Raw genomic sequence first — 144179 nt, forward strand, 5'->3', positions numbered from 1 at the left:
TCTGCGTTAGATCTATTGTTTTTGTTAATGATGAAACAGATTACAACAGCTTAAATTTTTTTTTATTTTTTTTGTTATTCTTGTGCTTAGCAGATGAGGGGTATCCAGGTTCTAATCTGTGGAGATCAAAGCCGTGGCCATCTACCACTCAGCTTTCACGACTGCACTAGAGGTTGTAGCCACCACTACCACAACCACCGGTGAGAGAGAGAGGAAGAGAAGAGACGAGAGATAAGTGTTTAGAGATGGAGGTGTGAGAAGAGACAGAAGAAGAGTCGTATAGCTTTGCAAAGTTGTTTTGTTTTGGAATTGGAGAGGCGAAATAGAGAGGAGTGATGGTCATCACCATTGTTGCAATTGCAGAACTATGTGTGTGTATGGTTTGTCTTGTGAACTTGAGTTACTGTTCAAGTATATTTATTTATACAAAAGAATTACCTATCTAGAATTCCTATTAAAAGTATTCTAAAAAGCACAAATCTTCGAGAACAAATCGTAGTAGATCATGTTCTTATTGCTTGACTCGATTTACAGATCTTTGAGTACAATGGATGTACTGTAGTGGAAGATTTGTAAATCGCCATTGTTTTTTAGAAAATTTACAAGATTCACAATAAGCTCTTCATCAGCCTCTTCAGACTCACCACCGATGCTCAAACTATGCAAGTAATTTCTGCATTTTTAAAAAAATCTATTTTTGTTGCAAATTTCATGTTTTTTGGGAGGGTCATTGTGATTTTGTTTATTTATTTTGTAGGTACCAGAAGCTTGAAATGAAGCAAACCGATCTGTTGGAATGAAACTTTGAATTATTTTTTCTCTTCTCTTTATTATTAGTTGTTGTTGTTGTTGTTGTTTGTTGATGATGAGGAGGAGGAAATTAACTGCAACAGATAGGAAGAGAGAGATAGAGAGAAGAAAAGGTTTGAACTGATAGGAAAAATATTGAACAAATAGAATTTTATGTGGATAAATATTGAAACAGTTAAAGAAAATTTGAATTGAAAATATTAAAAAATTAAACAGATAGGGTAAAAAAAATTGAATAGATAGGGAAAAACTTTGAATAGATAAGTAAAAATTTTGTACAGATAGGAAAAATTTTGAACAGATGGGAAAAAAATTTGAACAGATAGTCAATGAAAGTCAATAGATAAATTACCAGGTAAAATTGAAATAAAATGTCCTTCAAAACAAAAAAAAAAAACTTTTTACCAAATTACTTTAGAAATGGTGGACCTTTCACCAACTAAAAATATTCACTAGACATAATGTCTTATATACTCCTTAGATTGGATTTATCACCAATTTACTCCAAATATAAAAATAAAAATAAAAATCAATAATTAGAATAACTTTTAATTTTATGTTACTAATTCTTTTTCTAATTTAACTATTATTTTTAATATCAAAATGAGTATTTATTTTACTATCTTATAATTTAATATATATATATATATATATATCATATAAAATTATTAGATGATAATTACACTTTTATAGCACAAGAACTAAAGTTATCAAAATCAAAAAATAATTTAACTAAATTTATTATATATAAGTATTCAAGTAACACTTTTATAGAAGGATGAGACTAAGATTATTAAAATAAATAATTTAAATTTAAATTTTATTTTAGATTAAAATTAATATTGTTCTTTTGTAACACATATCATAATATACAATATCATTACGTTAATTAAAGTTAACTCTATTTTAATTTTATGTCAAACATCATATTTCTAGATGTGATTTACATAAAAGTGTAACGTCTAATTTGATCTTGATTAATTAAAATAATGGAACTCAATATTTTTTTTGTTAAGTTTTTAAAAAATAAATTAACAAATGCCAAATGACAAATAGTGTGGAGTATTATTTTAATGAATAATGATTAATCGAAAATGATTGTGTATATTTGAGATACCTATTGATATTTCTTGAGTACTTTCTAAATAAAAATTTTAAATTTATAGTATTACTGATAATGCACCTTCATAAGCTTTGCTAGAAAATATATACAAAAATAATTTGGCCAGAATAAAAAATTTGCGGTTATTATAATGCATCACATAATTAATTTGAACCCCTTTGAAAACTGAAATTGCTACAAATATTGAACTAGAGATACTCTCTCTAAAAGCAAATATTATGTATTGTCCTAAGGCTTACATATTTATTTATACTAAAATAATTGCTCCTAATCAAGAAAATCTAAACGAGAAAATATATATTTTGACTGGTCAAGAATATTTAAAAAATAAATACAATATTAAGAAATAAAAGTAATTTTTGTAAAGCAAACAATTATGTTCTTGTAAAATAAGAAAATAACTGAAATTGGAAACTTAAATAAATATAAAATTAAAAATCCTAGTCTTAAGTAATATTTAAAAAAAAACAGGGGGTCCCACTAAAAGACTCATAATATATTTTGAACATGTTGTAATAGATTATTTCTTGACTCTTTACATTTTGAAAATTTTCCACGAAGACCCAACTTTGAAGAATCACTCCAAGGGTCGACATCAATAATTGGCGCTCCAGCAAAAGAAGACAAAATCCATAGAAGATAAGGATTCTTCGCAGATATCAGAAAAATGAACGCCAAGAAAAGACAAAAAGGATTTTGCAAATATTTTGTGTCTGTAATTATTTGAGTCTGTTAGTGATAAAAATTTTCCTTCACTCACTACTTTAATAAAGTAGATATTTCTTATCCTGCTTTATTAAAGAAAAGCTGTGAAAATCTTTATACGTGTCCTGTAATAAATTATAGTGTCAAAATTTTGTCAAAAAATGAGGATTGAATGATATGCGATAGGGCCTAAAGCAGTACCCGATATCATTATCCTAATATTTTATTGATAAGATTTTATCCTTACGTCCAAATCTATGCATTTATGGCATAGATATTATTGTATGAATCTAGGTAGTCTATGTAGGAGTCTATGGTCTAGGTAAAATAACCTTTAGACTTTTTGTTTTCTTTGCCAAAACTTTTGACGAAATGATTTTTGGATTGTTTCGACTTTTATGTATCAATTTTGTGTATAAATTGGCATGCTTGCCAACGAAGAAGGCAGAATGAAAAAACACCCCTTCACTCTGCATTGTAAAAATTTCCAACCGCTCTAAAAAAACCTCTACTTGTATTAAGTTTTTCGGAGTTCCAGAGTCTGTAATATAATCCTTGTAAGTATATTTCTTATTAATATGAAGTGTGAGTAATTTCTTTTTTTCCTTAAATATTTCGAAAGGGTAACTCTTCTATTTTAAAATTTTATTTTCTTTTGGAAAAACTAAGTTTATAGAATGCTTGTTTACTCATTAATATTACATGCTTTGAACCTTCGTAGTATCTACTATTTTCTAATTTATTACTAAGTGGCCTTAGCTGAAGAGCCCGTGTGAGCCGTGGTTAGGCGTTGGAGGGCAAATTGTAGGCAGAAAGGGAAAGGTAAAAATTAGAAAATAAAAATATACTATGTTGAACGAGGCTTAGCTTCAAGGTGGGAGTACATGTAATGAAAACAAACATTGCCTAAAAATAGTTTTGCCAAAGAAAAGAATTTTAGAATAAAAGGAGAGCAACCCGAGTAGAAATATTAAGGAAATATTGTCTATAAAAGAAATTTAAAAATTCAAAAAATTGTATGCCCTTAGAAGAAGAACTTAGAATTAAAATTAAAATTAATACTGAACTAATACAAGAATTAGAAGATCAAAAATCAAGATATCAGTTTCTTTTATCATTAGTTTCTGGCAGATCCCTAGAAAATTACAGTTTAAAAATTTCTCAAATAAATAGACAGCTAACTGTAAAACAAGAAACCTTAAAATTAGCCATACAACAGCTTGAAGACCTTCTAGCATAACTGTAGAATTAATTAGATAATTCTCAGCCCAATTTCAAATAGTGGTAAACCACTAACTCGTCCCTCCTAAAAAATTTGGTATCAGAGCAGTGTTCGGTTTTAGGACAGTTTAAGTTAGTTTATGCATTTTGCTTATGGTAATAGAGTAGTTTTTATTTTTGGAAATTTTAGTTATAAATCTCATATTATAGTAGCTTGTAATAATTTTAAAGTAGGAGTTAATTTTGTGTATGAAAAGAGTAGAGTATCTAGATTTAGAACTCAGCAACCATAACCGTTGCCTTAGCATAAATAAAAATAATTTCCGTTGTAATTGTGAAAAGACTTTTACACATCAGCTTCATAGTGAACATAATCCTCAGCTAAATAGTATCATAGATTATCAGATTAATTTTGCAGAAAATATTAAAAAGGACATAAATAAAATTAGTAATCTTTTTATTTCATCAATAGATCATCTCCGTAATAATCGTAGTATAATTAAAGATCAAGATAAAAAAATTAGATTATATCCAAGATCAGTGTAGTTCTATCCTACAGAAAAGAATAGATACAAATTTAGAAAAATTTCCCACTAAGCTAGAAATAGAAACATTAATTTTAGCTACAAATCAAATAGCTAAACAAATAGAACAAATTAATCAAATTCAAGATAATTTAAAACAAAAATTAGAAATTTTAGAACAACTTGTACGATCTTAGTTTATGAGTAGTGATAAGAAAACTAATAGAGATTACCAGACTATTTTAAAACAAGCAGAAGATTTTCATAATAATCCAGAAGGAATCAGTAGCTATCAAGGAATAAATCAGTCAGATAAAATAACAGTAAGACAAAATAATATAGAAATTCTATTTTTAATTAGAGTGTGTGAAAAATTTGAATATCTATCAGAACAACTACACAGCTTAGAAAATCGTCTAGCTTCTTTAGAAAAAATAATACTTCAAAAAGGAAAAGGAATAGAAGGACAAACTAATAGATCCCAATCTCAGGTAATTGAAGAGGATATAGCCAGATATTTTGAAAAGCTTAAATTACCAAGAAAATCCACCTGTAGAATTTACAGAAAATAAAAATGTTTAAACAGCTAATAAAAGGTAGTAGTAGTAAAAAGCGTAATGAAGAAGAAGATCTTCAAGTAGAAGAATTTATAGATGTAGAACAGCAAATAAAAAAATTTTAAAAAGAAAAGTTAGAGTTAATTCCAGCTAAATATGTGTATAAGCTAGGTAAGATTCATAAAAAACAATATTTATTTAAACACTATGGTGAACAGATGATTAGTTTAACTCAAGAAGATGAGAAAATAGAGCTAAATTTAATAGAAAGAGAAAGCTATAAATATGCAGTAAATGAACACCTTAAAATAACTCATTTAAGATTAGTAGTAGTAGGAGTTAAGGTTTTAACCAGCGAAAATTTAGGAACTAAAGTGTTTGTATGCCTCTATGATGATAGGTTTAATGATGTCGGACAGAGTATTTTAGGTAGCTATGAACTAGATATGAATTCAAAAGGAGGAATAGTTTATTTTACACCAGATTTTTTACTACTAACCTCGACCTTTCATAAAAAGATAAAAATAGGAATAAAGAGTAGAGGATATAAAATGAAAAAGGGAGAAAAGAATTTATTAGTTTGCATAGGATTCTTAGGTTTAGCAGTCTCAGAAAGCAATACTCACTATAGACTTACAAATGATCAGATAGTTAAACTATTAGGCGCAAAAGGAATAAAAGCATTACCAGCTAAAAAATTTAATTCTGAAGATAATGCGGCACTAGATTGGAAACTATGAGATTTTCTAGGACAAAAGAAATTAGCCCCTCAAGATAATTTATTATACCAAACAGCAGATGGAAATTATGCAGTAAGATTTACTCAGTATACTTATGTAGCACCAGAAAAATCTGAAGATGATGAATTTAGTAGTATAGATAGAGAAGAGAATCAAGATAATCGTAGTGAAATAAATCAGCTTTACGTAATGACAGAAGAAAAAACTATATCACAAAACAAGATATATAATATTGATGAGATAGATTTAGAAAAATTTACCCTAGAAGACATGAATAAAATACTAGATACTAGATATTATGAATACTTAGTCAGAGGAGATACCCATGACGAAGCAGTGTCATTTTTGGATCAGAAATTTCATACAAAACATGTAGATGATATCATAGAATACATCCTAGCAAAATATTTAGAATACCAGAACAATCTAACCCAGAAGATACTTTTTATATGAATACAGAAAGCTCAGGAACCAATAACCCACAGCCAACTGTAGAAGATCCAATAGAACCAATGCATTATGCAGTAGGAGGAAGATGACCATTAGCCAGTTCAGGACGTAGTCACGCAGACCCAAATAAAAGCTATAAGTTTCATGGAAAGCGTAGACAACTAGATATGAGTATACAATTACAGCCAGTCAATAATCAAGGAACCCTTTTAGATTTAGCTAGATTCGACCCTCAGATATGGTAGGAAGTAATAGAAAGATGGGAAAAAGATGCAGTAAAAGCATGGATGACTAGTCCCTATGAATCAACGGATATGTGGGAATATATGGAGACACTTCTAGGAGATTCAGCTTATAATATTTATTTAACTTTCAAAGGGAAATATGAAGAAACAATTAAACAGCTCAAAGAATTAGGAAATAACCCATGGAATTTTACAAATTTTATTAAAGAAATACTTATAGGATATGATCCCTCTAGAGGAAATGATTCTGCTCAAAGCGTAGCATTAACTGAGTTAGACCAAATAACATTAGGAAGTTGGAAATATATTGTACCTTTTAGTAGAGAATACTTAGCCATAGCAGCAAGAATTGGAAAAAGTTTTGATGAAGAAATAGGAAATAAATATTTTAGAAAATTACCAAGAGAATTAGAAAGAGAGATAGAAAACAAATGATCAATTTATTATGCAAGTTTACCAGCAAAAATAGCCACAGGAGAATTAAGAATAAGAGGAACTTTAGGAATAGGACCTAGAATAGTTTTTACATTTTATAAGCTCAGAGAAAAATGTATAGAAGTTAAAATACAGAAAGACTTGAAAAAACAAAGTTACGGCTTTTGTAGCAGTGTAATATATACTCCTCAGCAATATGAAGATGAATATAATAGGAAAAAATACAAAAAATATGGACAATATAGAAAAGAAAAATATTGGAAGAAAAAATATAGAAAACCATGGAAAAAATAAAAATTCATTAGAAAAAGTAGAACTTTTAATAGGACAAATTATAAGAAATTACCCAGAGAAGAAAAAGATAAAAGAAAACAAAGATATGTTAGAAAACCCAACAGTAAAAAATGCAATTGTTTTATATGTGGAGAACCCAATCATTTTGCAAAAAACTGCCCAAAAAGACAAAGACCAAATACTAATAAACAGATAGAAAGACTACATATTATAGAAGACTTAGAAGAAGATATAGTTAGCATAACTAGTGATGATTCAGAAGTATATAGCATAGTCAGCGATTATGAATATCAAATAGAAGCCATAAGTTCAGATAGTGATTCAGATACGAATATAGATAATCTTTTAGGACAACTCAACCAAGAAATAGGACTAACTCCTTCCCAAGATACTTTCTTTATGATGGAATGTAATGCAGATACTGAATGTCAGCATAACTTTCAAATATGATTAGGATTTGATACCACTAGATGCAGCTATTGTAATTGGTTTCCAGCTAAAGATAAACGAGCTCAATGTTTATTATGCAGTATAACCTATTGTATAGTCTGTCTAGAAAAACTAAATATGACACATAAGATAGCATTAGGAAATACTAAACAAGATCATAGTCTAGAAAGCAGAGAATTACATTTAACAATTAGAGAATTAGAACTACAAGTAAGAGAACTTAAGGTACAAATACACGAGATAGAAACTAAGACTAGTTTTGACATAGAATGTTTAGAACTAGAGAATAGACAGCTTAAACAGCAGTTGGAACAATTTCACAATAAGTACCCTTTAAAAGACAAACTAATTGAAGAACATATGAATTCATTAGAATTAGTCAACTTAGTTGATTCTCAACCCTTTAGTCAATACTCTAAAGCTCAACCAGATACTACATCTTTACCATTCAATTATCCGGTTATACCTAAACCAAATTTAGTTGAAATCTCATGTGTAATCAAGTTTGCAGCAAAAACCCTTAGTATAGATGCCATGATAGATACGGGAGCTAGTAAATCATATATTGAACAACAAGTAGTTCCACCAGGATGGAGCACAACTTTAACAACCCCAGCTTTAGTTAGTATAGCCGACGGCACTAAACAGATATACACACATTGCATCAATGGCGCACAGATTAGTTTTCATCATCTAGGTTCTCAAGATCAGCATATAGAATGGTTTCCTTTACCTCAGGTTTGGATTGGAAATACCCGACAGAATCATCCTTTCATCTTAGGACTTAATTTCATACTTAGTTTACAAGGTGGCATGTTTCTCAGTCAACACAATATTAGTTTCTTCAAGCGAACTGTACATACACCAACAGCCTATGCCCTTAGCACCATAGCCCATTCATGGTGGTACCATAGGAGTAGATTCAGTTCCCGCTAGTTTTTTATTTCCAAGTAGAAATATTTTTCCCGACCTAGCCCAAAAGTATATACCTAATGAGATAGAAAATACGTCTTTCGAAAATTTAGATATAGAAAACTATGATTTAGAAGAGTTTGATTTTGAAAATAAGGGAGATTATTGGAACCTAGAAGATTTTAAACAACCAGCTAACTTAAAATTAATTTTTGCAAAAATAGGAAAAATAAAGAAAAAACCAATATACAGAAGAACAGAAAATGATTTAGATGAGATAATAAGATTAGCAGAAACAACAGAAATTTTAGGAGAACAGCCCATGAAATATTGGGAAAGAAATAAAATTTTAGCCAGTCTAGATATAAAAAATAACGATTATAGGATTACCTCAGCACAAATAGATCATACACCAGCAGACATAGAAGAATTTAGAACACAGATTAAGGAATTACTAGATTTAGGAGTAATTAGACCCAGCAATAGCCCGCATAGGAGTGCAGTATTTATGGTCAGAAATCATGCAGAGATAAAAAGAGGAAAAGCTAGAATGGTTATAAATTATAAAAGATTAAATGATAATATAGAAGATGATAAATATAATATACCAGATAAAGACCAACTCATAAATAGAATACAAACAGCAAAGATATTTAGCAAATTTGATTGTAAGTCAGGATTCTGGCAGATAAAAATGGAAAAGGAAAGCATACCATGGACAACCTTCTGTTCCCCTCAAGGACATTATGAGTGGCTAGTTATGCCTTTTGGATTAAAAAAATGCACCTTCCATATTTCAACGTAAAATGGATAGTATATTTAATAAATATAGTTTTATACTGGTATATATAGATGACATATTAGTGTTCAGTCCAGATAAAAATAGTCACATAGATCATTTGTATATAACATTAGAGGAATTCATAAATAATGGAATAATAATTAGCAAGAAAAAGATGGTATTAAATAAACCCTACATAGAATTTTTAGGAATAGAGCTAGGAGATGGGAAAATTATGTTACAACCTCATATAGTCAAGAAAATTTTAGACTATCCAGATAAATTAGAAGATACAAAACAACTTCAATCTTTTTTAAGAATTTTAAATTATGCACGAATGTATATTCCTAACCTTAGTAAAATAATAGGACCCCTTTATAGTAAGACCATACCCACAGGACAGAAATATTTCAATCAGCAAGATATAGCTCTAGTTAGAAAAATAAAAGACATTTGTAAAAATCTACCAGACCTACAACTTCCCTTAGAATCAGAATACATAGTTGTAGAAACAGACGCAAGTCAATTAGGATGGGGAACAATATTATTAGCTAAACCCAGTAAATATGACAGTAAAAATAAAGAACGCATGTGTAGATACAGTTCTGGAAAAATTAAAGAAAAAGATACAACTATGACCAGCCTAGATTTTGAAATATTAGGAGTAGTATACGCAATAAATAATTTTAGATTATTTTTGCACAAACCTTTTACAATAAGGACAGATTGTGAAGCCATAGTTAGATTTCATAACAAACTAAACGAGCGTAAATTAAGTACTAGAAGATGGGCAAAGTTTTTAGATTGTATAGTAGGACAAGGATATAAAGTAGAATTTGAGCATATTAAAGGAAGTGATAATAGATTAACAGATTGGTTAAGTAGAAAAATTTATTTAGAAAAAGAAGATAACCAGTTTAATTTTTGTGCAGATAATGGAAACAGCAAGACCATGAACTTTGGGGGATTTTCTCTTCCCATCCATGAAGGCAGAACCAAGTTTAGGCCTTTAACAGGGATTGAGTTAGACCCAATTCAACAGTGTCTTTTAGATAACCTTTGGAATAGTCAGAACCACTAAGCTAAACGCCTTTCAGCCCTAAACTCTCTCAGTATATATTTTTCAAAAATCCAAAACAAGCCCTTGTCTAAAAGTTTTTCTTTCTATGTAGTAGCTAAAGGAACCAAGCCTGGTATTTACCATGATTGGACAGAAGTAGAACCTTTAGTCAAATATTTTCCCACACCTCAATTTAAAGGATTTTATGATTTTGAGTCAGCCAGTACCTATGCCTGAAGACAAATAGGAACCAGTTACTTTATTAGCCAGATAGCTAAAGATTACCTAGACACATTGAGCAAGATGAGATCAACCATCCTTGCTACCAGTGGAGTTCCAGTTAGCCAGACAATTGAAAGCAGTAGTACAGGCAGTAATAGTTCTAACCCTCAGATAGATTTTCAGAATCCTCTCCAAATGTGCAGACATTGTAAAGGCTTTTCCAGAAATTTCAAGAAAATTATGGATAAAGGCAAGAAGGTCAGTGAAGAGCTAGACCAGCTCCGAGACGAAGAAAAACAATTGAGAGCAACCGTTCAAACCCTAACCAACCAGCTTAAAAAATTAGCTCCAGAAAGAACACCTACCTCCTTACCTAGCCCAGAAATCAAACAACTCACCAGTGAGGAATTTGACTAATTGAGTGCTAGAATGTATTTCTTCAGGCATTCTATCATTCGATCCTTTTGTGAGAAAAGCCAAGTAATGGAAGACCTAAAACCCTATATTTATACCTTAGCCGAAGATAGCAGAAATAACGAGTTAGTCATTATTCAGCAATTTCTTCAAGATCTCTCCATAGCAAGAGTTGACTGCCCCGGCCTAGCTTATCAATGGACCTATACCTATGAAGATGAAAAGCAGCCCTGCTTAGACGAAGAAAAATGTAATAAGAGGTCAGAACATTTTGGTAGATGTCAGTGTAACCTAGACTTCAGCATTTGCCTTTGCCAGATAAATTTAGCTACATTCAAGCCATTGGAGATAGAAATTAGGGGCGAAACTCGTTATCTAACAGCCCCAAAATTGTTAGATTACGGCTTTGTCTCTAGACTAATTTTCACAGATCCAGATCAGACAGATAACTTTGGACATAAGCTTGCTCATGCAGTATTGTGCGTAATGGAAGAACATCATCCGTATGTGGAAGCTTTGATAGATAGCAAACTACCAGAGTGGAAGGGAATATGGTGCAATTCAGCTAAACACAAAATGTACCTCAGAGGAACCTCTACATTCCCAGGATACCCAGGACTTCTCAATAGGAGACCCTGGCCATGTAGAAGATTTCCACTCAAATACCTGCTCAATAAATGGAGAAAATTTGCTAGCAACTCTCTCTTAGCCTATAATGGAAATTATGGACATCTAGTCTGTGAAGATAGACATCAGAAGATACATTGTAATTTAGCTATCACAGGATATCCATTCAGCAAAGAGACATTTGTCGATGAAAGTCAGTACCCTAACTATCAGCATAGCGTCTCTCATGAATCACCGGTGATGGGAGAAAATGATCAAGAATGGAACGATGAACCACTCATGGGAGATAAGGATGACTTTTACAACCAACTCTCAGCAGCAGACTTGGACGACCTAACAGATAGAATGTATGGATAAAAAATAAAAAAAAAAAGACAGGGTCCCACTAAAAAAAAACATATAATATTAATTCTGATTTGCATCAATATTTTGCTTTGAAATTGAGTTGTAAATTTTCAAATCTCCAATGAGTATTTTGTAAAAAACTGATTTCATTACCGCGGATCTCATCATGACGATGGTGTCACCATTAGCCATCGAGAAAAGGGTTTGAGTGGAAGATAGAGAGACATGGGTTTTAGCGAGAGGTAGAGAAGAAAGGAGGGAGAGACGAATGAGAAGACTTGTGTTTTTCTAATTTCATTGTGTGGTTAAAGTTTCACATGACATGGTGTAAGCCACGTCATTCGGTGGAGAATTTGGAGTCTCTTATTTGGGAGATGAAGTATTTTTAAATTCTAATCGATTGTTTTTAGAATTTTTGTTAACATCTTCTAATAACTTAATTAATATATTATATTATTTTATTCTATTATTATTTGTGAAATGTTGTTATTTAAATTATTAGAATTTATCTCTTCACTATATCTAATACCTATATATTTTTGTTGATAAGATTAATAAATTAGACTCTATTACCAAATTTAGAAACTGGGCAAATTTTATAAAATAAGTCAAGTTTGATTATTTTTCTTGAGGGTTGGAAAATATAATTTATGAGAATTAGCAGGTTCTTAAGTTAATTAACAATACAAAAATGAGTGAGACTACTAAAAAGAGGAGCACTAATAATTTTAAAGTGGTATGGATCCTACATGATGGGATGTTTTGCTCTTGTGTTTTTTTTTTTTTTTGAATTTTTACCTCATTAATGGTTCCATTAGTACTTCCAAATTAGTGAAATGAATCATTGTTGTTAACAATAACCTATTTACTATTGCTTTCTAAAATTATTCCTTTTGAATTTGGGATATATCAATTTTTATTATCGTGGTCCTTCACCTAAGTGCAATTTTTGCCTATAGAATTATTATTGTCATGCCTAACATCAAACAAACCACAAGTTATGAAATGGGCTGTGCTGTATGGATTTTGGTCCGAGAGGGATTTAGACTGATGAGTAACTGAATGACTTATAGAGAGAAATGTTGAGGCAACTCAGAAATTGAGAGAGAGAGAGAGAGAGAGAGAGAGAGATGCTGAGAAGAAAGGCCAGCAAAATCGAAGTCAAAGTTGAAGACAAAGAAGACGTGGAAGAAGCCCGCAGAGGCTCCGCCGCCGCATCCGCCACTGGCGCCGCCACTCTCCTCCAACACTTTGAGCGGTCCTCGAAAGACCACCCCCCTTCTTCTTCTTCTTCTTCTTCGAAATACCACCGCATCGGCCTCTCCTAGTCCTAGTCCTCCCACCGAAACCCTAACTTTAGAAATCAAATGGAGGTGGAAGTGAAGCTTCGTCTGCCTTACTCAGAGCCTTCAAACTTCGCAATTTTCCGGTCCGGGAAGTTGCCACAGTAAGTGTGAATTTTACTAGTATGTTTGGTTTGGGGATTTGGAAAAAGTGTGTGAAATTAAATGAAATGTAATTATATTTTATGTATATCTCACTGTCTTTTTCCTTTCAAATAGAAGTAAATTTTATTTATATTTCACTTATTTTGTCCTGTTTTGCATTAGCATTTTTTTTTCTTTTCAAATGTTTGTTATTGTTTGTTTGAATTCTAATGGTATGTTTGTTATTGTTTGTTTGAAATAGAAGCACAATTTATCATCATTGGATGTATTTATGGCTACTTTGGTTCTCTCTCTCTCGTATGTTAGTTGGAATTTGTGGGATTGGTTCTGTCTACATAAAAGATATGGAAACTTAAGCTATTTAGGCCCTTCTTAGCATTAGATAAGATAGCAACATCCTGAATTACACATTGCAATTTACAAGCAATATATAATGGATCTTTTGGATTATGTTTGTGTGTTCACTTGTCTGAATAACAGCTTTAGATCTGCCAGATTGGCGATATTATGGGTATTTTCTTTTGGGTTATTTAATTGTTGGTTATGTCCATATTTTGTATACAAAGTTACAATTTTTGGGCTCCCTCATGTGTTAGAAAACAATGTAGGCATCTAGATCACGACTGAAACTAAACTTGAGAATGGCATTGTCATCATATCGTGACTGCAAGATGGTGTAGGAATACTGAGTGTTCTATTTGAATTTAGAAGATTTTTGACAAATAAATAACTAATCAACTTCTCCTTTTAGAGCAGGCTTGGTCATTCGGATGGTTCCAAGCAATGCATTTAAGGATTATTTTGAGCTGCAGATGCACTCTCCTGATTTAACATTTGTTGTAGATAACAGAGTTGATGCACATGAAGCATTTAGCACCTCTAGAGGCTGATAATTAGAATTGTTATTTTGTCTCTTAACTCTAAATTTCTTAATGGTTTGTAGAGGTGGCTTAACTATTAGAACTTTTAGATTGTTGCCTCAAGAATATTTTTTTTAAAAAAAATTATTGTCCAAGGCCCAACTTTCCAAAGACTTAATTAGATAAGGTTTCATTTTGATATTAGTTTAAGACTTCCAAAAACCTTGGGCTGCTACTGTTGTTCAACTATTAAGCCTCTTAGACTATTGTCTGAGGCTCGCAAGAAACTTAAAAAAAAAAAATTATTGTTGAAGGCCCGAACTTTTCAAAGCGTCCGGATCCTCTAGGGTGAAAAGCCTATGGTCATCTCCTAGAGTGAACAATCCAATGGCTGGCATTAAACCTCACCAAAACGACGTCGTAAACGACGTCGTTTTGGTGAGTACTTTGAAGAAAAAAAAAATCAATTCATGGCTCTCCTCTCCTTTTCTCTCTCTACCTTTTTGAAAATCAACCCATTCTGAAAATCAATCCATGGCCCAAGTAATAGAAGAAATCTCACAAACTCATATCTGAAAATCAATCCATGGCTCAAACTCAAGAAATCTCACAAATCAAACGATGGATTGAAACAAAACCCAGAAAGGTTGAGTCAATCCATGGTTACTAAAATCAACAAACCCAGAAAGGTTGAGCCATGAAATCTTTCTGGGGTACTAAAATCGAATTTTAGTATCAACAAAACCAGGTTGAGTCGTGTCGGTACTAAACCTTTCTGGGTTGAGCCATGGATTGATTCTCAGAGCTCATTGTTCATTCATGGTGGATCATCGTCTTTGGGTAGTCATTGCTGCGATTTTCAAAGAAACTTTGAATGCTCTGTCTTATCTTTTCCCCAGATGATTTTCAATCAAGATTGCATCGACGAGTCTCTGAATCTGATTCTCTATGCCGATGAGTGCAATTTGTTTCTCAACCCTGATCTAGAGACTCCTAGGGGTTTCATTGATGCTTGGTCAAATGAAGATCCCAACAGTACTAACAACAACAACAACGGGTCCTCTGTTTCTTCACGTGGGAACCTCTCGCCTTCTTCTCTCACTCTGTCGATGGCCACGGCGGCGGCGGGCAGCAGCGACGCCCTCACCGGCGAAATGGGTGGCCAGATCCAAATGGGTTTAGGCATTAGAGATTCAGATCACCACGAAGCCCATGTTTCAAGCTGGCTGAGCTCTGTTTCTTGGGAGGGTTCCACACCTGGTGGACCACTAGGCGAGGTCTTGATACTAAAATCCGAGAAACTTTGAGCCATGGATTGATTTTCAGAGATGGATTTGTGAGATTTCTTGATTTTGAATGGTTTTCTTGAGCAAGAAAATGGAAAAGAAAAGGTAGAGAGAGAAAAGGAGAGGAGAGCCATGGATTGATTTTTTTTTCTTCAAAGTACTCACCAAAACGACGTCGTTTTGCTGAGGTTTAATGCCAGCCGTTGGATTGTTCACTCTAGGAGATGACTGTAGGCTTTTCACCCTAGAGGATCCGGACGCCTTTTCAAAGGCTTAACTAGATAAGGCTTCATTTTGATGTTAAGTTTGAAGCCTCCAAAAACCTTGAGCCACTAGTTTGACTGTAGCATTTATGTGTCCTGTGTTACATTGACTCTTCAATTTCCCCAAAGTACTCATTTCCACTGGATATGGCAAGCGTATGGGTGTGGGATATGTGTTCAACACCTTATTCAATTTAGACATTTAGATTCCTTAATTTCTTACAATGTTTGAAGAAGAAAAAATTGGCATTTGCTAGTAAACCAACATATTTAGGCTCTCACATGGATGAGAGATGGAAATTTCATATATAGTTTTTTAAATATTATTTTATTTTAAATAAATTTCTATATAATTTAGAACATCTTATCCAAAAATATTATATAATATGCAGTATATAAGTGTCTATAATGCATCTCTATACCTAACCAAACCAAACCAAACAAAGCCTTAAGTCCCATCAAATGAGGTCGGCTACATGAATCTTTCTTTTCCACGTGGCCCTATCAAATGTCATTTCATTAGTCAAATTAAGTAGATTCATATCTCTATGTATAACGCTAGCCAATGTTAATCTAGGCCTACCCCGTCCCCTAACACTTCCATCTACCGTTACAGTATCGCATCTCTTCACTACTGCCTCAGTTGGTCTCCGTTGAATATGACTAAACCATCTCAATCGATTTTCTCTCGACTTATCTTCTATCGGTGTTACTCCCACCCATTCCCAAATACACTCATTTCTAATTCTGTCTTGTCTAGTCTTACCACACATCCACCTTAGCATCCTCATCTCAGCCACACTCATCCTATCTACATGTTGTTTCTTAGTTGCCCAACACTATGTTCCATACAACATAGCTGGTCTAATAATCGTTCTATCGAACTTACCTTTTAGTCTAGTGGGTATTCGTTTATCGCACAATACCCCAGACGCACTTCTCCACTTATACCATCCCGCCTTAATCCTATGGGCCACATCTGCATCAATCTCTCCCGTTGTTGTGATAATTGACCCTAAATAACAAAAATGTTCACTCTTAGGCAGTTCTTGGTTCTCAATCTTCACTTCTCCTCTACTTTCATTGTTGCTGTTACTAAATTTACACTTCATGTACTCTGTCTTAGTTCTGTTTATCCGAAATCCTTTAGATTCAAGAGCTGTTCTCTAAATCTCCAACTTTGTGTTAACTCCTTCTCTAGTCTCATCCACTAGCACAATATCGTCTGCAAAAAGCATATACCATGGCACGTCATCCTGAATATTTCTCGTCAACTCATCCATAACTAAAGCAAAAAGATAAGGACTTAAGGTAGATCCTTGGTGTAACCCTACAATAATAGGAAATTCATTTGTCTCTCTATCTGGCGATCTAATAGTGGCCACCACCCCTTCATACATGTCCCTAATCACGTCAATGTAACCTTTTGTTACCCCTTTCTTCTCTAACACCCACCATATTATATTACGGAGCACTTTATCATATGCTTTCTCAAGGTCGATAAACACCATATGAATGTCTCGTTTCTTTTCTTTATACTTTTCTATTACTCTCCTCAAAAGATAGATCGCTTCCATTGTTGACCTACCAGGCATAAACCCAAATTGATTCTCTGACACCTCTGTTATTTCTCGCAATCAGCGTTCTATCACCTTCTTCCACACTTTCATTATATGACACATTAGCTTGATTCCTCTATAGTTGTTGCAATTCTGGACATCACCTTTATTCTTATAGATTGGCACTAAAATACTCTTCCTCCACGCATCTGGCATGTTTCTAGTCAATAAAATTTTGCTAAACAACCTAGTCAACCAAGCAACTCCCTTTTTACCCAAACACTTCCAAACTTCAATAGGGATATCATCGGGTCCTAAAACCTTATTGGATTTCATCTTCTTAATTGCAATCTCCACTTCAAAATTCCTAATCCTACAATAGAACTTATAGTCTTGGTTTATCGTATTACTGACTATTTCTTCCCCTATTGCCATACATCCTTGTTCCTCATTTAATAGTTTCTCAAAATAATTCTTCCATCTTTCCTTAATCTCTTCATCCTTTACCAATACCTTAGAATCCTCACTCTTGATGCGCTTTACTTGATTAAAATCTCTTATTTTCCTCTCCCGTATCTTAGCAAGTTTGTATACCCTCTTCTCTCCGTTCTTACTATCTAATCTAGTGTATATGTCATCATAAGCTTTCAACTTAGTCTCTCTCACTACTTTCTTGACCTCCTTATTAACCAATCTATAGCTCTTAAGGTTTTCCTCAGTTCTATCCTTCTGCCACTTTTTAAAGCACTCTTTTTTTGCCTTAACTACGGCTTGAACCTCTTCCCTCCACCACCAAGTTTCCCTAGAGTTGGGTCCCGTTCCTTTCGACTCTCCAAGTACTTCCCTTGAGATTCTCCTCATACAATTGGCCATCGAGTTCCACATAGTGTTAGCATCACCTTCTAAGTCCCAAGTACCTTCATTATCCATTCGATTCTTAAATATTTCTAGTTTATCCCCTTTTAAGTCCCACCATCTCGTCTTACGACGTCCACCATCCTTCCTACCTTGGTATTGCCCTCTAAAACATAAATCTAGTACCAAAATCCTATGTTGAGAGACCAGGCTCTCTCCAGGAATCACCTTACAATCATTGCATTTTAGGCGGTCCACTTTTCTCACTAAGAAGTAATCTATTTAGCTCTTAACTAATCCACTCTTAAAGGTTATCAAATGTTCCTCCCTCTTTTTATACATAGTATTGGCCACCACCAGGTCAGAAGCCAACGCAAAATCTAAGATACTCTCTCTGGCCTCATTTCTGTCACCAAAACCATATCCACCATACACCCTTTCATAACCTAGTTTATCTATACCCACATGGCCATTAAAATCTCCACCTATAATCAGGTTCTCTCCTACTGGTATCTCCCGAAAGATCTCATCCATTTGCTCCCAAAAATCCCTCTTAGTCTGATCATCTAATCCTACTTGAGGGGCGTATGCGCTAATAACATTCACTATATTCCCTGCAATAACTAGTTTAACTAGCATAATCCTATCCTCTTTCCTAGTGACCGCCACTACACTCTCCGCAAGAACCTTGGCAATTATGATTCCTATCTCATTCCTGAGTCTATCCTTACCACTATAATATAGTTTAAAACCGGTATCCTCAATTTCCCTAGCTTTCTCTCCCGTCCACTTAGTTTCTTGTATGCAAGCTATACTAACTCTCCTCATAATCATAACATCTACCAATGCCATCGTCTTACTAGTTAAGGTTCCTATGTTCCAAGTGGCTACCTTAAACCTATAGTCATGGACTATCTTCTTTTCCCACGCTCGCCCAGAAAAACGCGAAAACCTTTGCCCATTTTTCACCGCACCCAGGCATCGATACGGCGCCCCTTGCTCACTTTTCGAAACACCCGGAGGTAGGCGCAACGCGTCACTTGAGGGGAACGACCTAGCATTTAAACGTGTTAGGACCCTTTGTTGTCAAATTCCATTAAAAAACCTAAGTTTGTACTCGAGCTGTTTTTTCCAGTTTTCCAGTTTTGGTCTTCCCACTCGAGCGGGGTTTGCACTCTCACAGCATCTCTGCTACGCCTGCAAAAATATTGGATGTTGTGATTCTATGCTCAAGCGTGGAAACTTCCGCTCGAGCGGACCGCGCAATCTCAGATACTATATATTTGCATATTGGTTCAATTCTAGGGTGACTTTTCCTAGATCTCGTTTAAGGGTTTTAGGGCTTTGTTTGAGGGTTTCTTCTGAAAATTTTGGTGAGTTTTTCTTGATATATTTGAGAGGGTTTGTAACCTATGATCTAAGATACATACATCAAGGAGTTTGGTTAAGAAAGTTCTTCTTCGGTGGATTCCGAAGATTCAAACGTGGAGTTTCAAAGGAGTTTGATTCTGTATGTAGTCGTTGATTCGACAAGTGAAGTTGTGGATTCAACTTCAGATTGATCAATTCCGAGACGAAGGCTGTTGCGAAAGATTTACAGAAGCTTGAGGACAAATTTGATGCGTTTGGTAATTTGTTGGTTCTCTTTGTAATCTTTCTTTCTTCAGTAGTGGATTGATTAGTGGCGTTTCGCTCGTGGTTTTTTTATCACAGTTGAAGGTGCTTCAATTGTGGTTTTTTCACGTAAAAATTGTGTGTGTCGATTTATTACTTTTTGAAAACAACAATCTAAATCACTTTCGTAAGTGCTTGTTGATTTAGATTGTGTGTTTTGAATAATTGGGAATTGGTGGAATTAAATCTTTATCTTATCACGAATCACCTAGAATTATCAAAACGATTCAAAGTAGGATTCATTTTTATAAGGGATCCGAGCGGTTTTTTTACGTGTTGGTTGTCGGCTACTTAACACACAACCCTTCTCCTTAATCCAGGCTTGGGACCGGTGGAGTTGTTAACAACTGCGGTGGAGTTAATGCATCTCTATACCTATATCCAAGTTTTGGTCCCAATATCTTAAGATTTAGATTTATGAAGGTTTAACGCTTTGATACTCATTAGCAGTCAATACTCATATCCAAGTCCATGTAACATAGCATGCGTAACGCATTCTAGTAGCTTAAACCTAAGTGTATGGACATAGACATGTGACATGATGATAACATGACACTAATATACAGCCACGACAAGCTCTCAAAAGTTAGTTACCAAGATGGCGAGGACTCAGCAATATGTGATGGCATATTGTGCATGTATGCACATGTTTTAGGTGTTCAAGATGTCTGTATCTAACATAAACACATCAATTCTATAAAGGATGCCCGGATTATTTTGGCCCAAAGTGCTTTCCATTTAATCTTACATATTTTACAAGTATTGGCTCATATTAAGCTCTTTTATAATATCTTGAGATGTATTGGATTATTAAATGGTAGCTAAATGACTGCAATTTCTCTATGGCCACGTTTGTTTGGCGAATTAGGTTGGATGAGATTGTTAGTGAAAGAATTGTTAGTGAAGAGATTGTTAATGTGGGGATTGTTAGTGAGGAGATTAAATAAAAGTGTGTTTGTTTTGATGATAGTGTGAGAGATGAATAAATTTTTTCTATATTAAAAAAAATTAGAACAAATATTAAAACAAACAAGTGCACTTAGTAAAAATAAATAAATTTTTTCTATAAAATAGACTCAATCCCCTCACTATTTTTCTACTTCCACCCAAAATCCAGTCAAGTTAATCCCTGAGGGTATTCATAGTCCCATGGGACTACTAGTTCCTCTCTATTTTTGTCAACCAAGCATGGGCTATGTAGGACCCACAGGATTGATAGTCCAATCCCCCCCACTTATGGAGCCAAACAAACATGACCTATAGATATTGTTACATGGCAAATTGTAATTAGCAGCCTAATAGAGAAAGATGAGTTCATCTTTCTTGTTCTTTGTTTTTTGGTTGAGGGGGCTGGGTAGTGATTATTGAGCTTAGAAGGATCTTTAACCCTGAGAAACTAATGAAGCAAACTATGTGTTTGTTGGTTTGAGACAATTGTAATTACTTCTTCAATCTCTTTCTCCTTTTTTAAGATATTACATAAGTTAATTTAATTATTGAATAATAGATGAAGAAAACCAAGGGGTGAAAGTATGATCATTTTTTGTTATATCAAATATATTTTTTTAGACATTTTGGGATGGTATCAAATATTGACATTTGTTTTATACAGTATTGCAACCTACACCTTATCAAATTTATTAAACCATTTTTCTAATATATGTTGAAATCTGCATGTCCTTCAATCTCATCCAATTTTGAGTCATATTGATCCTTGCCTCCTATGTTACACAGGCTCTTTTATATTTGTAAATTACCAGTGTTGGACACTTGAATTATGATATGGAATGTGTCTGACATGTCTAGTTGGATGCATACACTCCACAAATATGTTTGAAGTAATAGAATTTATTATCATACCTTACATAAGACTCCCATTGTATGCATACAAAACTATATTAATTTGTCATACTATTTTACCCTAAATAAATGAAAGAATTACTTGAAGGAATATAAAATGTAGTCTAGACACTTAATGGTGGGAATAAAAATTCAAGCAAACATGTTGGTTGGATTAATACTTGATTGCTATTGGTAGGAAACAATCAGTATCTCGTATATTCTTGCCTTGTTGAATAGGTGTTCATGAGTAGAAATGTGATAAATAGGCTATAAAGGAGACGATGTCTTCCGTGATTTACTTAAAGTTCATGCAAATGAGATCTTAAGCTTGATCATTATCTCCTGCCTGATATAACTTTTTTTTTGGAAAGTAACCTGCCTGATATAACAAGCCTTCAGTTATTGAATATATATATATATATCAAATGACCAATGCTGCCAAACTAAGGTGTTTCTTTGTTGTTACTTGTAGGTTAACTGCTAAATGATTAAAGACAGCCTTCAGGACTTGCAGTCGAGGAGATTCTTCTATTAATAAAGCAAAGTTTGTTTCCTCACTGGAGATTGCTCCACCTCATGCATCTATCTACATCAGGCAGCAACAATTTATCGTGTGGACTTGAAGGACCAAATTCGACATATTTCTCCCTTGCTTAGAATTGCGAATCTATACTTTCAATAATAAAGTGCTGAATTTGATATCTCAATTGTGTCACTTTCTGCTTGTATCTCATTATTATATTGCCATGGTAGAAATGTTTCTGCATCAGGAGAAAGTGTTGGGTCAATCAAGACTCCTCGGCTAATTAAAATGATGTTTTGTTTGCCTGCAATTTTGAGATTCTTTACTTATGTAATGCCAAATTATTACCCATCTTGGAATGTGAATTGGGTGATTTTTATTCGAAGTCTTTGACATTGCTAGCTCAAGTAGCGAAGGACCTAAGATCATTTCTCTATATATACTAGTATTTTTCTAAGAGATTTTGATATAGATATGCTGGTACACAATCTTAATCTCTACGGATATGATTGCCAATTATTTACTATAGACAATTCCTTCATGGAATGTGTGGGTGCTGATTTTTGACCTTACAATCAAACAGATCTCCTTATCGAGATCTAAGGAACTCAGCTGGAGAGCACACAGAAGAATAGATTAAGCAAACTTATGCGTACAGGAAGACACGATATACCACGGTAGCTCTTTCACTTGAGGGCACTTCGATGATTAAGTCAGTCAACTTATCTCTCAAAGAAATCAACATAAGTATACAATTCACAATCAAAAGTAGACCTTTGACCTACGGGGTGCTTTACTTTTATAGCTAGTAGTGCTTGCGTCCTTTAGAAATTTTATTTCACAGGACTCTTTTACGAGGATATCATTTATCCAAGACTCCTTTTATTTAGATTAGAATCAACTCTTTTAAGAGTCCAAGATTACCCAAACAAGTAGTCTAACATCATTTAAGATTCTTGTCATCTATCTGAATATCTCGGATTCCGATAGGTTCCCCACATGGCACCTCGGCACCCTTAGGTTCTCCACGTGGCACCTTGGCCAACAACCTAAGCCACGTGGACAACTCTAAAAATATATCTCCACAACCATTCCTAGGTTTTATTATCTCGGCAACCTGAGGTGATAGAACCTACTTCATCTGTCATCTCAATATGTCAATTAAACAACATGCTAGAGATGCTTCTCCATCTGAGATCATGACTCATCGGCTTCCAGAAACAACAACTCAATTGTCTACTCATTAAGGATCAAGAACTAACAGGTTATTTCTTATCCAAGTCCAATATCTCAACCGAGATTGCACTACTAGTCGAGATCGTAACTCGCTAGTTCAAGAACATCAAGATTCGAAATCTGTCATCTCAAAACAAACTCAACCATCATACCAACATCATAACGTGTCACCTCTTCATTGGTTTCCAACACGTCCCATAATTGACACACGTCACCCCATCTGACATCACCTAACATCAACTATCATATGTTTTCCAAGAAATTTGAATCATTACAATCTGTCACCTTTTCGAATTCCAACAAAATCTTTTCACTTTCCATTTCGTCTCTCTCTGTGCCCCCAAACTCTCTTTCTTTGCCTCTGCAAACCATCATCGCTGTTCTTGAAGCTTTCATTGCTGTGAATACTCCATTCATGCCCAAGGTTCAAACTCTACCAGTTAAACCAGACTAGCAGCCAAGCACTTCATCAGTTATTCTATGCATTAACCCACCATTTCAATGCTCTCCAGCCTACGACCTTGACAATCCTCCAATCGCCCTATTTGCTGTATACTAACAAGTAATCATTGCCATAACCAATAACATCTCGCCGACCACTTGTCGTGGAAGGCCTTCTTGCTAACATCCCTAATATCATAACTGTGCAATCCACTGCATCTCCTTATAGTCAATCCAACATGTTCATGCATGTTCATACAAGACTGAAAAAATGAAAAGGGTCCTAACCAAGCAAATCGTGAAGTATAATGAATACCTCTAGCAACTCAACATCTCGGAAGAGAAGCACATGAAGCAAAAGGACCAAGTTACTGCTGCCAAAGCCGAGGCATGGAAAGTTGAGGCCATTGCTGAGGCTGCCAAAAAGAAAACTGTCAAAGTTGAGAAAAAATTAGCAGAGGCACTAACAAGCAAAGAGCAAGAGATCAAGGAAGCAGACGCCAAGGCCTATCAAAAAGGCCAAGACTCCATTTGAGATCAATATAAGAAAATAGGTCAACATTTCGGATAAAACCATCATCACGGATCATGTCATCTCTGGTATAAGTGTTATCTCGGATACTTTCATCTCACCAAATTTGTTTGAAAATTTCACTAAGTATCACTTTTAAATCACTGACTCAGTCTTCATTAACTCATCTCTACTCTCTACTCCCTAATGTGAATGTAAGCACAACTTACATTCACTTTAATGAGCCACCATCTTGTTCTTGCCTAAGTTCTGCAGATCTAGACATCTATGACCGATGTCATCGTGCTTAGCTCGTCTAAACAAAACACTTAAGGCTTAACCTTAGTGTACCGATTTCCCAATACTAACTATCTCAGCTTTCCGTCACAAACTAACCAAGTCGGCAAACCGACATTATTGCCCCCTGGGCAAAGTCTTGGTTAATTTCATCTTGTTTCTTATTTATACATCACTTTAACTTAGTTCAGCTTTGCCTTCCCCGACATGCTTATGTTAAACGCACAGTTTCTCATTGGAACATCACTTTAACTTAGTTTTAGCTTTACCTTCTTGGCAAGCCTAAGTTAATTGCATAGTTTCCCATTAAAACAATTGTTTAACTTAGTTCAGCTTTGCCTTCTCAGCAAGCTTTTAGCTAACTCGCTTAAGGGTCATTCCCTACTCAAGGGTCATTCTATTCGATCAAGGGTTGTTTCCTTCGATTTCATTTCAATGGTCATTCCCTTTGATTTATTGTTAACTTCGGCGTCAAGATCTTCTAATTAGGGGTAGGCTTTGTTTTATCTCAACTCTGTTTGCCTCCGATAAGTTTTGATCTTTTCAAAATTGTTCATTTAGGTCGAACTCCTTTCATATCGAATCTACTAACCTAGGCTGAGGCCTTTTCCTTTTGAATCTACACACTTAGGTTGAGGCCTTTTATTTTGGGATCTGTTTGCCTAGATCGCGCTTTTCACTTCTTGGACATGCTTACCTAGGGCAAGGTCTTTTCTTCTAGGACCTACTCATCTAGGTTGAGGTCATGCCATCTTGGATCCACTCATCTAGGGTGAGGTTGTTCATCTGGGATCTGATTCTTCTAGGTCGAGCTCTTCTGTTTTAGATCTACTTCACCTAGGTCATGCTCTTCTATTGGGGATTTGCTTTACCTAGGTCAATGCCTTTTCTTCTCGAATCTATTCATCTAGGCTGAGGTCATGCCTTCTTGGATCTACTCACCTAGGGTGAGGTCGTTCATCTGTGATCTGCTCACCTAGCCTGAGCTTTTCTATCTAGGATTTGCTTCACCTAAGCCAATGTCTTCTCTTCTCGGACCTACTCATCTAGGCTGAGGTCTTGCTATGGCTCGCCTTTTTCCGCGCCCCGCTTTTCGGAAAGGGTTTGAAAAGAAGGCCTCACAGTTCGGACTCCCGCGGTTCTGAATCTAGTCTCACAAGTGCAATTTGAAACTGATAAACACTAAAGAGTCCAAATCCGACAAACCTTTTTACAAAATCGATTTTACATCAAATAATGTCAAAATTGGACTGCTTTGCCAGACAGAGAGTCGCCACCTAAATATTTTATTTTTGGGAAAATTTAGGAAACCCTGACTCATGCCAAAGGCCACGTGTCCATCATCACCAAAGTTATCTCGGCTCGGGAACTTAGGTACGAGAGGGAAAGGTTCTGAAATGAGCACCCTCACTCGCCCGATCAAAGATCGGCCTCTACTAATCATGATATGACGTTTTATAAATATTATGTGTTCTTATTCCGGCTATTAAACTGGTATTACTATGTGATGCTACGTACATATGCAAGTATAGACTAGTTTGCAAGAATTGGAACAATTCAACTTCATGTTTGTTTTGCAAAAATGGTTTGAATTTGCCACCCTCAAGTGGGTTTAAAGTTTGCGAATTTACCACCAAACATAGTGGGCTTAAAATATGATTTGCCACTCAACAAAGTGGGCTTAAAACACACATTTGTTAAATCGTTCTAATTCAAACAATAAGCCTTCATCCACAGGCATTCAAGCAATTTAGCATTTAAGCACATAGCCTCATGGCAAGCATGCTAAATATGGCAATATGACAATCACACTCATGCAAGTATGCTAAAGCATAAAACTCACCGAGTACTCCAAGTCAAAACAGAAACTAGTTAGAAAGATGCATGATCCTAACTATGTTAGATGCCTAATGCAACGCATGCAATATGCAATTAATAGGCTCGACTACTAATATGGCATATGGATCGATTTGAACATGTGATTAAACACGTATTCAAAGAAGTATTTGAAATTGTAATGCAGTTTGAATGATGCGCGAGCCTCAATGCATGCAAGACAAATAAATGGATGCAAGCATGCGATATGCTAATTGAAACATGTCCCTAATCTAACCATCAAAAGCGATTAAATAAAAGGGAGAAAGACGTGAGGTTGAAAGACATGCACACACGCACGCACACTTATTACAACATTTTGCCCTCACGAAGGAGGATCCGAATGAATAAAAGCTAAGCTAATCTAAGCTAAGCTAAAATTATTACAACATGATATTTAACTAACTATTCTAAGCTAATTAAATATTACAAATTAAATTAACTAGTTAAACATTTAACTAATTAATTATAAAATGACTAAGCTAATTACTTACAACATGAATTAATCAACTAAAATTACAACATTTGCAAAAATTATCTACAAATAATTAACTAAGCAAGTTAATTAAACTGCCTCAGGAAACGAGGGATGCATGCATGCTCGGTTTCTCCACCCGAAAAGCCACTGCCTTGCTGCCGAGTGCCTCTGTTTGCGCATTCGAACACTGAAAATTGTGCCAACTTCCAGAACACATCTGCTCCACCTCAGGAACACACTGCTGAATTTTCATTGGTGGCCGACAGGGGGCCTGTCGGCTACTGGCGGTGGCCGGTGGGCCACTGATGACATAAACTCCCCTTTTTTCTACAACAGAGAGCAGACAGAGCAAAACAGTGTATTCACAGGTTTGTTTGTACTGTTTACACTCCTTATCATCAAATAAGCTCAAATGAGTAAAACTCTTGGCTCTCAAACCACCAATCAAGCAATTTCCATGCATGATGGCTAAAGAACCAAGTTTGTACAAGTTTAATAAGTGTAAAACAAGACTCAAGAAGACCACCACTCTATCATGCATGATCGAGGGTGATGGCGACCAAGGAAAGTGGCACATTTCATCACTTTTGAGTATGAAATGTCTCATTTTTCTCATGTTCGAATTAACGTCCGATTCGAACACATGCAATGCAACACGAAAGATGCTTATCTTGTTTCTTTTACTTGCCATTTTTGTTTACTCATTTTACATCACTGATTCATTCTTTAATCGATTAAGTCTAAAAGTGAGTATCCTCTAATGGAAAGAGGGCTCAAACCAAAGGTTCTTTGGGCATGAAAGAGACCTCATGCCGTTGGTAATGAACCCCCAAAGGGATTAAACCATTAAGCACAAATGTCTCAATTTCACATTTAAGCAAACAAGGGGTTTAAAACCACTTTCAAAGCAAACAAAAGAGTGAAGACTTGAGGGAGATTGCAGAGATTAAAGTGCTGAAATTAAGTCCAAAACAACACTAAAACATGCTCTCAACTCAAAACAATGATGATCAAAACATTAAAACACTAAGCTAATGAAGGAATTAACCCTACAACTATGCAATACAAGCCTCAACTGAATTAACCAGCCCAAAACAGAGCCAAAACAGGTCAAAACAGAGGCAAAAACATGCTGGTCTTAGGCTAAAGTAAGCTAGAAAAGCAAGCTAACACATGAAACTAACTAAGCATGCAAACAAAACACAAAGAGGGGAAGCTAACCCCTCCAATTTTGGATTTCAAAACAAGGTTTTTACCATTGAAAAACCTCTGAGATTCAGTGGTTAAAAGACCCAAAAAATTTGTTTTGAAAGTGGTGAAAAGATGGCGCAAAAGCTTAACAAGCTAAAAAGTAAAAAGGGTGGACAACCCCTTAACTCAAAAGGACTCAAACCACCACTTTTATGTCTCAAAAATAGAAATTTTGACATGTCAAAACCAGCCCCAAAATAGTAGAAAAAGATGGCAAAGCAAGTATTGAAAGCAAGCTTAAATAACAAGTGTTATACCTCTTGAAGCTAAGACACAAAATAGGCAACAATCCAGGCCCAAACCTCCTTCTAGAGCTCAAACAAGGCTCTAAGGGACCTCAGCTCAAAGGTGGTCAAGTTTGATTAAGGTAGTGTATGTAAGAGTGTAGAGAAAATAAGTTACAAGGCACAAAATATCAAGAGAGAGAGAGAAAATTCTAGAGAGAGAGATATTTTTGGTCTAAATCTTCTAACCCTCAAAAATGGGGGAGGCACCCCCCTATTTATAGAAAAACACCCCTTGAGCTTAGATACATCTCACCATACACGTGTATGAAGATGCAGCTCAGTGTGCAACAGCCGGCACAATTGTCAATAAATATCTAGAAAAAGAGACTGGTGGCCGTCGGCCACCACTGATAGCCGACCGGCCACCACTGGTGGCCGACCGGCCACATCCATGGCCGACAGGCACAACCCATGGCCGACAGCCTTGGGTGTGGCCAACAGGTCACCAAGAGGTCCAGACACCAAGTTTTGGTCCAAAACAAGGCACAGAAAAAACAAGGTTCAAAGGCTCAAAGACAGGGCATTCCTTCGAGGACTTCGGGCGCTCAAAACGAACACAAACAAGAACAATCATCGAGTGCACAAACGATGACGTCCAAGTCTTAAGAACGGTCAAAAATTGGGTGTCTACACATGCCTTCTTAGATCCACTCACCTAGGGTGAGGTTGTTCATCTAGGATCTGCTCACCTAGGCTGTGCTCTTCCATCTAGGATCTGTTTCACCAAGGCCGTGCTATTCCATCTAGGATCTGCTTCACCTAGGTCGATGTCTTCTTTTCTCAAACCTACTCATATAGGCCGATATCTTGTTTTTTAGGATCTGGGATCTGCTTACCTAGGTTGAGCTCTTATCTTCTCGGACCTACTCATCTAGGCCAGGATCATACTTTCTTAGATCCACTCACCTAGAGTGAGGTCATTCATCTAGGATCTATTCACCTAGGTTATGTTCTCCATCTAGGATCTAATCATCTAGGCCGGTGTCTTTTTTTTCTCCAATTTACTCATTTAGGCCTAGATCTTGTCTTCTAGGATTTGGGAACTACTCACTTAGGTTGAGCTCTTCCATCTAGGATCTGTTTCACCTAGGCCAATGTCTTCTCTTCTCGAACCTACTCATCTAGGCTAAGGTCATGCCTTCTTGGATTTACTTACCTAGGGTGAGGTTGTTCATCTGGGATCTGCTCACTTAGGCCGTGTTCTTCCATGTGGAATCTACTTCACCTAGGTCGTGCTTTTATATCTCGGATCTACTTCACCTAGCTCGATGTCTTCTCTTCTCAGACCTATTCATATAGGCCGATATTTTGTCTTCTAGGATCTAGGATCTGCTCACCTAGGTTTGAGCTCTTGTTTTCTCGGACCTACTCATCTAGGTTGAGATCATACCTTCTTGGATCCACTCACCTAGGGTGAGGTTATTCATTTAGGATCTGCTCAGCTAGGTCATGCTCTTCCATTTGTGATCTACTCACCTAGGCCAATGTCTTCTCTTCTCAGACTTACTCATTTAAGCCAAGATTTTGTTTTCTAGGATCTGAGATCTGCTCACCTAAGTCGAGCTCTTCCATCTGGGATCTACTTCACCTAGGCCATGCTCTTCCATCTGGGATTTGTTTCACCTACGTCGATGTCTTTTTTTCTCTGACCTACGAGGTCATGCCTTCTTGGATCTACTCACCTAGGGTAAGGTCGTTCATTTGGGATCTACTCACCTAGGTCATGCTCTTCTATCTGTGGTCTACTTACCTAACTCGATCCTTCTATACTTGAAGGTCATCTTCATATCCTCGGGAGCGCTCATGCCCCCTATCTTTGCATTCATCCCTTATGGAAAGGCCTATATTCCGTCAATGTCAATGCGTTCTCTATCTTCACTAAACTCTTCGTTGCTGATACGTTGATATTGCACGATGATGGCCATATATTCCAACTAAGTTCCCACAAATGGCGCCAAATTGTGGGTGTTGATTTTTGACCTCAAAACCAAACAGATCTCATTGTCAAGATTTAGGGAACTCAACTGGAGAGCACACAAAAGAATAAATTAAGCCAGCACCTATACACATGAACACAAGAAATACCACGGTGGCTCTTCCACCCGGGGGCACTTCGACGATTAAGTCAGTCAACTTATTTCTCAAAGATATCAACACAAGTACACAATTCACAATCAAAAGCATACCTTAGACCTACGAGGGAGCCTTACTTTTATAGCCAGTAGTGCCCGCGTCCCCTAGAAGACTTACTTCATATGACTCTATCTTTTACAAGGATATCACTTATCAAAGACTTCTCTTATTTAGATTAGGATCAACTTTCTTAAGAGTCCAACCTTACCCAAACAAGTAGTCTAACATCATTTAGGACTCTTGTCCTCTATTCAAATATCTCAGATTTCGATATAATTGCATCATACCTCGGCATCCCCAGGTTCTTCACATGGCACCTTGGCACCCTGAGGTTCCCCATGTGGCACCTCGACCAACAATCTAGGCCACGTGGACAACGCAAAAAATATGTCCCCACAGAATGAATAATTGATACCTCATCACCTACCTACTTACAATTAGTGCCTTTCTTTAATGGTGTACCATATATGAAAATATTTTCTATTTGTTTATTTATTTATAGATAGCATAAACTAAGGGGTACAAACAAATCTTGGGAATGTAATTCCTATTTGGATTGATAACGAGGTTGTTAGAAGAGGTATTTAGTAGATAATGATTGCTTGGGCAATTATGGTTGATTTCCAAACGCTCTCTCGATTTGCTCTTAAAAGAGGGTCTGCTTGCCAATCTGAAGTTAGAGGCATGTAATAGATACATGCATGTTGGTATTGAAAACCTCGTCCTAAATGCAACCAATTTCTTGGTTAATTAGAATAGGGGTTTGGTCTGGTGGATAATTGTATGGTGCTTAGGTTCATATCTTATCTTTTTGTGAGATATTCTTCTCCTACTGGATTCAAGTCTCAGTGTGACGCGACGTCATTTCCTTGACTTGGACAGGGAATTCTGGGCCTTGACCAGTAAATGGGCTAGTTTAGGTTGAGCTTGTTCTAAAATCTAAAACCACATCCCAGCCATAGACTTTCACCAAGTTGGGATTTGGGATTATTACGTTAATATTTCAGGTTAGCAATCTTCTTCCATATATAGCTTATTTTGAGTGTTTTTATTTTTTTTCATTTATCATGTATTGAACAATAATCCTTCCATAACATAATATATTAATAATACTTACAAGTAGAGAAAAAAGTGGAAGGGTTAATCTCACTTGAGGCTAGAAAAGATCCAACTAGGTTGGCCTCTCCTAGCAAACCAAAATTATCCACGTGGCACCTCAGCTAACCACTTAGGCCACGTGAATAACTCAAAATTATGTCCCCACAGTAATATTTTGGTTTATACTCAATCAATAGAGACAAATTGATAGACAACACTCAATTTTTACAAAACACGAAGGATCAAGTAATATGGTTGACTTCTATGCCTTGAAAAGGTCGAGGATTTTTTAGAGAAAATAAACAAAGAAAGTAAAAGGAGATGAGGTGAATTGATATAAATTAAGTAATATTGTCACTTGTCACAAATTACACGAACTTAAATAAGAATAAAGAAACTGAAATTACACCAATCGACAGAGAAATTATAACTAGGCTACTCCTAACTGTTTGCTAAGTAACTACTCCTAACTGATAAGAGCCACTCCTATAATATCACGATTTGTGAATGCAGTTGAAGGTCCTTATTCTTCTGAAGTCTTCAACTTCTATATTTGCTTGGGCATCGCTTGCTGCAACCACACGCGTCTCTATGATCTCCCTTGATCTCAGCCTCTACTTATCCATATCCCTTCTTCATAGCAATGGCTTGCAAATTTTGTGCTTTGACCTGGTCTTGACCCCTTGATTCTAGCATATAACATTCAACTGGCTGCAATGGCTAATTCCTCTGACCTTTTCCCTAATTCTTTAAAGCCACGTCATCATTCCACATCATCAATACACCTGTCATTCCACATCAACACCTATTATGCTACATCAGCACTCCTGTCCACAGGTAATTTTATAAAATTTAATGTCAACACATACATACATGAATTCATGATGACAGAGGACAGTGACTACCTCTAGAGGAAGCGACTCCACGCCGAGGTAACATCCCCCGTCAAGCCAAGAACGCCGTTCTCAGTGGAGTTGGATAGATTTGAGGCCCCAAAGAGATTCCATATGTCGAGGTTCCAGATTTATGACAGTAAGTCTGATCCGAACTTTCATGTCGACTTATATTTAAATTCAATGGCTTTGTATAGCGGGAATGAGCAGTTGTTGTGCAAGATCTTCCTCTCATCCTTTGGGGAAATCACATCAGATTGGTTACGCAAGTTGCTGAAAGGAACTGTAAAGAGTTGGAAAGGCTTGGCCGAGATGTTTGTAGCCAGGTTTGTAACAAATAAGTTGCAGCCACTAAGAATAGACTCCCTGCTGGCATTGAACATTAGCGAGGGTAAAAGCCTGAGGGCTTATGCCAAATGGTATTATGAGGTGTTCAACCGAATACCGACATGCAACCATTCATGATGACAGAGGACAGTGACTACCTCCAGAGGAAGCGACTCCATGCCGAGGTAACATCCTCCGTCAAGCCAAGAACGCCGTTTTCAGTGGAGTTGGATAGATTTGAAGCCCCAAAGAGATTTCATATGCTGAGGTTCCAGATTTATAACGATAAGTCTGATTCGAACTTTCATGTCGGCTTATATTTAAATTCAATGGCTTTGTATAGCAGGAATGAGCAGTTGATGTGCAAGATATTCCCCTTATGCTTTGGGAAAATCACACCGGATTGGTTCCACAAGTTGCCGAAAGGAATTGTGAAGAGTTGGGAAGGCCTGACCGAGATGTTTGTAGCCAGGTTTGTAACAAATAAGTTGCAGCCACTAAGGATAGACTCCCTACTGGCTTTGAACATTAGCGAGGGTGAAAGCCTTAGGGCTTACACCAAACGGCATTATGAGGTATTCAACTGAATACTGACATGCAACCAGGAGTTGGCAGTCGTATCTTTCAAAAACAGCCTGGAGGATGAATGTCCGCTTCGAAAATCGTTGGCAAAAACTCTACCAAAGAATATGGAGGAGCTCATGGCACGAATTGAGAAATATGCTAGAGTAGAGGAAGACACACATGGAACAAAGGCACCAAAACAAGAGAAGAAAAATGGCTCGCCGAAGCGAGGTCGAGGCAACACTGGTTTTAATAGGCAAGAAACAGGATTGAGGGCTGCATAGACAGTCACCACTATATTCAGAATCCCAGTCTACAAAGTTCTGGAAAGGATCAAGAACCAACCGTATTACAGAGTGCCAGAGAATATCCCCGGTAAGTTTATGGAAAGGAGCCTTGGGAAGCATTGTGCTTACCATAATGAGGATGGGCACTTGACTCAAGGATGTAGGGCTCTGAAGACACACTTGGAGGATTTGGTTAGACTGGGTCACCTGAGAGACCTAGTAAATGAGGCCAGGACGAGGGAAGAACAAGCAAGGCTACCCTAAGCACCAGCAGCACCACCTCCATCGCCGCCACAACAATAAGCAGAGGGACCATGGGTGATCAATGTGATTCACTCAAAGATGAATGAGAATGATGTATGAGGGGAGACTCAGAGAGTGAGGCACCTACAACATGTGTATCAAGTCCAGAAAAAGAGGCTTAGGACAAATGAATACTAGGGACCAATGGTTTCATTTACTGAGATAGACCTGGATATGGTGTAGCATCCACACAACGATGCCCTGGTGATAACTCTGAAGGTTGGAGAGTGCCAAGTGAGCCACAGACTGGTTGAGCAAGGCAGTTCTTGTGACATCATGTATATTAGATGTTACAAGGAACTTGGCCTTCACCCAGATGATTTGGAGCAATCCAACAGCCCGATGGTCAGATTCAATGAAACGTCAACGTAGCCTCTAGGAGCCATGAATCTGGAGGTGCAGGCAGGCACAAAGAAGGTAAGCACGGAGTTTATAGTAATCAATACCCCCTTCCCTTACAATGTTATTCTGGAAAGACCATGGTTGCACGCAATGAGGGTTGTTCCCTCAACGATGCACCAACTATTACGGTTCCCAACTGAGCAATGAATTGAAGAGGTTGGAGGGGATCAAGTACAGGCAAAAAATTGCTCCATGGCAGCAATGAAGTCCACCTGTAATGTACGAGAAGCAGAAATAGTTAAAATTGAAGATGAGGACACGGAGGTCCTAGATGATGTCGGCAAAGAACCAGCCGACAAGAGGGAGAATACTCTGAAGAGGATTGTGGTCCAGGAAGGTGATGGAGAGCGCTTCTTTCTTCTCGGCTCAGGCTAAGCCGAGGAGGAGGAAAGGGAGTTGGAAGCTTTTTTACGAACAAACATAGAAGTGTTTGCCTAGACGCCCTATGAGATACCAGGCATCGACGTCGAGGTCACTTGCCATAGGCTCAAAGTAGACTGGTCGATAAAACCTGTCATCCAGCGGGCAAGGAGGCCGACATTACTACATGTGGAAGCAGTTAAAGAGGGATTGGACAAGTTGCTGGAAGCCTAGGCCATTTGAGAAGTACACTATCCGACCTGGTTGTCCAATACAATGGTAGTGAAAAAAAAGAACGACAAGTGGAGGGTCTGTGTGGACTTCACCAGCCTGAATAAGGCTTGCCCCAAAGATAGTTTCCCACTGCCTAAGATTGATCAGTTAGTAGATACCACTTCAGGGCATGAACGGATGAGTTTCCTGGATACATACAGAGGCTACCACCAGATAGCAATGTATGCCCTAGATGAAGAAAAGACGACATTCATCACTCCAAAAGAACTCTATTGTTACAGAGTGATGCCTTTCAGGTTGAAAAATGCAGGAGCAACCTACCAGTGGTTAGTGACCAAGATGTTAAGCATCTGATTAGGAAAACAATAGAAGTCTACAATGATGACATAGTCATGAAGACCAAGGAGCTTGGGAACCATCTGACCGATTTAACGGCAGTTTTTGATATCCTAAGAGCATATCGGTTCCAACTCAATGCTTCAAAATGTGCATTTGGAGTCGGGTCTGGTAAGTTCCTGGGATACTTGGTCACCAGAAGGGGCATTGAGGCAAACCTAGATCCAATCAAGGCCATCCTTGACTTAAAGAGCCCGACGTCAGCCAAGCAGATCCAGATTTTGACCAGCAAGGCAGCAGCCCTAAATAGGTTCATTAGTTGAAGTTCAGATAAGTGTAAACCATTTTTTAGTTTGTTAAAGAAGGCCACAGGTTTTTTGTGGACAGATGAGTGCAAAGTCGCCTTGGCCAACTTGAAAAAGTACTTGACAACAGCTCCAGTTCTGTCAAATCCAATACCTGGAGAAGAATTGTTTCTATACTTAGCAGTTTCAGAACACGTAGTAAGCGCGGTAGTAATCCGAGAAGAGAAGGGAGAACAAAAGGCGATATACTATATGAGTAAAACCCTAGCAAGTGTAGAAACCAGGTACTTGCTCCTGGAGAAATTGATATTAGCCCTGGTAATGGCTTCTTAAAAGTTGAATCACTACTTTCAAGCCCACAAAATTGTGGTACTGACTGAGCATCCCCTGAAGACTCTATTGCAGCCCCTAAAGTCCCTGTTGCAGCATGGAGGTCTGATAGGCAAAATAGCCAAATGGGTAGTGGTGCTGGGCCAATATGACTTGGAATTCAAGCCTAGAACAAGTTAGTAATCAATATCTCTCAAAGATAGCGACTTGTGCTTAAACTCACAAGAAAGAACTTCCCTTCGACCCACGAGAGTGCCTTGCTTTTATAACCAGCGTTGACCTGATCCCTTTAGAAGCCTCACTTCAGTGGACTCAGGCTCAATGCACATCCTGGACCCTCATATAGATAGAGATAAACTCTTCTTAAGCCTTATCTTTATCCAGAATGAGATCCTCCCCCGTTTTAGAACTCTTGTCCCTTATCTGCTTATCTTGGATTCCGATATCTCCGCAGACAATCTCAGCCTAGCCAAGATCATCTCGGAGCATGACCAAGCCATGTGGCACCTCGGCTAACACTTCGGTGTCACCTTAGCCACGTGATGTTATTCATAAGATATGTCCCCACAATTTTTATATTATTATTACTATTATTATTAGCTTTTAGAATTATGGACTTCCATAACAAATTTATTCATAGTTTAAAATTAATTAAAATATTCTCTAATAATATTTAATTTGCACTTTGATATTTACCACCCAAATGTTTAAGACTTGTAAAATTATTATTATTATTATTATTATTTATCGGGTTCTCACACAACGTCAAAAAGTCCCAATCAAATTTTGAGAATATCGATTAATTTTGAAAATACCGATTCCCCTTTCTTTTAGTTCAAGTTTAACCCATACTACACATCCATTTAAGCATTTTCATCTTAGCTACTCTCATTTTATGAACTTGATGTTTCTTAGTTGCCCAACGTTCTATCTCGTAAAGTATCGTTAGCCTTATAGTTGCTCTAAAAAAATTTCTTTCAATTTTGTTAGCATTAATCAATCACATAATATTTCAGGACACACTCCTTCACTTGAGTCAACCTTCTTTGATTTCATAGATTACATGATCTTCAACTTCACTCATATTAATAATCAAACCTAAGTAATAAAAATGTTCACTATTTATTATCTCCTAGTTTTCGATGTTCGCTTCTGGTTTTCGATGTACACTTCATTATTTCTACTTCTACTATCACCAAAATTATATCACATATTTCAGTTTTATTTCTATTAATTTAAAACCCTTTGGAATCTGGTGTTTCTCTCAATAACATAAAATATGGCAATGTTCTGAAACCTAAACCATTGACCAAATCGAAAGAGGGACCAAATTAAGGGTCACTGTAGTGTTCCTTGACTTGGACAAGGAATTTTGGGCTTTGACCAGTAATGGGCAAGTTTAGGTTGAGCTTGTTCTAAAATCTAAAACCACATCCCGGCCATAGACTCTCACCAAGTTGGGATTTGGGACCATTACGTTAATATTTCAAGTTATTGATCTTCTTCTGTATATAGCATATTTTGAGTGTTTTTATTTTTTTTCATTTATCATTTATTGAACAATAATCCTTTCATAACATAATTTTATTAATAATACCTACAAGTAGAGAAAAAAGTGGAAGGATTAACCTCACTTGAGTCTAGAAAAGATCCAACTAGGTTGGCCTCTCCTAGCACACCAGAATTATCCATGTGGCACCTCGGCTAACCACTTAAGCCACGTAAATAACTCAAAATTATGTCCCACAATAAAAATTTGGTTTAGAGTCAATCGATAGAGAAAAATTGACAGACAATACTCAATTTTTACAAAACACAAAGGATCAAGTAATGTGGTTGACTTCTATGCCTTGAAAAGATCGAGGACTTTTTGGAGAAAATAAACAAAGAAAGTAAAAGGAGATGAGCTGAATTAATATAAATTAAGTAAAATTGTCACTTGTCACAAATTACATGTACTTAAACAAGAATAAAGGAACTGAAATTACACCAATTGACAGAGAAATCATAACTAGGCTACTCCTAACTGATTGCTAAGTGACTACTCCTAACTGATAAGAGTCACTCCTATAATATCACGATTTGTGAATGCGATTGAAGGTCCTTATTGTTTTGAAGTCTTCAGCTTCTATATTTTCTTGGCCATCGCCTGCTGCAGCCACACGTATCTCCATGATCTCCCTTGATCTCAGCTTCCATTCATCCAGATTCCTTCTTCATAGCAACTGCTTGCAAATTTTGTACTTTGACCTGGTCTTGACCCCTCGATTCTAGCATATAACTTGCAATTGGCTACAATGGCTAATTCCTTTGACCTTTTCTCTAATTCTTTAAAGCCACGTCATCATGCCACATCATCAATACACATGTCATCCCACATCAACACCTATCATGCCACATCAACACTCCTGTCCATAGGTAATTTTGTAAAATTTAATGTCAACACATACATACATGAATTCATGATGACAAAGGGCAGTGACGGAGACAATGAAGGACTGGGGGGGCGCGTGACCCCCTCTTTTTTTTGAAAATTATGCTAGTGCCCATAAATGTTAAGAGTATTTTAAATATATCCATTATAAAATTATATTAGTACCCCTCCTAAATTATTTTAAAGTACTTAATATTTTTAATTTTTCAAAAAAAATCTTTATATGATGTTTCAAGAAAAGAATAATGATATACAAATAGAATATTTGTACAAAAATTTTATATAGAATGAGTTGTCATCTTATAGTTTCTTCATTTTTAATCAAAACATCTCTTATTGTCTTTGTAATTTTACAAATGATATCGACACATCATTCTGATGAATTTTTTTATATGAATTTTATATTTGCAAATCACTTTCCTCAAGAAAAATGTGAAAATATTCTTTACTCTTACTAGTGGACTTTATCTCAAACACATTTGCACTCTCTGTTTTTTTCAGCCATCCTCCCTACATTCAATTTTCTATTCTTTTTTTTTTTTGGTTTGTTTTTTTGGTTCAAGTATTGAAATTTGGAAAATTTTGTTTGTAGGTTTCTTTTAATCTATCTTGTAGTAAAAAAAAATTTCCAAACATACATTCTAATCAAAAGTAATTCTATTTAACTCATTTGTAAGTATTTATTGAGTTCTGTTCTTCATAATGTTTAAGTTTAGTAACGTCCAGTTGTTGCTGATTATGAGGGGAAAAATGTAATAAAAATTACAAGATTGTGGGAAGTGAGAAAATTATTATCTAAAAGGTGGAGGTAAACTCTTGCTATATATATATATATATATATATTTTTTTTTTTTTGCACAGAAAAAATTGTGTCTCATATGTTTATAATTATTTTTGTCTTATACATTGATTTATAATTTTTTCAAAAATTTAAAACTTCAATTAGAAAGTGTCCCTATGTCAAATTCCTAACCCCGCCACTGATGGAGGGACACACCTACGAGAAGTTATTGATTGGTCTAGAGCACCACGTGACGGTGTTATGATTGGTGGAGAAGGTAAGATTTACGAATATATGTTGGGTGATTGGGAAACGTAATAAATACGATAAATTGTGATTGATAAAAAACATGATCACAGAACGTTACTGGACCAACTAATAATTTTTCCACACACGCTTCCACTTCAGATTGACTGACAATGTGTTCCCTAGCATTTTTCCAATACCACTTGCAAGCGAATCAGCATCCTTTCCTTGAGGTTCTTACTTGACTTCCTACTTGATGGGTTATTGGGCTCACTTTTAAGCCTAATTTTAAAAATCTGAACCGTTCACATTTTAAGATTTGTTGAGTATATCATACCTGTAAAAAATCAAGTTGATCGGATATTAGAAAACATGTGTTTGGAAAACTAACTAAAAACTATTTTTTAAAAAAATTTAATAAACAGTTTTCCGAACACATGCTTTCTGATATCCGATCAACTTAATTTTTTACAAGTATGATATATTTAATAAATCTTAAAATGTAAACGGTTCAGATTATCGAAATTGGACCTAAAAATAGACCTAATAACCCAACAAGTAGAAAGTCAAGTAAGAACCTTAATGAGGGGATCCTGATTCCTTGCAAGCAAGGTAAGCTTCCATTTTTCCATTTCTTACTGTCAATACTCTTTTTTGTCAGTTGGAAAACTTTCATTCTCTTGTATTGTTAGTCTTACACTGAAATGATACTCCTATATAGTTTTTTATTTTTATTTTTATGAATTTCAATAAATGGATTATGCGAAGTAAGACTTACACGCATATGTGAATATTGGAATCCCTAATGTTTTAGTGATATGTAAGAGTTTTGATGAAGAGTTTTGATCAATTATCATACAATTTTATTATTAAATAATAATATCACATATTGATTCAAATTATTTAAATTTTATAACATAAATGTTACTAAAAACTACCTTAACGTTTTTGGTTTTTTTTTTTTTGAATATTTGATGAACATTTTATTGTTCGAGACTGTGGGTCAAATCTTGGAGTCGAGACAACTCATGCAGTCTCTCCCAAAATGACAAAAGGAAATGTGGCTTTTTCCCACCCACCCCCACCCATCAATTTTCAAACACCTACGACTGTCCCCCCATTGACCACGTAGCATTTGCTATTGACTTTTTTATTTGTTACTTTTGTTTTTTAAAACTTTTTTAAATATAAAAAAAAAATAATTGATTTTGTTAAAAGAAATTAGTTATCGTTTGGGAAGATAGATTGGGATGGGTTGAGGCTAAAATAGTCATAAAAAAATAAAATAAATTTTTTAGTCTCATGCAAAAAAAAACACATTTAAATTATAATCATTTTATTTTTTTCTTTCATGAAAGTAAAAAAAATCAAAAAGTGAGACTTTTTAGCTAGGTAGTTAAAAAATCAAAAAACTAACTTACATCTCAAATGAACTCTTAGTATTTTTTTTTATTCGTTAAAAAAAAAAAAAAATCTAACTTTTTTAATTGTTCTTTAGCTCTTTTCAATTAGACTTTTACTCTTTTTTTAAAAAAATAATTTTTTAATTAGAAATAACTTCATGATTAGCTCCAAAGACTTGGTTAAAAATCTTTTCTTTTTTTTTCTTTTTTTTGACTTTTTAATTATTTTATCTTTTTATAAATAAAAAATATAAAAAATAATATGATCTAAAATAAATTAAAAATTAACTTTTAATTGGGTTACCAAAACAGCCCTGACCCAAACATATCTCATCAGTTGGGTTTTAGGTTTGGGTCATGCTCCGGAGCTCTAATTAGAGCTGCAACAGTGCAGCTCTAATGAGCTGTCACCTAAAAAAAAAAAAAAAAATAGTGAAGTAAAAGACAAAAAAGAGAGAAGAAAAAGATAAATTAGAGATGCATTAGAGGTCCTTTTTTAGTGGTCCAAATCATTTTTGTTTAGGTTTTGAGAGGTCCTTTGAAAAGCCCACCCATTGACAGTTCCTAGTTAGGTCAGGATGTATATGTCATGTTAATTTTGATTAGTTTGGGTTACTGTCAAATTCAAAATCAGATTGACATAGCTCAGTTTTAAAGTTTTGGACATACAAGGGAAATGTTATTGCCTGCACTGTACCTATTCCAAATTATGTAATTTTATTATAAAAATTTATAACATCAATCACAAATTACATATAATTTTTTTAATTCAACTCCTCTTGTTAATAAAATTCTTGAAGTCACAAACCGTAAGGAATAAACTTATTTATGAAGGTATGTTTGAACTGTAGAGATTTAGTATGGTTCACACAAGTTAACCCACGATAGCTTATATATCCCAAAAAGACCATGTTTTTATCTTTTTTATTTAATGATTTCTTCAAGTCATGATTCATGTAAATAAATTTAATATATAATTTTAGTAGTTACACTTACTCTAATTGTTTGTGTGGGGTTTTAACAAATAAGGTAAATTATAAATATACCGCTTGAGATTTGTTTAAAATATGAATTTTTCTTATGATTTTTAGAAATTATATCTTACCCTTTGGATGCATGGAAGTGAATTACGAACAAATCCGAACTAGAAATACTCTCTATTGACGAATAATATTGAGCAGACTCTCAATTTTTATTAATCAAATATAAACTACAACCTAAATAGTTCTAAGGCTTACAACCTTATTTATAATGAAAAATAATTCGTAAAACAACAAGATTAAAAAGGCAAATAAAACATTAGGAAATAAAATAATACTTGTAAAGCAAATAATCCTAATTCTTGTAGGACAACGAAATAAACCAATAGGCAACCTAAATAAACATAAACTAAAGATTTTAATCTTAAATAATAATTCTAATTAAATATTAAAATAATAAAAATAAAATATAAAATTTATAAATTGTGCTTTGCATCTTCAAGTTTCTAATTACATAATGAATGATTCATTTTATTAATAAATCATCAAGTCAATTAATAATTTTTAATAATATTATAAATATATTTCAATTAATAATTCAGGTAATTTTATTATTGTATAGGAGAATAGTTAGGAATTTTATTTTTCTACTAATTTTGTTAAATAAAAAATTCTGATAATGAGGTATTTGTAATTTTTCAAACTATGGAGAACAATCCATATTTTAAGTAAATATTAGGGAGTGTAATTGTAATTGACCTTAAAAAATAAATAAATAAATTATAGAATAAATTACAAATACACTCGTAAAGTTTGCTTAAAATACGATTTATCTTCTATGGTTATGGAAATCACATCTTGCCCCGTTGAAGTTTTTTATTTCATAACAAAATGACATCTTTTATTAATAAATTATCAAGTTAATTAATAACTTTTAATGATGTCAGAAATTTATTTTAATTAATAATTCAAGTAATTTTTTAATGAGAGTAATTAGAAATTTTATTTTTTTAGTTAATTTTACTAAATAAATAATTCTGACAAAGAAATATCAGTATAATTTTTTAAACTATAACAAACAATTCATATTTTAAACAAATTTCACGAGATATATTTGTTATGGAAAATTTTATTTGCACGCCATATAAACTTTCAGTGCACACTACAAATGTATTCATAAATAAATTTTTAAACAAATATCAAAATTTCAAATTTAAAATTATGAACAAAAATAAATTATTCAAATATATAGTATGTTTAATTATATATATGTGAATAACTATTTTATATTAATAAATCTAAATCCAAACATTTATGTTTGGTTTGAGTTTGGGAGATGAGTTTTAGAGATAAAAAGTACGAAAAGTTGTTTGGTTTGGTTTTTTTCAAAAGATGTTTTGGAAAATTATTTTGAGAGAGTTTTGGAAAAAGTGATTGATTTGATGTGTATGAGAGAGAGATTTGTTTGGAAAACTTGTAAACCAAACAAGTTTTGAGAAATTTTTTTGGGAGAATTTGTTTGGTTTAATTACTTTTGAAAACTTATTTGTAGAGAATTTTTCTCAAAAATTTTTAGAAAACACAAACCAAACAAGGCCTTTATATTTGTTTGAAAATTTATATTTGAAAACATTTATAATCCAAATGAAAAACTTGTATGGTGTGCAAATAGATTTGTTATTTAGGTTATGTCTAGCATAAATGGTTTGAATTAAAATAGTTATAAAAAAACAAAATGAATTAAAAAATAAATAATATAAAATGTCAGATCTAAAAAATATAATTTTTTTTTCTCATAAAAATTAAAAAAAGACAAAAAAAAAAAATCAATCCCAAATAAAGCCATTTAACTCTAATTACGAAAAAATCAAAAAAATCAACTCACAACGCACAGGCTTACCCAAAATGTAACTGGTTCAAAAAACGGAGCAGTATGCAGAGTCTCTGAAAATGACAAGGAAACGCGGCTTCACTTTTCCAATTGTCAAACACCTACCCACTGCTACTCGTGCTACTGCCATTGCATTGCATTGCATTGACTTGAGAATTGATTTGATCATTGACTTCAGACTTGTTTCATACTACTATCCTTGTACTTGTACTCCCTCGGTTCTCCATCTCTCCTCCTCCCGTTTTACTCAATCTGCTTATTATTATTATTATTATATTTTTAAATTAATAATGTTAAAATCACCCCATTTATATATCATATTTGATTTATTACTTGATATATCACCAATGACAATAATATTAACTTAATAAAACAAAATATCACATTTAAAACATAATTATTTTATTTTTTCTCTTAAAAAAATCAAAAGTTCTATCCCAAATGAGTCTTTTTAGCCACAGGTTAAAAAAATCAAAAAGTCAACCCACATCCCAAACGAACGATAATTATGAAAAATGAAACTGTGAATTATGACATTGTTTGATATTAATATGTGCCAAAATATTCACTCTATTTTGTTTTAGTTTTCAAAATTTACTTTTCAGAAAATGCTAATTTTTTATTTTCAGTATTTTTTTTTTGTTTTCACTGTATTTTTTTAATATTTTAAGCAAATTTTTTTTTAATTTTTAAACACACCTAATATAAAAACACTTAAAAAGTATAATATTTACGAAAAAAATCTTTAAAAAATTCACTAAATACTAAAAATACAAAGATTCAGTACATTTTTCATATTTTTGTATATTTATTAATTTTTTTAAAAAAAATTTCACAAATATTTTATTATTTAGATATATCTAATTAAGATGCATCTAAAAAAGTAAAAAAAAAATTACTTAAAATTATAAAAATATTCACTAAAAATAAATAATAAAAAACTATGAAAAAAAAAAAACTAATTTCTAAAAAATTGAAACCAAACACACTAATTATAACTCCTTGTAACTTTGAATTAGACTTTTGTTTTGTTGTTTTATTATTTTTATTAACAAAATCAAACTTGGTTTGAAAACTCTTATAATAATTAAAAAGTCAAAAATAATTAAAATTTAAAAAAAATCAAATAATTACAATAAAAAATGGTAAAAAATTTCTTTTTTCTCTATTTTTTATACGTTTATTTTTTATAAAAAACAAAAAAAAAATACTAACTCATATTTTAGCCAACATTTTTTTTCTAAAATAACTTATTTCCAAATATCTAGCACGCCCACGGTAGTCCCAGATATCTTATTTGTTTCCAATAAACATAATCAAAATACCTAATTTATATTTTATTTTATATTTAAACCACCAGCCAATGCCATAGTTGCTAGCTCCTGCTGAGTCTCTCTGCCTCACTTTGTAACTCAACTCAAATGGCCAAACCAAGCATACATGTTGTGTTGTTGTTCATCACCACCATCCACTTGTTCTTCATCATCCCTTGTTTAATATGTTGTCCTGATCATCAAAGGCATGCCCTTCTCCAATTCAAATCCTACTTCTTCAATACCTCCTCAGGCTCCTCTTCCTCAGATAATTCCTCCATCATCTATGGCTTAGAATCTTGGAACTCCACTTCTTCTGACTGCTGCAGTTGGGACGGAATCGTTTGTGATTCAAAGGCGGCACGTTCCATCATTGCTCTTAACTTGGATTCCATTGCCAGTCCCAGCACCGCTACTCTCCAATTGGACATGGACATGCCAATGCCAATAATGCCACTTATCAATGCGGAGGTGGTCTTGACACCGCTCTTTCGCATTACCACGTTGATGCTGCTTGACATCTCCTCCAATAACTTACAAGGTCAAATTCCAGGTGATGGTTTTGCCAATCTCACCAAACTGGTTCACCTTGACCTCATGGAGAATAGCTTCCATGGCTCTATCCCACCACAACTTTTCCTTGGCTTGAGGTTTCTGCAATATCTGGACTTGAGTGGCAATTCACTCAATGGTGTTCTAAGTCCCCAAGTCGGCTATCTTACAAACTTGAAGGCTTTGAAGTTGGATGAAAACTTCCTTCATGGAAGCATCCCGGAAGAGATTGGGAACCTCTCCAAGTTGCAGCAATTGTCTCTCCGACAGAACGAGTTCCATGGCGGGATCCCTTCCTCGCTCGTGCTGTATCTGAAAGAGCTTCAACTACTGGACCTGAGGAACAACTCATTTTCAATGGATATTCCAGTTGAGATTGGAACAAGGTTATCAAACATTTCCACTTTGGCCTTGAGCGACAACTACTTCACCGGTGGAATCCCAGCATCCATACAGAATATGACCAACTTGGAAACACTTAGGCTAGACAACAACATGCTCACTGGACAAATTCCATCCTGGCTGCTCAATTTCAAGGCACTAAAAAACCTGTTTCTGGGAGGAAACAAGCTGAAGCTGAATAACAATATTAATGTAGTGCCCGAGTGTAGGCTATCTCAACTCTCTCTCAAGTCTTGTGGGCTTGATGGTGACATCCCAGATTGGATTTCTACCCAAAAGAGTCTTGCTTTTCTTGATTTAAGTGAAAACAACCTCCAAGGAACATTCCCAGATTGGCTTGCTGAGATGGAAGTTGGAAGCATCATTCTCTCACATAACAAGCTTAGTGGTTGTATTCCTCCTCGTCTTTTTCAATCTTTGAGTTTATCAGTCCTTTCCCTCTCCAGAAACAATTTCTCTGGTGAGTTGCCTCACAACATTGGTGATGCTACTGAGATCATGATTCTTATGTTGGCTTCAAACAACTTCTCTGGCCCCATTCCAGTTTCCATTTCCAAGATTTATCGCCTGTTGTTGTTGGACTTGTCACGCAACAGATTTTCTGGCAACATAGCAACCGCTTTCAACCCTGATGCCCTGCTTGCTTTTGTCGATTTATCCTCCAATGAGTTATCAGGTGAGATTCCAGTGACTCTCTCTAATGAAACTAGGATTCTTTCATTGGGAAAAAACTACTTCTCAGGTCCCTTGCCTCGGGATCTGATTTGTTTGAGCAAGCTTCAACATCTTGATCTCCATGACAACAAAATCACTGGTGAAGTGCCAACATTTCTTTCTGAAATCTCCACTCTTCAAATTCTGATTTTACGAAACAATTCCCTTCAAGGTTCGATCCCCAACGGACTTTCCAACCTTACTAGCCTCCAAATTCTCGATTTCTCATCCAACAAACTCACAGGGAAAATCCCCCCAGAAATGGGATATCTTGCTGGAATGATTGAAACTCCCGTCACATATTCATCACTCTCTGGTATGTTCACCTTCTCAATCGAGTTCAATGACTTACTAGTGAACTGGAAAAGGTCGATACAAGGTCTTTCAAGTCACAACCTTGGCCTGTACTCCTTGTTAGACTTGTCAAAGAACCAACTTTCGGGTGAAATTCCAGCATCATTAGATGAACTCAAGGGCCTAAAGGTACTCAACATCTCATTCAACAGACTTGCCGGTGAAATACCAGCAAGTTTCGGTGATTTACGGAGTGTGGAGAGCTTGGACTTGTCGCACAACAAGCTATCTGGCTCAATCCCACAAACACTAGTAAAGCTGCAAGAACTGACTACGTTGGATGTGAGCAACAACGAGCTCGTTGGAAAAATTCCAGTGGGTGGACAGATGGACACGATGGACGATCCAAACTACTATGCTAATAACATTGGGTTATGCGGATTTCAAATTAGGGTGAAATGTCCAGAGAAGCTGCCACCGCCAGAAGTGCAGGAGGAGGATGACATCAAGGAGTCATGGTTTTCATGGGAAGGAGTTGCAGTTGGGTTTCCACTCGGCTTCTTCTTATCGATTGCAATCATATGTATTACTAGCTATTTGATCCCAGCAAGACAGCCAAATCGCCGCAGCTTCCGAAGAGGGCAAAGAGCTTAAGCCAAAGCCAAATAGCTCTACTGTAAGGTCTCCCTGCAAGTCATTGAAATTCTGGAATACCAATAAGGGTAAATAATTCAGGTCATTGCAGTTCTTTCTTAACATAAAGAAACCAACAAGCAATCTTTATTTGATCTTCGATAAGTACTGGAGATTCTCTCTCCATATTACTAAAGTAATGAAACAGTGTTCCTCAATCACTCAACCTTCCACATTTTGTTGGTTCTCTTCCACTGGCTAAAACTGAGGAAGAGCCCTCATTAGCACAGTTGCCATGTATGATTAATTACATAGACTCCGCATGATGTTTCTGATATATTTCCTATTCATTCCTTTTTTAACTAAACAATGCATATTAAACAGCAAGAGCAAGGCATAAAAGAACCTGCAAGACTAGAGCATTTCCAAAATGCCAGACAAATTTTGAAGTAATTGTTGTCAGTAATGGCCATTACCTTTCTTATGTTAGAAATCATTCCTCGGAAACGGATTTTATGACAGAACAGAAACAACAGTGATTGATGAAACAAGGAAGAAGATTAAAGAATAAAAATATATAGCAGTATAAAGAAACAATACCCTATTGCCCTCAGCTAAATTGAACTCAGCTCTCTCAATAGAAAATTCTTAAATTGGGAGCAAGACAGCAATGATATATCTGAAGACTATTTTCATGCCATTGATAGGAATTTGCAAAGCATATCTGAGCTGGGTTGAGCAGAATATAATCAAAGAACCATACAAATGCATCCTCTATGCTCCTGTTTGTTGTCAATATCTCCTCATCACTGTGACAAAATGAAGCCAAATGATACAATTACAATCAAGTTATAACTGAAAACAACTTCATGCTATCCGAGCTTTTAGGTTCTTAGAAAACAGGAAATTCAATTAGAATATCACTCTTAAGGGCTAAGTTGTAAGAGATATTTCGTAGATAACTTCGTGACAATAAAGATTTGCCTCAGGAGTCTATTCTTCTCCAATCACCAAATTAACCATGCATGAATGAACCCCCACATATGCTTTTCCTGAATCAAAAAGAGAGATAATATAATCCTATTTTTCTAAGTTTAATGTGAAAGATAGATGTTTCGCAGATTGTACAAATACATAATACATCCTTTCTTCTTTTCTTTGGTTACCATTAGACCTTTCAGAAATTTTCTATTTCCACAAATCCAAAAACATTATCAGAAGTATGTCAATTGAAGCTATATTTTCATTCCCCCAGAATTGCATTTAGCCTTTGATCCTTTCACAATCACACAACTTACTTTCATGAGGTCATGCCAACAGAATGAAATATACATACATATATATATATATATATATGTGTGTGTGTGTGTGTGTAAAACATAAAACATAAGCCAGTCCACCATTTATTTTTACTTTTATTTTTTTATTTCCCGACAGAAAAAAATAAGGAGATGGCAGTTTGCGTATACTTGCCAGTTGCTAGAAATTAACTTATAACTTGTGAAAAGCTGTTGCGCGAAACAGCCCCTATAAGTTTAATGTTCAAGCCGAAGTATATGGGGAAATTCTATTTCCACACACCTACTTACCTCGGTGCACACACTTATTAATTTGATTATTAATTATTCTTCTCAATCTACATACTAAACGCTTCAATTATATCTTTACTCATACTATCATACACATACCACCCCAATCCTCATTTCACACACCTATTAAAAATTGTAGACCCACTGCTATGGTTCCAGACAAACATTGAAGACCACAGTTAAAGTACACAGTCAAAGTGAAGACCATAGTCCTCCATTGAAGACCCTCCATTGACAACTCTATTGAAGGCCCTCCATTGCATTGTTGAAGATGAGGCATCTCCTATTTTCCATTTCATTATTGCATTTATTATTTTGTTATTGCATTTACCATTTCGAGATTTCGAGATTTTTGTGTACTCCATTCTTATTAAACTCTCGTTTTTTCTTTCAAGTTTTGCGCTTTTGGGCATTTGGCACTGGTTTTCCAAAATTATTTATTTAATTCGAAAATTTACTCCCAAATAAAATTGCTTAATTCAACAACTGAGTTCCAAAAAAAAAAAAAAAACCGATGGTTAACTTCCGAATTGAGTACAGTATTTCGATTCTGTAGTACTAAAATTAGTCAATTGGTTCGACATTTGATTTCCGATTCATATATTGTTTTTCGGCTCAGAAGTTCTGACTGTTCCCCCTATGAATCAGATAAATGCAAATCATTGTAATGTTTTTTTTTACTTCTTGTCAAAAACTTGTAAATAATGTCACACAATTTTCATGAAAACAAACTAACTAATAAAAATTATTGAGTTACGAAATTCTTATTAAAAGTTACCTGGTTAGTTATAAAATGACTAGGACAATCCACCATAATATCAGATCAAATCTCAATTTCTTCAATGCATACAATCTGAAAAGAAAAAAATAATTTTTAATTTAGCATGTCAGAGCTGAATATAACACTATTACTCAGCATTTAATAATCGAAATAAATCAAAATTTTCTATCTTTAAAAATCAAATTAGTTTAATAATTTCAAAATTTGTTCATCGAATAAAACAAATAAAATCGGTGGTTAAGTTTCGAATGTCAAATACAACTATTATTTTCGGCAGTTGATATTCTAAGAAAATAAAATATTTCGACACTGGTTTTTTGACTTAAAATCACGGAAAAAAAAACTTCTGCGCAAAAAAACTAACATTTTCATCACTATTTTTGCTATCACCAGCCATATTTTTATTTGAATTTAAATTTTCATTGGTTTACAACTCTTCCATCACAAAATCAAGAATAATTGAGGATTATAATGACAAAACTATATAAATAATAGAGTATAAACACAAAATAAAGCAATATGAAAATATTGGTTGAAAAGTATTGATTTGCAAGCAATAGAGGGCTGAGAGTACTACTTTACAAGCCAGTGAGAAACAATGAAAGAAGTGAAGAACAACAGATAAATTTAGATTTTTTTTACTAAAAAGATGTGGATAGAGAAAATTGAAATATAATATTAAGGGTATATTTTGATGTCCATTATGATTATTTTACTTTAAAATATAATTGTCATAAAAATAAAATTTTATTTAGTGTGTACACTCAAATAAATAAGTGTATGGAAATAAAATTTTCCAAGTGCCTGCTCTAAAAGCCTGCGCTAGTCTTACTGAAAATGGGTCAACAGTGCCATAAGCGTAGCCTAGAGGAGGGAGAAGTTATTTACTGGTCTTGGAACATTGCTCCATGCCACACATATTATGACACTAATCCTCTTATCCCTTCATAGGAGATAAAATGTAGTGAAACCTATTGCTTTAGCCAATAAAATAATGCATGTTCGAGCATCATTTTCATTTGCCTGGAGCAAACTATAATTTGTAAGTGTTCTCTCTCCAAATGATATGCAGAATTGCACATACTCACAAGCCGAAGTCCCAACAGTTGTACTAATAATTTAATAAAAAGGCTCCAGCAATGATCACACACTATATGTACAATGTGCTGCAAGCCACAGAACAGAACTCCCAAATAAAAAATTTAAATAAATAATTAAAAAGAGAAGAGTTAAAGCTTGCTTGATAGAGAATTTCCAAATCTCCAACCAAAGCAAACAAATAATCAAATTAATTCATCAATAAAACACATGTTACAAGAATTACCTAGTAATCTCGAACTGCTCCTGCAGATAAAGTAGACTCAAAACTCAAATTCTAATGAGCTCAAATTATGTATCAATTCTCCCTAAATGCCCGCCAGGACAAGCCCATTCATTACCTGTGCCTTTAACCGACGGCTTTTGCCCAGCGCACACAAGCTTAGGAATAAATATGTGTTGTGGCCTTTAACTTTATATTGCACATATTACACAAGTTTGTGGTAATAACTAAAAAAAAAGTAGCAGAAACCACCACCACCTTTAGAAAATGCATTGCCCATCCGCATGCATAGGCAGTAAGGAAGGCAAGGTCCTCTCCTCCCGTATTGTAAAACCTCATTTGATTGAGGCCACCAAAATTCTCTTAAAAATAAATTCAGAACAACTAACTACAGCTCATCAAGAAAGCATAGTACACAATACTACCACTACTACTGATGCTGCTGCTACTGCTGCTGCTGAACCTTGAGGACAGGGAAAGCAATGACATCTCGGATGCTCACAGAATTTGTCAGAAGCATTACTAGCCGGTCGACTCCAAGTCCCTGAAAAAACATCAATTATTTCGATTAGACCCTGCTGACGGAGAACATACACCTATGATATATGCAGCTAAGCAATAAATTAAGAGAATTTTCCTTCTTAATCCTTCCTTCAATTCCACTCACTCTAAAAAGAATTTTCCTTCTTATCTGAAAAAGATAAATTATTTTCTTTTGTTTCATTGGGAAAAATGAGTAGCTATTTTTTTTTGGTTGTTTGTAAAAAAATGAATATGTATAAGTAATTACATCTCCTTTTCATTTTTCTTTCCCTCGATAAAATCCAAGATACAAACTTATCGTATGTCACTACTTAGCTCGAGAAATGTACACTCCATAATTATAACTTTAGTCTCCCATCCCCTATGTAGTCCAATAACAAAATCTAACACACTAGGGCAAAGAAAACTACCAATCCCAACATGAGTTTGGAAAGAAATTGTAAAACATAAATGAGTCACATATTGTTGCACTACAACCATCCAAAGTAATTTAGGAAAATTGAAAAATAATTTACATACAGGACAAGATATGCACAGCAAATGCAAAAGGCACACAAGCCCACGTATAATTACATTTAGTATACACATCTTTGTACAAGAACTCAACTCACTCGGAACAAATATGTAGTGTTAAATGAATGGTATTGATTTCTGCAAGTGACAACCTTACCATTCCCGAAGCTGGAGGCATTCCATATTCCAAAGCTGTAAGAAAGTCTTCATCAAGAGTCACTTCGTATGAGTTGTCATCATTTTTTTTCCCTTTCTCATCTGAATCGTTCATTTCAGAAATTGCTGCTGCTCTCCTCTCATTATGCTGCCTCACTTGCTCTTCCAAGCGTCCTCTCTACCATGGTTTAAAATTAACAAAAACTAATTTTCTGCTTCATATTGAAACCAACCTCTCACAAGTTGCAACATAGTTCAAAAGTATCACATTTAGCAAAAAAGAAAATTGTCCAACACTCCAACCAACTAAAGCACACATTTGAAGCATCACTAATATTACAGTTAACTAGGAAGTACAGGTGTGGGGGTACATTATGGGTACATAAAACAGTTTTGGACATGCCGATATGTCAAAACTTTTAAAAAATGGAAAAAGAAAAAAAAAAAGATATGGGTACAGTTAGGGTACATCCATAAAAAATACTATAGTTCTGTAATTTCTAGACAAGGTACAAACTAAATTTTAAAGCCAAAAATTTAGTTAAGGATCCAATCTCCAAATCAAAGTTCAATTGGTCAATCCGAGAGTCAGAGAAAAGAGGAAGCTTAATGGAAATTGTTGAGCGTTGACAATCATCAACCCTAATTGGTCTATCATCGCAGGCAGCGAAAGAAAGAAGCCTAGTCACAGAGAGAGAGAGAGAGGCGCACACACACACACACACGAAGATGCTCCACAATTGGGGGGAAGAAATTGAAAATATTTTTAAAATTGGTGATAATTGCAAAAATACATTATACTTTCAAATTTTAATAAAAATAGGTCCAATATATTTGTTCAGTGCCCCTATAGTTTTTTAAAATTTACATTAATGTTTGACATACCCACAAAAGTACCCGAAAAGCACCCATGCCATACCCAACATTCAAAAATTAAGAAAAAGTATCAATACGTATTTCGCGTACCCAGTACGCATGCAATTGTACCAGTACGCATACTCTATACTCATATTTATTTTCTGTTGAATATAGAAATTAGAGTACATAGAATCTTTTTATTTTAGTATTATGTATGTAATCTGTGATTCTGTCAATCACTGATTTAGTATTGTTTCCTTATTTATATCGTTATTTCTATCTTCAAACCTATTTGAGTTTGAGGGGAGGTATTATACCTTCAAGCCGCCCCCTCTAATACACCACTAAAGCCGTCCCCTAACGCACTTTCTAATAAGCCGCTCCTTGGCGCACTCAGTCATCTGTTACCATCATTGTTCAGCATCACGTAATAAGTTATGTGTGTGCCACGTTTGCTGGTTCAACATCCAATTCTCTACATCAGACCAGCATGACCCTTTTAAACTGTCTCGACATTGATTCCGGTTAATCTCTACAACGGTTCGACATGACTCCTTAAACTGTCCCGACATTAATTCCGGTTAGTTCCTACAACGGTCTGGCATGACCTCGTAAACTATCCCGACCAGTGTTTTTAAAGGCTCAAGGCACACTAAGGCGCTGAAGGTCTCTCAGGGGCTAGGCGCAAGGCGAGGCGCGAGGCGCGGTGCGGGCTTTATTGAAGTAAGGCGCACAGTCATAATAAAAAATAAAAAAATTAACATAGACTAATCTAATTTTGGAAAATAAGAATCAGAATCAGAATCTAATTTTGAAAAATATGAATTAATTTTAGTTTATTAGAATTAGAATCTAATTTTAGAAAATAAGAATCAAAATCTAATTTTGGAAAATATGAATTAATTTTAGTTAATTAGAATAAGAATCTAATTTTGGAAAATATGAATTTTGGAAAATAAGAGTCAGAATCATAATCTAATTTTGGAAAATAGTTTTAGTTAATTAATCAGAATCAGAATCAGAATCTATTTTTTTTCCCTAACAGATAAAGGAAAAAAAAAAAAAAGACTAGTAGAACATTGTATTAATTAATTATTTGTGAATAATTATTTATTTGTAATTTTTTTTTCAGTTTATTTTTTTTAGTTAATTAATCAGAATCAAAATCTATTTTTTTTCCCCTAACAGATAAGGAAAAAAAAAATGAAAAAAAAAAGAAGGCATAATTGAAAGGCATAATAATCTATTTCAATAATATATTTTTTCTAGTCTATTTTTTTTAGTTAATTATTTTGAATTTGTATTTGTATTTGTATTTTTTTTTTTTTTTTCTAACAGACTCAAAGGCATAATTGGAGAAAAAAAAAAGGGGGGGCAAAATAGAGACGACACAGCCAAAAGAAGAAGAAGGAGGAGGAGAAAGAGAGTCAGAGTCAGAGTCGAAGAAGAAGAAGTCGAAGAAGTCAAAGCCGAAGAAAAAAAAAAAAACAAAAAACAAAACCCAGTCCATCAGCCCAGTCGAAGAGGAGGAGAAGAAGAAGAAGAAGAAGAAAAAGAAGATGGCGAAGCATACCAGTGAAGTCGAAGAAGAAGTCGAGCAGTCCAGTCGAAGTCGCAGTCCAAGGCGAGGCGAGAGAGGAAGAGATGACGTAGGTTAGGGTTCATTTCAGTCGTATTTGGGCCATATTGTGCATGAGTTGTAATCCTCTGTGGTTAAGAGCCATTCAAAACACACCCCGCAGCCGTTAGATCAGATCTGTGGTTAAGAGCCATTCGAAAAATCAAGCATGCCTAGTCGTGTGCCTTGCGCCGCTGTCGACTGGTTCAAGTCGCGTCTAAGGCGTGCGCCTAACTCAACTCGCCTCGCCTGGGACCTGTCCAGGTGCAAACCATGCGCTTCACTTCACCTTGCGCCTAGGCGCATTTTTCACAACACTGATCCCGACATTGATTACGGTCAGTTCCTACAATAGTCCAGCGTGACCTCAAGCTATCCCGACATTAGTTCCAACCAGTTTCTACAACGGTCTGGCACGACCATAAGCTATCTCCCGACATTAGCTCCGGCCTCTGATGCCGACCAGAGTCTTGTTGGTTGTTGAAAAAAGTATTTCTTGGCTATAGATGCTTTGGTAGGTCTTCTAGGGCAGTTCAATCCCTATTTTTTTTCACTTTTTAGGGTGTGATACTGATGTATTAAGCACTTTTTTAGCCTCTTTTATTTAGTGGACTACCAGATTTGTTCGGTAGCATTTATTTGGACTAGCCGTTGAGTTTTTTCCGACTTTTTCCAGTCATCCATTGGCAAGCTGCAATTGTTGAACATCTTCACACCAGCTTGAGAGGGAGTGTTGAATATAGAAATTAGAGTACATAAAATCTTTTTATTTTTAGTATTATGTATATAATCTGTAATTGTGTCAATCACTGATTTAGTATTGTTTCCTTATTTATATCATTTCCTAAATTGTTTCATGAATCTATTATATATGGCCTCCACCTCATACATGGGTAAGCCAAATAATTCTTTTCATTCTTTTTTTTCTGCAGCAATAGCTACTAAATTCAATAGACAGAAAGGTTGTGGCCATCACCAACAAAAGATAATTTATACTACACCCAACTGCTCTTGTGTTTAAACTCTTCATCAAAACATCAACTCCACAACATTTTCTGATTGTACTCTATAAAAACATCATACCGATAAACCTTTCATGGATGATTGGTTTCAGTGAAGACTAGCTCTTGGATACATTTTTCAAAAAAACATATATCTTCTTTTATTTTGCAAACTAAAAGAAAGTGACAGTAAAGAAAACAGGAGACCTTCCATAAATCCACCACTATCCCATCACAATGGGAAAAGGCAATTTACAGCAATCATGGTATTGAAGAAATACAAGTCTGCTGTTTAAGGTTCAAGGGAAGAGCATTCCAAATCTTAAAGTCCATTAATAAAAGAATTCAGCATTGCGCTAAGAAGACCATCAGTGATTCAGTAGGCCAAAACAGAACAAGAACCTTGGCACTACACTTTTCAAGTTGGCGATTTTCACGAAATGGTTTTTGATGGATATAATATAACCGCATTATCCCGTCTCAACCCAGCCCGACCAACACCCTTTTATTATTGAATAGCCAAAACCAAGAAATTCATCCTGAAAGTTCGTCACCTGTTTTACAGTTACTCAAGACGTGATAATTACAGATAGTTGTAAGATTCAAAAATTCTGTTGATGCTTACCTGATCCACAGGGTCAGTTAGTTCAGAGAATGCATTTGCCAGTTCTCGACCACAAATAAATAATTCAAATCTCTCAGTCAGCCCTGCATGCCTAGATTTGAAGGAATGGCGGTGAGATAAAAAGGCATGCTGTTTCAAATATGCATGACATGCTTCAGCATTTGCATTGTGTTCTATAAAAACAGAAAATGCATAAAATAAACTGACAAATTGAAGAAAAAAGAAAGAAAGAAAGAAAAAAAGGTCCAATGGTTATGGACCATACAACAGGGGTAGCCCTCCCTTACAAATTGAATATTGATCACAGGCGAACTCATCTCAAGAAAATATTTTGAAGATGTTATATCTCCATAATTGAGATGCCTGATAATTCAACTCATAAAGGCTACCCCATCCTTCTTAGAAAAAAGAAGAGAAACGGAAACAAGAAAAAAAGAATGCAATGAACATAACAGATGATCTGGGCCATATGACACATACATTTGTCATATTTAACAACCCCCTCCCCCCACCGAAGGTAGAAAAAAAAAAAAAACCCACTCTTTTGTATCGAGGGGAATGAATTTCTAGATAAAAACAGAAGGAAGACATTGTCTACCAATTGTCATGGATAATGACTTAAGAAGCACGGACACTTCTATAAAGGAAGTGTGTTGTATCAAATCCGACACTTGCGTCAAACACTGACATTCTTCAAACACTTTTAAAAGCGTGCCTAACATTTCTTCTTCGTGTCTTCATTAAAAAAATCACAATTCATAATATCAAACACCATGCGGACACTTTGTCGACACTTCTTAAGCCCTCCAAATATGTCCTATGCAATGAGTCCTTCATTATAACAGTGTTCTGCAGATTTCATAACACAACTTACGAACTCTAAATATGTTACGCAACATTTATTAGATGAATACATAGAACCGAACCGAACCGAACCGAACCGAACCAAACCAAATCTTAAGTTCCATCAAATAGTGTTGGTTACATGAATCTTTTTTCCCCATTCGATTCCATTAGAGGCAATTTGGTTAGTCAAATTAAGAAGATTCATATCTCTATTTACTACACTAGCCCACGTCAATCTAGGTCTACCCCTTCCACTAACACTTCCATCTACCATTACTGTATCGCATCTCTTCACTACTGCCTTTGTTAGTCTCCATTGTATATGACCGAACCATCTCAATCTATTCTCTCTCAACTTAATTTCGATTGGTACTACTTCTACCTATTCACGAATAGACTCATTTCTAACTTTGTTTTTTCTAGTCTTGCCACATATCCACCTTAGCAACCTCATCTCAGCAACACTCATCTTATCTATATGTTGTTTCTTAGTTGCCCAACATTCCGTCCCATACAACATCGCTGGTCCAATAACCGTTCTATAGAACTTTCTTTTTAGTCTATCGGATACTCGTTTATCGCACAGTACCCCAAATGCACTCCCCATTTAAGCCACCCCACCTTAATTCTATATCTCCCCAACTGTTGTAATAATCGATTCTAGATAACGAAAATATTCACTCTTAAGTAGTTCTTGATTCTCAATGTTCACTTCTCTTTTTCCATTGTTACTATTACTAAAATTACACTCCATGTACTCTGTCTTAGTTTTACTTATCCTAAATCCTTTAGATTCAAATGCTTCTCTCCAAGTCTCCAACTTAGTGCCAACTCCTTCTCTAGTCTCATCCACTACACAATATCATCTGCAAAAAGCATATACCATGGCACATCATCCTAGATATTTCTCGTCAACTCATCCATAACAAAAGCAAAAAGATAAAGACTTAAGGTTGATCCTTGATGTAACCGTATAGTAATTGAAAATTCACTCGTTTCTCCAGCCGACGATCTAATAATGGTTACCACACCTTCAAACATATCCCTAATTACATCAATGTAGCCTTTTGTCACCGTTTTCTTCTCTAATACCCACCAGATTATATTCTGAGGCACTCTATCATATGCTTTCTCAATATCAATAAAAATCATATAAATGTTTTGTTAGAATTTACCTTCACCTACCACACCTACTACACCTACCACTACCTACTACCATCACCTACTACATCTTCACCTACCTTCACCTACTACCTTCTTCTCTTCTATATATATCAATCATTGTAAACATCAAAAATATCAATTCATCAATCAATAATATACATCAATTTTTACATGGTATCAGAGCTATAGGTTAAAGATCTTGGTGTTCTTCGCCTTCCGGCGGGCGGCAACCTTGCCTTGACCGCCCGCCGGATCTCAACCAATTCAAACCTCCCTCTCCCTCTCGGCACCTCCTTAAAACACACCACCATTGTATTAGATGGAAATGCCAAGTTGGTCTAATCAGGAGTTTCCCTCTGGCTCATCTGAATCAGAATCACTTACATTGTAACCTGGGCGTTTATTGCTTACTTTCCAAACTGAGGATCTAATTCTAGAAGCTCTTGTCATCCAAATTCTTCCCTCCTTGGCATCCTTGAGGGTGTTTTGGAACCACCGCTTCGCACAATCGGAAACCACCCTTGCCAGCGGCGTACGGTGGTTCTGCTCCTCAGCGCCGCCGCCCCCGGTGCTGCTGCTACTGCTCTTGTTGTTCTCCATCTTCTTCTCTGACTTGGGCCTCCTCAATTCGCAGCAGAATCTGGGTGTCTCCAGCGGTTGTTCCACCAACGAGAAGCTGCAGAATACTATGGGTCCATCAAACTGAGCTCACTGTTCTCCATTGAAGTTCACAGAACACGTTAAAATGATTCATTCATATGTTGAAGTGCTATGGCACTCTACTCTCTGTTTCTTTTATGATGATGGTGGGGACAGAAACAGACAAAAGAGAACATCTTTCTCTATACCCAATGTCTTTTAGTGTTGCTTACAGCTGTGTTTTTTCTTTGGTCACGTGGGAGTTGAATACCCATAGAGCCCACTGCAGGGACAACATCATTATCTCACACTTTCTTTATTATATATATATATATATATCTTTTTATTATATTATATAATACCCATAGAGCCCACTGCAGGGACAACATCATTATCTCACACTTTCTTTATTATATATATATATATATATATCTTTTTATTATATTAAAAAAAAAAAAAAAAAAAAACAAAACAAAACAAAAATCATCATCCCTCCTCCGTTTGATTTCAAACTCCGTTATTTTTATTTCTTTTCTCCAAATCACTTTCCTTATTTCTCCCATCTTTCATTTTTGATTTCAAATATATTTTTATTATTTTTACTTTCTTTTTTCTTTCACATTATTTTTAATCTTTTTTCAATTCCATTCATACCATATAGCTTTGCACACCAAATCATATTTTATTCATCTCAGGGATTAACCCCGATCACAATTTTACAAAAAAAAAAAAAAAAAAAAAAAAACAACAACAACAACAACAACTTTGTTTTCTTTTCTGCAGCCGGCCACCAACCGACCTCACTTCTTCGCCTATTCCGCCGGTCTCTTCTTCTTGCCTCCGTCCTGGGTGACCCTTGACGGTGTTGCCTCCGTGTTTCCCACTCCACTGGGCACTATCACTACTCCCTGCTCCTCCACTGCAGCATATGGAGGACCTCCAAATCGGAACATCACGGTGGCCTTCCGCTTCAGCTCCTTATTTTCTGCTTTCAGCACACTTATCTCTGCTCGCGCATCCTTATACATGCATTGGAGCAGAGCCAGTTGGGCGTTTAAATGCTGCACCTCATTTGCCCTACTCTGCAGCCGGTTCGACAAGTTTGTAACCGCAGTCATGGTTTCCACACATGACTTTAATGTATACTGATTGGCTTCCACATCCGACTGCACTGCCATTCTTTGCTCCACAGACCGCATCGGAAAGTTCAGCGGAGTAAACTCCGGGGCACTCGGTTGAGGTTCCAGTGCCACCGCTCCAGTTCTCTCTCTTGTTGACTCGTTGAGGTCGGGAAAGAGGGTGAGCAGACTCCGGGAAGACGAGGCCATTTTCTGGGCAACAGAGTGTTACAGAATATCTCTCGTTACAGAGTATTACAGAGTTTCTCTCTCAGCAAAGGAAGCGTTTTTTCAGAGGATTTTCAGAAGTTTTTTGTCTGCCTCAGCCTCTGCCTCAACCTTGGTTTAAATAGCCAGGGCCGAGCCACGCGCATCGCGCGCCTCTTGACGCCCGACAAACTGGCACGCCTTTTCATGGCACATCTTTTGATAAAGTGGACACGCCTTTTGATGGCACGTCTTTTGATGGCACGCCTTTTTATGAATTGGGCACACCTTTTGAGGGTGCGACTTTTTAAGGGTCCGACAAGACTCTGTAAACTGTCCCGACATTGATTCCGGTTAGCTCCTTTATGGGTCCGACAAGACTCTATAAACTGTCCCGACATAGATTCCAGTTAGTTTCTACAAGGGTCCGACAAGACTCTGTAAACTGTCCCGACATAGATTCCGGTTAGTTTCTACAAGGGTCCGACAAGACTCTGTAAACTGTCCCGACATTGATTCCGGTTAGTTTCTACAAGGGTCCGACAAGACTCTGTAAACTGTCCCGACATTGATTCCGGTTAGCTTCTACAAGGGTCCAGCAAGACTCCGTAAACTGTCACAACAACTGTCACAACTGTCTTCTACAACGGTCCGACATGACCCCATACACTGTCTTCTACAACGGTCCGACATGACCCCATAAACTGTCTTCTACAACGGTCCGACATGACCCCATAAACTGTCTTCTACATCGGTCTGACACCACCATACAGTGTCCTCTACCACGTTATGACACCCCCATACAGTGTCATCTACAACGTTATGACACCCCCATACAGTGTCCTCTACAACGTTATGACACCACCATCCAGTGTCTTCACCAATGGTCTGACACGACCATACAGTGTCACCTATCCTCTTTTTATTTTTATGTATTTTCTTGTTTTGTTCCTCTCTTCAAACTCAAGTTGGTTAGTTTCTATCCTCCTTGAGTTTGCGGGGAGCTGTTAGAATTTACCTTCACCTACCACACCTACTACACCTACCACTACCTACTACCATCACCTACTACATCTTCACCTACCTTCACCTACTACCTTCTTCTCTTCTATATATATCAATCATTGTAAACATCAAAAATATCAATTCATCAATCAATAATATACATCAATTTTTACATGTTTCTTTTCTTCTCTCTACTTTTCTATTACTCTCCTCAAAAAATAGATCGCTTCCATTGTTGACCTACTATGCATAAATCCAAATTGGTTCTCTAGCACCTCTATTATATCTCGCAATCGACATTCCATCACTCTCTCCCACACTTTCATTATATGACACATCAGCTTTATTCCTCTATAGTTGTTGCAATTCTGGACATCTCCTTATACATCATGTTTGTTATAAAGTTTTATAATTGTTTTACATTTTTTAAAATGTGATTGTGAGTAAATAATATTTTAATGTTTAAGTTATGAAATATATAATTTTTAATATAATTAGCGCTATGTTACATACTTTTCATTATCTTTTAATAAATTATTCATATATATAATATGACATATAATAAATTTATAAAAATATAAAATTTTAACATGTTCCAAGCATATCGTGTCCTACATTTTTTGAAAATCATGTTGCCGTGTCTGTGTTTTTGCAACTTATGACATTTAATACAAGGAAGAAAAAAAATTAGAAAGAGTGCACAACCTATATGGTGGCTCACAAGTAGGACTTGTTTCTTGACAATTCATAAACATTATTTTGAAAGTGAAAGAGTTTCCTCCATACTTCTAGGATTCTGTTAGAAACACACTGACCTAAGAAGAACATTGAAAGGCTTGCTTCCTTTCCACATGGAGCTTTCTATGTGTTACAACTCTCGCCTAGATCCCCTCCCATCAAAAATTCTATCTTCTATAAGGTCTCACTTGCCAAATTCAAGTCTTCATCATAGAAAACCATGTATATATACACACATCATAGTTTTTAAAGGCAAATGCTTAACACAAGGCATAAGCATTTCGAATTTCGGATAGTGTTATACTATCTATCTGGAACATGTTTCCAGTTCAGATCTAGTAATTTCTTGTCTTCCTATTTTCAAAATTTTAGGCTTCATTTGGAACCACATATCTCATGGACCTTGGCCCTTGCATGCTAGAAAATGCAAAAATCAGCCATAAAACCTGACTATAGCCTTGTTTCTAGTCAACTTTAGGGTCCACATTTTATCGTTGTCATTGGGGCTTCCAACTAATTACATCACGAACTTGGATAGCACACCAACTACACCCTAAGAAGCATGGACACAATATGTAAAATAAATAATTTTATATATTTATTATATATCATAAATAATTATATTTAAATTAAATATAATAATTTTTAAAATCTACTGAAGGATAATAAATATAAATTTATATTGTTCAGGGTTTATCATTGGATTCCAAAAATTTTTTTTCTTTGAACTTGTAATGTGTTTTATGTGTAAGTATTGAGAAGTGTCCAACAAGTGTCGTGTCAATGTTAGACACGGCGTTGGACCTTAGTTGCACGAAGCGGGAGCGGGGGCGGGAGCGAGAGCGAGGAAGCGTGAGCCGATAGAAGTTTCTTAAGTTGGGAGCGCCTCGGGAAGCAGTAATATATATATATATATATATTTTAATACACATTAGAAGCTTTTTTATAAATACATTTATTTTAATACACATTAATTATTTTATTTATTTATTATATTTTTTAAATAATGTGTTATTGCTAATTTATTTTTATTTTATTTTACATATATGTGTGTGTGTTTTTTTATTAATATGTATAATATATACTCATATATATATATATATATTATATTTGTATGTGTTAATGTTTTTTTATGTAAATATATTATAAAGATTATATATATTAATATTTTTATTTTTTTTATTATATATTTATATGTATATATATGATATATATTAAATAATAATGTGTTAATGTTTTTTATTTTTTTATTTTTTAAATATATATATTTATTTAAAGATTTTATATGTTTTATTATCTTATATATATATATATAAGTTAAAGATTTTATATGTTTTATTATCTTATATATATATATATATATTTCACTTATATATTAGGTATACATCGTGAAGGCCAGAGAGAAGCAAAGGAGACGAAGGCAAAGACAAAGATGAAGGCAGAGGAGACGATTTGCGAGAGAGAGAGAAAGACGATCTGCCAGAGAGAGAGGGAAAGACGAACTGCGACAGAGACAAAAAACAGAGAGAGAGAGAGAGAGAGACGAACTGCGATAGAGACAAAAAACAGAGAGAGAGAGAGAGAGACGACCTTCGAAGTGATGAAAGAAGAAAAACGAAGCAAACGACAAACCAGACACAACCTTCAGGTTCTTCACTTTCTTTCTCCTCTCTCTCTTTGTTGACCAACAAGGTAGGGTTTTTGTTCTTCTTCACCAACGATCCCATCTTGGTTAGGATTGCATTTCTCTCTCTACGGAAACGCGATTCCTACACGTTTCTTTCCAAGAAACGCGGAATCGCGTTTCTTACGAAGATTCGTCACCTGTTAGGACGATTCCTGTAACTAAGTGTTGGACACGACATGTTACCTTCTTAGAATTGACTATACATCTTAGGCTACACCTTTAGTTATAAACAATATTATAGAGAGAGCCTACAAAAAGTTTCAAATTTATAGTTCATCCTAGTTGAAGGTGTAATTTCAAGTTTTTTCTATATTATGATGTATTCAAAGTAACTGTATGCATGGCAAGTAGTAAACAGCCAAACAATTTCCTGCAAAAGATTCCGTACCTTCGGTGTGGTTTGGCCAGAGGAGATATCTCAATTGGGTAGTCCAAGACAAATGTAGGCTGCAGCAACTTTGGTTCTACCTCAATCTCAAAAACCTGGATAAATGATGCAAAATTAAAATTTTAGTAAGACCATATGCAAGAGATGCACAAGAATAACAAGAAAGAAAAAGCATATCGAAAACACTTAAACGGAAGCAAATGGTGTTTAATATTATGGAGCCAGTAGCCCCATCTAGGATACTAACCAAGCACACTTCAAAATTAAAACTGAATCTGGAAAAAAAAAAATGCAGATTAACCTCATTAAGCACGTGGCCAACAGATGGGCATGATTCAATAGAACATTTGTCTTTATTTTCAAGGCCAGCACCAAGTGTCTTAATAGTAATTTCTTTAGCAGCTCTAAGATCATTGCCCAACTCAATGAAATCAATCCCAGTGACTTCTTTGACAAGATTGTGCATGGTGTCCCTCCTCCAAGGTCGTTCTAAACATATTTCTACTCCCTGCATGGAGCATTAGAGATTGAACAGATTTCTTACGTTTCTTGGAAAATGCTAAGTTTAAGACAATCAAAATCTTCAAAACCATTCTATAAAATAACTAGGAGAGAATATATGACATTTTAACACAATTTAAGCGCATGTCCAACTAACACAAATTTTCCTACAGCCATCCAGTGCCCAAATGTCGATGCTTAGAGACAATTCAACTCAAGTCACTTTGCAAAAGCAATTTTGAAATGAGAGAGGTAATGTCTAGTAAAACTTCCAGTAACTCAATTAAGGTAAGAAACAGCACTTAAATCTACTCCTTTGTGGCTGGATAATATTGCCACAAATCAATGAAGCAACTTAGCATACTCATTTACCCAAAAAATACATAAACTTGCCCGAAGAAACTCAGCATACACAATGCTACATGTTAGGATCAAGCGCTTGCCATCTCACCAAAACCCATAGGTAGTGGTGAAGGCGCAACTTTATTTCTTTAAAGGATACAGCGCCAAGTACCACAAGTCGACTGTGACTTGACCTTAGCCCGGACCTCCGCCACAGCAGGATGTTGGCCCCAACCTAGGCCAACAAACCCCCCCCCCCCCCCCCCCCCGCCAAGCAGCGTGCCCTCCAAGGGAATCAAACTTGAGACCTTGCTCTGATACCAATTGTATGATCAAGCGCTTGTCATCTCACCAAAACTCATAGGTAATGGTGAAGGCGCAACTTTATTTCTTTAAAAGGTACAGAGCCACAAGTTGACTGTGACTCGGCGTCACCCAAGACCTCTACCACGACAGGATGTTGGCCCAAACCCAGGCCAACACTACAGAATCTTAAGCCAATTAAATTGACCTCCTCCCTCCTATCAGAAAATCAAAAAGATAAACAAACATTTTTACCTGATAATCAATGGTAAGCTTCCCATGGACTGCAAGAGAACATTGAATCACAATTTCTTCTGCCATGTTCATCATGCTTTGGTAGTCTGAATATGCTTCGTACATCTAAGTTCAAGCTAAGAAAACTACTAATCAATGCTCATTTTAGTCGACATTTATAACTATAGTTGCAGCCAACAAGAAGGATCATGCAAATAAACATTAACTCAACATGTTTACCAAAAAAAAAAAGCAAAATATGGAGATATTACCTCTATAGTGGTAAATTCCGGATTATGACGAGTTGAAATGCCTTCATTTCTGAAGATCCGGCCCATCTCATACACTTTTTCAAATCCCCCCACCTGTCATTTGCAATTTGTGCTACTTAAGACATGAATTTTGCATGGAAAATATGCAAGTCTGACACAACCAAAAAACAGTATTTTATTTTATTATTAATTACAAAAAAAGCTTTTACACTTCATTTAGATTGATGGTTTAGGAGAGAGAGTGAAGAATTTAGTTAAAATCTTGTTTGGAGGGGTTATGAGGGGGAAAGAGTACAAACATTTTAAGCACTTCACTTCCCCTCCAAAATTGGGAGGAAATGGTAGGAAAGTATTTCTCATAATAATTATATTAAAATATCTAGTTAAGTATATTTATCATTAATTTAAATATTATCTAACCAAACAAAAGGAAGGAGACTTCCTCCCCCTTTTCTTCTCCTTCCTTTCCTTCCCCTCACTGTCTCTCCCATCAATCCAAAACAGTGTGTTAATCTTTTACTAGATGGTTACAGTACCAGCAGTGATATCAATTATATATCCGAAGCTGTTCAGCAGGTTAGAAGAAAGGAGGAAAAAAAAGAGTCCATAAAATGAGTAGGCAAATCGACAAAGCAGGGTGGATGAATTGCAAGCAGAAACAATGCGACTAGTAAAACAAGCTTTTATGGGGACTCTAAATAGGAAATCAACAAGGATAAAGCTATTAAGTACATAGGTCATATTCCTATAAGACTAGAAAAATACCAGTAAGAAACAAATGTTTTAACATACAAGCACTCTTGTATTTTTTTAATTTTTAGTTTTATTTTAGACAATTGAGATGCAAAGCTCCAAAAGAAAAGTAAATTGAGTAGAAGGATAAGGAGGAAAGGGGACTTTACTGAAGAGAGTGGGAAAGGAATGAGAATAAAGCAAGAGAATCCTTTCAAAAGAGGCAAAACAAGACACAAAAATAATAAAATAAAGAGTAAGCACTGGATGTGCACGCATGAGAGAGAGGGACTTAAGAAAAAAAAAAGAATCCGCCTATATGACCTCAACTGTGCAGTCATGAATAAAGGTGAGGCAGAAACCTCCCCACAAAAAAACACAAAATAAGCCATACTTAGCACAAAAATACAATTAAATTTATAAAATAATTTTAAGAACATAAACATGTATTTTGTACATGTCTACATACACAGAGAGAGAGAGAGATTATGAAAAAAAAAGGTCTAATATATAGCAAACCACTTCAACAGAGAAGAACCCCCTCGACTAGAAAATAAAATAAATAAAGGACTAGAACACAAGTAGAAAAGGAGCTACAGCCTAGATAAAGCAAAGTGATGGAAATTTTTTGACAAATGACTAAATAGTTGAGATAAAAATTTACTGAGTTTAATAGTCAGAAAAAGATCTTCTCCAGACCAAGAGAAAGTGATCATTCTATTTGTCTTTGTTTCAAGGTGTATGTCTAATATTGAGGACAAACTGCCGCAGTTTGCTAGATGAATAGGCTAGACATGCTACTATGCTTTATGGGATCTTGGATATTCTTAAGTCCAGAGATCAGCTAATTAAAAGGAAAATTTAAATACTTCGTAAAACATTCTAGCTATACATATTACATAGGAGACAAAATTGTTTCAAAATAACTAAGTTGCATTGCTTGCCAAACCAACCATTCAATATTGAACTGCTGAGAATGCTTCAATGGAATTTATTGATATTCAGCACACGAAAAAGCAAAAGTAAAATACGTGAAACCTCACCAGCATTCTCTTTAAATGGAGCTCAGTTGCAATTCTCAAATAAAGATCCCTCCCAAGAGAATTATGGTATGTAACAAATGGCCTAGCCTCAGCTCCACCAGCTGCTCCCTAGTAGATCCAACAAATTAAAAACCAAATAACAGATACAAAAAAATCCTTCTGCTTTAATATATTGATATTTCATACACATGCATGCATAGATGAGGGGAGATAATGGAAGAGATGCATTAAAGCAATTAAGACAACATTTCAGGAAATACATAAAATTATTTGCATCACAAAAGAAAAAAGGATCAAGTAATATTTCTGCACAGCCTTGAAAAATGGATCACGTAATATTTCTACACAGCCTGATCAAGAAACAGAGACATTTAACGAACAAACAAAAACCTTACTCTCAATTCGGTAAATCGTAAGTTTACTCATTCAATTGCTTTTACATCTCAAGTTATTAGTTCCCATGTTTGCTACTAGTACTACACAAAGAAAAGAGAACTATTTCATGGATACTTACAAAAAAAGACAGCACAATGTCACGGCCTTGGTTATTTCCAAGCACTCCATGCGGCACTTAGTCACTCACAAACTTTGCTAGTGATACTAAGTCATCCTAACTCTTAAGCTCACAAGAAAGAAAGCTAGTTTACACGAGTTTAAGAGAATGCACTCGTATTGCTCTTAGAGAGAATTTAAACTCTTGGTTGGAGGTGAAGTGGATTGCAAGGCAAATGAGTCTTCACCCCTTTTATAGGTAACCTAGCCTTCTAGGAACTATCTAGAATGTACAATTAATATGATGTGTGGAATCTTCTCGGAGCCTTCCACAACCTTACAAGAATTATCTAGAACCTATTTCAAATATTTCCGTACACATTCTAGAATTATGTACAAGTATCCCCCGTCCTCTCAAGTCTTCCAGGAGGTTAAGGAATCTTCCATTAGCCTCTATACCTCTAGCCTTCTTCTAGTGGGGATTTTGTTTAGGCAACTTGGTGGGATGTGACAAGAAGCTTAGTTAATTTAAAAGGTCAATTTAAAAGCACTTTTCAGAAAGACCATGTTCAGCATTTAAATGTATTTAGGGACTCAAACCACACATTTTTAGCAAGACACAAACATATAAGGTGAAACAAAAGAATAATTTATCAAAATTAAAATTTGCAATGTCATAACCCAATACAAGAGTTATTCACAAACCTGTAAAACTGGTGTTTCAATTTCGACAAAGCCTAATGATTCCACCGTCTTCCGTATCTCTGATACAATCTACTAACAAGAACATAAATTAGCAAACTAATCTTTTAAGCATAAGAAAGAATTTTCAGTGTAGGAAAGGAAGGGAAAAACATTATGTAGACTAACAGACATGGACGACTGAGCACTCCAGAACAAGGTCAAAAAGTCCCAATCAAAATTTGAGAATATCAATTTTTCTTTTTTTAGTTCAAGTTTTAATTTTGGGAATACCGATTCCTCTTTCTTTTAGTTCACGTTTAACCCATACTACACATCCATATAAGCATTTTCATCTTAGCTACTCTCATTTTATGAACTTGATGTTTCTTAGTTGCCCAACATTCTATCTCGTAAAGTATCGTTAGCCTTATAGTTGCTCTAAAAAAATTTCCTTTCAATTTGTTAGCATTAATCAATCACGTAATATTTTAAGACACACTCCTCCACTTGAGCCAACCTACTTTGATTCTATAGATTATGTGATCTTCAACTTCACTATTTGTTGTCTCCTAGTTTTCGATGTTCACTTCTGGTTTTCGATGTTCACTTCATTATTTCTACTTCTACTATCACCAAAATTATATTACATATTACAGTTTTATTTCTATTAATTTTAAACCCTTTGGACTCTAGTGTTTCTCTCGATAACATACAATATGGCAATGTTCTAAAACCCAGACCATTGATCAAATCGAAAAAGGGACCAAATCAAGGGTCACTCACTAGTTCAACCATCATGTCAGGCAAAATCAAACTCTAATATAAATATATTAAAATTATACAAATAAAAAACATAAGTATTTCTTCTTCTGTTTTGATAAATAAATAAAAAACATAAGTATTAAGATACATTCATTTAAATTATTTTTATAGTTTAAAATACATATATTATTTATATTGATTATTTAGGGGGAAAATTTTAATCATGCTTTGTGTTTGAAAAAAAAATGCAGTGAATGCAATAAATGCAATCACTTTGTTTTGTTTAGTTTTTGAAAATTGTTTTCGAGTTTTTTGGTTTTTCAAATTTTTTTTTGTCTTTAATATTAAAAAAATTATATTGTAGTCAAATTTTTTTTTTTAAAACTTTTTAGATGCACCTAATCAAGATGAACTTAAAAATAAAATATTTGTAAAGAAATCTAATAAAAGTGATCCAAATGCACCTAATCATATGTTTAGTGAATTTTTTTGAAATTTTTTCACAAATATTTTACTTTTTAAGTGCACTAAGATTAAATACATCGAAAATGTAAAAATAAGATTACTAAAATATGATACACAAGTTCATTAAAGACAAAAATAAATAAATAAATAAATAAATAAATAAATAAAAATAAAAATAGAAAAAAATAATAATAATAATTTGAAACCCAAACAAGATGAATAAGTTTACTATTTTTTAACAAAGTGGCTGACTTGCTAATGCATCATATTTGGGCATTCAAGACATGTTTGGAACAAATTTTTACAAAAGCAACATGTGGCTCATCTTGAGCAGCTTCTTGAATCACCTACCAGTTTGAACGGTTAATCAGTTCAACCGCAATTCTCACCAGTTTAATAGAAAAACGGTAAAAGAGGATCAGAGCATATTCTCATTCGTTACAGCTTGCTTCTCCACTCGCCATACCATGTTATCAGGATCAAAGGGAATTTCTTAGCCCTATTTACCAATTTTCCGTTCAAAACGAATTCGGTGGTTCATCCAAACCAAAACTAGACGGATCAACCAGTTGAGAAAACCAGTTCGGTCTGGTTTTTCAAACATTGTAGCATGGGATATCACCCTAATGTAATACTACAATGATTGAAAATTCACTAGTTTCTCCTACAGGTGATCTAATTGTAGTCACAAACCCTACCATACATGTCTTTTGTCGCATCAATACCTTTTGATCACACCATTTTTCTCCAACACGAGTGTTTTTCTGCTTGAGATGTACGAGACGAAAGTCTCATATACGGTTCTCAGAGAGGGGGGTCTTCAAAAGAAGGGCTTCTTTTGGGGGGACGAGATAGATGATCCATAGGGCATAAATCCAAACTAATTCTCTGACACTGTTATTGTAACCCTTAAACGATGCTTAATCACTCTCTCCTATAGTTACATTATATGACTCATCAACTTAATACCTCTAGAGTACTAATTTTTTATATCTCCCTTATTTTTATATATAGGTACTAAGATATTGTTAATCCATTCATCAAGTATTTTGATAGTCATTAGAATCTCAAAGAATTTTGTTAACTAAGAGACCCCCTCCATACTAAGCATTTACAAGACCCAATAGAGGTACAATTTAGTCCTAATGTTACCTGACTTTATCTTCTTCAGTGCAAATTCCAACTCAAACTCACTTAGTCAACAGTAAAACCTATATTCTCTGATTCCATCAAGATTGTCATATTTGTCTCCTTTTCCAGTTTTCTAAATGTTTTTCATTTTAATAGTTTCTCAAAACAACTTTTTCCACATTTCCTTAATCTCCTCGTCGTTTACCAACACCCTCAAATTCTCACTTTTTATACACTTGACATAATTAAAATCTCGTGTTATTCTTTCTCTCAATTTAGCAAGTTTGTAAATATATTTTTTTCCCAGCTTTACTATATAATAATATAGTATAAAGATCGTCATAAGCTTTAAGCATAGCATCTAAAACCTCCTTATTAAAAATTTCTCAATTTATCCTTTTGTCACTTTTTAAAACATCTTTTTTTCTTTATACTATGGTAAAAAATACAGGAAAGGGGTTTTTTAGGCGTGTGTTCTTTTTTGTTAAGTGAAGATGTTGGTGGTCAGAAGGAGACTAGGTTGGGCTACTAGAATTTTTTGATTTGTGGGTCTAGATGGAAATTTTTGTTTTTTTTTTTTTTTTTTTTTGGTCGGACTGGTCTGGTTCAAGTGTAGCTGGTCAGTTCACGTGGTGGGGTAAGAGGTTTAGGGCTAAAGGTGTTGCATTATACTAGGTGGATTTATGGAATTTGGGCTGTAGGTGGGTTTTATGGTTGGGCCGAAGCTGGATGGGTTCAAATGACTTGGGTTATGTTATGAGTTTAAAGTTGGGCCAGATCAAGGTTAGTTAATCAGGTCTATGGTTAAATACAACCCAGTTAAGAAATCGTCTTCTTACAGATGATGTTCACAGACCAATGATGATGGACCAGAAACTCCAACAAAGACGCAACAAAGATAAACAACAAAACAACCAAACCAAACCAAGCCTTAAAGTCCTATCAAATAGGGTCGGCTACATGAATCCTTCTTCTCCATTCAACTCTATCCAAGGCCATATCGTTAGTCAAATTAAGGAGATGCATATCTCTATTTACTACACTAGTCCACGTCAATTTAGGTTTGCCCCTTCCCCTAACACTTCCATCTACCGTCACTGTATCGCATCTCTTCACTACTGCCTCTGTTGGTCTCCATTATATATGACCAAACCATCTCAATCTATTATCTCTCAGCTTATCTTCTATCGGTACTACACCTATCAATTCTCGAATATACGCATTCCTAACTCTGTCTTTTCTAGTCTTGTCACACATTCACCTTAGCATCTTCATCTCAGCAACACTCATCTTATGTACATGTTGTTTCTTAGTTGCCCAACATTCCATCTCATACAACATCGCTAATCTAATAGCCGTCCTATAGAACTTTCCTTTTAGTGTAGTGGGTACTTGTTTATCGCACAGTACTCCAGACGCACTCCTCCACTTAAGCCATCCCGCCTTAATTCTATGGACCACATCCGCTCCAATTTCCCCAACTGTTGTGATAATTGATCCTAAATAACGAAAATGTTCACTCTTAAATAGTGCTTGGTCCTCAATCTTCATTTCTCCTCTACTTCCATTGTTACTGCTACCTAAATTACACTCCATATACTTTGTCTTAGTTCTGCTTATCCTAAATCCTTTAAATTCAAGTGCTTCTCTCCAAGTCTCCAACTTAGTGTTAACTCCTTCTCTAGTCTCATCCACTAACACAATATCATCTGCAAAAAGCATATATCATGGCACATCATCATGAATATTTCTCGTCAACTCATCCACAACGAAAGCAAAAAGATACAGACTTAAGGTTGATCCTTGGTGTAACCCTACAATAATTGAAAATTCGCTTGTCTCTCCAATTGGCAATCTAATAGTGGTCACCAAACCTTCATATATATCCATGATCACATCAATATAACCTTTTGTCACCCCTTTCTTCTCTAACACCCACCAGATTATATCTCGAGGCACTCTATCATATGCTTTTTTAAGATCGATAAAAACCATATGAATATCTCTTTTCTTTTCTCTATACTTTTCTATTACTCTCCCCAAAAGATAGATCGCTTCCATTGTTGACCTACCAAGCGTAAACTCAAATTGATTCTCTGACACATCTGTTATATCTCGCAATTGACGTTTCATCACTCTCTTCCACACTTTCATTATATGGCACATTAGTTTGATTCCTCTATAGTTATTGCAGTTCTGGACATCTCCTTTATTCTTATAGATTGGCACTAAGATACTCTTTTTCCACTCCTCTGGTATTTTTTTAGTCTACAAAATCTTGCTAAATAACATAGTCAACCAAGCCACCCCCTTCTTACCCAAGCATTTTCAAACTTCAATAGGGATATCATCGTGTCCTAAAGTCTTATTCGATTTCATCTTCTTAAGTGCAATCCCCACTTCAAAGTTCTTAATCCTACAATAGAACATGTAGTCTTGATTTTCCTTATTACTACCTACTTCCTCCCCTTTTGACCTAACTCCATGTTCCTCATTTAACAACTTCTCAAAATAGTTCTTTCATCTCTCCTTATCCTTCACCAACAAACTTGGATCTTACAATTTTATATGACGTTTGAAAAAGAAAACGCTCACTTTTACCAATAAACAAACTTTTTTAGCTTCTCAGAAGAACAGGAGATAAAAATTTTAAGTGCATTTCTCATAAATCCCATTTAATTTGAAGTACATTTCTAAATTATTTACAACATGTTATCTAAGAATATTATACAACATGCGATATATTTAAGTGTTTAAGACGTGTCCCCATACCCATACTTGACTTTGGAAGCATATCCCAGTATCCTAAAATTTACGTTTAGGAAGATCTGACACTTGAACATGTTAAAACCTACCATCACCTACTCCACCTACTACACCTACCACCACCTACTACCGCCTACTACACACCTACCACTACCACCTACTACCACCTACTCCACTACATCTCCTATATAAGGAGCCCCTCACCATTTGTAATAATATAACATATATACATCAATCAATAATACAATCATTTTCTCTTTATACATTAAATTTCTACATGGTATCAGAGCTATAGGTTAAAGATCTTGGTGTTCTTCGCCTTCCGGCGGGCGGCAACCTTGCCTTGACCGCCCGCCGGGTCTCAACCAATTCAAACCTGCTCTCTCTCTCTTCTCTCTATACACATATACATCTCTCTTGGACCAAAAACAAGCCACAAAGAATAGAGCCCTCCATGGCCGTTGAAGCAGGGCATCTCAACCTCTTCCCTCCACAACTGATCACAAATAGAAATCTTCTGAACAGCAACGCCGGAAACGCCGGCACGTACAATACCCAGATGGGTTTTGGGATGCCTTTCACAGGAACATTGCACGAGTCTCTGTTACCGTTCCCTCAGTCTCTGGTTTGCGATTCTGTTCCGGTGAAAACTTCAGTGAAGGCTGAAAGTGGGGTCACCTACAATGTCCCTGTTGCCCCCAGAAAGCGTTCTAGAGATTCATTCAATCAGATTGCCCCAAGCGCTCACAAGTCCTTCCAAGATATGGATTTTAGCCTAGACTCAGAGTTCTTAGCTACAACATCTACTGATGGTTCTGCAAGAATATGGAAGACACATGATGGTCGGTTTCGCACTGCGGAGGACCCCAGCTCTCCTATTGACTGAACGCTGCCTCTGCTCCCTCAAATCCACTCTCTTGGATTGCGTCGGCCGCGAAACCGCCAAGACCATCTCCAAGAAGCTTTGCGATACCATTTCAAAGCTCGCTTCTTCGATCTTGCCTGACGGTGGCTGGCCGGAGCTCTTACCGTTTATGTTCCAGTGCATCACGTCGGACAATCCGAAGCTTCGCGAATCGGCACTGTTGATTTTCGCGCCATTGCCGTTTATTCAGTGTTTGCTCTCTACTCTCACCTTCTCTCTCTCGGTGGGAAAATGAATAAAGAAAAGACACACCATGCATCCAAAAGGGCCCCCTCTCTCTCGGCTAGAAGAGTAAGGGAATAAAATAAAATCACAGGCGAGGGGGTGAGAGGATGCACAGGTGGTGATCTGCAAAGATGGATATACAAAAATAAATAAAGACACAGGAGTGACTTGACCCTCTTCTCTCTCTCTCCACTTTATCACATGGGTTTTGTCCCCCTCTTTTCGTTTTTTTTTTTTATTATTTTACTATTATCTACCCACTCACTCCTTATGATGAAAACACAATGAACCCAACTTCATGCCAGTCACATGGGCCTGTCCCTCCGCCAATGCTCTCATCCTTTTCTTTTTTTTCATATATATATTTATTTCGCCAACCAATAACCTTTTTTTTTTTAATTTCTTAATTTATTTTAATAACATGAGTGGCCTCCCTTTTCCACCATCTCCCTCTTTTTCTACACAATATTTTTGTACCACCGCCCACTCCATGATATCCATATTATTATTATTATTATTATTTTCACAAAAAAAAAAAAAAAAAAAAAAATCATTCGAGTTGATTTTTCTGCATTACCACACCTACCATTCGAGTTTGCCAAACACACTTGCTTTATTCATTTCAGGGATCCACCCCGATCACAATTTTACATCAAAAAAAAAAAAAACAAAAACAAAAACAAACAAACAAACCAAAACAAAATAACCACATCCCCAGGCAGGATTTTTTCTTCTCTACTCTGCCGCCGGTCTCTTTTTCTTGCCTCCGTCCTGGGTGGCCCTTGCCGGTGTTGCCTCCGTGTTTCCCACTCCACTGGGCACGATCACTACTCCCTGCTCCTCCACTGCAGCATATGGCGGCCCTCCAAATCGGAACATCACGGTGGCCTTCCGCTTCAGCTCCTTATTTTCCGCCTTTAGCACACTTATCTCTGCTCGCGCATCCTTATACATGCGTTGGAGCAGAGCCAGTTGGGCGTTTAACTGTTGCACCTCATTTGTCCTACTCTGAAGCCAGTGCGACAAGTTTGTGACCGCCGTCATGGTCTCCACACATGACTTCAAAGTATACTGATTGGCCTCAATATCAGTTTGCACCGCCATTTTTTGCTCCACAGACCGCATCGGAAAGTTCAACGGAGCAAAACCAGAGGTGTTTGGTTGAGGTTCACTGGCCACCGCACCAGTTATTTCTCTTGTGGACTCGTTCAGGTCTGGAAAGAGCGTGAGCAAACCACGGGAAGAGGAGGCCATGTTCTGGGTAGCTGGACGGGAAGAAGAGGCCATGTTTTTGGTTGCTGAGTGTTTCAGCGAAGCAGCGATTTCCGACTGGTACTCTCAGAGAAGGATTGGTTACAGAGTGTTTACAGAGTATTTCAGAATGCAAATGTTCGGCGGTTTCAGACTGGTTTGCACAGCCTCCGCCTCAACCTTGGTTAAATAGCCAAGGCAGACACGCGCATCGCGCGCCACTTGACGCCAGACGACAAAACGGGCGCGCAAGCCAATGTGGTGGCGCGCCTCGCCATCATGTCCGGCACATCTTTTTATGACTTGGGCTCGCCTTTTTGATGGCACGTCTTTTTATGGATTGGGCACGCCTTTTGATGGCACGCCTTTTGAAAAATTGGGCACACCTTTTGAGGGTGCGACTTTTTAAGGGTCTGACAAGACTCTGTAAACTGTCCCGACATTGATTCCTGTTAGCTCCTTCAGGGGTCCGACAAGACTCTGTAAACTGTCCCGACATTGATTCCGGTTAGCTCCTTCATGGGCCCGACAAGACTCTGTATACTGTCCCGACATTGATTCCGGTTAGTTTCTACAAGGGTCCAGCAAGACTCCGTAAACTGTCACAACAACTGTCACAACATTGTCTGCTACAACGGTCCGACATGACCCCATAAACTGTCTTCTACATCGGTCCGACACGAGCCAGTGTCTTCTACATCGGTCTGCCATAACCATACAGTCTTCTACAACGGTCTGACACGACCATACAGTGTCTCTATCCATTTTTTATTTTTCAGATTATTTTCTTGTTTTGTTACTCTCTGCAAACTCAAGTTGGTTAGTTCCTATCCCCCTTGAGTTTGCGGGGGCTGTTAAAACCTACCATCACCTACTACACCTACCACCACCTATTACCACCTACTGCACACCTACCACTACCACCTACTACCACCTACTCCACTACATCTCCTATATAAGGAGCCCCTCACCATTTGTAATAATATAACATATATACATCAATCAATAATACAATCATTTTCTCTTTATACATTAAATTTCTACAGAACACACCCCCACAACCGATATTCATACCCAAGTCCATGTAACATAGACGACTAATCTAAGGTCAATAATGCAACACAAGGGCTGACTAGCTACAAAGCAATTCACAACACCAAAGGAGATCAATGAGAATATCAGCTATAACTCAGGGATGGTGATAGACAAATGAACTGGGTAATATCTTCAACAATGGGTTGTTGGCGATTATTGAAGGGTATAATGGTAGGTGATGTATAGGCAAGTAGCAACTTCAATGCAGCAAGGCTAGAATCTTTGTGAGGCTCCTTAGGTGCATGAACACTTCAGCGAAGGATGCATGTTGTATCTGACACTAACACTCTTTGGACACTCCCAAAAATGTGTCCAACACTTCTTCAACATGTCTTACTTTTAAAAATCAAATTCATAATATTAGACACTTCATGACCCCTTTCTGGCCAAAACACATTCTATGTGATGAATCCCTTCATAGAATAATGTTAAGCATTTTTCCAAACACAACTTATGCACTCCAAATATGCTTTTAAACATTTTATAAGATGAACACATCATATTTATTACAACATTTTATAATTGTTTTGCATTATTTATGATGTAAATTTTACGTGAATGATATATTGATGTTTAAGTTATGAAAGATATGATTTTTTTAATGTAATTAGTGTTATGTTTCATTTTTTTCATCTTCTTTGAATGAATTACTCATATATATCACATATAATAAATTTGTAAACCAAACCAAACCAAACCAAGCTAAGCCTTAAGTCCCATCAAATGGGGTTGGTTACATGAATCCTTCTTCTCCACTCGACTCTATCAACGGCCATTTGGTTAGTCAAATTAAGAAAATTCATATATCTATTTACTACACTAGCCCACGTCAATCTAGGTCTATCCCTTCCTCTAACACTTCCATCTACCATCACTGTATCACATCTCTTCACTACTACTTTTGCTGGTCTCCATTGTATATGACCAAACCATCTTAATCTATTCTCTCTCAACTTATCTACAATCGATACTACTCCTACCCATTCACAAATATACTCATTCCTAACTCTGTCTTTTCTAATCTTGCCACACATCCACCTTAACATTCTAATCTCAGCAACACTCATCTTATCTACATGTTGTTTCTTAGTTGCCTAACATTCCGTCTCATACAACATCGCTAGTCTAATAACCGTTCTATAAAACTTTCTTTTTAGTCTAGTGAATACTTGTTTATCGCATAGTACCCCAAATGCACTCCTCCACTTAAGCCACCCCACCTTAATTCTATAGACCATATCCGCTCCAATCTCCCCAGCTGTTATGATAATTGATCCTAAATAATGAAAATGTTCACTCTTAGGCAAAAATATAATAAATTTGTAAAAATATAAAATTTTAACGTGTCTCAAGTATGTCATATCCTACATTTTTTAAAAAAAATTGATGTGTCAACATGTCCATGTCTTTGCTACTTAGTGAGGCTCTAATACCAAATTGATGTAAAACGACAAGGGAGAATAAGATAGAGAATGGGAGAGAAAAACACACAAGGGCGACCAACCCCATCGCACAAAGGTCACAACCTTAAACAACTCAAAACCACCCTAATACGATGCCAAAGCCTTTATCAATCAGCTAACTACCCTAGTAAAATAAGAAACTAGAAACCCAAATAAAATATGAAAATTAATAATAAGAAGAAGAAACTAAATATTAAATAATAAAGAATATTAATTAATAAAATTGTAAATTAAGCCTCCAAGTGGTGAAAATTTGCTGCATGAGAGCTGAATATTGGACATCTACGTTCTGTATCAATATGTCACCTCAGTGATAACTCCATAAAATGACTGGAACATTTAAAACCAACAGCATGAATCCAATGTATTCCATATTTAAAAAGAGAGGAAAAGAAAATTGAAAGATCTAAATGGACAAAATGAATAGCAGCAGTTAGTCATCACTTAATCCAAAAATATTTTTGCACTAGGGGAAAAAAGAACAGTTCAGAAGCAAAAGTAATAAGATATGAAAGATAATAACAACAATAGTGGTATTTATGTTCTTGACATTGGTCACAATAAGATTTTTCTTTTTTTTTTTTTTTTTTTTGTAGGCAAATAATACTAGATAGTAATGATAATAATATTGTATTTTTTGGACTTCATGTCCTCCTGCCTTGTTCTCTTTTGTACTTCATTTTTATTTTCAAAAAAAAAATCTCTTTGTGGCTCATAAAAAATAAAAATAAAAATATAATAATATTGATTACCCACCTTTGCTCTTTTCCGAAATATATCAGCTACCTCTGGATTTGCGATCATATCTACATACCTAAACAAATAACATAACAAGACACTGTCAAAATCAACGATAAGCCATTTTACATAACCCATATTAGCTTTAAAAACTGAATCTAGAGGCGAAGTATGGAAAATGGTAGGACATATTCATGACTTGGGAACTATTCACCTATATAAGGTGTTTGACAATTTTATAATGGGAGAAACGCCAGTCAATACAACTTGCTCCATACAATGTTACAAACACATGCAAGCGCTAGGGCTCATAGACACTTCCCAAACAAATAAAGAAAGCTATTCAGAAACAAAATTAAATTTCAGTTGTTGAGAATCTTATATAGTTGTCTCCAACAATGAACAGTTGAGCTCATGACAAAACATTTAATTTCATCACAAGAGAAGAGCTAGAACTAGCATCATGAATTGCACAAGAAAACCCGACTTACAAAATTGCTAAATGCATGCTCCCTATTCAATTTTGGATTAAGAAAGCATAGGCACCCTGCAGTAGCTTGGAAACCTGACTTCCACTTTATTTTTATTTGCTTGTCCAAAAAAGAAATCAATCATTTTTAATAGTGTTTTGTTAACAAGTGTTCTAAGGGCATTGATTAACAAAGCATAAAATAGTTGTACATTCTATATAACACGCACTTTTATGCAGAGTGTACAATCAATTTTAACTTCTTAACAAGTACCTTAAGGGCACTCATTAATAAAATCCTTTTTTAAGTTCACTAAATACAAGTACAATGGGAGAGTGAGCAAGCTAGTCTCCCCACAAGATGATCAACTAAATGCTAAGAGTAGACTGCTTCACTTTTAGTCACTTTTGCCCTAGAATTTGCATGCCACTGCTCAGAATTCAGTCTGTGAATTCAACTGGTGCTGACTTTAGACATTCAGCATATTTTTCCAATGATCAAGGCATTCAAGCATTGGATCAAATTGTTGGTTTATGGGAAGCAATAGAACCATTACACTATCTATGACTATTAGGGATCTAGGAAGCACGGATACAGATACGAGATACGGCAATACGCCAAAATTTGAAAAAGTAGGATACAGGTACGGTGGAGATACGTTCGTAAAAAAATACATATATTTTTTATAATTTTAATAATGTAATATGCATGAAAATAAAACCTAAAGCAAATTAATAAATAAAGAGAAGAATTCCTATTAAATAAAGAAATATTAACATCAAAGTTCGTAAAATTAAAAATGTGGTAGAGAAATACTTACATTAAAATAGTGTAGAAAAAATAAATAAAGTAGCTAATAGATAAGGGGGGGAAAAAAGAAGAAGACGAAGAAGAAGACAAAGAAGAATGAGAGCAGAGAGTATTGACTATTGAAAAAAATTTAAATATAAAATAATAAAAAAATTGGAAAAAAAAAATTGTATACTTATTTGCCATATTAAAATATAAAAAATTAGAAGAAAAAATTGGATACTTATTTCACATATCCCTCACGTATCCTGCCGGATCCCTCAAGTATCCTTCCCGTATCTGAAATTTTAAAAAAAAAAATCAAAAAAAAAAATCGGATACTTATTTGCCGTATCCGATACATATTCCGCCGTATCAGATGCCCGATACATATCCAATACTCGTACGGCACCTTTTTTGAAGTATTTGTTCTTCATAGTTGGGGATTCATGTTTTATTTAAGAAAATATTGAGCATGATGCTCTGCCAATACACCAAATCTCAAGTTGTACCCAGCTCAGTAGCAAGCAAATCATCAAGTACCTAGAGCTAAACATTTTTCTTCCATTGCCTTTAAAATAAAATAAAATAAAGGTATGGAGCGAGAAAATGTTGGTTTGCAGAAATAAGAATAGGCCTAGAGGGAAAGAGAGATGCAACTCTCCCCAGAGGAGCTAGTTAAGACTTGATGCTCCAACAATAATTATATTAGGTTTAAAACAGCCCACTAGACTAGAACCTCATTATACCAATTTGAATAAGAAGAGTTATATTTGCAATTTGTCTTAAATAAAGAAATCCTAAGAGTCTAAGATGGAAAAAATTGTATGAGAAGGCTAACATGTGATGCATACAAATCAGATTACCAGTACTCTGAACAGCCGTAAGCAAAATCAAGTAAGTAACTAACTAGATAAATACATTAAAGAAGAAATGGACTATTTGAGGCTGCATATCCAGAAAATAAATCCCTATCCCCACACTCAAGATCAAAAATAAATAAATAAATAATTACCCAAGAATAAGATAATTCATATATCTCAATCACAATGATCCATTCAGTCTCATTTATTATGAAACGGCAATGAACTACAATGCCATACATGCCCTCAAGAAAGTAATTTTAGTGATAAGACTTGTACAAATATGCTATTAAAACAATTCCCTAAACGTAATTTGACACTACTACAATATTGGTAATTTAAATTTTTTTTTTTTTTTTGATAAATTATAATATTGGTAATTTAATTAGACATATCAAAAAAAAAGATATAGGTGATTTATCAGTGGATATATCATTCACAAGACTCTGATGGTAGTATATCCATCCAGCTTTGGCAAATAATGACTCACTGCTCACTGTCCATGTAAACTACTACAATTCTAATTGATGTTGTGTATATGTTCAAAAATAATAATTGATGTTGCGGATATTGTTCCATACTGGCAGCCGGCCGGTAAGTATCATTCCTGAAAAAAAAAAAAAAAAAAGGGATAGTAATTTTGTAATACCTTATCGCCTATATTTTCAGCTAGTTCCAGAGTTTTCGTTCTTACCGAAAAATACCAGTCAAAATTGTGAATCCTGGCAACAAGCCTGGTACGGAAAAACCCTCTTCTGTCAGCATAGAACTCGTTGACAAAAGAATACAGAAATCTTATTTTGTGAAGGGCGGCATTTACCTCTTTCCTCTTTCACTTGCATGATTTGCTACTCCAAATTTCCAAAATCTTCTTCAGCCTTATTAGTCTCAAGAAGTACCTCTCTCTATCTATCTCTCTCAGTAGTTCAGTGTCCTGATCTATGTTTTCCATCTTTCACTTGCATGGTTTGTTCTATATTTTGGATTTATGTTTTTTCTCATCCCTTTGGCACAGCATGCAAACCAGCAAACTGCATCTGTTTTTCTTTTCCTTTCTTGGGTTTTTTTTAGCTTGTCTATGAATAGAAAAGAAAAATCATGCATATATACTATTTATGCGTGATATAAAATGCCCACTAATATTGGCTGGCTTTTATTATTTTTCTTCTTTTTTTTTTTTTTTTTGAGAAATGCCATTGCTTCTTGGTATACTGCCAGAAACTTGCAATTACTAGTCTGCTGCTCTTTGGATTGACAAACAGAAGTCACTTTACCTAGGTGCCATTTGGTAACGTTTACAATTTACTCTGTTTAGTTTACAAAAAATATTAAACATGTTTATATTTATTTTTGGAAAAAACAAAAACAGAAACATGTTTACAAAAACATGTTTGGTACACACGTGTTTTAATTATATGTTTTGAAAACAAGTGAAAAGTATAGCCCCTTTATTTCAGATACGTTTTTGAGGTGGAGCTTAGCTTATCATAGAAATCTTGACGTTCATAATTGCTTTTCGTTAGTGCTTTTGACCCTTATAATAGACCTTGCTTTGCATCTTTTTTTTTTGGGAATAAATTAGCTTTCTTGGATGATGCTAATACATACTTTTGTTTGATTAACATATTATGCTAAAATTATTTGGTATTGGGTAATATTTTTATATATTATAATAGACCTTGCTTTTTATCTCTTGTTTTGGGAATAAATTAGCTTAATGTTCTTGGATGAATGCTAATACATACTTTTGTTTGATTAACATAATATGCTAAAATTATTTGGTATTGGGTAATATTTTTATATATTATAATAGACCTTGCTTTTTATCTCTTGTTTTGGGAATAAATTAGCTTAATGTTCTTGGATGAATGCTAATACATACTTCTGTTTGATAACATGGTATGCTAAAATTATTTGGTATTGGGTAATATTTTTAATAAATATATAATATTTGTAAGGATAAATCTGAAACAGTACCCAAAAACACACCGTTACTAATGGGAAAAGAAAAGGAAGAAAAAAAAAGGTATTGTGTCAGTTATGGGAATGATGTTGGAATGTGTCCCACATCGCCTGGAGTTGCCCCATCTGTGTTGATTATAAGGCTCCAGTTTCCCTCTCCTTAATACCTGGGTTTTAAGAATAAGTGTGGACTGGGCTTTTCAATTTGGTATCAAAGCTTGGTTGGGCCTGTGATTGGTATGCCGTTTGTCCGGCTACTGTATGTTGTGGTCCAGGAGGGTGTGTTAAAATGTGTCCCACATCGCCTAGAGTTGCCTTATAAGGCTCTAGTTTCTCTCTCCTTAATACCTGAGTTTTAAGGAAAAGTGTGGGTTGGGCTTTTCAATTGACAACTTTGGTTCTAATCAATATTTTCTATTTTCATTAATGTTATCTTATGAAATAAGTGAAAAGAGATTACAAAAACTTGAAAGAAAAAAAGTTAGAGAACTATTTATATATATAAATAAAACTCGGAAAAAACAAACTTCTGCAGGAAGGTTTTACACCCATGCAAATAAAAATTATTCTTTCGAGGACAATTATAAAAAACTATTTCAGATTCAAATGTCTTGTCTATGTTACCAAGTCCAGTGGATTCCTACATCAATATCATTGCAATGTCTCATCATGTTATACATGGATGTCTGACAATGAAAAAAGAGAAACTATGAACTCACCGTTGGCGGTAGCGCTTATCCACATCAGTTAGACCATGATACTTGTCTGGCAGTGGTAGTAGAGACTTTGAAAGAATTGAAAATGAATTCAAATTAACTGAAAGCTCCCCTGAAAAGCAAATTAAGGAATAAAATGGTCACCAAGGCTGTGCTAGGCTCATCAGGTCACATCCATTTAATTCAGGGGGGGGAAACAAAATAGGCCAGAGTTCGTCCACAGTCGGAACTCAAAAATTTTCCTTGTACAGAATTTTGCACTTATTCATGTTAAAGCATTTCAAGGAAAGGACTAATTAATGAAGCCCATAAACTAGGCATTGAGGTTTCTAACTTGCTTGTTTTGTGATTAGGGGATACTGCTATGGAAGCTATTTTTCTAATTCTGAGACTAATGAAAAATACAAGAAAAAGAACAAGTACCTTCATATGATTTTTACAGATTTAAAAAAATTAAAAATAAAAATTAGAAGAAAAAATATAATAAAATACACACATGCTAAGATTCCTAGAAAAAAAAAATGTGCAAAGTTTTGGAAAAGGAGTATCATTGTACCAGCTAGATATATTGATGTAATTAAAGACAAGTACGATTGAGCCATGACTGGTGTCAAAATACTAAGTAGAGAAACAGTTGAATTTCCAATAGCAATAGGTTTTACATCAAGGATCAATTGTAAGTCCTTACCCTTTTGCATTAATTGTAGATGAACTAACTAGGGACATTCAGTGTATATCTCATGCATATGTTATTTCTAAACAATAACTTAGTTGATGAAACAAAAGAAAAGGTAAACTTTAAGCTTAAATTGTGGAGAATATTTTACAATCTAGTGAATTTAGGCTAAGTAATACAAACTAAAAACAACGCCGCCCAATTAATACACATTAATGTATGTTTGGGAGGAGAAAGATTGGGTACACACCTAACCTTTGGCATAGTGCACAAAGTGGTTGTCCCGTGACTTGAACCCATAACCTCAAGGTTATTAGGCCAAGGTTTTTACCATTGAACCAATGGACAACCTACAGAAACTATTCAGGACATTTTAAAGAAGGTGGAGGTTTTTACAGAATTGCACCATACTAAGACAAATTACATAAGTGTGTAACTTTGGCAAAAATATAAATAGGGATGAAAATGGAGTAAAAAAATTATGGGCATGAGCTAACTAAGAGTAACCATTTTCAATATCTTGGTCAGTTATTCATAAAAATTGAGAGATTGAAGACGTAGCGTGGGAAGTGCGATATTCTGGACAATTTGGTTGGAAAGAAATGCAAGGATTTTTTAAAAGATAAATTTAGAAATTTGGATTCTATGGGGGTTAAAGTTTGTAGTTTGGCATCTTTTTGGGTTTCGGTGGCCCTCCATTTAGAGGGATTCCACTATTTTTTATTTCTAGAGATTGGAAGATGGCATGCGACACAGTCTTTTGTATCTGTTTGTTTTGGTGGACTTTTATTTGCTTCTTTGTGTAATCAAGGAGGACTCCTCATCGTCCCTTGCACTTCTCTTTTTCTTTTTAATAAAACTTCTTTCATTGCTGATCCAAAAATAATAATTTAAGGAGATGCACCAAATGGTTTTGTAATCGTAGAATTCTTATTTAAGTTGGATGGAAAAAAATTAATAGGACTGCTATAAGACTTGTAAGATATATGGTAATATTGGGTAGTTAAGGGGAAAAAAAAACATGTTCAAAAAATGAGTGCAAGTGAAATGAGAATGCTGAAATGGATGAGCCAAGTTACAAGAGAAGATAAAATAAGAAATAAATCAATTAGGAAGTTATAAGTGCTTCCAATTAAAGATAAGATGAGGGAATGCCATTTGAGATGCTATTTTTGTGCATTGCAGACTAACCAATGTGCCTGTAAGGATGAGTGATTTGATCCATAAAGAGGGTAGTAAAAGAAATAAAGAATGGCCTAGGAGACTTGGTTTGAGTTGAAAAGAAAATATGTGACTATCTTAAATATAACTAAGAATATTAGCAATTAGAACCAATTGGAGGAAATGGATCCATGTAGCCACCCCAACTAATTGAGTCAAATGCTGCATGTGTTTCTTTTCCATTGAAATAACCAAAACACTTTTGTTTTTGTGGGAAACTAACATGAAAGGAAATTGAAAAAACAAAATTCCAATGTTTCCCCATAGATTCACCGAAATGCACTCAAAAAATATTGAAAGAATGGTAGTTTGACCGAGCACAAAATTTCAAGAAACATGACAAGAAAATGTTCCATCATTGGACAACACACACAGCAGTTAATGAGATAAGATTATTTTAGCATAAGTCTTCTTGAGCAAGACAGGGTTAGCAAGGAGGATGAGTTCCTAAGTTACAAAAGAAAGCTACACCTTGCAACCTAATTGTTCCACAAGGTACAAATACATGATCCACCTTCCCATTCTAAGTAGTTGAATAGAATTTATACTATGCATGAAGTGCAGTCTGAAAAATTCAGAGTAAGACATGATTCCTGGAGAGTTATTTCCAGTACAGTTCATTTCCTAGGATCTGTAAGCTTTTTAAAGAAGACAGTCAAAAAGGTCACATTGCTTCCTCTCTTTTGGTCTTCCTTGGGTGCGCATTGTTCAACTACTCCCCTCCTACATTTATCCCCCTCCGTTTAAGTTCATTCATTTACCTAACAAAAATAAAATAAAATCATGTGTCAAGTGAGTAACTCCTAACTAGTGGTCTGCCTATTGTCAAGTTATTTGGTTTTCATTGGAGGATCTAAGAATTGGCACCAGGAAGATCAATGATTCTAGCTATAAGCATGGAACTCTATCCAAACCTCATGTGTTTTGAGAGATTCCGAATGAAGAAGGTTGGAACTTTTGGCAGTCAGAATTAAAAGAAAAGCCATTTCATTTTGTGTCCTCAATTACCTAACAGATGATGCAAAAAACTACACACATGCTTTAAGCTGCCAAAAGTATACTTCTTTCTTTGCACAATAAGCTACTGAAAAGAAGTAAACAATAACAAAGTGACAAAATATCTATCTTCCAGATTTCTCCCAATTTATAGGTTAAGGAAAGCTCTCCTTTGAGAACAGGCTATTTTGGTAACTTTTTGGCTTTTTACAAAAAAATGTGCAAAAAAGTAGAGAGAGTGATGTGACAACTTATAGTAGCTTTTTGACTTTTTGGCTAAAACTGAAAGTTGCAACTAATATAAACTTGGACAGTTGAAAAGTTACCCTTCTCTGTACGCTTTATTGATCCACTTGCACCAAGTATATCACCAATATCAACAAGTGTCTTTAACTGTTCAAATTGATCATGTTCAAGCCTTTCCTTCTCACAATAAAGCTTAAACCAAAAATTGATAATTTCAGTGTAATGCTATAGGAGAATTCCACATAAAAAAACACACTCAAGAAAAGCAAAAAACAAAAACAAACCCAAGAAGAAATCAATATATAGATGAATTAGGTCATGGCTGAGGTAATTGTACTAAATTTAAATGACAATAACCAAATAAGTAAACTTATTTCTTATCCCCTCACAGTCCAAGTCAAATGAGCAAGCTTTTATACGAAGTAATCTGTTAGCCTGTCTATAGATGATCCCTGTTCATTGCTTCCTCCTAAGCAATAAATTCCATATATCTCAATCATTCATTGGGCAATTAAAAACATTAGAGTAAGTTGAATAAAATTATTAAAGTTTACATATATGTATATACATATAAATATATATTATGCGACCAATATCATAATGCATCTAGTAAAGAGCTTTGACCACTAAACCCATTTCAAGTCACAATTAGAATTCTTAAAGAAGACTAAGGTAGTGTTTGATAACCCAATTCAGCACTTAGAACTTAATCTTCTAAATTAGAATCAATTAAACATGTTCGATAATCATAATTAGTATCACTTAAAAATTTAAGTGACTCTTAAAATGAAAGCTAAAAGGTAAGAAAAGTTTAAGAAATAGGATTCTTACTTAATGTCGACTGATTTATAACTACTTATGCATAAGTATCAACATGTATCGTTTTGATCTCACCACCTCAACCATCACCACTACTACTACACCCCCATAACCGCCGCCGCCGCCGCCGCTATTGCTATGGTTATGACCATCGCCGCTACTAACACCATTGCCACCACAAGCACCACCATCATTTCATTACCACCACACCAGCATCATGATCGTTGCTACCGCTACCACAACCATGACTATCACAACCCTCTACCTCCACCACCATTGCCACCATTGCCAACCATCTTTCCACCACCACGATCACCACCTCTACTACACCATCCCTCCCTCTCTACCTCCACTACACCACCGCTTCACCATCACCAAAACCACTATCCCTCCTCCACACCGTTGGCGCCATAGCCACCACTGTCACCGCCACTCCGACCACCTCACCACCACAATATAAAAATTGGAACAAAAAATTTGAAAATAACAAATTTCAAATTTCATCTTGTGAGTATAAAATAACTTATTTTAGTTCAGCACTTAAAACAATTATCAAACAATTTTTTAGCTTAAAAAATTCATAATTCAATTTTTAGCACTTAATTTTCAACTTTTAGTTTTATCAAACACCGCCTAAATTATTCACCCAAAAAAAAAAACACCGCCTAAATTACTGAACAGTCCTATTTCATGAACTTATCTGAGGTTAAGTGGTTGTTTTGGCAACAGGTTTTTAGCCACATTTCTTACCAAACATTTTTTATTTTAGTAAACCTTTTTTAAATTTTGTCAGAAAATTTACTTTTTAGATCCTTCTCAACTAAAAGGCCTTTAAAAAAAAAGTTTAAATGGATCAAATTTGAAAAAAAATTCACAAAAGACACAAAGAAAAGTCAAAATTAAGTAGGTGTTTGGGTAAACCTAAAAAAGCCAAAAAGTTATTAAAAAGACCAAAAAGTTATCATTATTCACCAAAAAGTGCCAAAAAAAAAAAAGTACCAGCCAAAATTGTACCCTCCAGTGATGGTACAAGCTAATGTGTGGGTCGGTGGGGTACTTTTCATATATCTTATGAAAAAATTAGATATATATATTCATCGAATCGGAGGGTATTGTAGGGCCTATGGGGGCCACCACGGATCCTGTTTTGATAATCCGAACAGTTCAATGTATAAAACTCGTTGAGTATTATATGCCTGTAAAAAATCACGTTGATCGAATATCGATAGCTATGTGATCAAATCAGATTTTTGTCAGCCGTTTATTTTTCACCATCCATTTTTTTCCATACAAAACTAATTTGATCAAATAGCTATCTATATCCAATTAACGTGATTTTTTACAAACACATAGTACTCGACGAGTTCTACACATTGAGCAGTTCAAATTATCGAAACAAGACCCGTGGTGGGCCCCCACGAGCCCAACAATGACTGGAGGGAAGCCTAATCCTATATATATATCTTCGCAAGGCACCATCTCATTTAAAAGCAATTCGTACGATTCCTTCAATGTCACTGTCAGTACGCATTGACCATAGGGGTAATACGGTAATTTTGCTATTTTATACAATATTTTAATACACAGTTTTTTGTAAAAAGTCAAAAGGTTATTCCAAACAATCATCTTTTTTTCCTCTACTTTTTTATCTAAAAAGTCAAAAAGTGCACTTATATAGTTCATCCCAAACAACCCTCAACTTTCTTTTGTCTTTTGTGTGTTTTGTGAACTTTTTTCAAATTTGGCCGATTTTTTTAAATTAGTAAGGTCGTCTAATCTAATAGGACCTAAAAAATAAAAATAGTTTAAAATTTTATAAAAAAAATTGCCTAAAAAATATTTGCCAAACCTCTACTAAGTCCCACCATAAGTTTTTAACACTTAAAAATAGGATTAGATGACCAAACTAAGAGGGATTTTTGGGAGCAAATGAATGAGATCTTATAGGAGATACCAGTAAGAGAGAACTTAGTTATAGGTGGAGATTTTAATGACCATGTAGGCATAGATAAACTAGGCTATGAAAGGGTGCATGGTGGATACGGTTTTGGTGATAGAAATGAGGCTGGAGAGAGTATCTTAGATTTTGCGTAGACTTCTGACTTGGTGGTAGGGCTGCAAACGAACTGAGCCGAGCCAAGCTTCGCTGAGCTCGAGCTCGGCTCGTTTACTTATCGAGCTCGTTTATTGAGCTCAAGCTCAGCTCGATAAGAAACTGGGCTCGAGCTCGGCTCGGCTCGTTAATTTTAATGAAACTTTGAGCTCAGCTCGGCTCGGCTCGATAATGTTTTTTTAATATTATTTGTATTATTTAAATATAAATATTTAAATAAAAAATATTATTTATATTATTTAATATATAAAAAATGTATTTATATTATTATTTTTATATATATTTATATATTATTTAATATATAAATAATATATTTATTATATAATTTAAATAAAGATAAACGAGCCGAGCTTAACGAGCCGAGCCTATGCGAGCTCAAGCTCGGCTCGTTTACTAAACGAACCTAATATTCGAGCTCGAGCTCAGCTCGTTTACTAAACGAGCTGAGTCGAGCCGAATCGAGCTTGTTCATGAACAGCTCGGTTCATTTGCAGCCCTACTTGGTGGTGGCCAATACTATGTATAAGAAGAGAGGAGCATTTGATAACCTTTAAAAACCGGTCAATTAAAAGCCAAATAGATTACTTTTTAGTGAGAAAAGTGGACCGCTTAAAATACAGTGATTGTAAGGTGATTCCTGGAGAGAGCCTGGCCTCTCAACTTAGGATTTTGGTACTAGATTTATATTTTAAAGGGCAATACCAAGCTAGAAATGATGGTAGGTGTCGTAGGACAAGATGGTGGGACCTAAAAGGGGATAAACTATAAATATTTAAGAATAAAATGGATAAGGAAGGTACTTGAGATTTGGAAGATGATGTTAACACTATGTGTAACTAGATGGCCAATTGTATGAGGAGAATATCAAGGGAAGTGCTTGGAGAGTAGAAAGGAACAGGACCCAGCTCTACGGAAACTTGGTGGTGAAGGGAAGAGATTCAAGCAGTAGTTAAGGCAAAAAAAAGAGTGCTTTAAAAGTGGCAGAAGGATAGAACCGGGGAAAACCTTAAGAGCTATTATACACTAGACTAGATAGTAAGGAGGGAGAAAAGAGAGTATACAAAATTGCTAAGATACGGGAGAGGAACACAAGAGATTTTAATCAGGTTAAGTTCATCAAGAGTGAGGATTTTAAGGTGTTGGTGAAGGATGAAGAGATTAAGGAGAGATGAAAGAACTATTTTGAGAAACTATTAAATGAAGAACATGGAGGAACGTCAATAGGGGAAAAAATAGCCAGTAATACGAAATAAACCCAGACTATAGGTTCTATCGAAGGATTAGAAACTTTGAAGTGGAGATTGCACTTAAGAAGATGAAATCAAATAAGGCTTTAGGACCCAATGATATCCCTATTGAAGTTTGGAAGTGTTTGGATAAAAAAGGAATTACTTGGTTGACTAAGTTGTTTAGCAAAATTTTGTTGACTAGGAACATGCCAGATGAGTGGAGGAAGAGTATTTTAGCGCCAATCTATAAGAATAAAGGAGATGTCTAGAATTGCAACAACTATAGAAAAATCAAACTAATGTGTCATATAATGAAAATGTGGAGAGGGTGATGAAACGCCGATTGCGAGATATAACAAAAGTGTCAGAGAATCAATTTGGATTTATGCCTAGCAGGTCAACAATGGAAACAATCTATCTTTTGAGGAGAGTAATAGAAAAGTATTGAGAAAAGAAAAGCGATATTCATATGGTATTTATCAACCTTGAGAAAACATATAATAGATTGCCTCGGAATATAATATGGTGGGTGTTAGAGAAGAAATGAGTGACAAAAGATTACATTAATGTGATTAGGGACATGTATGAAGGGGTGGTAACCACTATTAGATCGCCTGCTGAAGAGACAAATGAATTTTTTATTACTGTAAGGTTACACCAAGGATCTACTTTAAGTCCTTATCTCTTTACTTGAGTTATGGATGAGTTGACGAGATATATTTAGGATGACGTGCCATGGTGTATACTTTTTGCAAATGATATCGTGTTAGTTGATAAGACTAAAGAAGGAGTTAACACAAAGTTAGAGATTTGGAGAAAAGCACTTGAATCTAAAGGATTTCGAATAAGCATAACTAAGACAGAGTACATGGAGTGTAAATTTAGTAATAGTAATAATGAAAGCAAAGAAGAAGTGAAGCTTGAGAACTAAGAACTGCCTAAAAGTGAACATTTTCGTTATTTAGGGTCAATTATCACAACGGCGGGGGAGATTGATGCGGATGTGGCTCATAGGCTTAAGGCAGGATGGCTTAAGTGGAGAAGTGCATCTAGGGTACTGTGCGATAAACGAATACCCACTGGACTAAAAGGAATGTTCTATAGAATGGCTATTAGACTAGCAATGTTGTATAGGACAGAGTATTGGACAACCAAGAAACAATATATAGATAAGATGAGTGTTGCTAAGGATGCTAAGGTGGATGTATGGTAAAACTAGACAAGACAGAATTAGGAATGAGTGTATTCAGGAATAGGTAGTAGTATCGATAGAAGATAAGTTGAGAGAGAATCGATTGAGATGGTTTGGTTGTATTCAACGAAGACTAACAGAGGGAGTAGTGAAGAGATGCGATACAATGACGGTAGATGGAAGTGTTAGGGGATCGGGTAAGCCTTGATTAATGTTGGCTAGCATTGTAAATAGACATATGGCCCTGCTTAATTTGACTATAGCCTTTGATAGAGCCGCATGGAAAAGAAGGATTCATATAACCGGCCCCATTTGATGGGACTTAAATCTTGGTTTGGTTTGGTTTGGTAAAAGTCTCATTTTAAATTGCTATCATAACCTAAGTATACCCTTAATAACATAAGATGCACGTCTAAAAAGTTATCTACCAAAGGAATTGCACACCTATGGCATTAATGTGACAGTGTTTTAAACTTTAGAATATTGTAGTTTTCATTTTACAGATTCATTTTCAAAATATTATATTTTTTTAACCTTCTTGTCGAGATATATCAAAAAGATCCATATTGAATATAAACTTATGTAAAAATAAAAGAGTAATTTTTTTGTGAGCCTCTTGTAAGGACCATTATTAGAAGTATAGTCCTTGATCTTTATTGTATAATTAATAATTGTGTCTCATGTTCTGTTGTGTATACAAAGGGGAATTGGCTTGAAAGGCACTGTAAGAGCTCTTATTGTGGTTATCACTCATCATACTTCTCAATATTGTTCAAAAGATTTACACAGCCATGTTTTTCATGAACCTTTTCCAAATTTGAACCAATTTTTTAAAAAAAATTGGATCGTTTACTCTAACAGAACCTAAGAAGTAAAAAAATATTGGACACAAATTACAATTAAAAAAAAAAAGTTCAAAAGACCAAAACAAATAAATAAAATTTAAATAAACAAATAAGTAGCTACAAAAGCATTTGCCAAACCTCCACTAAGTCTCACCATAAATTTTTAAACACTTAAAGTACCATTTTAAAAACTGATAAAATTCCTCAATTTTCTTGTGAAAAAAAAAAAACACACAGTAAATATATATAAACAAGATGGCAAGAGGGGTTTCCAATTGTGAGGGTGCCAAAGGAGTGATGGGAAGTACAATATTAGTGTGAAGGGTAATTTCAGGATATACAAACAAATGGGACTGGATGAGTTAAGATATCTTCGATAGGAAAAGCTCAAATAAGTCCATAAAAAGGGCCTGAAGCCAAATCTCTCAATAAAAAATAATAAAATCAGAACCAAATCGCATGCAGTAAACAAACCTGTATAGTCCCTGAATCATCCCTTAAAGTCAAAAAAGCAAGCTTTCCAAAAGCCCTACGAGCCACAATCCTTCCTGCAACAGATACGAAATCACTCTCACAATTTGATTCTTCACCACTGCTCAGATGCCTATATATATCTTGCAGTTGATTAGTAGTATGAGTCCTTTCCCACTTATAAGCGTAGGGCTCAAAGCCCCTGATCCTCAATTCTTCAACCTGCAAAACAAATGCGTTACTTTTCTATGATGCCATTGCAACTCAAACAATCAATAACCCTAATGGTTATTTTGGGGATAGTAATCCTAAGCTACTTTTTCTGACCCTTTTGCAGTTACAACTGAGACAAATCATGATATTGTGAATATTTTGTACATTTCCTTTAAAAAAAAACTGCAGAAAATTTCTCAATGAAATTGAAGCTATGAGTGTGAATTCAAACAAGTACCTAAGAATTCACAGTATCTAGACTGTAATCGGAATAATTGGTCTATAATTGTGATAACACACTTTGTCGAATTGAGTGAGATTGGTAGCTGCCTGATGTAATCCAAATATTCAAAAAATGAAAATGTTACTACTAGTGTGATGCACTGATTCAACCTTCTAAAGCTGTGCTTGGGTCATGGATTTTGGAAGGGATTTGAATAGGGAAAGAGAAAAAAATGTATGAAATGTAGTTATATTTCATTCACATTTCACCATCTTTTTCATTTTCTTTTCCAAATCCGTACCGGAACCAGTGAACCAAACACAGCATAAATGAAGCTGCTTTTTTAACTTGTTTGCAAAACACTGGTGGAAGGTAGCATCATTTTCAAAATAATACACAAAACTTGCGTAAAGGCAGACGGGTAGGTGCACTGAAATGTCAACACATTGAGAAAAGCTCACTCTTCTGATTCTGATTAAACAGCAGAGGGAGGGGTTTTTCATTTCTTTAATCTTGATTTTCTAACTTGATAATAAAAAGATTGCGCACTTTTCACGATTGCGGCCTCTTCTCCCAGTGTTGAATTTCTTAAAACACTGTTGTAAGTATAGTACCGTGTTACTAAAATTTCAAAAACTGATAACCTAAATTGACAATTGCATTGCATTGCATTGCTACATATCTCAAAATCCAATACACAATTATTATTATTATTGTTGTAGTAGTTGTTTAGTTAGAGAGAGAGAGAGAGAGAGAGAGAGAGAGAATTGAATTGAATTGCGACAATATTATTAGTTATTTTTACTACCTTCTTGAGACGGATAGCGCGAACGGCGTCTCTGTCGGATGTGGAAGACGACGGCGATGAAGTGGAGGACCTCCGGTTGCGGCCGCCGACTCTGGTGGTGGCCGTGGTGGAGGAGGATGAAGAGGTGCAGCAGCGAACGATGAACCTGGATGAGGAGGAGAAGGAATAGGATGTTCTTCTAATGGTGGTGGAAGAAGAAGCAGAGGCCAAGTTGATGAGGTGCTTCCATGGCTGAGATGAAACGCTCAGTACCTTTAACGCCTCCATCTTTTCCTCTATCCACCCTTGAGCCACCCAACTCTCGTCAAATCCTTTGCCAAAATTACCAACAAAATAAAAAGGTTAGCTTACACTCATCTCCCTTGTGGTTTGTTGAAATTACAGACACCTCCCCTGAGTTTTCTGAAATTACACTGGCTTTTTGGGATAATCCTATTTCCATGTCGTCCGGCGCATCTCTTCTCAAAACAAACACTTAATGATTTTCAATTGAGTATTACTATTAACACCCAATTTATTATTTTGGACATCTTATTTTTTTGAAATCTCACTTATAAATTTTAAAACTCTTAAAATTTCTTTCATCCTCTCAAATAATATCAAAAATATCCTTGTCAAAAAACCACACCCACTAAAATACACACCCTCACGCCCCTAAAAATTCATATGTTCAAAACTAAAAGTGTCAAACATATAAATAATGTTTGGTTGTTTATTCTCGAACAAATAAGTAATGTTTGGGCCTGTGTTCCCCGAATTTTATTCATATTTTCGAGAGTTCAGTACTGAAAAAAAATATGAGTTTTCACCATTTTTGCCATGTTTTTCAAGAAACTTGCCTTTACAACGTCAACCTCTATCGAGCTATGAACACCATCAAAGTTCTGAATCTCTTCTAAACTTACATTGTTGTATTCATCTCGTCTTATGAAGTTATAGTTGCCGGAAAAACTTTCACTCAATTGAATTATTGGTCACCATTGCCGTTAGAATATCACCGCCGAATGGTGTAGGTTTTGATGGTAGCACTTGGAGAAGATGAATGAATTGTGATGGAGGTGGGTGCTCTTATAAATCATATCTCATTATTTAGTTGGTATATAGGCTTAATTATGAGATGGTGTGTCCCAAAATTATTAATATCCTTTTCATTAATTTCATTTAAAGTTATTGTTGTAATAAAAAAAAGTCAAAAAATGAATGGTCCAAAATAACAAATGGGTCTAATAACAACACTTTTTTCAAATATAAAGTTTTGTTCAGTACACATCATTCCTTGTCAAAAAACACCTCTAACTCCTTCAAACCTTCAAACCTAACCTTACCCTACCATTCGTCACCACTACCACCGCCATAAACCAGTATGAACTCTGGCCACCATAGTTAACCTCTCATCTCACATTCACTGCTACCACCATCTTTGATGACCCCCATTAACCCTTCTTCACCATTCTCTTTACACTTTTGTCCCTACCCAATCATCTCTAATACGCTCCCCGCAACCCTTATCGTTCGCAACTCCTTCACGTACAACACACTAACCTTCTCCACACTCCGATGACTACGATATAGAAAGATTTACATAGAGAGAGATCATGTGACTAGGGTTTTGAAATAAATTGAGATTAAAGGCGACTAAGGTTTTACAGAGAGAAATCGTGGTGGCTAGGGTTTCATAGAGAGAGAGAGGGGTTGTAACTATGATTTTGACAGAATGAAGGGTTGGTGGTTACGAAGGTGTTGAAGAAAGGCTGCGGACTGAGTTTACAATAATAAAAAGCTCGCGGCAATGGTCGAAAGCTTATTTGTTTTTTTAAGTAGTCAATTATTTTAGCCTAAAAGTCAAAAATCACTAAAAACCTATACACAATTGAAATCATGTGGTCTGTGGCAGAAGAGAAGTAAAATGACATTTTTGCCCCTTATTTATGTCAAAACTTGCAACTAATGGACTGATATCACAGACTCTAAACTGAAACCTGGTTACATCAAACAAGATGAATAAAGAGAGGTCTGGACTTGGTTCTCGTTCTAGGCAACACCACCACACTAGCTTTGAAAGGAATAACAAGTAACCGACGAAAATAGTCGGTGAAGGATAACAAAAATGTACTCGGTCCTCCGACGAACGCCCCCACCGCAGCTATGCACTCCTTCACTCCGATGTACCCACACGTTTTCCGATCGACAATTTCCATTTCAATTTTTTTTTTTTTTAAATCTTTCTGAAATTAAAAAAATAGACTGGTTGGAAGGTCATTTGGTGACTACTGGTGAGGCTGCAAACATGGGAAATCGAGTGCATATGTTTTTCCCAGATGCGTGGGTTACAAAAATGTTACCCACTGTCTTTGTGTTTTGGGCACTAATTTGATTTCATAATTTTTTTTTCTCTTGAATCTGCACTTACAGCTTGTTTGTTGTGTTACAAATGTGATTTTTTATGATACGGTGAAGTCATATATATTTTAGTTATTTGTAATGGCAGATCTAGGGTTCATTTTGGGGTGATTTAGGTGATAAAAGGATTATATATTTTAAATGCAATACTTTGATACAAATCTGTGATTGTGGAATAGTAAAAAAATTTCTCATTTATAGTTTTTTGGCATCAATTTTGCCTTGATTTTCTACCTGACAAATTTGTGTTCATTTCCCCACTGTTCCATTTTCGATGACTTTAATTTTTTTATTTTCATAAACTACTGTTGAAGGTTGTGCAAGTTTTGAAGGGCACAAGACTCTTAATCCAATATAACCTCTCATATTCCATTGAAATGGACATAAAAGTGGACAAAAAAATTATTGTGATTTCTTTTGGGGCTGTCACTATATCACTTAGTTGTATTGTTTTAATTTTGTAACTCCAAAATCTTTTGTTATACAGTCCATAGTACACACAAAGTTTGGTGCACCTTTTTGGATAAAATTTTTTGGTTGTTTATGTTCCTACCCTGTTTTCACTACATCAAATTTTCTGTTTATGTTCATACAGTCCATAGTAATATATAAACTATTGTCGAAGGTTGTGCAAATTTGTCACTACTTGTTTAGGTTGTTGTTTAATTTTTTGGTGCTGTTTTTGGCATGAAATTCTTTATTGTTTTTGAAAAGGATCTCCACTTATTGGTTACCATCTCTTGTCTTTTGACAATGGTTGTTTGACAAAATGGCTATAGGCTAGGATTTACATGTTCTGTGGGAGGGGTCTTTTTTTTCTTTTGATACCTTGTTTTGTATAAGGATCTTCATACCCTGTGTCATGCCACATGTTCTTATATCCTTCATTTCTCTGATTATAACACATACTTGTTAACACAAGAAATGATGTTTATAACAAAAGTGTCACATCCATTGACCTATTATTGTTGTGCTTCTCATGTCCCAAAACAAGTCACCAAAGAAGCCATGGTCTCGTTTATGTCAACTGCCACATCAACACAACCAGGCCCTATGTGTGTTTATGGCTATGGGCACTGTGTTGTAAAGATTTCTCGTTCTGCAAAAAACCCAGGTCGTGCGTATTACTAATACCCTCGTGGACTGGTGAGTACAAACACCTTTAGTTTGTAATTTCCTTGTAAACCATCATTAATATATTTTTTAACCTCAGCCATATGTCAATTGGATTGGGTGGTATGATGAATATGGGCGACAGAGGCCTCCTAAGAATGGCAAAGACAATGTCGCTCGTTTGATTGATATTGAACAGACTCAGCATGTACTTATAGTAGTGACATGTGTTTTGTGCATCATTGTTGTTATATTGTTGTTCCGTATGTAATATATGTAACCGTGCTTACCTTATTATTCTCACCATTATGTTTTGTGGGCCAAAAAACAGTTTTATGTTATGTTGATAAACATGTAGTTATCATATGTTTCTGCATGTGTTTGTTTTTGTTTGAAATAGTGTTAATGTTCATAAATAAAGCTTTTGGCAACTGACTTACCCTGTGTACCACATTTTACACATGAATGTTTTGTTAATAATATTTGTAATGCTTGTATTGTTTGTATAAATATTTGTACTTCATCCAATTACACGTGAACATTATAGTCACATGGCATGAAATCGATCTGCCCCTCGTACCCCTTTTGGCAAAAGGAAAGGGCAATAAGCTTATCATAAGGCTATTTGGGATGGGAAGTCCACACGGATCTTCTTAGAACTTGTACTTAAGGAAATAGAGGCAGATAATAGGCTGCATATGGCAATCAGTTAGAATGGCTATTGGTCTTTGTCTAAGACTTTTGAGGCAGTAACTGGGAGGTTGCATGACATAAAACAACTGAAAAACAAGTACAATATTTTGAAGAAGGAATAATACGTATGGTCGAAGCTCATGGATTACTGTAAAGGCCTAACTGGAATTGGGTTTGACCAAGTGACTGGGATATTCAATATGTCGCACGATTGGTGGGCTAAAATGGATAAAGTAACAATCTCAACTTCAAATTAATTAAGAAACATAGTTATGCATGTTTTTTTTGTTGTCCCTCATTCCTTTAATCAATATATCGAATGGGACACTAGGCTGTATTTTTTGTTTTTCTTTAACAACGTAGGACACATAAGGTTTCCAAGTTTGTTTTTATGCACAGTTTTACAGGGGGTTGGGGTTTGAACTTCCAAATTGCATTCCAAACTATCATTCCAAACTATTATAACTGTCATTCATTTATTCAGTTACACTTGTTCCCAAATTTAATAGTATGTGAACACTTTTTGAATTGTACAATAGGTTGATCACGACAGTGGAAAATAGAAAATCTTCATGTGCTCAATTATAGCATTAAAGAGTATTGAACAGTACAGATGAACAATGATTTTAGGCATAGGACAGAACACTGTAATTGTATTTTTGGTTGGAAATTTTGAACCTATTATAGCAATTAGCATTTCAGTACAAATGTGTTATTTGAACTCCCCCAAAACTAGTCCCATATAAATGAAAATTTGTGGTACTTCTTTTTTATTAGTCAATTATAAGAATGTTTGTGCTGTACCCATATTTTATTGTTTTGTCTTTCATAATTACAGAATTAATTTGTGCAAAGTAACTACATGTGATTTGGTTAGAAATTTTAATGTGCAGCGTGCAGAAAAACACGTTTTGGTGTAATGCTATTGTTTCAAATTGTTCGGACTGTGGTTTTAAATAAAGACATAGCCCACCATAGAGCCCTTAGGCAGCTCTTATAGATTATAAATTATGATAAAGAAAAATAACCCAGTAGGTCCCCTTCTAATTCAACAAAAACATAACACAAAGATGTGAGTTTAATGATGTCATGGTTTCTGTTTCTTTCCATCACTTCAAATTGATTAGAGGATCCATGAGTGAAATAATGAAATTAGTTAAGTAGTGGTCTATAGGAATGAACTGTTATGAGGCTTCAAGTGGATGAACAAAAATAGGAGTGGGCCACAATCTTAAATTTACTTTCTTGGAAAATGAATTGCATCAGTTCTTTTCAAGTATTTTTCAGCTATTTCAACTATGTTATTGCATCAGTTCAGGCAGTAGGCTTTAAGTGTATTTCATTTTTTATTTACTTGTTATTGCATCAATTTTTTTCAAGTATTTTTCAGCTATTCCAGCCATGTCTTTTTTAGTGATTTTTCAGCTATGTCAGCCATGTGAATCTAAAAATAATATGTTCATTGTCTCCATCTTCAGATTGATAAAGAATGTTGCAAGTTCAAAACCAAAACCTTGGAGCATCAAGAGTTGATGGTTCGTATTTTCACAAGGGGCTGTGGTAACAGGTAAAAATGCATAGACGCCCGGTGAGATTCATAACCAATTGGAGTTGGAAGGAAAGTTCGACAGTCCTGAATTTTCCATCGATAACAATGAATTGGGAGCTTCAAAAATGGCTGACATGATGAACTCCACCTACATCAATGCCTCAGGGACTGGAAGCAAACAGAAGCATTTATCAGGAAAAACAATGCAAGACAAATGCATAACCAAGGTAGCAACTTTGGCAAGCAGCATGGATGACTTGGTAAATTCTGTGAAGACACAAAGTAAGGAACTAACTATCAACCATGTTGTCAACATGCACAGTTACACTATTGGTGAGGCTGTTGCACGGCTTTATGCAATTCAAGGACTGGACCCCGCCAATCACTTCTTCATTTTGGTAGGAGATGGTTATAAGTATTCTCATGAACCAAAGCACTATTAGGTGGCTACAACGAAGAAAGAGGACAAAGTTAGGAGTGGGGGTCTAACTCTTGCGAGTTTGCTGTGCAACGAAGACGTTTGCTTTTAAATCGTTACAAGCAATAACTCTAACGACCGTAACGATGTTACACTTTCCACATCGGCTTCTTTTTACTTAAACGAAGATTATGTATTAAAGTTTTTTTTTTCCTTGTGCTTGGGTATTATCGTTGGTCGTGAAATTAAACAATGGGACATGGATGTGGTACAGACCAATGGACATGCAACTTTGCTCTTTTCTTTGGTTTTTTATTTATGCGCAAGGGACATGGATGTGATGCAGACCAATGCACTGTTTGTTGACATTTTCTTGATAGACTGTATATTGAGGCCACTGTTTGTTATGGTAGTTTATGCAATGTTATATTTAACAAATTGTGGTTGCCGATTTTTTTATATTATTATTTTAGGTTATGAACAAGTTATTCAATTATGAAATTGCATAGTATTTATGTTTATAAAATTATGATCTTTTTTTTAAAAAAAAAAAACCCATTATTATTTTGTAACCTTATGTTTGTGAAAATTTTATTCACAAGCCTTGTGTGTTACGATGTTGAACATTCAATTTATATTTTTTAAAATTATGTGGTAACCCATATTTGTTATGAATAAAATAATTTGTTATAAAAATTTTATGGCATAACATCTATTCATAAAATGTTTTGTGCTAACCTTTGTTCGTATTATTACTAGGCATGAACCAGGACGATGAAAACGATGCACACATGACTCGAATGTTTGATGATGTCGTTGCACTTGCAGTACAGTGGCAGAATCAAATGAATTGTGCTTATGTTGAAACGTATAGAATTGCCATTGACTACTACAAGGCCCACGTGCTTAAAGTTCCGTATTGCACTTCCATCTTGATGGGGAGGGCATGGATAGTGGAATTGTATAATGGTCATAATGGCCTCTTTCGATACGAATTGTGCATGCCCAAACATGTGTTCAATCGGTTATGTGCGACATTAGTAAACGACTTCCAGTTACATGACCACGGCTTGCACGTCGAGAAAAGTGTTGTAATATTCATTCATGTGCTCTAAATGTCATAACCCAAACCCGCCCCTAAAAGTTTGAGCATGGCCTATTCAGAAGTGGACACTTAACCTGTTGTACATAACATATGGGGTCTGAACGAAAGCATTATATATTATAAAATAACATGAAATAAAAAGAAACTACATCCATTGAGCGACCACTATCATGCTAGGATCACAAAACAGTGCATCAGATGGTAAATATTTACATACACATATACAAACACCGCCCCTTACTTGGGCGTATAACAAAAACATTGGAAACATAATATAGACAGTAAGCGTACAAGCTAAAAACTTAGCAAAACTCCATAAAAAAAAAGAAAAAAAAAGGGCAAGCTTCATCCAAATGCTTGGACACACAGAGGTTAACAAGAGAGAGACGAGCATCGAGGGTCAAGGTTGACCTCCAGATTTACTACCTACAGAATCAGACAAAATACAGAGTGAGACAATCTCAATGAATAATAGTACTTTAATAATTCAATGATCAACTTGAATTACAATGCATATCAATGTGTATATAATGCAAAATACATGTAGTTAATCTTATCATGTAATTGTTTCCAGCACGGCCTTGGGCCTAGTTTTTAAACAGAATGGCTTTAAGCCCTTAAACAGAGTGGCATTGAGCCCTTAAACAAAGTGGCATTAAGCCCTTAAACAGAGTGGCATTAAGCCCAGTCTTGCATATATGAACTCAAGAGGTGTCTCGCACGGACTCTAGAAGTGACTCACACTGTAGCACTTAGTTCTGTACAGCACTTTGTTTCATACCATAACAGATTATACCGAATGGCCATAGGCCTAACAGAGCTTACAGATTGGCCATAGGCCCAGATATCACAGAACGGCCATAGGCCTCACAGATTTCACAAAACGACTATAGGCCCAGACATTAACAAATCAGCTTTAAGCCCAGTTCATATATGTATGGACTCAAGAGGTGTCTCGCACGGATTCTAGAGGCGACTCGCACTGCAGCACTTAGTTCCGTACAGCACTTTGCTCCACACCAGAAATTAATAGGTCTTAAGAACAAAACAATTCATATCACCTCATGGCATAAACAGAATGATTAAACAGAACAGAATAATTTCAGGTTCATAAGAATATAATTCCATAATAGTGTTCATGAAGTACCCCATGGTTTCTTACAAGTTGACATAATTGTCTTATGTGTATCAGAACATTAACAATGCTCATCGACAGAAGACACATGTATCATTACAGTACGATCAGTAGGGATAGAACAATTCACCTTATAACGTGGGTCACATAATAATGGTATTGATTTCCAATTCTTTCCTCAGGTTGAGTCATTCATAGGTCAATCCGATATTTATCATAGGTCCCCAACTGTCGCTAACATGTTAAGCAACCTGTAGTTTTATTTGATCATTATTTCCGATGAACATACTAGGTAGCTATCTATGTCATAAGACGTGTGTTGCATCATACAGACTATAAAAGTCCCTAGTAGGACCTTCAGATTCTCTTGTTTCCGGTAAGCGGGGTTTACATTCACAATTTCTTTCTGTCATCCAATTCCACAGAATTAGCGGTACGTATGCAATTCTTATGCAGGGTCATAGGTAATTTACAGATTATAGCACATTAATGATGGCCATTAATCGTAACTAGAATGCAGAGTAGTTCCAGAGTCATACCGATGTACACAAAGTCCTTCAAAACCTTTCAACGTTTACATAAGTTCATTCCGACTTTCAACTAACATAATGTTAACGTAATTACTTGCGAAGAATAGAGCGTTAATAATAAGAATTATTAACGGTAAGTAAATGTACGATTATAGTACTACTACTCACAGTGTTGTGGCGGAGTAATAGTCCCTCTCGGAATGTGTCCTGCACACATACATATCTCACAAATTAGTTCAATTCCTTCTTAACTTCACATTTCATTCAATAACTTCCAGTAGATTAAGAAATATTTTAAAGATTTCCAATACTATTTTTAACCATCCCAGAGGGTCAAACAGATCAAATGGAGCAGACAACATTTTTCAGCTTGGGCCACACGTGCGGCGGTTGGTCCCGCACGTGCGGCTGAGAAGCCTGCACGTGCCTTTTAAGCAGTAGCCGAAGTCCCAAATTTCTCCATTTCCCGCACGTGTGGCCATGACTCCTGCACGTGCGGCTAGGGTTCCCGCACGTGCGGCCATGACTCCCACACGTGCGGCGATTCTGCACAATTTCTGTCTGAAATTCAGCAAAAACTCTCCCTTGATACACTTATGGTAAGGCTCAAACTAAGCAAATTTAGTGTACTATAAGGGTTTATTAACACCACAACATGCATCAAAAATGTAATTTAGATCACCATTTCTAATTACACATGCACAACCCATTCTTTTCATAATCAAATCATACTTGATCTCAACTACCCACTTCGACATATAGATCATCATCTAGGTGTGTAAATAACCCCACACAAGAAGTAAAATCAAGAGGGGAAGAACAATATCACAAGCTTAGGACTACGAATACAACCACAAACACAATTAGACAAGAACATGCATACACACTCTTGATTTCCATTATAATCTCAACTTGGATGTTGTAGAGAATTCCTCAATCAATTGCCAAGAGGCTTAGCAAAATAAAGAATACATACCTTGAGCTTAAAATCTCAATAGATCCTCTTAATTAACCCAATCTTCTACTCTTGTTAGGTTTCTCCTTCTACCTCTCTAACTCTCCTCTTCTACTTTCCATTCAAGAGATATTTAGGTTATTTCCATGTCCATGATCAAAGAGGCATACATATATATAATATAAAAGAAAAAGTTGAATAGGACAAAAATCAGTCAATTTTATCATTCCAAACCAAATTTCTACAAAAATGCTTATTATTACTTAAAAATTATGCTGAGTCCAATTATAAAATCAATTTCGGATTATCAAGTGTCTAAGGCCTTCCATTTCTGATTCAAACATTCTAATTGTGACAGATACTTTTCTTATTAAACAGATATGCATCCCTAATCATAAGATTCACTTAATTAACCTTAATTTCTCATGATAAGCATTTGAAAGCACAGAATAAGGGACCGAAAGTATACCAGAAACAAATATGAGGGTCGGGCTATTACACTCTCCCCCCCTTAAATAAGTTTGGTCCCTCAAACTTGTTTTACCATGTAATAGATTAGAAAGCTCAGTCTCCCACTATTGTCCCATTCTGGCATAGATGTTCACGTGTTTCCGTAGTTCAAACAATTCACAGTTATTCCAAAGTCCTCCACATAATAAGCATCTTATGGTTTTATCCAATTAGTCGTTTCGATGTCTATTTTAGGCATGTAGAATAAAAGGATAATTCCATATATTCATTTCATGGGATCATATATCGGATCATATATCGAATGAGATAAGAGTTCCAGAGTCCATTGCAGGACATCAAGGCATAAGATTCTCGATAGGCAGGTTTATAATCACGATATTTCCTGTTAAGTTCCATAGTATCATTTTGCCAATACATGAACATATAATTCTCAAATACAAGAACATAATAGATATCATTTCCTTGGGTACATAATTTATATACACATTCCCATATCATTTCTTTGAATAAATCACATAGTACAAGTCACTTAGAGGTGAGTTGTTAACCAAAATTATATATCGTTTTCAAAAGAGATCCATTTTGTAGTTAAGTTCAAATCGTATTATACATAATGAAACCGGATATCAGAGTCCATCAAAAAGGTTCTACCTATTTAACAAGGTATACTTTATTTCCACAATCACAAATAAATCATTTACGTATGTAATCACCAACTTCACAATTTGTTCATAATATTCCCCGATTCCAAAAGCATTTTAAAGTCATACCGTTATATTGGTTCAGGACAATATGTAATAATTCTTCACAAGGTCAGTACAATAGAACGAAGGATCACAATACACATCGTTATGTCCTCATAGCATCACTCCTAAGTATAGTAACACAAAGAGAACCATGCTCCGAATCAAACAGTTACGACAGTCTCAAAACTAGTGTCATATACTTTTGCAAATTCATGCAGATGTGCCCTGACAGATACTTAATTATACTATTATAAGTTCGGATCTGAGTAACAGAAACAGGTAAAATAACCATTTTTTTTTAGCAAAGAAAGCCATCCAAAGATAGGGCCAGAAGTCAAATTCAAAATCATATTTAATTAATCGGTCATAACAGTAGGGTACTACATCCTCCCTTATTGAGCATTCCTCTTGTTATAAGATCAACCACATTGTTTTGTATTCACAATTTAGAAATGCAGTAATCAACAGACGACTATACAGAAATCATAAATCCCTTTACATATACAGCAATCATAATTATCACATCCGTCCAGATTCCATAAGGTCAACACAACATATGCAATGATATAGCAAAATAATGCACGTTAGTAATTCTGGGCAAGGTTAGTTCAATAGGATAGTAGATCAATGTGTAAATACGTAATGGGTATCGTATATATCCGCATAAGCCTGCAATTAGAGGTAGATGCCCAGTACATATCTTTTTGTTTCTCTCAGAGGTTACAATATCATGCAGAACAGTTTACATTTAGTCTTCAAATATGCAATGAAGAACTAGTTTACGATACCCAACATTTGCATGTTTTCACAGAAATATCACAGGAATGATTCCTCAATCTTAAGTCATTGTTGTACAGAGATAGGATTTTAATGCTTGCAATACCTTATCAAATTACCAATCATTTAGTTTGGTTCCAAATTAGTCAATGATTACCTATCTTCTTACGAGTGTCATACGAGCAGACATGTAATATAGGTGGGGTTCTTCATGTCATTCGACCATTCTTTATAAGAAATTCCCAATCACAGAGTACAGATTACACATAAACAAAACAGATTACAGATTACAAGTTACAGATTCCAGATTACAGATTCCTATAAACAAATCCCGATTACACATAAACACTACTCATTAGACACCATCAATAATTTCCTCGATGCCTCACCAAAAGTCGTCAGTCATTTTCTCGGTTTACGAAATCATATTCATTATATGCTGTTTCAAGGTCAATACCGAACTTCCAAGCATAGCTTATCTATTTAAACAATTAGTAGGGAGTAAGATCACAATCAATTAACTCCTTACACAATTTTAGAGGGGTCACTAGATGCATAACTTCTTCTTACAGCCGGTCATTCTCGACACAGTTTCAACCATCATGCAAAACACATCTTATCGAAATATCCAACCACCGTAACTTCTCAAAATCGCAAATCTAAGCATTACTATGGCAAGGAAGACATGGCTATGTCAAAATTAAAGTATCACATATATCATTTCATTTGGTCAACAAATCTTAGAAATATTCAATATTTAGGGTTTAATTAATTCACCTAAACATATGCTAGAAAGCACAATTATAGTATCATTAATTCCTATAGCTAACTATCAAACGATAACACACATTTCACCCAACCATTTGCATATAAATGGCCTTACCGACCAGCTCGAACCCTCACCACGCTTCCGCAGTGTAATGCTATTGATTTAATCCCATCTGCATATCTTGCGTTATCCACCAATCCATTTAAGATAGAAGCAGTAGTTCTTACTATAGTCTGCATAACAATCAATCACAATATACACAAAGAATATACACTAGGCATGGATTATAATCGTTAGCGTTAACATAGTACATTTAACGTTGCTATCAACCCTTCCGTTTGCATTCAAAATATTATGCATGATACTTAAGTCTTTTCTAGACATCCTAAAGCTTAATGGATCCGTGTGTGAGATAGCAACTCGTGCTCTGATACCACTTGTCACGACCCAAACTCGCCCCTAAAAATTTGAGCATGACCTATTCAGAAGTGGACACTTAACCTGTTGTACATAACATATGGGGCCTGAACGGAAGCATTATATATTATAAAATAACATGAAATAAAAAGAAACTAAATCCATTGAGCTACCACTATCATGCCAAGATCACAAAACAGTGCATTAGATGGTAAATATTTACATACACATATACAAACACCGCCCCTTGCTTGGGCGTATAACAAAAACATTGGAAACATAATATAGACAGTAAGTGTACAAGCTAAAAACTTAGCAAAACTCCATAAAAAAAAAAAAAAAAAAAGGCAAGCTTCATCCAAATGCCTGGACACACAGAGGTTGACAAGAGAGAGACGAGCATCGAGGGTCAAGGTTGATCTCCAGATTTACTACCTACAGAATCAGACAAAATACAGAGTGAGACAATCTCAATGAATAATAGTACTTTAATAATTCAATGATCAACTTGAATTACAATACATATCAATGCGTATATAATGCAAAATACATGTAGTTAATCTTATCCTGTAATTGTTTCCAGCATGGCCTTGGGCCCAGTTTTTAAATAGAATGGCATTGAGCCCTTAAACAGAGTGGCATTAAGCCCAGTCTTGCATGTATGAACTCAAGAGGTGTCTCGCACGGACTCTAGAGGTGACTCGCACGGTAGCACTTAGTTCCGTACAGCACTTTGTTTCATACCATAACAGATTATACCGAATGGCCATAGGCCTAACAGAGCTTACAGATTGGCCATAGGCCCAGATATCACAGAACGGCCATAGGCCTCACAGATTTCACAAAACGACCATAGGCCTAGACATTAACAAATCAGCTTTAAGCCCAGTTCATATATGTATGGACTCAAGAGGTGTCTCGCACGGATTCTAGAGGCGACTCGCACTGCAGCACTTAGTTCCGTACAGCACTTTGCTCCACACCAGAAATTAATAGGTCTTAAGAACAAAACAATTCATATCACCTCATGGCATAAACAGAACGATTAAACAGAACAGAATAATTTCAGGTTCATAAGAATATAATTCCATAATAGTGTTCATAAAGTACCCCATGGTTTCTTACAAGTTGACATAATTGTCTTATGTGTATCAGAACATTAACAATGCTCATCGATAGAAGACACATGTATCATTACAGTACGATCAGTAGGGACAGAACAATTCACCTTATAACGTGGGTCACATAATAATGGTATTGATTTCCAATTCTTTCCTCAGGTTGAGTCATTCATAGGTCAATCCGATATTTATCATAGGTCCTCAACGGTCGCTAACGTGTAAAGCAACCTATAGTTTTATTTGATCATTATTTCCGATGAACATACTGGGTAGATATCTATGTCATAAGACGTGTGTTGCATCATACAGACTATAAAAGTCCCTAGTAGGACCTTCAGATTCTCATGTTTCCAGTAAGCGGGTTTAACATTCATAATTTCTTTTTGTCATCCAATTCCACAGAATTAACGGTACGTATGCAATTCTTATGCAGGGTCATAAGTAATTTACAGATTATAGCACATTGATAATGGCCATTAACCGTAACCGGAATGCAGAGTAGTTCCAGAGTCATACCGATGTACACAAAGTCCTTCAAAACCTTTCAACGTTTACATAAGTTCATCCCGACTTTCAATTAACATAATGTTAACATAATTACTTGCAAAGAACAGAGCGTTAATAATAAGAATTATTAACGGTAAGTAAATGTACAATTACAGTATTACTATTCACAGTGTTGTGGCGGAGTAATAGTCCCTCTCGGAGTGTGTCCTGCATACATACATATCTCACAAATTAGTCCAATTCTTTCCTAACTTCACATTTCATTCGATAACTTCCAGTAGATTAAGAAGCATTTTAAAGATTTCCAATACTATTTTTAACCATCCCAGAGGGTCAAACAGATCAAATGGAGCAGACAACATTTTTCAGCTTGGGCTGCACGTGCGGTTGTGAGCCCCGCACATGCGGCGGTTGGTCCCGCACGTACGGCTGGAAAGCCCGTACGTGCCTTTTAAGCAGTAGCCGAAGTCCCAAATTTCTCCATTTCCCGCACGTGTAGCCATGACTCCCGCACGTGCGGCCATGACTCCCACATGTGCGGCGATTCTGCATAATTTCTGTCCGAAATTAAGCAAAAACTCTCCCTTGATACAATTGTGATAAGGCTCAAACTAAGCAAATTTAGTGTACTGCAAGGGTTTATTAACACCACAACATGCATAAAAAATGTAATTTAGATCACCATTTCTAATTACACATGCACAACCCATTCGTTCCATAATCAAATCATACTTGATCTCAATTACCTACTTGGACATATAGATCATCATCTAGGTGTACGAATAACCCCACACAACAAGTAAAATCAAGAGGGGAAGAACAATATCACAAGCTCGGGACTACGAATACAACCACAAACACAATTAGACAAGAACATACATACACACTCTTGATTTCCATTATAATCTCAACTTGGATGTTGTAAAGAATTCCTCAATCAATTGCCAAGAGGCTTAGCAAAATAAAGAATACATACCTTGAGCTTAAAATCTCAATAGATCCTCTTAATTTACCCAATCTTCTACTCTTGTTAGGTTTCCCTTTCTAGCTCTCTAACTCTCCTCTTCCACTCTTCATTCAAGAGATACGTAGGTTATTTCCATGTCCATGATCAAAGAGGCATACATATATATATATATATATATAATATAAAAGAAAAAGTTGAATAGGACAAAAATCAGTTCCAAACCAAATTTCTACAAAAATGTTTATTACTACTTAAAAATTATGCTGAGTCCAATTATAAAATCAATTTCAGATTATCAAGTCTCTAAGGTCCTCCATTTCTGATTCAAACATTCTAATTGTAACAGATACTTTTCTTATTAAATAGATATGCATCCCTAATCATAATATTCACTTAATTAACCTTAATTTCTCATGATAAGCATTTGAAAGCACAGAATAAAGGACCGAAAGTATACCAGAAACAGATATGAGGGTCAGGCTATTACACTAAAACTTGCCATATCGGGAGTTAAAAGAAAGATTCCAACACTCTGGTGAAACAATTTCACAGAACTTTTATAACATATTAAAAGTAATGAAAAACTTCATCATCGCTCATTGTAGACCCCTCGCTAATTTCCAGAACTGGAGGGATCCCCATCTGCAGTCCCAACCACACTACCACAATATTTGTCGTTCAAGGTGCACAAAACTATGCTTTAATTTTTTAATTAATGTTTTGTCTGAAGATGTGAGTTTAACAAATGCAATTAGAGATTGTAAGTTATTTTTTGATATTAATGTGCAACTGATGTTTCTATAATGTGTAAGATTGCTTAGGTGCCTTGGACGGGACACACGTGCCAGCATGTATAAAGAAGTCAGAGGCAGCCCGGTATGTTAGCCGGAAGGGGTGCCATACTCAGAATATTTTTGCAGTGTGTGATTTCAACATGTGCTTCATGTTCGTATCGTGCAACTGGGAGGGCAACATGCACGATAGCCGGGTTTCAAGCAATGTCATCGAGGATCCACAATACAATTTTCCTACTCTAGTCGATGGTATGTATGCACAACCCAAAAACATTTTCGGCTGCTTGTTTTCTTCAGATACAATTGTTAAACTTTAAATTTACTTGTTTATAGTGATTTAAAATTTATCTTGTATGGAAAAGTAAACATATTTCAAAAAATATGTGTACCCTATTTTTGTTCAAAAAAATAAAATAAAATCAATCAGATGTATAATTTACATTTGTCGCGATTGTTCAAGTTTGTGAACACAAGTTGAGTTGGAAACATGTAAAAGAATTGACAAAATCTCGCAACGTGAGAAAAAGCGCACAATTGCAACGTAAATAAATAACTTGTAAATTATTTTCATATAAAGGGTACATTGAAGAATTTAAAGTATTTTCATTTTTTACCGCAATATGTTCAATTTGTTTGCGCATACGTAAAACAATGTAAATGTTATTAACATGTGCACGTTAGTAAGCCGATATTATCCTGTGGATAGTGGATATAGCAACAAGAAGGGCTTTTTGGCACCTTACAAGGGGAGCCGCTACTACCAACTAGATTTTGAAAGAAACAATCCAAGGAACCGTGATGAGTTGTTCAACAGCATGCTGTAGACACCCCATTTTTGACCGGCCCTAAGACTTGGGCGCTTTCTTTTGATTACCCGATGATGACAATTAGAATGTGTTTCTCACAAAATTCTCAGTAAGAAAGATGGAATTTAAGTTTTAATCCCAACCTTCACCCATTTTTTGGCCAAACTATTTTAGACCTTAAAACCCTCTTTTCAAAATATGTTTTTTTTAAATGTTTCTACGATGTCCCGAGGCTCCCATTTCGATTAAAATATTGCATTTTTCAGTAAAAAGGACAAACTGGAAATAAATGGAAGGGAGGTGAAATTTTTGAAAAATATTTAAAAATATCTTCTTTATAGGTTTGGAGTTGAAGGAAATATGAGGGGATGAAAGAAAGCAGGTTTAGGAAAAGGATGAGTATCAAATCATTAAGAAGGAAATGAGCAGTCTTCACTAAATTAGGCATTTCTCTTTGTACACTTGGAATTTAAATGTGAGGCCACAACCATTAGAAAGTAGACTTCTGGGGCTTCAATTTAGACTCAAGAACCACCTCAGACCAATTCTAAATAAGGGAGATATGCCCATTTGAAGCTAAGCTTAAGAGCAGATTTTGTTGACCCAGCCCGAGACAACCTTCACTAAATTAGGCATATCACTTTGTACACTTGGAATTTAAATGTGAGGCCACCACCATTGGAAAGAAGACTTCTGGGGCTTCAATTTGGACCAAAGAACTGTCTAAAACCAAGTCCATATGGGGGAGATATGCCCATTTGAAGTTGGGCTTAAAAGCAGATTTTGTTGATTCGACCCAAAACTAACAATAGCCCATTTTTCTTGGTTTTGGTTCGGTTGGAACAACCCATTTACCCATTTTTTGAGCCATTCAAGTGCATCCACTCATCCTCCATTATACCTAATCATCCTCCATAGTCAAAAAGATATTTTGTTTGCATCCATAAAGGAGTATCCCATGCAACCACCTTGAAAATTTGCTCTCCTATCACATTCTTGTCTCCCACCTTGTCTCCCACCTTCTTTTTGACCTTTACCCTCCCTCATTGCCTATATAGAATGATCATATTGTAAGAGAGGAGGAGGACCACGAAATTGAAGAGAAATGAGTGAGAAAAGAGTGAAAAAAGAGAGAAAATTTGAGTTTTTGAGCCAAAAATATTTCTGTCTTCCATATACACCCCATACCTTCCATAGCTACTGAAATTCCTCATTTCCATACACCAAAACCACTCCAAAAATTCTGATATAGCCAAAGATCAATCGCCTCGATCATAAGGAAGAATGTTTAGTGATTGAAAGTGAGAAAAACTAGAGAGTTAGCCACTTTCCATACCACAAACTCCATAAATTCCATAATTTCGAATTGAGGATTTGAGAACACACTTCCTACACTTGAGGGTGATCAAGAGGAAGTTTGGAAATCAAGAAGTTCAATCTTTCTTTGGAAGGTGAATTTTTAATTTTTAATTTTCTTATATTTATATTCTTGCTTCTTATTTCATTGTGTTTTGTTATAATCCAAGTGGTTTGTTTATCTCATATTTATTTTCTTACTTTATATTTCATAGTATGTTGTTATAATCCTAGTGGTTTGTTTAACTCATAATTATTTATTTTTATTCGCATACTTTAATTTCATATTAGTTTTGTTGTAATCTTACATGTTTTACCTCATATTTATTTTTTTTCGTGTATTAGTCTCATATTAGTTTTGTTGTAATTTTGCATACTCTATCTTATATTTGTTTTATCGCTTTAGGTTTATGTTGTGAGTTTGCACTCTTTTTTATTTTATTTTATATTTATTTTCTTTTTTTAATCTAACTGGTAGTGGTTAGTTAAGCCACCTACATATTTTTTGTTTGTTTCTTTTCTTGGTTTCGCAACAAGACAGGTTTTGCTTGGCCTAGTTCGCCGACCGGCCAAATAGGCCGGCCGGTTAGCTTCTTCCGAACAAGATGGCGTAATCTCCCAATATTGACCAATTTCCGCCGGCGGTTCTAAAGAACATGAAGTTTTTATTTTATTTATTTATTTTATTTTGAGTGTATTGTGAGGTTTTTTTTATTTTGTTGTAATATTCTCCTCATCCCTCTCTAATTTGGTTTGTAATTATTCTTTAAATGTTGTAATAATTCCCCGCCCCGCTTCTTTCTATCCCGTTCTTTTACTTGCTTTCTTTATTTGTACATAAACATCATATTTATTTTTCATCATAGTTATGCTTTGCATCCATGTTTCATGCATCTTGATTCGGCTAAGTTTGCATTTGTGGATTTAATCAATTCCTATGTGATTATGTGCGCTACCTCATGTTCTTGAGATGATTCACATATCATATTTTAGAAGTCGAATCTTTAGTTGCATCTCATGAGTGAATTGCATTAGGATTTTGTATATAGGATCATGCATATTTTATTAACTTTGTTTTGCAGCTTGTTCGTGGGACGTCAAACATGTGAGTTTTTATGCTTTAGCATCCCGTGTGTGTGTGTTTTTCTTACTATGTCTAGCATTCTACCATGAGGCTAGTTGCTTATGTGATATAACTCTATGAATGCCAGTGGATGGAGGTTGTGTCGCTTAATTTGGAATGATGTTGATTTTTCATGCTTGTAAACTTAATTTATTTGGGTTGTACATCGTCAAAACTCTTTCAAAATGCATGATATCAAATTGTTCCAAAATGAATGGCATAGTCTATACTTGTATGCTTCACATAGTAAATTTTAGGATTTATTAACTAATCAAAACATGAACATATAAATAAAATAAAATAAAATTCATATCATGGTTAGTAAAGGCCGATCTTTGATCGGGTGGACCTTCCCCTCTCATACCTAAGGTTCCGAGCCAAGAATCCTTGGTAACGACAAACAGTGGCCTTGGCACGAGTCATGGGTTTCCTAATTTTCCCAAAATAAATATTAGGTGGCGACTTTGAGATCTGATGACGCAGTCCATTTTTGACAAAATTGCAATAAAATAGATTTTCAATAAAAGTTGCCAAATCTGGACTCTCATCTATGTTTCACATTGCACTCGTGAGAATAGATCAAAGAGATCTCGGGGGTCCGAACTGTTTAACGCGCGCGGGTACCCCCCGGGCATGTTACAGTTTCTGGCGACTCTGCTGGGGATTTTATGAAACCTTGACTCGAACTCCATGATATGACCTTTATTTTCAATTATATGTTCATTGCATTGCATTCATTGGTGCACTTCAAGTCCTTGTGTTGCCCAGATACTGGTGGGAGCACAAGTAAGCTTTTTGTGACACTACACCTATTTTTACGATACTTTAGAGGCCTTGTGTTGTAACCTTTTGAGATTTGTCAAAAGGGTAGCTTTGCTATGTAGCCCTGCTATCTAGCTTTGCTATCTAAGGTTCTCAGACTCCGAAGAGAGGCTATTTGACTCTTCTGATTTCCTGGGATCTTTATTGGTTATGACCCAAAGGACTCTTTGGTAACGTCACCTTGGCTTCAACCCGTAAAGTAGAGCCAACCTTGTACATATGGTGAGCTATAGTACCTTTCAAATTAGGACAGGATGCTTTCCCGTTTCTAGGATGTATGATACCGCTTGTGTGAATAGTGAAACCCTAGATCATTCCAAGCTAGGACAGGATAACCCTACCCTCTTTAGGGGTGTTTGTTCTCTTTCTTGCTTTATGTGCAATGTATTGGATCTATACAGGGGTTCTCAAATTCGAATGAGTGGTTCAGGATGTTCAGTTTAGCATCATTACTTCCAAAACAAATATATATATATATAACAAAAACATAAAATCAAAAAACAAAATAAAAATAAAAAAATAAAAAAACTCCAATATCCCACAAAGTCGACCATTGTAAATAAATAGAACTTGTGGGGTATCCGACCATCTCTGTGATTGGGGAGTGACCACCTGTTGATTGGACGGGTTTTATTTTGAATATTACGAATGGCCCACATGTTGATTGGCAATTTGAGAATGGTTTTATTCTGAGTTCTGAACTGAGTATTCAGTCTAAGTTTGATTCCACCAAGTTTGTAGAGTTGGGATCAGACTCGAGTCATTCTAGAGAGTCAGAGTCTATTGATTTCGATTGTACTAACCTAGACATTTCTGTCCTGTCTAGGTCTTCTTTGTCATTTTCTTTTGAGTCTGTTGTTAAAAGTTTGTTGCCATTGTTGAGTCATAGTCTCTTTTCAATAAACAAAACAAAAAAAATAAATAAAATGCCATAGAGTCTGCCTACTTCTCTGTGCCTTTAAATCATAGCATTGACCAAAGTTTTTTAAAACTTTTTCCAAAACTCTGATAAAAACAAAGAGGAAGTATTTCCTCGGGATTTGCAAATTTTGATCAACTGAGAGAAAGAGAGGTGTGCTAAGCCTTTGATGAATAAAATCAGTTTTGTTAAAGTGGGTACTGAGAAGGATCCTGGCTTGGTCCAAATTGGTTCTATCTTGTCTTCGTAAGAGTACGAGTGATTAGTCACTTTGTGAAAAGATTTCAAAAAACTATTTTTGTGTGGTCCTACAAAGACATGCCTGGAATTGATTATACAGCATAGGATCCCTCTTGACTCGAGGTCCGACCTCCTTAGCTCCTTAGCTTTCAAACCTTAATTCGAAGTATTCAATGATCATTCAAAGTGTAAGGCTTGCGTAGCCGAATTGGAAATATCCCTTGAATTAGGGGCCATGATGTGATTCAAATGGAGGCAGCCCTTCAACTAGGGGCAAGAAGGTAGAATGTGATTCAGATTTGAAACAGCCCTTGAACTAGGGGCAAAAGTATGAGGCTTGCATAGCTAAAATGGAGGTAGCCCTTGAACTAGGGGCAATAAGGTACCACCCTTGAGAGGCTCGCTGGACCGAAAACCCGAAAGGGCGACCTAGGCAAAAGTTAGAGCACAAAAAAAAAAATAAATAAATAAAAAAAGAAGGAAAAATAAAAAGAAAAATGAAAAGCTCGCAAGGTTGAAAACCCGAAAAGGCGGCTTTGGCAAAAGTTAGAGCGTAAAATGAGAGTGTCAATACCCGAGTGAACCTTAGCCAAAACTATGTAGGGCCTGTGATTCAGATTGGAAACAGCCCTTGAACCAGGGGCAAGAAGGTCAGATGTGATTTAAGATTTGAAGCAGTCCTTGAACTAGGGACAAAAGGTTGGATGTGATCAAAGAGTTAAAACTGAATCGTTTCCCAATGGAGACCACCCATAAAGGCAAAACCCAGAATTTGAGAGAATGAATTTTATTATTGAAGGACAGTCGAGTTCCTATCCACTACACTAGGGGCAACACTAGGGGCAAATTCAAACCCAATTAGCCTAGTCCCTACATCATCATATCTACTGGTCAAGTGTAGCAGTCGTTCTTATAGATAGCCTAGAGATTTCACATCCAATCAACATGGACAAGTAAAACTGAAAGTAACCTTTGAGAGGCTCGCTGGGCTGAAAATTTGGAAGGGAGATCCAGGCAAAAGTTAGAGCAGAAAAACAAAAAAAATATATAGAAAAAAAAAATGAAATGAACAAAATAAAAAAAAAATTAAAAAAAATAGAAAAATGAAAAAATGAAAAGCTCGCAAGGTTGAAAATCCGAAAGGGCAGCTTTGGCAAAAGTTAGAGCACAAAAAGAGAGTGTCAATACCCGAGTGACCCTTAACCGGAACTACGTATGGCCTGATTCCGATCTTTGGGATACGTAGGCAGCTTCATCTTGAAGTTCGGCCTTAATCATTTGTCAACTCACTCATCTCGTCCATGTTTGATTGGTGTATCTTTATTCGGCTCAGCTATCCATATTTAATGGCTCGTCCCCATTTGATTCAGTTGTCCTATTTCTCCTTCAGACGAGTTCAGTCACAAGATGAATTCAAGTGTACATCTCAAGGGTTGATTTCATGTTGATCGAGTAGTGGTCATTTGCAAAAATAGATTTTGAGGATTTTTAATGAAGTTGACTGATTTTCTCAAAACTTGTTCTATTTTTCAAAACTCAGACCATTCTTTGGACCAAAAAGAGAAAATTTTTAGTGCACATAATTTGGCTTATATGATTTCAAGGTAGAAAATGGAACAAGTGTGCTAATTTACCTCTCATGTTGATCAAAATCGCTTTAGCAGAAAGGGAAAAACAAAAAAAAAAAAACAAAAACAAAAACAAAAACAAAAAACAAAAAAAAAACAAAAAAAAAAAGGGAAAAGTGATGAACTAGGGGCACAGTTGAGTCAGGCTTTCTGTCTTTTATCCACACTATCGAGTTCTCGTCACCTTAATCAAGCAATCACCGAAAAATGCACAGTATTAAAAAAAATTAGTGAAAACAAAAAAAAAGACATAGAAAAGAAAAAAAAAGATCAATTTTTTGAAAAGTGAATTCTTTAAATACCAAACCAAACAAGCTGCTTACATTTGACAAATTACAATAAAATATTTTTCGTCAATCAAATTGTAACACTGTTTTTGTTGATGAGAATTTTTTCCAAATTAAAATTTCATGAAGTCGAATATGTACATTTATTTGTATATATACATATATATGAAAAAATAGAGTTTTGCAGAGAATTTGGTTATGATTTGTTCATAACTTTGGAATGGAGACTTGAAAAGAGTTTGGAAAGATTTACAATTTTGAATGAAGTTGTGAAAATTGTTTGGTTATGAGTTTTGAAAAGACTTTTTTAAAAATAAAAAAAATTAACAACATTGGGGCAATTTGGAAAGATGGTAAAAAGCCAGCTTTTTGGTTTTTGAGTTTTTTTACACAAAAAGCCAGCTTTTTTAGCAAAAAAATAAAAAAAAGCTAAAAAATTTAATTTTTTACCAACTTTCCAAAACACCACATTATTACATTCCACAAATTACAATCCATTAGTTATTTTCTCCAATCAAATTGTAAAAGTTTGTATATTTACGAGTATCTTATTGGAATACAAGTGAAATCCAATTTTTATATTATTTTTATATATTTTTTCGATGAAGTCCAATGGGTGAAGTCTAATTTAATTTTTGTGAACAGTATTTCTATCACTTCATGCTGCTTCATTGTAGTCTTCCGCGTCAGTCTAATTGCAGTGTTCACGGGTTGAATATCAGGGCAATTACAAAGGGCAAAAATGTCAATTTACCCACTTTTAATTATTTATATTATTTTTTTGTACATCTTTTTGTAAAAAATTAAATTTTTTCCCCTAAATATACTAATTTTTTATATCATATTTTAGTAAAAAAAAATAAAAAATTTATTAAAATAACATATTTCTAAGTAAATAGTGTTCCATACGAGACAAATAACAAAAACTTTGCACGAGTCAACATGTCTTGGCGAATACCCCTGATTATGCCATTTTCAAAACTTTAGTCCCACTCTAAGGTGTGTTTTTTTCTTTATTCCCATTATAGGGTAAAACGGCTTTAGCAAAGCCGTTTTCCAGAACACAGCTTTACCAATGTCGTTTTTAGTGAATAAAAAATTTTAAAAATAGCTCAATGAAAACGACTTTTGAAAAGCCATTTTTACTTATGGTATAATTAAATTTGAGTTAATTAAAAATGGTTTAACCAAAAATGTTTTTGGTAAAAAAAAATTTGCCATTTATATTTTCAACATAAATATTAGTTGCCAATATTAATTTTAAAAAATAAAACGGTGTTTAGAAAACTGTTTTATAAAACGTTTTTATAAAACCTGTGTTTATAATACGGTTTTTGTAAAACTGTTTTCAGTTTAATTTTTTTTTTTTTTTTTCGTTTTGTTTTGGCTTAAAACTCAGTTGATCCAACAACAGTCCGAAACACACACACACTCTGTATTCAAAATTGTCGAATAGCACCGCGAAGGAGGCCAAGAAGAGAGACACGCGAAGAGCACTGTAGAGGAGGCGAAGAAGACGAAAGCCACCGTGAGAGCTGTACGAAGAACGGGCAACGTGACACCACCGCCAAAAGGAAGAAGGCCTTCAGCAAACATCGACATTAAGGTTTGTATTGCATAAATGATGGTTTTCATTTCAGATTTCGGAGTTTCAATTTATAAATTAGGGATTGCTGAAACTAGGGTTTTGAAAAGGTACAAATGTTGTAATTTATAAATTACAGATTGCTGAATCTAGGTTGTTCAATGTAGAACAAAATGTCTTGACTACAAAATTTGAAAAATTATTTGGTCATCTGTTGTATTTTATTTTAAATGGTTGTAATTATCATATTGTATGTCGAAATGAAATTTTTTCCATTTTGATTATATAAACTTTTGTGAAAGATGTTTAGGTTTTGTGTTTGCAAATAATTTTACAATATTTTTTTATTTCAAATGTGGCCATTATTTAAAATGTACAGGTTATGTATTTTAAATGTACAGGTTTTATAATTGGAAATATTTTGTATTTTATTTGAAATGTGGGCAGTATTTGGTTTTATTTGCAAATGATTTTATTTTCATTTTCATTAAGAGTAGTAGTCCGAAAATAGATGTCTTCATATTGTATGATTCATCTATAAATTGATTCATCTGGCCAATATGTTCTGCTTTCTTTGACGTGTCACATATTTTTGCATTTTTACAAGGGAATTGTAAAACGAATTTGTGAGCATTTATTATTTAGAGTTTGCATAAGTATAGGTTTGAATATATAGAGTCTGTATAGTGTCAGAAACCTATCATGTGTATGTATAGGGTTCAATATGTATGTTGACGATTATATAGACTTTTATAATTTCGGTTTTCTATCAAGCATTATAATCAAAGGTCATATAGTAACAGTTCAACCATGAAAATTAGATTTCCAAATGTGCTTATGTTATTCTTTTGAAAAAATTGACAATGTTTATATGCATAGTTTACATATGGAAGTTGTTAGCATTATGTTCTATTGAGAGGAAAAGATTTTGCGAAATCGTGAGGAAGGTGTGTCATACGACACTGAAGCGCAAGGGTTGTACAATGTACATAGGGGGATAACATTGTCACGACCCAAACCCGCTCCTGTAAGTTTAACACTGTAATCGGCCAGTAATCCGTGGATTACCAAAGGCCTCTGAATAGATTAGCAAATAATAAGGGGCTGCGGAAGCAATAATACAAAATAGACAAGGTCCAATGAGCTGTGATAACGTACATGGGACGGAACATTTCAAAACTTATATATATACATAAGCATGCCAGTCAAAGGACACCGATATTTACAAAGTATTACATCCCAAGAGCTGTCTTTACAAAACACATACAGAGACTAGTATGAATACAAAAACAACCATAGCATTACACTTCGACTGGAACCTCCTCAAGAGGCGCAACAGTTGGCTGACAAAACAGAACAGAAGGCCGTTAACTCTGGCCCTGGTCACACGCCGGCTCACCTACATACATAATATAAAGTGTGAGCGAAAGCTCAGTGAATAATAAGAGAGTAAAGGGTTTCAATGAATGAGTTCGTACAGATTCAGAAATCATAATTCAGTTCACATCAAAATCATAGTTTGTCTAGATCATATGCAGACAGAAATCATAAGTCATGATTAAGTTTACATGATACATCCATTAGCATAAACAGAACAGAACAGAACAGAACGTATACACGTGAGGTTACGAATAACCAGTTCCATAAAGGAACCTCCGGGTCTGGGTAACAGAACAGAACAGAAGCTGAGCCCCCGTGACAGGGCCTCCTGTACGGGTAACAGAGTGTAGACAGAAATAAGTTCCGTAAAGGAACCTCCAATATCGGGCAATAGCTAATAGATATCACATGATGCTAAGGATGTCACGAATACATATTAGAAACTGAACAATCATTCATTGTACAGAACATATCATTTCGGAAAACAAATCTTGTTTTATCACACAGAAAATAGATATAGTTTGAACATAACTTTACTAAATTATTACTCACAGTTGGCCTTGAAACAGACAGACGAAGCAGATTGATCACACGACACGCGGCACCTGACCTACATAACACATAACAGACACACACTTAAAACACACATTCTAATTGCACAAAACTTACGTCGTTGGTTCTTAGTGTGTTTCTAACCTTAAATCCTCACTATAGAGTCTTAAACATGGCCTAGGAATGCCGGAATGAGGATGCAAAGATGCCTTAGAAAACATTTCTCAAATTTTTGCTGAAGATAAGGTCCACGCTCTAGCGTGGCTTTCCCCGCTCAAGCGGACATGCAGAAAAAGAAGCCTCGCTCGAGCGTGGACTTCCTTGCTCGAGCGAACTGCAAACTTATGAAAAAGTGCTGGATGCAGGAAATTCACGCTCGACGGGCGCTCGTCCCCCACTCGAGCGTGTGACACAGACCTTTGCTCGAACGTGGCCTTCTCCGCTCGAGCAGACTGCAAAACACACAAACTTCTGGGCATACGCATTTCACGCTCGAGCGTGACTCTCGCCGCTCGAACGGAAGTGCATGTACTCAGGCTTCACGCTCGAGCGTGGGTCAAATTTCTGAAAAATCCAGATTGACCTCCAAACATAAACTTCAACATTCAACCATCCAAAACTCATTTTCCTAGGCCAAAACTTTGGAAAACACTTGGTAACCCATAAAACAACATGTTTAAAGCTTCAATTCAAGAAATCACGGCCCAAGAGTAAACCAATTTGTGCGAAATCAACATGAACTTTATGAACATGCTATTAATTCAACATGCAAGAACCTCTTTGAATTCAAACCTTCCAAAACATAACCAAACTTAATAATTTGATGGAAAATAAGTTGAATGGCTATAATATGAGTCAAATTGACACATGCATGGAAGAAATCTTAGAATTCCAACTCAAAACATGGAAATTTGTGCTTGCATGCATGGATTGATCTAATTTTCTACTTCGTAAGCGTGATTCTCACATCTTCTAGCTCCAACTACTAGAATTCATGCATAAATTAGCTCAACCCAGTGTCAAAGGCTTAGTTTCATACCTTAGATGCTAAATTGGAATTTAGATGCTAGAATTATGAACTAGATGAACAAATCTTCAAGTTTCCTTCTTGTGAATGAAATTCTTAAACCAAGACCCAAATCTCTCAGTTTTCTCCCTCTCTCACGTTTTGGTCACAAGATGATGAGCAAAGATGCATCCAATATGTCATAAGGCAATTAAAGGTTGTCTAGAATCAAGCCACTAAGTGGCAAACTTGTAATAACTCAAACAAGTGTAAATTAACATTATTTAATCTAATTTAATCGTTCCGAACCGAATTTTAATTAAACCTACCATAAAATTCTATAAATCTTAACTAACACATATATCAAGTTAATTTTGATATCGGACGCCGATAAGACTTTCAATTCGCTGTTCAAAGTCTAAACATGAACAGATTGTTTTATGGCAAACAGATATAAACACTAAGATGATGCAATACATATGCAATTTAATTCCGGATTCTTTCTAAATTACTGTTAGGCACAATTAATCATGGTTTAGCATTAATCAGAGGTCGGGGTTATTACAAACATTGGCCGAGTTGGAGGCTATGATGGTGCCCAAGGTCGGTACGTACAGGGAAATAACGCGACTAAAGTTTGAATGTAGACTCCCATGTCGAGGGAAGTATAAATTGTTGCCAATCAACGATGATGAGACATTAACTAATGTCTTAGATCTCCCACAGAAATATGGTCCTGAATTTTATTTGGAAATCTATGTGGAGAAGGAGAGCAATGTTGGTGGCACACACATGCCAATTCCGGTGGGAGGGTCATTCACTCAAATTTTGACACAATCGCAATCCCTGACAATACACTTATACAGTCTGCACACATGTACCCTCAAGATTACCTTCCATTCAATTATTCTCAGAGTTACACCCAATTCAATGTATCAGAGCATGTTCATGGTTGTTACAGTACCGAAGCAGGTCCAAGTGCTCCGACAATGTCTAATCCCCTGGTTCGTACAACCCCATCTACCCACTGGACTGAAGAATGTCCAACAGTTTTTAATGGTGAACATACAACGGAGACAACAACCCAATTGTATACAACCTCCGATGATACAGTGCCATTTCATGACGAGCCTGGAGTAAGTGATGAAGATTCTGTGGAAGATTTCGATGGCGCAAAGGAAGGTGAAGATAATGAATCCGGTCATAACGGAGTTGGAGGGCATGATGAAATGCAGGACATACAGCCAATTATCCATTTCTATAATAATGTGCATTTCGACAATGATGGTTCCATCACTAGCCGCGATGTTGTCGAATGTTGGCCATTGTGGGACTTCGAAATTACTGATTTGGAGAAAAGAATGATCTTTAGTGATAAGAAAAGCTTAGTGCACGCTGTTCAATTGTATAACCTGAATCGCAATCGAGAATGCAAGGTCGTAGAATCCAAAGGAAACAGTTGGGTGTCTGAGTGCAAGCACAACTATAACTGGAGGGTTCGGGCAATGAGGTTGAAAGATAAAGATTTCTTTCAAATTAGAATGTTTGAAGCACCGCATCAGTGTGTGTACCCAAGAATGAATAGGGACAATTGTAACCTCAAGTTCGATCTCATTGCTCATTTTATCAAGGGACAGATTGCGGTAAGTAACATGATATAATTTGCTAAGGATTTAAGTACGCGTTTACTATATTGAAATGTAATATATATTTGTAGATATCACCAGAATTGCCTCTTGCTACCATAATTGAGGTCGTGAAAGAGAAGTTTCAGTTCACGATATCATATAAGAAAGTGTGGCTTACTAAGACGAAAGCTATTGCAATGGTGTTTGGGGACTAGGACGAGTCGTACAGAAAGTTGTCTAGATATATGACTGCATTGTAGGCATTCAATCCAGGCACAGTTATCATGTGGGACATGATCCCGAATTGCAATCTGCCTTAATCAGTACTGAAATGTACATGAACTATGTGTTCTAGGCATTTAAACCAGCAATAGAAGACTTCAAGTACTGTCGTCCAGTGATATGCATTGACGGCACACACTTGTACGGGAAATACGAAGGTAAGATTGTTGCGGCCACTACAGTGACTATTACAGAAAAGATTATACCTCTTGCCTTTGCCGTTGTTGACAAGGAGATGATCGAGAGTTGGGGTTGGTTCATTACTCTCCTTCGGCGACATGTCTGCCGTGACCGAGAGGGGGTGACATTGATATCTGATCAACACACGACTTTGCTTAGTGTCGTGTCCAGAATTTGAGACAATCCAGCAGTGCAATCAAGAGGTTACCATAGGTATTGCTTGCGACACGTATGTAGCAATTTCAATGAAAGATTCGGCAATACAGTAGCCAAGGATCTTATGTGGAGAGCTGGTTCTGTATGGTAAGTGCGAAAGTTTAACAAGATTATGGAGGATATCTAAAAGCTAGAGAAGAATATTGGACGGTGGTTTAGTCGGATGAACCCTATTCATTGGACATTATGCCATGATGGTGGTTGTCGTTGGGGCATATTGACGACAAACCATATAGGGGGCTTCAATGGTGTACTCAAAGGTGCACGTAGTGTCCTGATTACAGTATCTGTTGAGATAACTTTTTATCGGCTCGTCAAATATTTTGAAGAGGGCAGGACCATTGCTGAAAATGCGAGTAATCGGGGTCACTTGTACATGACTAACGTTCAACGATGGATTGACGAGCACCAAGCTAAAGCGAATGTCCTTATGTTGGTACCGATTAATAGGTAAATTTCATTGCATGCACGGAATTCATAACACATTATCATTTCGCACTCATCGGTCATTCATGTTAGTATATATTTGAGCATACCCTCAAGATTAATCCACGTACATACATTTCATCTACAAGGGAACAAGGAAATATGAGGTCAGAATAGCACTGCATGGGATAGGGGGTGGTGCTTGTCAAATAGTTAGTCTTCGACCACCGCATTGTTCATGTGGGAAGTACACATTATTTCACTTGCCATGTTCCCACATGCTTGATGTGACAGCAGACTTGGGCGAGGACCCTTTTCCTTTCGTTGCACCGGAGTATAAGTTGGAAGTCCACAAGCATATAATCCCGCAGAAGTTTAGGCCCACGCCGCACGAGCAATATTTGCTTAACGATGATTACCCAACTTTGCTCGCCATCCCAGATCAACAACGTGAGGTTAAAACGGGTCATCCTCAACATAGCCGCATCCACAACGAAATGGATACCTCCGGACAAAGTGAGATGCACCATTGCAGTTTGTGCTTGCAGAGAGGTCATGATAAGAGAAAATATCCAACGAGAATCCGATCGATTCGACATTAGTTTTTTGTCTAGTTTGCTTCATTCTTTGAATTGCAGTTAATATATTAATTAATGAAGCAGTATTTAGTAATTTGATAATGTATTTACCACTTGAATTAGAAAATGTCGATTAATGATGACATTGATTTGGCCAAATATGGCAAATCTCTTCAAATGGAATTTTTAATTAATTTTTTTCCAGCTATCCTTTACTGCTTAGTTTTTCAGAAACGTTCGTGTACTGCATTGTCAACACTTTGGTGCATTGATGGTCCATTGTGTCATGACCTCCATGGACACCTGTTTATTTGTCCTTCTATCCTTAGTTGATGTGATATTACAAGAATGCAAATATTGTGAATTGAATTAATAATCACCAATATAAATGCATGTCATATTCAATGGTTTGCTACATTTTGTTAGGTCCTAAATTGTTGTTCTGTTTTGAAATAATGAATTACGGGAGAAAGCCCATGTTATCAAGTCAATCATTGCTCTGAAATTTATTACATATTGGTAAATGCTTAGTTCTTGTAAAAAGTTAAGTATTGTATTTCAAATCTACTTCAAACCCTCTTCAAACCTTGGTACTTCTTTCATGTGATCATTATCTGTTGCAAGAAGTCCTTGTCGGCATGTGAGGTGATCACACATTAACCTGACTTAATGGTTCATGTAATATTCAATGAATCAATATTCAGTAATATTAAATAACTAGCGTTGTAGACGTCCCCGAGCGTCCCGGGAGGGTTAAGTCCCGTTCCGTTCATTTGGGGGTCACTACAGCTCAGGACTCTCAAATTTGTCACGGTTCTAAGTCTGAACCAAAGAGTCCAAATCCGGCAAATCGTTTTGAGAAAAGTGATTTTTGAAAGAAGTGCCAAACATGGACTGCTTTGCCAGATACAGAGTTGCCACCTAAATATTTTTTTAATGGGAAATTTAGGAAACCCTGACTCGGTGCCAAAGGCCACGTGTCCGTCATCACCAAAGTTGCCTCGGCTTGGGAACTTGGGTACGATTGGGGAAGGTCACTTCGTGAGCACCCCCGCTCGCCCGATCAAAGATTGGCCTCTACTAACCATGATATCTATTTTTGAAAACTTTGTGTGTCCTTATTCCGGTTATTAGCCTAGGTTACTATGTGATGCACACAGCATATAAGTATAGACTGGGTCGCCCGAATTGGAACAAAACATTTCATGCTTGTTTATTTGAAAGATGGTTTGCTACTCGCAAGTAGGCTTAAAATGCAGATTTTGCCACCCGCAGGTGGGCTTAGAAAAGATGGTTTTGCCACTATCTAGTGGGCTTAAAACAAACAGTTGATGATTTATTCCAATCCAAGTAACCCAACCTTCACCCACAGGCATTCAGGCAGTTATATCACATAAGCAATTAGCCTCATGGTAAGCATGTTATTCATGGCAGTCACTCACACGCATGCAAGGATGCTAAAGCATAAAACTTACCGAGTACTCCAAGCCAAAACAGAAACTACATTAGAAATCATGCATGATCCTAAGTATACAGAAATGCCTAATGCAACACATGCAAAATGCAACTATAGCAGGCTTGGCTATTCTAAACATGGCACATGAAATGCTATAACTAATCATGTATTCAACTTGGAATTGAAATACAAATGCAGTTAGTCTGATGCGCCGAGCCCGGTGCGTGCAAAACAGATGAATGAATGCAAACATGCTATCATACTGTATGCTAATTGAAACATGCCCTAATCTAACCATCATAAGCGGGTAAATAAAAGGGAGAAAGACGTGGGGTTGGAAGACATACATCACACTCACCCACACTTATTACAATTATGCCCTCGCGCAGAGGGTCCGAATAAATATACAGTCCCGAATAAAAGAATAGTACAGTCCAAATAATATACAAATTCCTAATTAATTAATCAAATTAACTAAGAAAGCTGTAAAACTGGCGTGCAAGCCAGGGACTGCCTTGCTCCTGATGAATGATGCATGTCTGGGCTACCTTGCGCGGAAATCCACTGGGATGCCCCGATTAGCCTCTATTTTGTGACTTTTCTTGGAAAGCGCGCCAAACTCCGGAAGTTTGTTGATTCTTCATTTGCTGCAACAGAGAGCAGGAAAGGGGCATAGCAATGTATTTCACAAATATATGCATGCCTCGATCCTCGTGCCACCAATCACGCATATCAATGCATGATGGCCGAGGAGCCGAATTGCGCAATTCAATGTAGAATGAATGTACGTGAAAACACAACAAAACCTAACTCCATCATGGATGATCCGGAGTGTCGGTGACTGGGGAATTGAGACGCGTTCCGTCACTCGGAGTACGAAACGCACCTCGTTTCCCGCGCCCGGGCTAACTCCTATTCCGAACACAATGCAATATGCATGACATGCATGACATGCAACTAAGATACAGCCTAGCATGTACAATGCTATGAAAATGAGATGCCTCGAAATGCGTGCACACGGGCACACAAACTGAGAAAATGACATACGCAATGCAAATGACATAGAAATATGATATGGGCTTACACTAACATGAGAGAGCCTCAACCACACTCACATAAGAGGCCGATGGATGAAAATGAAGTGCCTCGAAATGCGTGCACACGGGCACGCAAACCGAGGCAATGGCATATGCAATGCAATATGGCTAAAATGGCATATAGAATGCAACATGGACTTATACTAACATGAGAGAGCCTCAACCACAGTCACATAAGAGGCCGATGGATGAAAATGAAGTGCCTCAAAATGCGTGCACACGGGCACGCAAATCGAGGCAATGGCATACGCAATGCAATATGGCTAAAATGGCATATAGAATGCAACATGGACTTACACTAACATGAGAGAGCCTCAACCACACTCACATAAGAGGCCGATGGATGAAAATGAAGTGCCTCGGTTTGCGTGCCTGTGTGCACGCATTTTGAGGCAATGGCATACGCAATGCAATATGGCTAAAATGGCATATAGAATGCAACATGGACTTACACTAACATGAGAGAGCCTCAGCCACACTCACATAAGAGGCCGATGGATGAAAATGAAGTGCCTCGAAATGCGTGCACACGGGCACGCAAACCGAGGCAATGGCATACGCAATGCAATATGGCTAAAATGGCATATAGAATGCAACATGGACTTACACTAACATGAGAGAGCTTCAGCCACACTCACATAAGAGGCCGATGGATGAAAATGAAGTGCCTCGAAATGCGTGCACACGGGCACGCAAACCGAGGCAATGGCATATGCAATGCAATAGCATGGAAAATCATATGCAAACATGCTAATGGAATTTCAGCACTGAAATGTGGGGGAAAACAGCCCCGAAATGAGGCGAAAGTACACCCGATGCATGGAATCTCTCCCGAAATGCAAAATTAGGCACATAGAATGAACTACAGCTATACAAAGCATGCATAATTGGTACATGGAATGAAAAGACAGAAGCAAGGCAGCCCCAAGATAAGCATTTTTACAGTTCAAAGCATGGCCAAACAGCAAACATAAATAGGGAAAAACTAGTATGCAAAAATGGCCCTAAATATGAGGTTATGAAGCAACTCACAGCTGCTGACCTCAAACAGGTTAGGGCCCTTCAACAACATTGAAGAGGGGCCCAAAATAAGCCACTTTACAGAACTGTAAAAACCCTAAAAACAAACATAGATATGGCTAAGCTCTTATGCAAGAAAATGGGCCAAAAGGTGGCCAAAGAGGCAAGTGGTATATGCATCTCCCAAACTGAAAAATTCCCTTCTACAACATTGAAGAGGGACCAAAAATAAGCATATTTACAGAACTGTAAAAACCCTAAAACAGTATACAAACATGCTAGAAATGCAATGCAAAATGAGGCTCAAAAGTGGCTATAACACAAAGTATGCAAAATATTCAACAAACAGCCAAAGACCCTTAATGAAACATGACAAAGGGGTCAAACTATGGCCACTTTCAGTTCTGATCATGGCCGAAAAACAGAAGCAAGATAAGCTAAAAAACATGCAAAAATGAGGACCAAAAAGGGGTATAATGGTAAGTGATACATGGAGGTCCCAAACAAGGATGAAGAAGGGCTCAAACTAAGCCTAACCACAGTTTACATCATGCTCGAAAACAGATCACACATAGGCTAAAAGAATCATGCAAAATAATGGCATACAAAGGGGTAATGAAGAAAGTGCCAAAAATAAGCTTCAAACTGTAATAAGCCCTTAATGAAACATGGAATATAGCTCAAAAAAATGGCATTTTATGTTTTGGTCGGAGCTCAAAACAGCAAGCAAAGAGGCTAAAAAAATGAGGCAAAAAATGAGCTAGAAAGAGGGAGAAGAGTGCTCACCCTTGAAGACCCAACCTTTGCTGCCTCTAGGACTGAAAAATGTTGCCTCTTAGCTGCTGGAAAGCCACTCCTATCTGCTGGAATGGAGTAGTGGTGGTGGTGCTTGGTGGTGGTGAAGAAATGGGTGTAGGAACTTAAGGATTTTGAAGCTTAGAATTATAGAGAGAGAGAGATACAATATAGGAGCTCCAAACAGTTTTTTCTCACCCTTAATACAGACCTGGGGTGCTGTATATATAGGCAAAAGGGGTGGAAAAAGAGGGGGAAAAAAGGGGGGGAAATTTGGATTCAAAATTCCCCCAAAAAGGCCAAAAGGGTGAGACAAAGAGGGAAGTGGTAGCTGCGGGTCCCAAATGGCCAAGAGCCCTCAACAAAGTTGAAAAGGGGTTCAAAACAAGGAACTTTGTAGTTTATATCAAGCCACGAAAATAAATACACGTAGGCCTAAACTATCGTGCAAGAAAAGGGAAAAAAGGAGGGGTAAAGAAGCAAGTGATAGATGGAGATGTCAAACATCAAGAGGTCCTTAATCAAACATGAAAAGGAGCTCAAAATATGACTATCTCAAGTTCAGGTCAAAGCCCAAAAATGCAGAATGAAGGTTCGGGAGCCGAAACACGCAGTTCGAGGCCCCGAAAGTGGGCTGTTAGGCACCGGGAGTGGTGCTCAACCACGAAGTTGGTCTCTCGGACCACAGTGTCCCTTGAAAGGGAGTAAATAAGATGCATGCCAAAAACCGGAGCAAATGGAAGTGGTTAGGCGGTCCCGAACCGAGGCACACGGCCTGACGGCTCCGAAAATCGAGAACCGGGCTCCGAAACGGGCAAAATGGCCTACGACCACGAAATGTAGCCCACGGCCACTGAGAGATGGTCTACGGGACCTCTCCCTCCCCTCAGGAAAAGAAACAGAGAAAACCGAGTCAGGTTCGCGAACCGAGGCAAGGTACAAAAGAAGGTTCGGGAGTCAGGAGGCAGGGCTCACGGCCGCGACTCTGAGACTTCTGAACGAGCGCGATATGCAACATCACCAAGCACTCAATTGGTGACGTCTGAGTCTTAAGGTCGGTCAAAAATGGGGTGTCTACAAGCGTATGCTCGTGCCTAAAGGCACGATGTAAATAATGTTAAGATTATAATATAATTGTAATCCAACACTATTTAATTTTTTTTTAATTTGATAAAATCACAAATTTATTACAAAATTTTGGAGTTCTCACAAAACTCCTCACAAAAACTCGCTTTTGCTCATATAATGTATAACTAGATAGATAGATGTGTCTGCCATACATATAATTTCCACGGGCATACATACAATAATGCTTTTGCTTATATAATTATATGGAAATTGTATCTCAGCCATTGTTTTATAATTTGAATAGATATGCGCCATCCAAATGTCCAAGTAGGACAAATGTGTGCAAGACAAATTCAAAAACCATCCTGCTTTATTATATAGATGTTGAAGATTCATATGAGATCTAAATTTATGAAATCTATCATGTATTCAATATCATTTAAATTGTGGACTATAAAATTCCTTAATTCAATCTTCACTACACACAGTAAAATTTGGCTCCTAATTTTGAGATCGCAGACTTTTCCATATAATATTAATAAAAAATAAGTGAACAAAGAGGAGAAAATAAAAAAAATAGAGAGAAAAATAAAAATAGGAGAAAATGAAAAAAAATAAAAAGAAAAGAGAGAGGAAGGTTGGATCATGAGATCATAGAATGATGGGTAAGAAAAGGAAAAAGTAAGAAAGAGAAGCGGGAAAATTTAAAATGTACATGTAAGATATTTTTTGAAAAATATATATTTCAGCCGTTGTTTTATAATTTGAATAGATTTGAGTCGTCCAAATGTTCTAGTAGGACAAATGTGTGTAGGACAAATTCAAAAATCATCCTGCTTTATTATATAGATATTTTTACTACTTCAATGCAATCAACTTCATATCCTTCAATATAGGCTGACTAGTCACTTCATGTTGAAGTGAAAACTCGTTTAAAGTTGATTCACGTTTTCCCACATCAGAAATGTCGACATGACAGTTGTCTTACAGCAATTTGACTACTCATACAACTCTTATGTGTAGTTTATTGTGATGACTAGTTGGTGTCAGTTTCTCGGATTGCGAAGACATGAGTAACCACGTCCAACCCCATTTTATGTGTTTTGCATGTTTGCACTACTGTGCCCAATGACTGCTATAAGGATCACACCATAGCAGACCTACATGTTTATATAAAAACCAAGAGATATTATCATGACATATACGGTGGTTGATCTATATTCAACAATGGGTCACCATTGGGTTGCAGATGCAGATGAAAATGAATTTGAATACCCATTAAATTCGAATTTGTGTTACTCATATCACACCGCCAATACCATGACAGCTGAGTGGGAATTTTGCATAACTCGAGCAAGCGTTCTCGTTGAGCTATGCTGTGAAGTTCATATTAAATTTCCTCAACAATTAGCCATGCGTATGCCAATTGACACTCCACAGTTGTTGCAAAGGACATTGCATCGTATTCGCGATGAAGTTAATCGCATGACCCAACGTTTGTAAAGGTCCGAACTGCAGAAGACCGCAAATGAGCATGCTAAAGATGGGTTAATGGATGATGCGTAACAATATTGCTCTTGGAGCATAGATGTTATGTATCAATCAGACATTGAGATGTCAGATGATGATGATAATGAATGAAAGTGTTTCGATGCCTGACCGAACGATTTCTCTTGTAATGGCTTTGTAATGGTTACCCACAAGTTATCAATAAAATGAGAATTTACAATGTGAAACAAACTGTCTATATTGTTTCCAATTATCTCTTCTGTACTAGTTTCACTGAAATTGCATAACATTATTTGTCTTGCATTATTGTAAAGATCATCATACGACATATGCATTTGCCCCTTGTAACTGTTTATTATTTTAGTTTGCCAGTTACTTCTATACTTGACAAATTAAATGGTTCTATACTTCCATGGGAAATGTGGTTGTTCAGCACATCTCATACGTTTGCTCCTGATACTCTACACTCTTCATTGTTTCTTCCCTTAAATTGATTATGGAATATTATTTTGAAAGCAATATACCAACCTTACATTGTGATACTAAATTATAATGATGCTAATGAATGAACTTTGTTGGATGTATGCTGAAAAGAGATAACATACATTGTAATATTTTTGATCCACCCGTTACCAATGCAATGAGAAATTTGCAAGTCATGAACCAAACAGTAAGACAGTACTGTAATGGACCAAACAGTACCACATAGTGCAATGGATGGTTAATAACATACACCTGATACACACGAACAACAGTGCAACGGATGGTTACACACGAACAACATGGACCCTGCTACATACTAACAACATAAAACAGTAAGACATAATGCAATGGACGGTTACAGACGAACAACCATACAATAAAGTACGACACACACACATATTGAACAACACCACTTTGATGTTTGATTTGTCATTCCTCATCTGACATGTAGTAGTCTGAGAGATATTTGTCATTGTTTAAGACATTATTTTGCTCTGTCATAGTCAATTCTCTGTTGCTGGCTTCCGCCATTTCGGTGGCTAGTTGAAGCATGAAATGTCGACATCTCCGCAGTAACATTCTGTTGTTCTCCTTTTTAATTCTATTGACTACTTGCTCATAGTCACCCACATTTCGTCTACGCATGCTTAATGACCGACGATGAGGTACCAGTGCCCCTAAGTTACGTAGATCAGTAAACAAGCTCTCTTGTTTCATTACCCTGAACGCCCATTCTACCCGAATACCAGCGTAATAATCCTTCGAGCTAGAGTATTTTTCGCTCATGTAGTCATAACTAAATGGAGGCAGTAGCCACACTTTTGATCCGCTTCGACGCCGTGAACTACCAGCACCCCTTGAAGACATTTTTTGAACACAACAAATAAAAATATATAAATGGGTTGTAAATAACTATTGACATGGGTTGGAAAATGATCGTACTTGGGGAACTGCTATTTATAGATAGGTAGAGGATATGGCATGGTTGCGATAATTCATATCAGGGGTTAATGTGGAAGAACACATACCCGTGATATTATTTTAACTTATTCATTTTGTGCAACCCATCGAAATTGTTGTTGCTCACTTTCTGCATTTTGTATGCCCGTGATATACTGTCAAGTCGTACTAAAATTTTGTCATCATATGTATGTAATATTTTCAAACTTCTTGTTATTGGATATTGATTTTCATATATGAAAACTTGTGCAGGCCTATGACTCATTTACCAGAGGAGATCCCATTATTGATTCATGCCCATCAAGCCGATACAATATGGCATCAGTTGGTATGAATTATTTATTTATTTATAAATGATATTTCAATACTACACAAGCACTCCAGTTGTTACATAATATAATGTGAAACTGTATTCCTTTTGAAAATTTAATTGTTTAAATTGAAAGTGTAACATAAATTGTTTTTATATGACTGCGTCTGTTAAATGTCGTTAGTTTTATCATCTTCAAATAGATACTTGAAGTAGTACATTTGTTGTTGTCAATCTATATAACAAAAAAAAATGTGTTTTTTAATTGGGGATGGGACATTTCTCTATATGTGAAAATATGGATCATGAGATTGATTCACTGTAAGGGCTGAAAAATGTGATTTGTTTTAAATTTAGGTTTCATACTCATAATGTTGTCTTGTGCAGGAAAAAGATCAGCCGAAATTGAAATGCTGACGATCTGATTCAGGCTTATGGGACACTACCTTGGACCATAGAGTCCTATGTTGCCTACTGTGTGCCGGGTTCTATAGGGCCTACTGGATCGATCATATTTGATTAGACCACCATCTCGTTACAACTCTCGTAGAGAGGTGGCGCATAGAGACACGCACATTTCATTTCCCTGTCGGAGAGGCCATAGTTACATTACAGGATGTGACTCTTCTGTTTAGCCTACCCGTTGACGAAGACGCGGTCAGTGGCAAGGACCCAGGAAACAAGTTCGATGACTTGATAGCTTTATGTGTGGAGTTGTTGGGAACAACACCTACACAAGAAGACTAAATAGGTTCCTCGCTTAAATTGAAATGGATATCAGATCATTTCTGTGAATTTCCACATGATGCGACGAATGACACAATTTATCATTACGCTCGAGCCTACATTATATGGCTTATTGGGGAGGGGTGCTAGTCCTCGATAAGTCACAAAATATAGTAAAGATGATGTTTTTGCCACTACTTAGAGACTTTGACCATATACACGAGTTTAGTTGGGGTGGTGCCACATTGGCATGTTTGTATAAGATGTTGTGTCGGGTGACTAAGCCTGATACAAAGGAGATAGCTGGGCCACTTGTGCTATTACAAGTGAGTTACAATGACTTGTACTTTTATCTAATATTTTGAATTGTCATGTCTTGTAAAATACCTAGTGTAATAAATTAATAATGTCATCATTCATTGTAGGTTTGGGCATAGGAGAGATTGAGTAGGATTGCCCTTAGTAGGAAGTCCAACATTGCTGATGGCGAGCGGGCCATAGGGAAGGCAGAATAGCAATTATCACCTGGCCCGAGAGCTTACAGGCGGAGGGTTCCCTTTAGCCATGAAGTCATATCGACTAATGTTAGTGTCATATTTAGGGACCAGTTCGATCAATGATAGAGGGGGAGGTTTGTAATTATTTTATGTCAATTCACCCAAGTTAATGTTTTTCAACCTCCGCCGTACGGATTGGTCTCTAAATTATTGCTTCGTTATTGCAGTTCATATGGGAGCCTTATGGGACAAAGGATGAGATCATGACTTGCTTCCCATCGTATTGTACCATTGGTGGAGACATTTGGATGGCACGAGTGCCACTGATATGCTTCGATATCATTGAGTGGCATCTCCCCGACCAGGTCCTTAGACAATTTGGACGAGTTCAGGGTGTGCCTGATCGGTTTGATGCGCATTTGGCGATGGTTTTTAGAGATAGACATGGTAAAATGGCCATTGATTGGGCAAAAGAATACCAGACATTTACGGATGATTGGAACAATTGACGTAACAACATTGTCTACGCTGAGAGGAGCAATGAAGTCCTTACATCCTCTAACCCATACATCTTATGGTTTCGCCGCCATACAATTCTTGTATTGAGTAATCCGAGCGACATTGTTGCATTCAGATACCAAGGCATCGGGGGTAGTTTAGAGGGCTTGGTAAGTTGTTTATATTCTGCAATACTACATTACCTTAAGTTTGTCTATGTTTAAGTTGCCATTGATAGTTACGTAACACAACTACCATTACCCTACAAGTTCGTAGAGTTGCAAGGGCTTACCACTTGGCAGACTCAGCCCATATTACACGTGATGGTACAGATGCTTTGGATGCCATTGTTGAGATCCGGGAGTTACTATACGATGGTTTGCAACAGGCACACCAACGTGACTAACTAGATTTTGGACACTTTGGCAAGGATCATTCCATGGCAGTTGATGTTACAGCCACTTCAGTGCCACACATGAATATGCCATCCTCTGAGCCTTCAGTGCCTCCACTGCATCCTACCTTATGTCATACACATCGATCTGACCCTTTCGATGTGGAACACTTTGGTGAGGGGCCTTCTATGGGTCTGGCACGTCATTGTCCATCTACAATAATGCCTACACCGTATTTTGACCCAATTGAATGTAGACAATGCACATCCCAATCTTCCCATGAGCGAGATCCTCTCATGTCCGAACATACATCCATACACCATGGCCATATATTGGAACCCTCCTGGTCACCACCCCCATACAGGACAAAGGTTGGTAGCCCGGTGACTTCCTTAGCACCACTGTCCACTACATGTCTGTCTAATATGATGCCCTCTAATTTGACATTGACCACACCCTACCATTTGACAGTACCTTCATCTTTGACACCACCACAGACCAATGTGGACGAGACAATGGCTTGATCATCTTCTACCCCACATATAACCTTTAGTGAACTTGATGATCCACTCATTACCCATGACTTCTACATTGAGGGGGAGGGAGAGGGCCAAGTCCATGCACATACCAGAGGGATATGTAGGGGTAGAGGTCGTAGCGGCCGTCGAGGCCGAGGTCGTGGTGTGAGTAGAGGTCGAAAGCGAGGGTGAGGCTGAGCTATAGACCATGACAGTAGTGCAGCGGATGCGAGGGTTTCATTGAGCAGTGCCGTATATGAAGGATTATCGGTGGTGGTATCAAATATTTGTACTGTAACCATTAATGACAGGCAACCACCTTCTAAAGAAGCCGGCGAGGGCTTCGTACGTGCAGCACCACTAGATATACAAAGAGTATATAGTAAGAGACCTAGGAGACAGACCCATGGAAGAGGTTGTGGAACAGGGGGAAAATTGGCACATTAGGGAAAACCAACATTGGTAAGTAACTTCAAACATTAATGCCATGTGGTGTTTTAGAGACAGATTAGTGTACAATGTTTGTGATTTGTACTTTACTTTTTTGTTTCCTATATATGTTCCACAGATAATTTGTTGATGGAAATTATAATTGATTATGTTTTTGCATAACTCAAACTTAATACTGTATTTATTAGATTGGTCAAACAAAGAAAATATGTGGATTGTGTAAAACTTACTTTCAGATTTCAATTTATTGATATTGTGTTGATTTGATAGGTTAATCATGTAAGTGTTGAGGTAAAACATTGAGTGGGACATCCATTTTAGTTAATGGCTTCAATGGGTGTATCACCGATTTGTGGTTTGAGATAATCCAGTAGCTATACTGTTGGAGTTGATAGGGATGAATGACATGAAAATTAGAGATGATAACGTACAACTGCTGATTTAATATATGTATTTGTTTTACTTTTTTTTTTCCTGTTTCATTATTTGGCACCATTTAACTTGGGTTGCTTGGAGGCCACATTCGTTGATGGAAATGGGAGAGAGACGGGATATTTATTTGTTGATGGAGGCCACACTTGTTGGTGGTCAAAAATGGACAACCAAAGCACATACTCTACAGTAGGTGGATATTTATTTATTTTTTCATTACTATGATGAAGATCTGATAACAATTGCATGAGGTTAGTTTTGGTGCAAAGTTTATCCCTTATTTCATTCACTTTAATAACCAGTAGTGCATGAACTGGGTAGAGGAATTTAGAAACAAATGCCATCGATGCCTCCTTTGGAGAGATAACCCATTTTGAAATTGCTGGCCATTTCTACACAGTACCTTTGAATTGGGTTACTTATGAGCACAGTTACTCAGAAGATATGGAATTTTCTTTCATGCATAATGACATATAATGGGGCCAAATGCTTAGATATGAAAAAACTGTTTAAATGGAGGTTCTCTTTGGAACTTCATTTCTTTTAGGCATACCTAAACCTCTCCAAACTAACCAACTCTGACGGGTAGAGGCTACTACGATCATGGTCAGGTAGGGTTTCCATCCACTGGTAGCCCCTCCCAATAATTTTAGAAAAAAATATTAAAAAACTGATGGGGAAAAGCCAACGTTAATTAAAAAATATATCATGAACACACCTTTGTTATTTATAAGAAAACAAAAAAATAAAAGCAAAAAGAAGCAATGTGCTTATTTCCTTTCTCTTGAGTATGAGCATTATGCATGCCAACTAGTACCATATACATGTTCGTTTAAATTTTTTTTATTCCTGATTGGAGTTTGTTTTGTATGTAGCGTATGGTTTTCCTTTTAAATGGTTCTGAATCTTCAACAGGTGGTTGCAAACTTCAATGCATCATGGTGTGATCCTTGTAGAATGGTGTAGTCCTTGTAGAGTGATTGCGCCGTTCTACTCCGAGCTGTCTGACAAATACCTAGTCTTAATGTTCCTATCCGTTGACGTTGACGAACTAACTGTAAGTTACGGAATGTTAATGCAAACTAAGACATTCACACACTTTACCTCTCATTTTGTGCCTCACTTGTGCAATTTTTAAATTCAACAAAGTTTCATCTTGTTAATAAGCAAAATGTGTGGTATAAAATTGTCTGATTCATTCTTTTGTTGATGCATTGTGATGATTTTGTACCATTGGCGAAATGCATTGGACATAAATTCTGTTGTTTTATGGTGCAGGAATTCAGTACAACATGGGATATTAAAGCCACTCCAGCGTTCTTTTTCTTCTAAGATGCGCAGCAAGTTGAAAAACTAGTACGAGCCAACAAACCGGACCTACAAGCATGTGGAACTGCGATTGTGAATTTAGTGGCGACATCTCAGAAATAGTTGTTTGGTGGTTTTGGTTATCGTCTTCACAAGTGCTCGGGAAATATTCTCATTCTTCTAGTTGGCATTCATGTGGGATGAGTCTGTATTCTTTGCCTTCATATTGTAAATTAGTACAGAAGTGTCTTGTGTTTTTGAGGATTGCAGGAGGTAAAACTAAGGTATTGTTGGGAATCAGTTGTGAATTTGAAATTGTGATTATGTATTTGTTGAGATTCTTAGTTAATTCAGTAGCTTCTTTTTTCTATTTTTGGTTTATTCATCTTTTTTGGTCGCTTTATTTTTTTTATTTATATAATTTCAAATGTGTTGTGTTGCAAATACATGTTCAGGGGTACAAGAAAAATACGAAAACAAACAACCATATTTTTAGAAATCAGTGATTTGTTTTGACATTCCTAGTTAATTCAGTAGGTTATATTTCTTTGTTTTGTTTTGTTTTTTTTTAATATTGAAATGAAAGAAGGGTCTTTGGAGATAAAATTTTGAATGTAGCGCTAATAATTTCACATTTTTGGAAGAAATGACTTGATTCGAACCAGGTTTTTTTCTCACTTAACAATTTTGATCAGTAATGACTTGTCTTGAAGTACATGTCCAATTTTATGACGTAAAAAAAAAATTATTATAAACAAAAAATTTGCAACAAAACATAAGTTATGTCTATATTTTTTTGTGCAAAATCGGAAAATTACGCATTATTCGCATTCCAGTAAGCAGTTAAGAGAGAGTAGGGAAAATCATTTAAAATTGGCACAATAGTGTTTTAATTTGGTCTTTTATTTGTTTACAGATTTTTTCAATTTGCAATGGGACCGCTCGAGCCAAGAAAGGTTGGCTCGAGCCAACATTCCATGCTCCTAGAAGTTATACGCAGCCTGCAAAACTGTTGGGGGTCCTAAATTTACGCTCAAGCGAATTTGACGATGGCTCGAGCAAAAAAAACATGAATCCAGTATATTTGCAGGTTTGTGAACTGCTGCGAACTCCACAAGTGGGCTGGAGTGACTATTTTTTTGCTTGAGCAGAAGAGGCATTCATCTATCGCAAACCCTAATTTCTACTCCCCTCGACGTTCCAAATTGTATCGATTTGTTCCCTATCTGCTAGGGCAAATCCTTGCCGCTGCTGTGCATGGCCGATTATCCAACCTTCTCTCTTGGATTACCCCCTTGCTACACACTTTTCATCAGTACATGGTAAGTGTTTCTATATCTATACGTGCTTAATTTCTTTGGTTTTTTTCTATCCTCTGTGGTTTGTTTCCTACATTTCATGAAGGCATATAATTTCAATAATTTGTGGTTTGTTTCATACATTTATCTTCTTTGTGGTTTGTATCTATACGTATAGGTACGTGTTTAATTTGAAAATTTGTGATTTGTTTCATACATTTCATGAATGCCTATGAACTTTGGCAGCACAAATTGAGTATAACATTATGTTTGGTACAATGTTCCTACGTATTTCATATAAGCCATGTACAGAGTTGGGAAAAATTTCATCTGCCAGTAACCCCAAAACTTGACTATAAAACTAACTTTTATAAATTGTTTTAGAACAGTTTACAATGTTGTATAATTAAAGAATACTAGGTTTCACTGATTTAGAGTCATCCCCATAATGAAGTTTCATTAGAGTAGGAAAAAAACTATAGTATTATATTCGGAAGTTCCCAACACATTGGCTTGGTTATGGTATGCCTTTATAATTCAGAGCATGATTACCTCCAGATGTGAGTATCTTATTTGCTTTTCTCTTTTAATTATTCCAATGTATACTTTGTGTAATCTACTACTCCAGTTTGTAAGTAACATAGGCATGCTTGCATAATTCCATGCATGATTAGCTCCAAGTTTATATATAATACTACAAAAACCTTCCATTATGTTCCCCTTTTTAATTTTGTAATAGTTTATAACAACCTTGGAAAAGTACAAGTGTGTTGTGACTACTTGCCCAAAACAAAACAAAAAAACTTTATTCTTTAATTACATCACCTCTGTTTGTTATTATGAACCAAGTGTAATTGCAGATAACTTGATTTGATTTGATGCAGTTTAGTATTTGTGTTTTTAATGGTTTGTAATGATGCTCATGGTTTATGGTTGTGATTGGGGATTTGGGTTTGTGATGAATGTTCATGGGTTCTCATTTGGGGGGGGGTTCTTTGTGGTTTCTTGTGTGGTGGATATATGTGTGTTGTTGGAGTTTTAGTGATGGCTGAATCTTCTAAACGCCAAAAGGCCACTGTGTCCTGTACCTCTTATAACAAAAAGAAATTCCAGTCTAAGGAGAAATCCAATTTGTTTTGAGATTTGTAAGAGTCTAGGACTATCCATCTAGAGTGTAATGTCGAACCCAATACATTTGACTCAATTCCCATTCGTTCTGTTTTTGATGCCTTGGGTGGTAACTGTGTCCTATTGTTCTCGGGCCCTCAAAATCTTATTTGGGTGCGGGAATTCTCTTGTAAAATGCACTCAATTAACACAGATATCGCTCCTGATTTCAAGACATGGGTCCGTTTGAAGCCAATTTTTATAAATGAAGAATATATTCAGTCATTTCTTGGTATTCCTAAAGTTCATAACTCTCACTTTCCCTTCGTTGCTAAACAAATGGCCAACTTTGACATGGTGGCTTCTGAACTTTGTGGCACACCCCGGCGTTGGATTGACGGGACTCTGATTAAGCAACATGAGCTTATTCCTCGCTTTCGCCTTTTGAACATCATTGTCTGTGCCAATGTTTATGTCACTACCTACAGTTTCGATATCTCACAGGACTAAGGATATGTGCTATACTATATAGATCAAGGTCCCCCTATTAATCTTCCGGAAATAATGGTGGAAAAGATGATTTCGGTTTTTAAAGGGAAAAAATCATTAGGTCTTCCATATGGGTGTCTTGTAAATAGGATACTCTCGTATATCGCGGTTCCTACATTTCCAGATAATGAGTTTGCGTGTCCTGTCAAACCAATTACAAAAAAGACTGTATCTATAGTGAGGTGCATGTGAAGGGGACTTCGTTAAGGGTGGGTGGTTCTGGTGCAGGTGCGGATATGATGGACGAAAAGGCTGAGTTGAATGCTTCCATTATTGGTGAGGGGGCACAGCCTGGTATTGGTCATACCATTCGAGGACAGCTTGCCCAGTTTG

At 35.9% G+C, this 144179-nt stretch overlaps 2 protein-coding genes and 1 long non-coding RNA gene across 3 annotated transcripts; 2 read left to right on the forward strand and 1 right to left on the reverse strand.

Annotated features, from left to right (window-relative positions):
• The first annotated feature begins 45154 nt into the window (after positions 1-45154).
• On the forward strand, positions 45155-48042 carry LOC145807981 (receptor-like protein 46). The gene has a single exon (XM_082907150.1). The coding sequence runs from the start codon at positions 45330-45332 to the stop codon at positions 47835-47837; it is 2508 nt and encodes an 835-aa protein (XP_082763276.1). The 5' UTR covers positions 45155-45329; the 3' UTR covers positions 47838-48042.
• A 3373-nt stretch (positions 48043-51415) lies between these two features.
• Positions 51416-96207, reverse strand: LOC114299382 (lysine--tRNA ligase, chloroplastic/mitochondrial). Its single transcript, XM_082907151.1, has 14 exons — positions 95890-96207; positions 94649-94867; positions 88057-88168; positions 84841-84949; positions 80056-80113; positions 69238-69306; positions 68041-68148; positions 66266-66358; positions 66015-66119; positions 64915-65121; positions 64614-64708; positions 56822-56912; positions 52721-52897; positions 51416-52051 (listed from the first exon to the last, which is right to left on the reverse strand). Exons 1-14 carry the CDS (start codon positions 96154-96156, stop codon positions 51953-51955), a joined length of 1809 nt encoding a protein of 602 aa, XP_082763277.1. The 5' UTR covers positions 96157-96207; the 3' UTR covers positions 51416-51952.
• Positions 96208-97803: 1596 nt separating this feature from the next.
• LOC145807542 (uncharacterized) lies at positions 97804-102459 on the forward strand. The gene is made up of 2 exons (XR_014350716.1): positions 97804-99435; positions 101574-102459. It is a non-coding gene; the product is annotated as an uncharacterized LOC145807542 (long non-coding RNA).
• Positions 102460-144179: the final 41720 nt, after the last annotated feature.

The sequence above is a fragment of the Camellia sinensis genome, chromosome 14, assembly GCF_055761805.1.
Source record: "Camellia sinensis isolate YWXY chromosome 14, ASM5576180v1, whole genome shotgun sequence".
Lineage (NCBI taxonomy): Eukaryota > Viridiplantae > Streptophyta > Magnoliopsida > Ericales > Theaceae > Camellia > Camellia sinensis.

Bases quoted from the DNA above. Each gene is read 5' to 3' on its own strand.
- LOC145807981 (XM_082907150.1), top strand. From the start codon at position 45,330: ATGGCCAAACCAAGCATACATGTTGTGTTGTTGTTCATCACCACCATC.
- LOC114299382 (XM_082907151.1), bottom strand. From the start codon at position 96,156: ATGGAGGCGTTAAAGGTACTGAGCGTTTCATCTCAGCCATGGAAGCAC. The intron at 88,169-94,648 runs GTTTGTTTACTG...TTTTGGTTTAAG, and splicing joins ATGATTCAGGGACTATACAG to CTTTATTGTGAGAAGGAAAG. The intron at 84,950-88,056 runs GTAACTTTTCAA...TTTGCTTTTCAG, and splicing joins AATAAAGCGTACAGAGAAGG to GGGAGCTTTCAGTTAATTTG.